This window comes from Macaca mulatta, chromosome 12 (genome assembly GCF_049350105.2).
Source record: "Macaca mulatta isolate MMU2019108-1 chromosome 12, T2T-MMU8v2.0, whole genome shotgun sequence".
Lineage (NCBI taxonomy): Eukaryota > Metazoa > Chordata > Mammalia > Primates > Cercopithecidae > Macaca > Macaca mulatta.
The window spans coordinates 145,868,076-145,974,032 of record NC_133417.1 but is presented as its reverse complement, the minus strand read 5'-3'; the positions used below and the strand labels follow the sequence as shown (position 1 = coordinate 145,974,032).

The 105,957-nt window shown below is 53.6% G+C and overlaps 6 protein-coding genes across 58 annotated transcripts; 2 read left to right on the top strand and 4 right to left on the bottom strand.

Annotated features, from left to right (window-relative positions):
* Positions 1-5,893: 5,893 nt before the first annotated feature.
* On the bottom strand, positions 5,894-8,966 carry LOC144333290 (uncharacterized). Its single transcript, XM_077956536.1, has 3 exons — positions 8,798-8,966; positions 8,147-8,599; positions 5,894-7,522 (listed from the first exon to the last, which is right to left on the bottom strand). The coding sequence occupies exons 1-3, from the start codon at positions 8,964-8,966 to the stop codon at positions 7,029-7,031; spliced, it is 1,116 nt and encodes a 371-aa protein (XP_077812662.1). The 3' UTR covers positions 5,894-7,028.
* Positions 8,967-11,705: 2,739 nt separating this feature from the next.
* AQP12 (aquaporin 12) lies at positions 11,706-18,102 on the bottom strand. 3 transcript variants are annotated; one of them, XM_077958088.1, is made up of 4 exons: positions 17,357-18,100; positions 15,572-15,688; positions 15,368-15,448; positions 11,864-11,999 (listed from the first exon to the last, which is right to left on the bottom strand). In XM_077958088.1, the coding sequence occupies exons 1-3, from the start codon at positions 17,961-17,963 to the stop codon at positions 15,372-15,374; spliced, it is 801 nt and encodes a 266-aa protein (XP_077814214.1). In that variant the 5' UTR covers positions 17,964-18,100; the 3' UTR covers positions 11,864-11,999; positions 15,368-15,371. The 3 variants fall into 3 exon arrangements, with proteins under 3 accessions (XP_077814213.1, XP_077814215.1, XP_077814214.1); XM_077958087.1 differs by lacking the exon at positions 15,368-15,448 and having other exon boundaries at positions 11,706-11,999; positions 17,357-18,091; XM_077958089.1 differs by lacking the exons at positions 15,368-15,448; positions 15,572-15,688 and having other exon boundaries at positions 11,706-11,999; positions 17,357-18,102.
* Positions 18,103-26,253: 8,151 nt separating this feature from the next.
* LOC144333544 (uncharacterized) lies at positions 26,254-29,882 on the bottom strand. Its single transcript, XM_077958086.1, has 3 exons — positions 27,912-29,882; positions 27,103-27,251; positions 26,254-26,498 (listed from the first exon to the last, which is right to left on the bottom strand). The coding sequence occupies exons 1-3, from the start codon at positions 28,007-28,009 to the stop codon at positions 26,308-26,310; spliced, it is 438 nt and encodes a 145-aa protein (XP_077814212.1). The 5' UTR covers positions 28,010-29,882; the 3' UTR covers positions 26,254-26,307.
* An 816-nt stretch (positions 29,883-30,698) lies between these two features.
* On the bottom strand, positions 30,699-60,574 carry LOC100425941 (uncharacterized). Of its 50 annotated transcripts, none has more exons than XM_077958032.1 (17): positions 60,217-60,574; positions 59,453-59,581; positions 59,175-59,381; positions 58,779-58,875; positions 58,565-58,686; positions 57,175-57,248; positions 55,947-56,126; positions 52,385-52,483; positions 49,171-49,362; positions 48,176-48,324; positions 47,457-47,491; positions 47,049-47,109; positions 46,835-46,912; positions 45,214-45,429; positions 36,970-37,199; positions 33,148-36,027; positions 30,699-31,890 (listed from the first exon to the last, which is right to left on the bottom strand). In XM_077958032.1, the coding sequence occupies exons 1-17, from the start codon at positions 60,572-60,574 to the stop codon at positions 31,379-31,381; spliced, it is 5,619 nt and encodes a 1,872-aa protein (XP_077814158.1). In that variant the 3' UTR covers positions 30,699-31,378. The 50 variants fall into 50 exon arrangements, with proteins under 50 accessions (XP_077814158.1, XP_077814160.1, XP_077814159.1 ...); XM_077958034.1 differs by having other exon boundaries at positions 46,862-46,912; XM_077958033.1 differs by having other exon boundaries at positions 58,574-58,686.
* A 133-nt stretch (positions 60,575-60,707) lies between these two features.
* On the top strand, positions 60,708-65,320 carry LOC716637 (putative E3 ubiquitin-protein ligase RNF144A-A). Of its 2 annotated transcripts, XM_015111519.3 has the most exons (5): positions 60,708-61,104; positions 61,309-61,419; positions 63,757-63,854; positions 64,260-64,427; positions 64,640-65,320. In XM_015111519.3, exons 1-5 carry the CDS (start codon positions 61,044-61,046, stop codon positions 65,201-65,203), a joined length of 1,002 nt encoding a protein of 333 aa, XP_014967005.2. In that variant the 5' UTR covers positions 60,708-61,043; the 3' UTR covers positions 65,204-65,320. The 2 variants fall into 2 exon arrangements, with proteins under 2 accessions (XP_014967005.2, XP_001107481.3); XM_001107481.5 differs by lacking the exon at positions 61,309-61,419.
* Positions 65,321-68,959: 3,639 nt separating this feature from the next.
* On the top strand, positions 68,960-74,952 carry LOC144333289 (uncharacterized). Its single transcript, XM_077956535.1, has 7 exons — positions 68,960-68,990; positions 69,083-69,474; positions 69,520-69,916; positions 70,356-70,597; positions 72,299-72,341; positions 72,436-73,461; positions 74,211-74,952. The coding sequence occupies exons 1-5, from the start codon at positions 68,960-68,962 to the stop codon at positions 72,311-72,313; spliced, it is 1,077 nt and encodes a 358-aa protein (XP_077812661.1). The 3' UTR covers positions 72,314-72,341; positions 72,436-73,461; positions 74,211-74,952.
* The last annotated feature ends 31,005 nt before the right edge of the window (positions 74,953-105,957 follow it).

The window sequence follows — 105,957 nt, the reverse complement described above, 5'->3', positions numbered from 1 at the left end:
AGGCATGTGCCACCACACTTGGCTAATTTTTGTATTTTTAGTAGAGATGGGGTTTCATCATGTTGGCCATGCTGGTCTTGAACTCCTGACCTCAGGTGATCCACCGGCCTCAGCCTCCCAAAGTGCTGGGATTATAGGCGTGAGCCACCACACCTGGCTGGGGCCTACTGTTAATGCACTGAAATGGAAGTCTCTGCCCCAAAGGGAACATGCATGTAGCAGGCATGTGTGCTTACTATGTGTGCGTGTGCTTCCCGCTTCATGAATATTCATAGCTTCTCCTAAAATCTGTTCAATATGTGTACGTAGACAACCTGTTCAGCGTAGATTCCTCTCCCCCTTCCCACTGTTGAAGCACCTTTTTCCAGTTTCTGCCAGAGGCTTCCCAGCCTGCGATGGCCAGGCTGCAGGCTACAATCCTTTGTGAGAAATGAAGCTCTCCTCTCAAATTAAGAACGCTGTGATCCCTCAGCTGGCACACAATACTGAGGAGCAAAGTTGGAGGACTCACATGACCTGACTTCCAGACTTACTATGAGGCTTCCATAGTCAGGACAAGGTGCGATTCATAAGACTGGTCGTATCAGTGCACGAAACAGAGTAATAGAGAGTCCAGAGGAGACCCACATGAATAGTGCCAACTGGTCCAAACGAGCAAAGGCAAGTGAGTGGAGATGGGGAGTCTTTCCAGCAGAAGGTGCTTCAACAAACGGATGCCCACAGGCAGAAGCAGGCACACACAAAGAACCAGAAGGATGTGGTCACAGACCTCCTGCCTTCCACAGAGATTAACCCAAAAGGAATCCCAGACCTAAACGTAAAATGCAAAACTACAAAACCATTGGAAGAAAACATTGGAAAAAATCTGGGTGATCTTCAGTCAGGCTCTGAATTATTTAGATAAAACACCAAAAGCATGATCCATAAAAGAGAAAATCAGTAAGATGGACTGTATAAAATGTAAAATGGTTTGCTCTGCAAAGGGAATGTAAGGAAAGCCACAGACGTGGAGGAAAATCTTTGCAAAATACACACTGGACAAAGGACTGGCATCCAAATATAGAAAGAATGCTTAAAATTCAGCAATAAGAAAACAAAGAGCTCAATTAAAAAGGAGGTAAAAAATCTAAACAGATCTCATCAAAGAAAATACACCGATAGCAGAAAGCACAGGAAAGATGCTCCATACCGCGTGTTAGGAGGGAGCTGCAGACTGAAGCCGCGGTGAGAAGCCTGTACACACCCACGGGAACGTGGGGCACCCACGTGACTGATGACATCGAGGCCTGGGAGCAGCAGGAGCCCCGTGCCTGTGTCCGGCAGGAGCGCCCGATGGCAGAGCTGCCTGGGGCAGCTCGGTGTTTCTCATAGAAGTTGCCACAGCCCCACACAGGCCCCAGTGTCACAGTCCTTGGCAGACCCAGCTGATGGGAAAACTCCGCAGAAACAGGGTCTACATGGAGAGGATCTGAAGAGGAGGAATTGGGGGGCTGGGCTGGGGAGGGGCTTGTTTGGGGTCACCAGAGAGTTCCTGGAGGGTGCCAGGGAGGGAGGGGTGAGCTAGAGGGCCGGGGTTGGGGCACAGTGGGAGGGAGTGGGGAGGGGTGAAGGGTCAGGATGGGAGGGCTGGGAGAGGGCATCAGAGAGGCATAGTCAAGGGCTTGTGGAGGGAGGTGGGGTGGGGTCTGGGTCTGTCCGAACCTCACAGAAGGGCCCCCACTTCCCCTGTGGCGGGAAGACTCTGCTCCCTGGCTGGACGGGACCTGCTGGAGTGGCCTGAGTGGACACAGCAGTCACTGAGCAAACCTCAGACACCCAGGGAGCTGCAGCCTGGGCACCCGGATGAGCACAGGCCAGCCCCTCCTGTCCACTCACTGCACTGGACAGGCTGCTGGAAGTCTGGGACCAAGGCATGCAGGGAACAGGGAAGATGGTGTCCTGAGGGCCGACAGTGGGGAAACAGCCCCTCCTAGAACCCTCAGCACCGGCCGATTTGACTGCTGAGTGACCCGGAGGAAGACCCTCTGCGTCTCAGAGCCTCACTTCCTGCCTCACAGTGGTCAGGTGAGACCCATCCTGGGGAGCTGAGGGTGGGGTGGGGCAGAGAAAGCTGAGGTGCTGTATCTGGGGCTTCAGCACAGGGCAGGCCCCATCCCTGGCCCCTGAGTCCTGCCCCTCCTGCGCGGTGGCCAGGTCAGGGTTAATGCCAGCCCCCTCCTCCAAGCAGGCTCCCCTCCTCCCTCAGCTGTTGCCTGGAGACCAGGATGCTCTGTCTATCCACCCCCAGCGGGTGCTGAACAGGGTCCCCATCCTGCAGCCCACGCTGGTGGGGATCCCCCAGGAGTAGCAGGACCTTCCCCCAGGGCCTCTGTCAGGGCCATGTGTGCCTCATGGGCTCCCAGCCCAGGAAAGCAAGTCCACAAGCCAATATTTGGCCAGACGGGCACACGCCTGACCCCTCTGCCTGTTTTTCCACCCCAAAGTCCGTGCTGCTGATCTCCCGAGCTGGGGGAGACCGGGGACGTTCCATACGAATCCTGGGCACTCAGCCCTCCTGGAGGCCAGCCCAGGCCCAGGAAGCTTTGCTTTCCAAATCTCTCTCGCGCAGTTCCACCATTTGGGATTCACTCCTTTAGCTAGATCACAGTGTCTCCAAAAGCCGTAAAGAAGGTTACACTTAAAGACACCAACACAGGGCAGGTGTGGGCCCTGATGGGAGGGACGGTCTGCCCAGGTGAGGCAGATACGAGGCTCGGTAGCCAGGCTGGGTCCAACTTCTCTGAGTGGGCAACTTCCCATCAACCTGCCCGGCTGAGGCAGCAGCTGAGTGGGCTCACTGGCGACACCTCCTGGAACCCAGGTCATTTCAGCCATAAGTGGACACTCAGAGATGTACCGAGGTCCCCGGCAGTCACCCTGCAGACCCTGTCTGAAAGCCTGGGCTTCAGTCCTTGGGTTTCGGGGAGCCAGAGAGGGTCTCGAGGAAAAGGGTCACAGTGAGATTTGGGTGTGACTTAGAGAGGGCTGGACAGGAGGGACAAGAGTGGAGGGGCAGCCAGTTAGGAGGACGTGCAGGAATGTGGGAGAGAGGGGGGCAGCCTGGGCTTGGGCCACCAGAGGGAACTAGAGAAGGGAGGACCCCAGGACCCCAGGAGTGGTGAGATTTCAGGGGAGGGTGGGGCCGTTGTGACCCCCACAGGTCTGGCCTGGCCGCATGGGTGGCAGTCCTGAGCCTGAGGACATAAGAGGGACTCGGGCTGGTGGTAACTGGGGTGGGGGTGTGGAGACTGAGTTCAGTTGGGATCTGTAGAGTTCAGGGATCCCACGGGACACCCCCAGCCATGGCAAGGAGGCAGTGGAGTGGTGACACGCAATGGCAGGTGGGAGTGCAGTGGGGAGGTGACCGTGGTGACGGCAGAGTAAAGTGGGGAGGTGACGATGGTGGGGGAGGCCACCCCACTTGGGTGCAGATCCCAGGGTCTATCCCCAGCTAATCAGCTTTCAGAGGAGGAAGGAGCTGGGGCATCTCCCCAGTGCGTGGACCCAGACCCCAGCTCCCCACACACGTAGCGCAGGCCCTCCTTGGACTCCCCTTCCTGTTTGAGGAAGCCGAGGATAAAAGGAACCACTGTGGACCGAGTACCCCTTCCTTAGGGGACATGGCAAGGTCACCAGGCCTCTGAGTTGCAGCCAGTGCTGAGTCACAGACCTGACCTCCGGGTCCCAGGGAAACAGCTGTGTGCAGCCTGCATGGAGGGCAGGTGACCCCAGGCCGTGGCCCACAGGCAGAAGCAGCTCCTGGCCGGCAGCCAGGGAGACAGGGAGGGTGGGACCTCCCCAGGGTAGGAGGGGCCGGGGCCAAGGGAGGGGGCTCCTGCACTCCGGGGGGCTGGTTAGGCCACCTGCCACGTTCACCCTGCGGCTCAGGCTGGGTGGTTCTCACTGTGCCAAGCCTCACGGCAGGAGGCGGTAGCACTGGACAAGGTGCTGCCCAGCCCTTCTCCTCAGCCCACCAACATCCACCTTCAGGTGCCAAGGCCCTTCCTGCAGGGAGCTGAATGCCTGGCAGACCACCTGGGCAAGGCAAGGGTGATCCCCACAGTATTGTGGGGCTGTGTACATGGCCTGGGGCAGTAGCACAACAGCTGAGGCCCCAATGCAAGCCCTGGGCTTCCAGGGCCCTGCAGCCTCTGTGATCAGCAGGAAAGAGGTCCCCAGTGCTGGTGGGGGCCTGGACAGCTGAAGCCAAACTCGGGGCCTCCAGGGATTTGGTTTCCTCCCCTTGAAGGCTGTGGCAGAGGCTCCAGAGCCCCCGGGGGCAAGTGTGGCTCTCCCGTCTGTCCTCAGCCTCCTCTACCTGACTCTGCGGCTGGTGGGGACCGTCATTAGCTGGAGGTAGGTGGCCTGTCCCTTCCCCACATCAGCCCCAGGCCCTGCTCCCAGTTGCTCCTCAGCTACCTGGCCCCAGGGAAGCCCCAGGCCAGGGCCTGGGCTTGGGATTGTGGAGGGTTCAGGGAGGGTCCGGGCCAAGTTCAGCCTCCAGGAAGAAGGAGCTGGGGCAGGAGCGTGGACACAGCTGGCAGTCCCTGGGTGCCTGGTAAGGCCCAGAGCGCCTGACAGATGCCCTGGGTGTGGCGATTTTGTCAGGAACCCCATGCACTGGAGGGCCCGTGGGCCACCGGGGCGGCAGGAGGCTGGTAGGAAGGTTTGTCACCTGAGGCCACATCTATTCACTGGGAGCGGGCTCTCCATCTGTGACTCATCACAGGCTCTGTGTGTGTTCATCCCTCACCCTGCTCTTCACAGCCGGAGCCCCGGTGAATGCAAATGATGTCGCAGGAGCAGGATCAAAGCGTGAGGACGGCAGGGAGCCCCACACAACCTCCCAACACTTCAGCTGTGCTGGATGATCTGAGCCACGGCCAACGCCCCCGTTGCCTGTCTTCTCTAGGGTTTTCTTACCTATTCTTGTTTATTATTTTTCATACGAGTCTTAAAACCCAGTGTCTAGCATGAAACACTATGACTTTTTACTGGGACCACGTAACATTTATCTACGAACTTGGAAGAAGTGACATCTTCAGCATGTTGAGATATGAGTGTCTTTCCATGTTCTCGGGTTTATTATTGTGTCTTTTAGAAATGCATTTAGGGTTTTATCGCACAGGCTTTGCACATTTCTTATTAAGTTTATGTCTAAGAATTTTACAGTTTGGTTGTTACTGTTATTTTTCTGTGTATTGATGACAGATGAAGCCTGCTGTGCTTGACTAGTACTTGTATATTCTATATAATGTATATATTAATCTTATATTCTGTTATGTGCTGAGTTGTCTTAGTGTTTGTGTTTTCTCCAGTATTACCATCCTATCTGCCATATCATCTGCAAATAGAGGTTGATTTCTTCTTTCCTGTTTTATGCCTCTGTTTTCTCCTGTCTGATGGTGTTAGCTAATAGCTCCAGTGCTTCCCGCTGTAGATATGGACATAGCGGGAGGTCTCACTTCCTTTCTGATTTACCAGGAGCAACTATAGTCTTTTTCCATTAAGTGAGATGCTGGGGGGGGGGAGGGTGTGTGTGTGTCTGCATGTGTGTGTAAGAAATGATCCATCAATTCCAATTTGTTAACTTATTTTGAACAAGGAATGGATGTTGTAGTTTCTTTTTAAGTATCAATGGAAATACTCACATGATTTTATTCCTGGAGCTGCTGACAGGTGAATTATTAGAAAAATGTCCTACAATCAAACCACCCTTGCATTCTTGATATTCCACTTATATTGGGCCATTACGATTTTACATGTTTTTGAATTATGTTTGCTAATACTTTAATTCTCATTTTTGTATTAGTATTCACTGAAGAAATTAGCCTATAATTTTATATTTTATCTGTTTTGTTTAATTTGTTAAAGAACCAGCATTTGATTACTTCCTTGTTTTTTAATTTATTAATTTTTGTTTTCATCTTTTAAAACTCTGCTTCCATTAATTTTATCATGCTATTCTTTTCTACCTCTTGAAGTGGATATTTGATTTATTTTATTTTATTCTATTGGGGCAAATATGCCAAGCTTTTAATTTTCCTCTGAGAACTGTGCAAGCCCTTCGGTCAGGCTGGCTCTACTTCTTCAGGAATCTTCTGGAGTTTGTGGTCCAGGATGGTGCCTGCTGAGCTCCCTGATGCACAGATGTTTGTAACTGTGGAGTCTTCACGATCACTGGTTGACTTCAACATTAGCAAGGAGACCTCTTGTCTCACTAAATATGTTTGGACCTCAGTTTTACCTACTCATATGTCAGGATCACAGCTCCCACTTTATTATTTCCTTTTGCCAGTCCCATTATTTTTATCCTATTTAACGTGTCTTCTATGAGTGAATACAGCTGGGCTTTGCTTTGTGAGCCTCTGCCAATGTGAACCTTTCAGTAGGTGAGCTATGGACATTCACGTTTCTTGTTGTGATTGGCATGTTTGGCCTCAACTCTGTATTATTTTGTACTTGGTATGTTGTGCATATTTACCGTGTTTGTGGCTACAGGGAGTGGGGAGGTCCACACAAGGGACTGGTCTAGGAGAACAGAGAGGAGAGAGGTGGGCAGCCAGGGTCACGGGGGGTACTCTGAGAGGAGGACGTGTCACTGCTCTTGGCCAGTTCCCAAGAGGACACCATGTGCCGCACCCCCCAGCAAACACACAGCCTGCTACAGCTCCCCCAGCCCCCATCCCTCATGCAGAGCAGCTCATGGGCGGGGCTGGGCACAGAACTGTAGGGTGGCTGGCTTCTGAGCAGGCTCCGCCCCACACCTCTGGGCTCCTCAGGAACCTCCTGCACACTGCACAGGGGCGCCCGACCAGTGCCACGGGGAACCTGTGGTCAGCCACCTCCTAGCCACAGCACACTGACCCCACCATGGACGGAGACAGGTGGAACCTCGAGTGGACCCCAGATGCCCAGCCCATTCCACAGGGGCAGCCCTGGCCTGGAAGCAGCTTCGTGGGAGCAGGACTCAGTGCATCTCCGCAGAGCTACCTTCCAGGCACAGCTTGGTCGGAAGCGACCCGGGGCCAGGCTCTGGGCCAGCTACCAATGACTCCACCAGGCAGTGCCCAGGCACAGCCACTGGGGTGGCAAAGAGAAACCCAGGTGTCCAGGGCAGATGCCATGTCACTGCGGGCCAGGTCCTGAGCCCTCACCCCACTGGGGTGGCAGCCCCGGCTCCAGGCCAGCCCAGCACCCTGGTGTTCTCCCAGGCAGGCAGCTGCAAGCCCTGGACCCACCTGTTCTTCCTGAAGGTCCACAAGAGCATCAGCAGCACCATCGTGAGCATTCTGTTCCGCTTCAGGTGGAAGCACCGCCTCACCTTTGCTCTGCCTTCCCAGCAAGCCGCCCATTTCTTCTACCCGGTCTGCTTCTAGGCCAGCGTGGTGGAGGGCTTCTCCAGGGGCAGGAGCCCTCATTTCGATATCACGTGCCGGCACCTGAGGTTCCAGCCCACTGAGGTGAGTCCTGGGCCCTGAGACTGGGGTGTGGGAGGAGAAGGTGATGGCTCACACTCTAGATGGATGCCACCTGCACACAGGACCCCAGGAGAACTCACAGGTGTGGAAAAGCATTCCGTCTTCCAAGAATGAGAGCCCTGCGCTTCTCTCCTGGAGAACCTGGTGCCCTGAGCAGGGAGGGGAGGTGGCTGCCGGCAGAGCGCTGGGGTGGCCATTCCTGTCCTGGAGGTTCTGGGAAGTGGTCCGTGGGGGACCCCGAGTTCAGATAGAATGGTGGGGCTCACCTCCTCCGGGGCCTCTGGATGGACAGGCCAGAGCTCCAGAGGCCCAGGGCGATGGAACCTCTGCCTGGGTCGGGCTCAAGGCGACTCCTGCCCTTGCAGCCATTGGAGCGTCCCCAGAGCCAGCCGCCCTCGTGGGCACACAGGCCCTTCCCTGCCCACACGCGACACATCCTGACCTGCCACATCTTCTCCTTCACCATCCTGAGGGACCCAGCCCGGGACTTGGAGTCCGCCTTCTACAAGACGGCCTCGCCCTTTGTCCATGCCTGGAGCCTGCGACACTTCCTGGCCCACACCCGCGCCTTCTACGACACCCGGCGGCCTGACAGCCACTGTGGCCGCAACCTCATGGCCTCGGACCTGGGCTTCGACCACAACGCGCCGCCGCCTTGTGGGGGTGCAAGCGGTGGCCCCGCGCTTCCCCCTGGTGCCATCGCCCAGCACCCAGACGAGTCCCCGGGGCTGCTGCGCCGCGCTGTGCTGGGGTCTGGATGACCTGGTGGCCTTCCCCGCCCACAGGCGCGGCCTTCGCCCGGAGCCGCTGGAGCCGCGCGTGGAGCGCAGGGAGCGCGCCTAGAACGCGCTGGACCTGGCGCTCTGTGCGACCTTGAACCTCACTCTGTGGGCGCGGCTGGGCGCGCTGGGGGCCGCGGGGCTGCGGCCGGAGGTGGCGGCGCTGGGGCGCGGTGGGCGCGCACCTGCCTCCCGCATGGCGAGGCCGCGGGGCCGGGCGCGGAGTTTGACCCGCAGCCCATCCTGGGCTACCAGCTGCGGCCAGACCTGGACCTGGCCAGCCGCCGCCACGGCCGGGACCTGGCCACCCACGAGCTGCAGTTCGCCAGGCGCCTGTACCTGACCAGTTCCCGGGTCGGGTGTGGGATCCCGGGCGCCCTGGGGGACCAGAGCCCCCGGCCAGGCTGCCTCGCGCCGCAGTCCCAGGCCCAGGGGAAAATGCGGGCCATGTTCAGAGGAGGACGGGGGTCCTTAGGGCCCTGGAACAGAAGGCCGCGCCCTCAGCCCCTGCTACGTGGGACCCCACAGGGCGGGAGACAGTGGCCAGGAGCCGCAGCTGAACCTGCGCTGTCCCGGCTCCCTTTTCTGCGCATCCTTCCGCAGGGCGGCGAAACCTGTTTTTAGCAACTTTCTTTTCATCTACTTGAAAGCCATGTAGGTCGTCCATGGCAGATGCACGATTCCAAGTCATTTTGGCAGGTTTTTTGTTTTTTTGTGTGTGTTTGTTCGTTTTTTGTTTTTTTTGTTTGTTTGTTTGTTTTTTGTTTTCAGGAGTTTTGCTCTTGTTGCCCAGGCTAGAGTGCAGTGGTGTGATCTCAGCTCCCTGCAACCTATGCCTTCCGGTTTCCAGCAATTCTCCTGCCTCAGCCTCCCGAGTAGCAGGGACTACAGGCACCACCATGCCCAGCTAATTTTTTTTTTTTTTTAAGTAGAGATGGAGTTTCACCATGTTGGCCAGGATGGTCCCGATCTCTTGACCTCGTGACCTGCCCACCTTGCCCTCCCAAAGTGCTGGGAGTATAGGTGTGAGCCACCGCACCCTGCATTTTGGCAATTTTTAATGTGGAGAAGGCTCTTTCTGCTAAGGGAACATTCCGGAGATGTTGGGAGTGTCTCATAGGCTGTGGCGAGCTGGGAAGCTGCTCTGCTGAGCCACCTGGAGTCGCAGATTTTAGCACATCTAGAGCAGATGAGCAGCTATTCCCACAAATGTTTGCGCTTCAGACAGATCACTTTTTTGATCATAAGTTTGAGTGTGGTTTTAGAGGCAAATCTATCCTGATTATGTTTGCCCTGACGTTTCCTGTACTTGTGGAGCTCATAGGAGAGACTGAAGGTGAATTCACGATTATACACAACTTACAACGTCTGTTTGTGAATTCTAACAGTGTATCTTCAACTATAAGAAAAATGAATTTCAAAACTTCTTCTGCATTATTACCTGGTTACTCCAACATCTTATATGAAAATTGTGCTCATTTCTGTCAAATGCAGTGGCCCTTGCTTCAAGCCTTGTGGATTTTGTTGAGAATTTCGAGATTTTCAGAAATTCTAAGCTGGAGTAACTCTAACAGCCTCCTGGTTACTTCACGGAGAGGTGGCTGTGTCTGCTCCTCCCAGGCTCAGGTACTGACAGCTCCTGCCGAGCACCGGGACCTCCCTCCTGGAGGGATCTGTGCAGAGGCTGCAGGCACTCCTGGGGGAACAGACACACCTCCGGCACCCAGGGGCTGGGTGCTGCCACCCGAGGAGAAGCCCCTCTCCTTCCTGGGGCCGCACCCCCTGCTGCTGCTTCTGCGGCTGACATGTGACACCCAGGCACGGCCAGGCCCTCAAGCAGAACACCTGTGAGGGGAGCTGGTTGGCCCCACCCCCTCAGCTCCCCTGTGTGCTCAGCAGTCCTTTGCCTGGCAGCATCTGGCAGCCCCATCGGGGCCTCTGGAAGACACACAGGACTGGCTCTCAGGCGTGTGCCAGGGCTCCTGTCCCCACTCCACAGCAGGGAAGAGGAGCCCGGGGCTCCAGAAAGAGTCAGCTCTTTGCCTGGGTGGGAGGGGCTTTATGGCGGGGAGGAGGGTGTGTGTGTGAAGGGGCAGCCTCGGGGTGGGGGAGATTCTTCTTTCTCTCCCTCCACCAGACGCTCGTCCAGGAAAATGTGGCCTCACCGGCATCCCCAGGGAGAAGCCCACGCACCATGAGACGGGAATAATACAGGGTGGTTGGAGGGGAGTGGACATTCCAGGCAGCCCCTTCTCATCTCTAGGAAGAGGAAACCCTGCAGGAGCCTGGGGCTGACAGGACCCCACACACCAGGGTGTGGCCGCGCTGGCTGAGACCGCCTGGACCCCACAGGGCTCTGGGTGTGCCCCGGTGTCTCCTGCGGCCTCACGATGCGCTCATTAGCATACGCATCACACCCCCACCGCGCACGACGGCTCCAGAACACCCAGATCTGTGCAAAAATGGGCGGCCCTGCAGCTCGGAGACATCTCCACCTTTTCCAGGAATCCTGTGGATTCTCCTCCGGCCCCAGCGCCCCTGCGTGGGACGGACTCTAGAGGGCGCCACACTCCCTTTCTCCAGTGGGAGCTTCGGCCTTCGCAGGAACTCTCTGCCTTTCACTGTTTGCCGACTCGCCCCTGATTCCTTCTCGCAGTGGTGTGGAGAGCCTGGACGCTGGCTGGGTGGAGGTCTCACTGGGGGTTGGGGTGTCCCCTAGCCCACCGAATCGGGGACATCTCCCTGCTTTCTCCTCTCCTCCTTCCCCCATAGCAGAGCAGCTGGGCCCACCAGAGGACGGGGTGCGGCCTGCGGCAGGACCACCACCACCTCACTCACTCCCTCTGGACGGGGCAGCAGGACCCGCAGCAGAGGGACCCTTGTCTCTTTTGGGTGGAAGTTTCCGGACTGGCCCTGTTCTTTGAGAAGGAAATGGCTGGAGGCTCCATATCTCCAGGTCCCAGTTCTGCCACAAGGTCCCAGTGAGTGACCCGGCTTTGGACGACGACCAGGCCATGGTCCTGAGGGTGGCGAACTCAGGGGCGGTGGGACTGGGTGCCCTGTGCCTGGTTCACAAGCCTGCATCCTCAGGCTCCCATCTTCAGCTTCCCGGCGGGTCTCAGGCTTCCCTGGCTGTGGGCTCCCTCCCAGGCACGTCCAGGGCTGCAGCACCATCTTTGCAGACTCGGGACCTGGCAAACTCCCTGGGGTCTTCCCTGTCATCCTGCCCTTTCCTCTCCTGCTTCTTCTGTAACAAGAGGCAGGAAGGAGCCCGTGGGAGATGGGGAGACTCAGACCAGCCTCGGAGCCCGTGGGAGATGGGACGACTCAGACCAGCCTCACCGTGTTTCCACGCACCCCTGCCTGCCCGTCCAGAAACCTCTCTCGGGCCCAGGGGACACACAGGTCTTAGGAATGGTTTATTGACAAACGGCTTCTAGGGGAGTGGCTGGGTTCCCTCTTAGCACGGTCCTCACACGGGGCTCACACAGAGCAAGGCTGCTCAGCTGGAATGTGGCCCGTCAACACTGGCGCCCAGGCTCCCGGCCACTGGACCCCTTCGCAGGGGTCTGGGTGTCCCCCGAGGCCAGGGCCGGCTTCCCTCGGGGTGCTCGGTACTTGTTCTTCTGGCTGTAGAACAGGTTCCTCTGGAAAAGGCGGGGAAGCCGGCCCTGGTGCAGCAGCACAGCCAGGACCATCCCTGCAAGAGAAGGCAGATCCTAGGTGGGCCGCAGGGCTCCTGGGCCCAAACACAGACAGGACACCCACTTCCAGGCCTGTGTCAGGACAGGGGAGCCAGGCAGCCTGGCCAGGGGCCCCAAGAACCCTGAGGCCCAGCCCCTGCCTGGTCCTGGTCTTCCCTCCCTGGTCGTGCCCCTCCCTCTAGGTATGCCAGCCGTGGGGATGGGGGCAAGCCCGTGGGGTTCCTTGTACTTCTGAACCACCCTCTGGGATGAGTGACTGGAATTCCCCTGCCCCCACATTGTCCTGAGCCACCTGCAGAGCTTCTGTGGCCATTTTCTTCTGGGACATGATGTGGCGTCCCAGGGTGGCTGTTTGCAGGACTGTGGCCTGGCCTAGAGGTGGGATGTGAGTGGACAAGAAAGATGTGGGTGCCCCTTGGTGGGAGGCTGGGCCCACGTTCTTCCAGAACTCCAGGAGCAGAGACTCCTAAATCCCCACCTGCCTTCCAGGTCATTGGGAAGGGCTGGTGTCCTGGGCAGAAGGGGAGAGTGGATCCTCTTCAAGTTTGATCTCAGTCCTCTAAGGATTTAACCCGCAGCGTGTTGGCTCCACTAGGGCTGGCCTGAGCGGGACCTGCCTGTCACCACCTGCAGCTGCTGTGGCTCCGGACAGTGGCCCCTGTGCCTATAGCTTGCTGAGACTGGCCTTTCCCCTCACTCAGCCCTCCAAGGCCCACTCTGGTCCTATCTCTGCTCCCAGGAGGGCAGGCCCAAGGAGGCCGGATGACCTGCTCAGGGGCGCAGCCAGCAGGTGCGGGTGGCCGCTTACACCCAGGGAGCCAGCCCAATGTCCCCACCTGGCTACGGGGCTCCTGCAGCCTCAGAGCTCCCCAGGGCTCATGCTGACACTGCACATGTGGATAAAGGAGGTTAATGGAGGGACACAGCCTGTTTTTCGGGTTCCTGAAGCTGCTCTAAGATGACAGGAAAGGGGTGCTGTCAGAAGTGTCAAGCATCCAGATGGATGAGACGGGAAGACACGCAGGAGCACGGCGTGGGACTGACAAGACACCGATGACATAGAGGGGCCGGATCCCCCCCCGCAGGGACGAAAGCCGGGAAACAACCCACTTCTTCCGCAGATGCCCCGTGCTTTCAGAAGCTGGTGCCCGGGTCTCTGTGGGATGGGGTAGCCCTGGGACTCACCTAGGAGGAGGGACAGCAATTCCACATGGGAAGCTCCAGAGCCCCAAACCCCAAAATACAGACACAGCCAGTGCCTCCCTCCCTGGCCCTGGCAGGAGACAGGGTCCTCTCTAGAGGGGGCATGTGGACTCGAGCATCAGGCCCGCCCGAGCCTGGAGTCCCGCCTGAAACAGGGATCCCAGCCTCTTCCCACTTGGCTCCTAGAAGCCGCAGACGCCCTTTGGGCTTCTCCATAGACATGGTTCTACAGTGAGAGGTTGTAGCGGGGTGAAGAGTATTTCCCCAGCGACATGTCCTTCCCAGAACACAGGATGTGCCCTTGTTAGAAATAGGGTCTGGGACATAACATTAGTTAAATTACAGTGATGTCATACTTGAGTAGAGTGAACCTTAAATTCAATGACTGGTGTCCGTATACGAAGAGAGAGACAATGACACAGAGGAGGCGGCCAGGGGAATCGGCAGACATGGGAGTGGTGCGTCTCTAAGCCCGGAGACAACGGGGGTGCCAGAGGCCCCCAGAGCAGGGAAGAGGCAGGAGGCTCCTCCCCAGCAGCCTCCAAGGAGAGCTGACCCTGTCAATGCCACGATCACAGGCTCCAGCCCCCAGAGCTGGCTGAGCATACAACCCTGTCACATGAAGCCTCTTCGTTTGCATCCTTTGCCTTGCAGCCCATGAAGCCACCACAGGCCATGGCGTGCAGCCTGAGAAACTCAGGAGGAAACTGATCTCCCACCCGGAACTCTGCCCAGGCCTCGCCGACACTCAAGTGCAGGTCAGAACCAGGATACTGTATTTCAGACAAAGGAGGTCTGAAGCGTACCTGCCAGGTCCCCGTTCTCAGGAAGCTACTGTGAGACAGGCACCAGCAAAAAGAAGGAATAAACCAAAGCAGGAGGCCACGAGGAAAGCAAGAAACAGAAATGCAACCAGGAGAGAGGTGAAGGGCAGCCCCAGACTGGAGATGGACACCTGTGGGTAACCCGGAGCTGTGGATCCTTGGGGGAGATGGTGCCCACGCAGAGCACTGGTGTTGAATTAACCAAATCACCCAGAAGCCTGGGCAGGGGAGAGTCCAGGACCCTTCACCTCAGGAAGCAAGGCCTGTGTAGGAAGAGAGGCGTCCTGGGCCACCACAGCTCACCCGGGTCGTGTTTCCACGCCAGGAAACTAGCGAGGGCTCTGGAGCTCATCAGGAGGAGGAGGCCGACCCACCCTGGGTGAAGGATCCGCAGGGGAGTGCGGGGGCCGCAAGGGAGGAAAGCCGGCCCCCCACATTGCAGGAGACAGCCCAGGGTTGATGCCTGAACTGAAGAGTCTCAGAGAAGCCCTGCAGGCCAGTGTGTGGGGACAAAGAGGCCAACACTCAGCTGCTTCTTAGCAGAGGGCGGTGCTGCCTCGGGGACGAGGGGCAGGAGTGGGGTCCTGATGCACTTCATGCCCTTTCTAGGGCCGTGCACATGCCTGAGATAGTGTGACCACATCAGAACCACGGCGACAGATCACAATGATGTCAGTGTCACCATTGCAGGGCCAGGGTGCCTGAGAGACCCCCAGCTCCTGTCTTCCCCCCAGGGGAGGCTGAGGCATTGACCCTGAGACCTCCCCAGTGTAGAGCCAGCAGAAGCTGAAAAAAGCTTCCAGAATTCCACAGGAACCCAAGGGCCCTTCTGGTACCTCAGCGAGGTGGAGCCGAGTGTCTGAGAGCAGGTGCAGGAGAAGGTGTGGGCTCCACCTGGGCCTCTGACACCAGGAACCAGAATCCCCAGATCTAGGGCCAAGGGGGGCTGCATGACCTCCCCCTGCTGCTCCTCTGCTTGGGTCCAGGATGCAGGGAAGGAGGGGCAAGCACTGTGGGGGAGCTGAGGGGTCCCCTGTGTGCATCAGCGAGTCCCAGATCCACCCCACCAGGAGGCAAAGGGACCGGCTGCTCCACCCCATGCTCACAGCCCTGTAAGTGCACGATGGCACCCTATATCATCTAAGTGGAGCTCCCTGTATCCTGAGGATTCAGGGACTCCAGAATGAGCCCCTCTCGGGGGAGCCTAGCTCCGGGTATGTGGAGATACCCCCTGGGATGGGAACCCCAGGTTCATGGAGCCCCACTGCAGACACCGTTCCCCATGTGCCCAGCGCCCCTTGCAAGGTTGGCCTCTCCCCAGCCTGCCCCCTTCTTACCTGGCTACAGCTTGCTCGGCACCAGGACGGTGTCCACAGTGAGACATGCCATCACAGCCTCTTCCCCACACACCGTGCCCACTGCAGAGACCTCCCCAGGAGCACTGACCCAGCACCCTCACCTCCACTCTGTAGGACCCCATGTGCCAGGACACTCTCTGGGCCCCAGCAGCCCTAGGGACCCCACCTCGCCCCTGCCCTTACCTGTCAGAGGGCCCAGCCAGTACACCTGGGCATACTCCAGTAAGGTGTGTCCTGAGCAGCCAAAGGTCACAGAGGTGGCCAGGGCAGGGTTGAAGAAGGCGGACGTGAACGGCCCAGCTGTGGGCAGAGCACAGTCAACCCTGGTCCCCAGCCCTGCCTGACGCCCCTCTCCAGGCCAGGACTTGACACCCACCACCGAACCCACACCGAGAACCCCGCTGTGTGCAGGCCTGGGGGTTGCTCTTGGCTCCTGGAGCCCCACCTGGCCCCCCGTACTGACGGACACATAACACAGCCAGGCTGCTTCAGTCAAGCTCTGGGTCCGGGTCAGCAGCTTGGGGGCCCCAGGGCCGTCGAACACCCTCCCGACGTCTCACCCGGACTCCTGTGACCCACCCATGCTACCCTCCAACACCCCACCTTGGAGGAAGTGGCCCTCGAGAAAGATAGGGACAGAGAGAGACAGAGACAGAGACTAAGAGAGACAGATAGTGAGAGAGAGAGAGACAAAACGTGACAGAGACAGGGAGACAGAGAGAGAGAGGAGAGACGGAGAGAGATCTCAGAAACGGGCAGCAGCAGAGGAGAGGCGAGGACCCGGCTGTGTGATGTGAGATGCTGTTCTGCAGCCCCAGGCCAGGGTGACTACCCCAAATAACAGGATCCACCAACACCAGGGACCTGCCTCTGGGCAGGGAAGAGCAGGGAGTGGGCCCAGCAGAGGGCAAGGACCACAGGGACATGGAGCCTGCGTCCGCCCACGTGGAAACCAGGACCCTGAGGACGGGCAGCTCTGTGCCTGAAACCAGGCTCCTTCGGCTTCATGGAGGCAGGACCTTTGACAGGAGCTCTCCAGTGCCACCCAGGACAGAGGCCCGGGCAATCTGCCACAGACGTGCGTCCCTGCAGAGCTCCCTGCTCACCTGTTCCTCAGTTTCCCAATCTGTACAGGGCTCTGGTGGCACCTTCCTATGGCCTTTGTGGTCCAGGTTCCGTGGTGTCTGCCCAGTGCTGGGTCGGGGGTAGTGCCACGGACCCAAGTGCTGGTCCTGTCCTGATTAGGACCTTGGACCCTGGGAAGGAGACCTGGCGCCATGCTCCCTGCAGCCCTTCCTGTGGTGTCCCCAGTGCCTGGAGCACGAGGCGGCCGCCCCTGGCTCTCCCCGCAGCCCCAGCGCGTGGACACCTGTCCCGGGAGCTTGCCGAACAAAGGCTTTTGTGGTGGTGGAGCCTAGCGCTCGGAGGGGAAAGCAGACATGGGGGGCTGGATCAGACGGAGGGTCTGAGTGGAGGGAGCTCACAAGGGGGTGAGGGGACTATGAGAGGTGGGTCCCACGGTCAGCCTAGGTGCAGGCAGGGATCACAGGATGCAGGTGTCATTAGGAGGCCAGGGAGATCGAGTGGGGCAGGTGGGACAGGACCTGTCACTCTGGAAGGGGTGATAGAGGGTGCAGGGACTCCCACACCAGACCAGGGCTGGGCCAGGAAGCGCCTGCCTCGGCCGTCCCAAATACCCCAAATGCAGAACTTCTGGGAGGAACGGGAGCAGCTGGGACTGGGGAGAGGTGCAGTGGCCATGATGGCCCTGGCAGGGGACAGGCTCCTCCACAGCACCCCATGTCCAGCACAGGCCCTCGTCCACCCGCCAGGTTGCAGGAAGTCACCGCCCCTTCTCGTGGGTTTGTTGCCGCCCGGGCCAGCAGCCCGCTCTCCTGGGTGTGAACGGGCCTGAGTGTGCATGGAGGCCACACAGGCGGAGGGGTCTTGAGGGGAATTAGTGCTCACCTGTGTAGGCCGTGACGGTGACCAGCAGAGCCACGGCGGGCACCCTGTAGGCGGGAGGACTGTGCCGCAGGTGCAGGAGGATCAGATGGAAACAAAAGGCGCAGATGGCCTCCACAAGTGCCCCGTGGGGCACAGATGTGCGCAGGGCCGAGCTGCAGCTCTGGGCCATGAGGCTCTGTAGCAGGTGCAGGTCGCTGAGCTCCCAGGCCCAGCAGAGGTGCGTCAGGGTGCAGGCGGCCTGCATGCCCAGCCCCTGGGCCGCCAGCTTCAGCAGAGTGCCAGGCAGAGACGCCTCGGCCATGAGGAACTCCTGCAGGGACACGGTGGGGTTGGCCAAGTCCCCGTCCAAGGTGGCCCCATGCGCCAGGAAGAGCAGGAAGAGCAGGGTGAGCAGCAGGTCAGGCCCGAAGCCCCCAGCCCAGGGCCCGAGCTCAACCAGCATCCTCATCTCCAGGCAGCAGGCCCCGAGCTGCACTGCGCCCACCACCTCCCGGGCCAAGCCTTCATAGGCGCCCACTGGGAGCAGGGCCTTGGAGGCCCGCCTGGCCCCCTCACAGAGAGCGAAGGTGGCAAAGAAGAAGGAGAGGGACACGTTAAGACCTGCCATCAGCCTGGGCCCCGCCGAGGAGCTGTGCCTGCAGGACACCAGAGGGGACAGGGCAGAAGCTGGCCAGTTCCCACAACCCAGAGGGCCCAGGAGTGTGGGAGAGGGCACCTGGGCCTCTGGGAACACCACACCTGCAGCCCCAGCTCCCGCCCCACCAGCTGCCACCCAGGTGCACTGCCAGGATGGCCACAGCGGCCCTGCCCCACAGCCTGGCATCCTCCCGGCACTCGACACACCCGGACGCACTGGCCACGCTCGGCCAGCCCTGGACTCGGGAGACTGGCCCAGCTCTTCTGAGCCTCCAGCTGAGCTCCACTACTCCTACCTGCGCTCTTGGCTCCAGGACCCCAATACCTGCTCCCTGCACCTGGCCCCTCTTGAGGCAGGGTCCCCCAGATCCCTGCACCTCCTCCAGGTCCCTGCCTGAACAAGGGCCCCCATTTCTGCCTCCCTGCATGAATGCAGTGAGGGCCCCATGCTTATTGCACCTGCACTGTGTCCCCACTGGGGTGAGACCCCCACTGAACCTGCACTGTGTCTCCACCTGGGAGGGCCCCTCATGGCCCCTGCTCCTGTTCCCTGACCCTGCCTAGGTGAAGCTCACTCCTGCCTGCACCTGTAGGTGTCTTCCCTTGAGTGAGCACCCCCTGCTCCCTGCACCTGGCTGTGTCCCCACCGAGGCCAGGCCCCCTGCACGTGGGCTGTGTCTCTGCCTATGGAAAGGTCCCCTCATTCCTGGTTGCCTGCACCTCCACTGTGTCCCCACCTCAGCAGGGACCCCCAAGTTTCTTGACCTGCCTAGGGTCCGGTCTGGGTGAGACCCTCCTCCACCTGCTGTGTGTCCCCTCTGGTCAAGAGTCGGCAGCAGCCCCTGCCCCAGCCCCACATTCCCTGCCCTGTGCTGCCCTCACCTGCCCCTCAGGAGAACTCAAGACCACCCCTCACATCAACCTCCCTCCCACCTTCCTGCCCAGAAAGCACTTCCCAGAGATGAAAACCGAAAGTGCCATCGTCATTTGCTTGAAATTCCTGCAGAGGGGACAGTTGCCCACAGCTGCATGGAGATGGTGCTGAGCCTGGGTGTCTGCAGGGGGAGAGAGCCGGGGCTGGGACCATCCAGAGCTCCGGACCCCGAGGGATGGGGCATGAACCCTGTGGGCCCCATGATGGGCAGTCTGTCACCCTGCAGCATGGCTCCTGTCCACTGGGTCTGCACCCAAGCACTGGGACACCAGCCACGGCCATACAGGGTATAGCACGTGGGACCTGCCCGGTGTCCCCCCCGCAGCCCTGTCCTTCTCCCCCAGGACCGACTCCAGCCCCCGAGGGCCTTCCCCCAACCTGGCCCACAGCTCCCCTTTCTCTGAGACTTAGATTTCCTTTTATTTTTGGAAACCCAGTTGGGTCCCACCTGGCGTCCCCCTGGCACAGCTGGGGAGACTGAGACCAGGAGGGAAGGGACCTGCCCGAGGGCACTGCCTGTTTTCAGGGAGAGCCCTGTCCCTGAGAGTTCGTGTCCCTTGAGCATGTTTCAGAGTTTTGTTCCTTTTCATTACTGACTTGAACCCATGTCATGAAGAGTCACAGTCTGGCCGTTTTTCTGATGATGAACATGTGGGTGGATTTCAGTTCTTACTACTATGAATAAAGCTGGTATTAGCATTTTGGTCTATTCCTTTTGTAGATACAGACTTTTATGTCTTTTGGGTAAATTCCTAAAATGCCCCGGGTGAGCTCTGTCCACTGAATAAATCCCAGATCTATAAAATTGGAAAGAAGACTTTATTTCCTAGAAAGGGGTAGGCCCTTCAGGGTGGCCGGCAGAGCCCGGGCCGGGCACCTGGAAGGAGGGGGTTGGGGCAGGAGCTTCCTGCTGAACAGGTCGGCTAAGCACACGCGCTCCCTGGGTTGCTGGAGGAGCCGTGAACATTCAGGAAGGGGTCGTCACTCATGCATACTGAACAAACACGCATGTGACATGCATCCCAAGTTCCCTTGGGGATGGACACGTGACATCTAAATGTGTTCCTATGAGACCCGTGCCTGGAAAGGTGAAGCAGCAACACAAAGGCGCTCAGTGCACAGCCTCTGGAAACCAACCAGAACCAGTCCCTGCTGGGTGGTCCCTGGTCAGAATTACAGAAATCAGCCTCTTGGCCAATCAAACTCAGGGCTTGTGGCACAGAGGAGTGGGGCTGTGTGTCAGCGTCTGCAGTGGGTGAGCTGCACCTGAGTGAGTATGGCTCTCCTGGAGGCCAGCGCTGGTTTAGCTGCAAGAGCAAAAGAGAACCCTCCTGGCCAGCAGCCCCTGGTTTCTGCTTTTAAGTGTCCGTCCGGTGCGTGACTCCACCCCTGCCAGGCAGGGCTTCAGGTCTTGTTGACTGTTTGCTATCTTATCGCCACGAGGAACCTGTTTTGTCCGTCTCCTCTCCGCCTTCACTTTCATGCGGGTGAGTGTGGTGTCCCAACCACAGACGGAGGGGCTGTGACGCGGCGGGTCCCACCTCCCGCTCTGTCATGGCGGAATTTTTGGCATGTTTTTCAGATTTCTCTGGAATCCCCTTGGCCGAGAGGGGTCTGTTCAGCTTGTTGGTGCGGGGGCTCGGGATTTCATTTCTGCTTCTCTTATGGTAGGCGAGTGAAAACGTTTTAAGGGACTGTCCAAACCTTTCCCGAAGTGGTTGCGGTGTTTTAACTCTCGCCATTCGTGTGTGACAGTTTTGGTGTCTTTAAAAGTCGGTGGTGTCGAGATTTAAAAACTGTCTCTCTTCCGCTGATTGTGTGGTTCTGACTCTTCCTGGCTTAAAGTTGCATTTCCCTCATGACAAAAACTTGTTAAACAATTAGTCTTGCACGGTCTGTCCATTCCAGTCTCCTCTGTTCATTTTTAAAGTGGGGTTGTGTGTCTTTTTATTGATTTGTGATAATTCTTTCTATATTCTGGATTCGAGATTTTTGTGTGAGATTTGTTTGGCAGTATCTCCGCAGACTTCCTGGTCATTTTCTGCGTAGTGTCTTTTGATAACTAGAGTATTTTCCTTCGAATAAAGCCAAATTGATTATTTTTTATTTTTTTTTTTTTTTTTGAGACGGAGTCTCACTCTGTCACCCAGGCTGGAGTGCAGTGGCGCGATCTCGGCTCACTGCAAGCTCCGCCTCCCGGGTTCACGCCATTCTCCCGCCTCAGCCTCCGAGTAGCTGGGACTACAGGCGCCCGCCACCGCGCCCGGCTAGTTTTTTGTATTTTTAGTAGAGACAGGGTTTCACCATGTTAGCCAGGATGGTCTTGATCTCCTGACCTCGTGATCCACCCGCCTCGGCCTCCCAAAGTGCTGGGATTACAGGCTTGAGCCACCGCGCCCGGCCAATTGATTATTTTTAAATGCACTCGTCACTGCTTTCTCCTCCCTGCCCAGGAAATGTCTGTGCACTCTCAGGTCACAGCAATGTTCCCTGATGTTTTCTGCCAGACGTTTCATGATTTCCCTGTGAAGTGAGGTCAATGACACCTATTCAGATAGTCGGCGCTTCTTGCACAACATAAGGGTGCGGTTTTGTGTGTTTCCACGTGGATGTCCAGTTGCTCTGGACGCCACACCCAGCCCTGGCTCCACCTTGTGGGTACAAGGCTCTGCCTCTCCTTAGTGATGGGCAGTCAGAGTGGAAACCCCCACTCCCGCTTTGGGAAAGTCCCCAGATGTCTCTCCTGGACAGTGTTTCCCTCTGAGAAATGCAGCATACCCCATGGAGGCGAGGCTGGCTGTGATGCTGCCCCTGCTGCCCAGACCTCGGGCCGGGACAGGGCGGGCCGCACAGGCCTGGAGTGTGGCCGCTGGAGCCAGCTGGATGGAGGCCCGACTGTGGGAGGCAACTGGCCATCCCTGGCACTGGGAGGGCAACAGACAGGGGTGAAGGGGGGTTGGGGTGCACAGGCCATGCTTTGGGGACCACAGCCTGGTTTCCAGCCCCTAGGATGCTGCCCCCACTCCCTGAGCTGCCCTCCTGGCCCTGGGCATGGGACCAGGACTGGAGGCAGAAAGCAAGGGTTGGGCTCTGTGTGGGGCACTGCAGGCCACTCTCAGCCATCACCACCTGCCCAGAACCCCCTCAGCCTGGGCCGAGAGCCCACCTGGCCTATACCACAGCCTGGAGGCCCCACACAGAGCACCGAGCACAGAGCCCCCCAGCCCACAGCTCCGGGAGGGAGTAGCCAGAGCCACCCCCATCTCCCAGAATCCCTGCCCGGAGCCCCCACAGCCCCCTCCCATGGGCTCTGCTTAAGGACTGACCTTCCTGGACCTCTGGTATCTGCCTGAGCAGAAGGTCAGAGAGCCCACGTCCTGAAGGGTATTAGAGTCCAGTGCCGGCCGGCCTGAGGCCCAGTTACCATCCAACAGGGTGCTGTTGGGGCTCCCTCTGTGGTTCTGAGTCAGGGCCCAGCCTCCCCCCATGACCAGGTCTTGTGCAAGCCCCCAGAGCTTGCCCTGCAGAGGACCCTGGCCAGCCCTGAGCCAGCCTCTGAGGGCCTCATGGGAGCCACTCCTGTCATCTGACCCGTGACCTGTCTAGGACACCTGCCCTCGGCCATGCAGGGCCTCACTCCTGCTCCTGAGCCAGTTCTGCCCGCCTCCCTGCATCCCCTCCAAGAAGCTGGGAGGGGCCCCTGGGAGGGGCTGCATCACTGCAGGGAGCAGGCAGCGGATGCCCGGACTCCACCCAAGGCCAGGAACCCCAAGTCAGAGGAGGTCTTCCTGGAAATGGGCAGCCCCTGAGAAATGAAACTGAAGCCGCAGTCACGTGGAGGTGGTGGTGCGTCAGGGTGGGGCGCAGGAAGCTGTGGGAAGGAAGTAGATCCGTATCTTATTTCTATGGCAGGACATAGTTCAAGCCACAGGGAGGGGAGGGGACCTTTGGAGGAACAGTGGAAGTAGGGGAGGGTCCACCCTGCACTTCCTCTCCCTGGAAACAGGTGCGAGGGGTGCCTGAGGCCTCTGCCCAGGCCACCTCCTCAGTGCCTGGCGGTCAGAGGGTCCACCCCAGTGTGCATGGGAACAGGCCTCCCTTCCACATGAAGGTCACCTGGGGCCACCTCGTGGGCCTTCCCTGTCCTTCCCGATCACTGGGGATGGGGGAAACTGGCCTTGGAAGGCCTGGGGACCCCTCTTGGTCAGCCTTGCCTCTGGTTCAGAGCTTTGGGCCAGGGCCCAACCTGATCCAGGACTGGCTGAGTGTCCCCCACACAGCCACTCTGCTCCCACACCTGGAGGTGGGACTTAGTCAACATGCCCTCCCAGAAGCAGCCAGATGGGGAGGGGGCTACAGGCTCCTCTGGTGTCACCCTGTGCCCGCAGCCTAGGAAGGAGGTCCCCACCTTGGGGCCAGGGGATGTCCTGGCATAGATGGAGCTGTTTGGTGTCACCTGGACCAGAGGCCTGTGGGACCCGGAGCCTTGGTGCCGTGCCTGGGAGACCCAGGCCTGGAGATGGCTCTGCAGACTTTACTGTCACAGGGCATGACGGCCCCTTACTCGCAGGACCTCCCAGGAAACACCGAACTGGAAGGTTGTGGGTCCATTTGGAGGTGGCTGTGAGGGGCTGCTGGTGAGCAGGCTTGGGGGTCTGCTCATGGCCTGGGAGGTCAGGCTACCTTCAAGTCCCCCCAGGTGCCCCTCACGGTGCTGGAATGGGGTCTTCCTCCATCCCTGCCAGCCATGGCCTGAAAAGCCACAGTGACACAGCCTGGGCTGGAGTGTCACCTGCTGAAAGCCGCAGTGACACAGCCTGGGCTGGAGAAGACAGCGGCTCCAAAGACCCGCGGCAGCCACAGGCCCCTGTGGAAAGGAGGGCTGCGGCTGTCAGGAGCGCTTCTGCCTGATTTTGTAGGGTTGTGTGTGTGTAGGTTTTGTGTGGACATGTCCAAAGCAAACATGTTAACTCGCTTCCCTCTGCTGTCCCATCACCACATAGCATGAGAGGCATTGACTTATGTCACACTATTAAAGCTTCGTGAATTTACAACAGAATGTTTATGTTATGGGATATCAGGGAATAAATAAACACCTTCAAGGACTTCATCTCCCCTGTTGGGGATGGGACGAGCATGTTTTCCGCTGTACCCAGGACACTTGTATCAGGTTTGGTGGAAATGTGGCCTCAGCATGGTGTTTTTAGCCACACACTATGGTGTTTTTAGAAATTAAGTATGGCTTAAGGAGACGGGTACGGGTGCCAAGCTGACAAGGGGTGGACTCGCGATGCTTAACTTTTTGTGTCAAGTTGACTGGGCTCAGGGATGCCCAGAGAGCTGGCAAATCATGGCTTCTGGTGCGTCTGTAAGGGTGTTTCAGGAAGAGGTGAGGATTCGTCAGTCGGCTGAGGAAGGCAGATCTGCCCTCAGCTATGAGGGTGGGTAGCACCCAGCCCAGTGCAGACCCAGGCACAGGGGGCTCCTCTGTCTTCTTGGGCTGGGGCATCCGTCTCCTCCTGCCCACAGACCAGGCATTTTTGGTTCCCAGGCCCTTGCGCTCTGGGAGTGACACCAGCGCTTCCTCGATTCTCAGGCCTTCGGGCTCGGACGGAATGATGCCACTGGCTGTTCCAGTTCACCGGCTTAGGGACAGCAGTTTGTGGGATTTCTCAGCCTCCATGATCAAGGAGCCGATTCCCATAAAAATCTCCTACATGTATCTCCCCGGACTCTTTCTCTGGAGAGCCCTGACTCCTATACTGGGGCCTAGAGGTTTGGTTGTAGCAGGCTCTGGGCCCTGATCCAGCACCCAGCGGTACCCCCAGCTCACGGGCCCTAGGTGGGGAGGGACAGTCGGCCTGAGGGAGGTGCCTCCTGGGCCCCACCATGGGCTCCTGTGCAGACAGGCAGGGTGGGGAGCAAGGACAAGGCTGTCCCCTCCTCTGGCCTCCGCCTACAGGTGTGACTTCTTTCCAGCCTTTTCTGCGGGTGGGGGGCACACAGGGGCAGGCCAGCCCCAGGCGCCCTCAGGACTGCACCCTAGGCCTGCCCTGGGGGAGTGGGGATGGGGTTGGGGCCTCACCTTGCTCAGAACCCAATCCTGGGGCAGCTGCGCTCCTGGCTTTTCGCCTGCAGGACAGAGGGGCCTGGAGTGGCCTGGCCCTGCCGTGGGCAGCATGGTGTGGGCATGCAGGTGAGGCCTGCCTGAGGTGCCCAACCCCCTTTCTGCCAGCTGGGACCTCCTAGTTCAGTGATGTGTCTTCCTGTCTGGCATGTGAAGGGCTCTGCAGCTGTGGGGGCTGGACTGTGAGGACACAGGGAGCCTGGGAAAAGGGTTGGTGAAGGGTCCCTGTGGCCACAAGCCATGTGAAGAGGGGCAGGGCCAGGCTCCTATTTAAGCTATTGTGGGCCCAGGGGTCTCCTTGTCCAGGATGGAAAGCCTTGGAGCATGAGGCACAGGCCCCTCCCCCTCAGCCAGCCAAAGCCTCGAGGGCCGGTCACAGCCAGGACAAGCTCAGTCCCCTCCAAAGGTGCTGCCCGACACCGGGCCTCGCACGCCGCATCCCTCCCCAGTTCTACCCTGGGATCCTCACACACCCACACAGGCAAGGGGAGAAGCCAGGGCACCCCTAGGCTTGGCAGAGCAGGGGATCCCCACTATGTCGTCTTTGTTCGGTCCCTCCTGGGGGAACCAGGGGCCTGTGGGTGAAGGACATTAACCCTGGAAGGGCCTGGGGACATCTCTGGACCAGCCTCACCCTGGCTTTGATCTTTGTTCCAGGGCCCAGACAGACCACTCTGTTCCCACACCTGGCTCGAGGTGGGACGGAGACCTTCCCAGCCTTCCCAGAGCTAACCCAGAGGAGTGCCTACCCCAGAGGGTAGGCAGAGGGTTCAGGGGCCACTTCCAATGGGGTGAGGCTGAGGAAAGGGTGCTGTGAGCTGAGCAAGGACTCCGATCCATTTCTGCTCATCTGCCCCCAGAGCCGCAGGGAATGCCGGACCCACCTGAGCTGGGGGCATATGGGGCTCAGCACTGCACTGTGGCGCCCAATGGGAAGCCCCTGCTCTTTTCCGCCTCTCCCTGACCTTGAGGATTGGAACCTTGGGGAGCCTTGGGTGAGGTCCCCTCCCAGGAAATACTGAGCTGAGACACTGCGGGCCCATTTTGAGGTGGCTGTGGGGGGGTGCAGGTGAGTGTACTTGGGGTTCCTTCAAGGCCAGTCCCAGCAGGTCACCTGCGGAAGGCCCTGGGCAGGTGCCCCTCCCTGTCCTGGAACACCATTCTTCCCCATCGCCCCGGAGGACCAGGCCCAGGCAAGGCTGGGGATCACGACTGTTTATTGCCCCATCCCTGTCAGTACCCAGCTGAGCCAACCTAGGACCAATGGGGCTCCACAACCAGGTGTCCCCCCGACACGGGGCCTGCGCATCCCTGGTGGCCTGGGCCCCCACCAGGAAGCTGCACCACAATGATGACGGTGGACTTGTTCCTGATCTGATAGTCCTGGAGCTTTTTCTCCGGGTCCAGGCGGTAGTTGGCAAACATCAAAAGGAAATCCATGGTGTCTGGGGCAGAGAGCAGGCGCGTCAGCCTGGGCCTGGCCTCCGAATCCCCGCAGGGCCCTGGCTGGGGGAGGGATCCCAGCATATTCCCCAAGAGAGGTGAGGGGACAGTGTTTTTGGGGTCTGCACTCTCAGTTCCTTTCTTGGGGCATTTCTCCTGCTGGGGTGAGCTCTGTACCCTGTCAGTTTGCTGGGCTTATACCCACATCCTGTCTGAATTTAGGGGGCAAAGGGAGCACAGAGGAGGGGCTCAGAGAAGGCAGAAATCAGGGGCAGGCCCTCCCCGGGATGGAGGAGCCCTGAGTGCAAGCGTGGGGCCTCTCCTTGTCCAGCAAGGACGCCAAGGAGGTTGGCCGCTGCTGAACCCCCAAACCTCCACATCCAGAGACGGAAATGGAGACTCCACCAGGAGTTACGGAGTGCCACCCTGCCGGGCACAGACCCCAGAGTGAGGAACCACAGGACCCGCAGCAAAGCCCCCAGGCCTCATGTCCACCCCAAGCCCTGGATGGGGACCCAGCCATCCCCTCCCCATTCGTAGCCCTAGGGGAGACCCAGAGTCCTGCCCAGGACTCCTCACCTGCAGTCGAGCTCACCCCCTGCTCACCTGCCTTCAGCACAGCCTTGGACACTAACTTCATCAGCCACTTCACAGTCATGGTATTGAACTCCTCCTCAGAACTGGCCACATCCAGCACCGTGTTCTTGCCCATGACACCGTGTACCACCAGCTGGTACATCATCTTCCTCCCGGAGCTGACAACGGGCAGACAGGACGGCCTGCAGCTGCAGCTGCTGCTGCTCTGGGGGCCCCTCCTGCCCCTCCCCTCCTTCCTCCCGAGGCGCCTCCTCTCTTTCCTCCTCAGGGCCCTCCCCTCCTCCCTCCCCTCCTCCCTCCCCTCCCATCCTCCTTCCCCTCCCCTCGTCCTTCCCCGCCCCTCGTCCTTCCCCGCCCCTCCTCCTTCCCCGCCCCTCCTCCTCTTTTCCTTCCTGTGTGGGCTTAGACACCGCACGGGAGCCTGCTCGTCCACTGACAATAGTTCCTAGGGGGAGGGTGTCGCAGCCCTGGGTCCTCAGCCCTGGAAGCTGAGCCTGCAGGAGCTGCTCCGAGTTCTGGGCTCCCGTGTCTGCAGATGCTCCCAGAAGCTGACCCTCCTAAAGCTCCTTCTCAAAGCCTTTGCCCCTCCCTGGTGGCACCTCAATCTTCACTCCTCCCCTTCAGCCAATGGCAGACAAAGTCAGGCCACAGAACACAGATCTGTGATGTGCAGATCTTAACACTGGTCCAAAATCTGCTTTTTCAGAAACTTTCTGGGTATAAAGTCCATAGCTGGACTGGGGCTGTGCAGCTGGATCCTTTGCTGCAGGATGCACCATGGAATCTTTTCACCAGACACCCGTGGGGTGGGCACTCACCAGAAACAAAACCACCCCTCGTGCTTGCTGGGCCCTGAGGCCAGGGGTCTGCGTCGGCGGCCAGCAGCCTCTTCTGTAAAGAGCCGGTCGGTGAACATCCTCAGCCTCCTCGGTGAGGTGCCCACGCTGTCGGCGGAGGGTGGAGGCAGCCGCAGACACTGGAGGATGACGCGGACGAAGGCCAGGCTGAGTTCCCGTGACTCCGTTTATGGAAATAGGCAGTGCCCATCTGGCTGTGGTTTGAGACCCTGGCTCTGCACATCCCAACCCAGGAAGGGCTGCCTTGGACACTCTTCCCGGCTGCCCTGCATGGGCTGTAGTGTTTATGGAAGCGCGGCAAGAATCTCTGGCCAAAGCCCGGGCTCCCACTTGGCTAGAGGAAGAGGCAACTGGAGTCCTGTGCGTGTCCCTGACAGCTCGGGCCCGGGAGTGGAGGAGGGAGAATGGCTGGGCTTCCAGGGCAGAAGCAGCACCCCCTGAAGAGGTGGCCCCTGAGGAGCACAGGGGCCTTTGGGGTGCGTCGTTCCTCCTGGAGCCAGCGGCCCCTGGTCCCGAGCGAGCATCCTCTGAGCAGAGGCTCTGGCTCCTGCTGTGGGTGCACGTGACGTCCCGCCCACTCCTATCCCGAGCAGAGCTGCTGGTGGCGCGGGGCCTCCTGTCACACCCTCTCTTCAAGAACCGAGTTTTATTGACAGAGCTGGAAGCTTCGCCGTAGCGGACTTTGTTCTCGCAGGACCAAGGCCAGCTTTTCTAAGCAGAGCAGAGCATGGCCGTGATTCTGCTTCATGAGCTAAGGCTTCTTTCCACTGAGTGATTTTCCCCACATCAGAGTTCTTGAGCGGCCAGAATTCCGGATGGCAGCTGTGAAACTGCCATCCCAGAGGACACCCAGGAGGCCATACCGTGGGAGCACCAGCAGCACGGCCTGAAAGAGGTGCCGACTCAGATGGAGAAGACCCCGCGAGAACAGCCAGGGGCGGTCAGGATGAGGCTGTGCAATCTCTTGAGTTTCCCGGTAAAGCCAGGGACACCTCTGCCGAGGCAGCTCGTGACTGAGTTTCCCAGTGAAGCCACTCAAAAACAGCCACAGCCCAGTCAGCAGGGGGCCAGGAGCCTCTCCCATCCTGGGCAGAGGGAAGGCGGGGCAGTTCACAGGGACCCCAAAAAGCCAAGACTAAGCCCTTGTAAGGATTTGGGGTGGCGGCTAGGCTGGTGGGGGCCCCTTCTGAGCTCCTCCCTATGGGACCTGCAGCCTTTTCTTCCTGGGGACACAGCTCCCAGGCACAGCATTTGTGCTGGACTAGAGATCCTGAACCTGTCCCACAACCTGGCCATGGCTCCATTTTTAGGAAAACAAAATGAACCCATAGTGAAGGGCATCGTGAGATCTGCACAGCGCAGCCCTGGCCTTTCTGGGAGGCTCCCGGTAAGAGGGATGCGAGGTCTGGAGAAAGTGCACATGGTCATGGCCTCCAGGGGTCTGGGCCAGGCAGGGGTCAGAGGAAGCTGTAAGTTCTTCCTTCGAGTGAAAATGTGGAAGCTCTCAATAAGGATAGGAAAATAATCCTATGCTGAGATAAAGATTAAAGAATGAAACTTCTATCTGGGAAGCTGTGAACACTGTATTATTATTATAATGGTTCTGTTTTATTATTGTTGTCAATCTCCTACAGTATCCAATTTATAAATTAAAATTGATCATAGGTGTGTATAGGAAAAAACATAGTGTCTACAGGGTTCGGTACTGTCCGCAGTTTCAGGCACCCACTGTGGGTCTCGGAACGTGCCCCCTGCAGGTAAGTGGGGGCTCCTTAGTGTCTACAGGGTTCGGTACTGTCTGCAGGTTCAGGCACCCACCGTGGGTCTTGGAGCGTGTCCCCTGCGGGGGCTTCTTAGTGTCTACAGGGTTTGGTACTGTCTGTAGTTTCAGGCACCCACTGTGTGTCTCCGAGTGTCTCCCCTGCAGGTAAGCGAGGGCTCCTGTATTGACATGTTGTGCCACAGTCAACCTTCCATTTCCCTGGGTTCCCTGTCCTTGGATTCAACCAGCCTCCGAGACAAAATATTCAGGAAAAAAAGCTAACAATATAATGATAAATAATAGAAGTAAAAAACAACACAGTGTAACGACCACGTATGGAGCATTTACATTGTATCGGGCATGATAAGTAATCCGGGGGATTTAAAGCGGAGGGCATGCTTAGGTCATATGCAAATGCAACACCATTTCATAGGAAGAACCTGAGCACCTGTGGGTTTTGGTGTCCTCAGGGGGTCCTGGAACAAGTGTCCTGTGGATCCGAGGGATGACTGTATACAAAGAGTGTGTAGCACACAAGTTACAGAAAATAACAATACGTGCAACGCCCTTATGCGAAATTCCATGTGGCCATCGACCCTCTTAGGATGCTTCAGTTGGTTTTTGCCAAACTCTTGTGCCCTCGGCCAACCTGTGGTTTCGAGTGACCCAGGTCCTGACAAAATCAGACGGCCACTGGGAACCTCAGTCATGAGCTGCCCCAGCAGAGGCGTCGCTGGCTTCACTGGGAACCTCAGGCACGAGCTGCCTCCCTTCCTGAAGTCACAATCCACAGAGAGACGATCCACAGGGCAGAAGGTCACGCCCTGGTCTGCAGCACCTGTGGGTTTCCAGCTGCCCAGGGGCCCCACCTGTGCCACCGGGGCGGGGAGGGGGCAGTGCCTGCCCGCAGCATTTCTGCCATACAGCGACAACAGACATAAGCGACCCCCAAAAATAGTTGTAAAAAACAGTTAGGAAGTCTTGAGTTTAGGTAATTATTACCTTAATAGGTATTTAAGTACCTATTTTATTAAGTGCCTATTTTATTAAGATTTATTTAAGTACAAATTTCTGTGATTTGTTCACAGTGGCTGTGTTTAATGACTGGCCTTCCACATCTTTGAACGTTTAGCAGCGGATCCCTTGAGTGGGTGGGACAGGGAAGACCCTCTGCTTCCCAGAGAGGGCGAGGAGCAGATTTGCTGTGTCTTTCGTTCACTCTTGCACAGGTGTTTGCTCCCGGGGCTCCTATAGGTGAGGAGCTGTAGAGTGGAGACACCCCATGCTAGGCCACCTGTTTCCATCCCCCGTGCAGGCCCAGGTCAGTTAGATGTTCCAGCCCCCGAGGGGAAGCTCTTGGGCTCACTTTGGGGTCACAGCTCTGAGGGGGAGAAGCTACCCCGGAGGCCAGAGTAGGGTGGAAGCAGCCACCAGCAAGGCACCCATGAGGGGTGATGCTCAGGACAGTGACCTGAGACCCTGGGGTCTGCCTTCAGCACGTGGAAAGTCCCTCCACTGTCAACCCGGGTGGAGTCATGCAGGAAATGGGGCTCCGCGCCTTCCTGAGTGCCCACCTGAACCTGGAGTGGGTTGGATGGTAGCGCCAGTGCTCCTCTGCCCGGGTGCGGGATTCTGCCCCGTCCCAGAGTGTCTCTGGGCAGGGTTATCAGGGCCACCCTGTGCCCTGGAGTTCAGAGCCTTCTGAGGCTGGCCTGTCCCTCCTCATGGTCCAGCCCTCGTCCTGACTGTTCTCCTGGTCTGCAGAGATCTTCCTGTCCTCATGTCCACTGTCTGTCTGCAGTTGCTTGGTGAAGGTAGGTTCCATCCTCATGTGAACAGTGGACAGCGCGTGAGAGGAGAGCCCTGGGGACCCCACCCTGCTCTGGCCAGCCTCCCCACCAAGCACCCCTTGTTCCGCCTCTAGTTCTGCTGGGCTGGAGCTCCCTGGGTGGGAGTCTGGCCTGGGACTGGCCCTAGACAGCTTCAGGATAGGAGGCCTTCCGCCCTGGGGGCTGCAAGGGTCCCCGAAGGCAACGTCCAGGCTGGCAGGGTAGTGGGTGCTGGAGACAGACCTGGGGAGGTGGCTAGGGCTGGGGGTGAGCCAGTGGTGGGGGCCAGGAAGCGAGGTCAGGCTCGGGCTGGAGACGTAGGTGGCAGCCGCTTCACCAAGGCAGGATGCTGCGGGGAAAGAGGGGGACCATTATTCCTAAAGAAACAACAGCTAGATTTAGAAAATCTCCACCAGGAGGGAAGCCCTAAGCTCTGTACTTTGTATAAATAAACGGTGTCTGTGAAATCCAAGATATTCTAAAACATTTTCTAAGCAGGAACAATTCCTGCATTTCATGGTGAGGGGTTCAGTGACTTTTGAGAGGTCACACAGCAGTCACCAGCAGTGCGACCTGGACTGAGGGGACCTGGACCCCCTCAGCACCTGGCCCAGACTCCCCTATCTGAGTGTGGGCTGCTCAGCGCCCTGGGCTGAGCCTCAGTTGCTGGCCCGGGAAGCCCCACCTTGCGCCCAGCCTATGGTGGGCCGGCTCCAGGCAGGCCCGGTGGGATTCTGTGGAGACCCGCTCCCTGTCCATTTCTATCAACCACCCCCTGCTCCTCCCGGAGCTTCCCCCTCGGAATCCAACTGGAATCCAAGCCCCAAACACCCTCTGTTTTCAGGGTCCTGCTCTGCAGCTGGAAGGGCCAGGGGAGGGCTCTGGGACGGGACAGACTGGGGACTCCCGAGGCAGGGGCATGAATGCCATCCTGGCACTCTAGACTGGGGACTGCCAAGGCAGGGGCGTGAATGCCATCCTGGCACTCTAGACTGGGGACTCCTGAGGCAGGGCATGAATGCCATCTGGTCACTCTTCATCTCTTTCCAGGGACCAAGGTCCCCATGGACCCTGGCTGGGCACTGAGCCTGGTGTGGTGTGGCACTGCCAGGGCTGTCTCTCCCCTGGGGCTTTCCCACCGCTGGTCTTGCTCCGAGGGAGGCAGAGGCCAGGTGGACGTCCCGCCTGAGGACGGTGGCCAGCAACCCTTCTGCTGTTGCCTCGCCTGTGGCCACATCAGGCTCTCCCTGTCTCTCAAGCCTCCAGGCCTCTGCTCTGGGGTGCACAGAAGTGGGCAGAGGCTGTCACAGCGTGCACAGGGCAAGATGGTGCAGGGGCTGTGGGTGGCAGGGAGGGCATGATTCTGGCCACTCCATGTGGAGGAGGCTGGATGTGTGGAGGTCCCAGGTCTGAGTTGACTCAGGACCCCAGAGAGGGCATCCAACTGGGCTGCTTGGGTGTCTCTTCCTGGGGGCTTGTCATGGAGCAGGAGCTGGGGTGGCTTTCACTCCATCCACTCTTGAGCCAAGACCCACAAGCGTCTGGCTGGGGCAGGGCCAGACCTGCAGATGTGGTGGCCTTGGCCACAGGCAGTGCCCTGACTCACCTTGAAGCCTGGCACCTTCCCTCCTCCATCTCTGAGGGGCAGCCTTCTCTGGTGGCCATGGCCTCCACTCCTCCTTCTCTGGTGGCCACAGCCTCCCCTCTTCCTTCTCTGGTGGCCACGGCCTCTGCTCCTCCTTCTCTGGTGGCCACGGCCTCCTCTCCTCCTTCTCTGGTGGCCATGGCCTCCACTCCTCTTCTCTGGCAGCCATGGCCTCCACTCCTCCTTCTCTGGTGGCCACGGCCTCCACTCCTCCCTCTCTGGAGGCCATGGCATCCCCTTCATTTTCTTTGGCAGTCATGGCCTCCACTCCTCTGTCTCTGAGGAGCCAGCCCCATTCTCTGGTGGCCACGGCCTCTCCTCCTCTTTCTCTGGTGGCCATGGCCTCCGCTCCTCCTTCTCTGGCTGCGGTGGTCTCTACTCCTCCTTCTCTGGCTGCCATGGCCTCTCCTCCTCCTTCTTTGGTGGCTATGGCCTCCACTCCTCCTTCTCTAGCTGCCACGGCCTCCCCTCTTCCTTCTCTGGTGGCCACGGACTCTCCTCCTCTTTCTCTGGCTGCCACGGCCTTTACTCCTCCTTCTCTGGCTGCTATGGTCTCTCCTCCTCCTTCTCTGGTGGCCATGGTCTCTGCTCCTCCTTCTCTGGCTGCCACGGCCTCCGCTCCTCCTTCTCTGGCTGACATGGTCTCTGCTGCTCCTTCTCTGGTGGCCATGTCCTCAGCTCCTCCTTCTCTGGCTGCCACGGCCTCCTCTCTTCCTTCTTTGGTGGCCATGACCTCTCCTCCTCTTTCTCTCATGGCCACAGCCTCTGCTCCTCCTTCTCTGGCTGCCATGGCCTCTCCTCCTCCTTCTTTGGTGGCTATGGCCTCCACTCCTCCTTCTCTAGCTGCCACGGCCTCCCCTCTTCCTTCTCTGGTGGCCACGGACTCTCCTCCTCTTTCTCTGGCTGCCACGGCCTTTACTCCTCCTTCTCTGGCTGCTATGGTCTCTCCTCCTCCTTCTCTGGTGGCCATGGTCTCTGCTCCTCCTTCTCTGGCTGCCACGGCCTCCGCTCCTCCTTCTCTGGCTGACATGGTCTCTGCTGCTCCTTCTCTGGTGGCCATGTCCTCAGCTCCTCCTTCTCTGGCTGCCACGGCCTCCTCTCTTCCTTCTTTGGTGGCCATGACCTCTCCTCCTCTTTCTCTCATGGCCACAGCCTCTGCTCCTCCTTCTCTGGCTGCCATGGTCTCTACTCCTCCTTCTCTGGCTGCCACGGCCTCCGCTCCTCCTTCTCTGGCTGCCACGGCCTCCCCTCTCCCTTCTCTGGTGGCCATGGCCTCTCCTCCTCTTTCTCTGGTGGCCACAGCCTTTGCACCTCCTTCTCTGGCTGCCGTGGTCTTTCCTCCTCCTTCTCTGGTGGCCATGGCCTCCGCTCCTCCTTCTCTGGCTGACATGGTCTCTGCTGCTCCTTCTCTGGTGGCCATGTCCTCAGCTCCTCCTTCTCTGGCTGTCACGGCCTCCTCTCTTCCTTCTTTGGTGGCCATGACCTCTCCTCCTCTTTCTCTGGTGGCCACAGCCTCTGCTCCTCCTTCTCTGGCTGCCATGGTCTCTCCTCCTCCTTCTCTGGCTGCCATGGTCTCTCTTCCTTCTTCTCTGGCGGCCATGGCCTCCGCTCCTCCTTCTCTGGCTGCCATGGTCTCTACTCCTCCTTCTCTGGCTGCCACAGCCTCTGCTCCTCCTTCTCTGGCTGCCACGGCCTCCCCTCTTCCTTCTCTGGTGGCCACGGCCTCTCCTCCTCTTTCTCTGGTGGCCATGGCCTCTGCTCCTCCTTCTCTGGTGGCCACGGCCTTCGCTCCTCCTTCTCTGGTGGCCATGGTCTCTCCTCTTCCTCCTCTGGTGGCCACGGCCTCCGCTCCTCCTTCTCTGGCTGCCATGGCCTCAGCTCCTCCTTCTCTGGCTGCCACGGCCTCCCCTCTTCCTTCTTTGGTGGCCACGGCCTCTCCTCCTCTTTCTCTGGTGGCCACAGCCTCTGCTCCTCCTTCTCTAGCTGCCATGGTCTCTCCTCCTCCTTTGGTGGCCACGGCCTCCGCTCCTCCTTCTCTGGCTGCCACGGCCTCCACTCCTCTTTCTCTGGCTGCCATGGTCTCTCCTCCTCCTTTGGTGGCCATGGCCTCCGCTCCTGCTTCTCTGGCTGCCATGGCCTCCGCTCCTCCTTCTCTGGCTGCCATGGCCTCCGCTCCTCCTTCTCTGGCTGCCATGGCCTCCGCTCCTCTTTCTCTGGCTGCCACGGCCTCTGCTCCTCCTTCTCTGGCTGCCACAGCCTCCGCTCCTCCTTCTCTGGTGGCCACGGCCTCTCCTCCTCTTTCTCTGGTGGCCATGGCCTCTGCTCCTCCTTCTCTGGTGGCCACGGCCTCCGCTCCTCCTTCTCTGGTGGCCACGGCCTCCGCTCCTCCTTCTCTGGCTGCCACGGCCTCCACTCCTCCTTCTCTGGCTGCCATGGTCTCTCCTCCTCCTTTGGTGGCCATGGCCTCCGCTCCTCCTTCTCTGGCTGCCACGGCCTCCGCTCCTCCTTCTCTGGCTGCCACGGCCTCCACTCCTCCTTCTCTGGCTGCCATGGTCTCTCCTCCTCCTTTGGTGGCCGCAGCCTCCCCTTTTCTTTCTCTGTCAGTCCCAGCCTCCACTCCTCTGTCTCTGAAGAGCCAGCCCCCTTCTCTGGCAGCCACGACCTCCCCTCCTCCTTCTCTGGAGGCCACAACCTCCAATCCTCCGTCTCTGAGGAGCTGGCCCCCTTCTTTGGCAACCTCCACTCCTCTTTCTCTGGTGGCCATGACTTCTGCTTCTCTGTCTCCGAGGAGCCGGACTCCTTCTCTGGCAGCCTCTGCTCCTCCATCTTTGCTCCTGAGGCCTGCAGAGCAAGGGGTGGACACCCAGGCTGAGCTGGTTGGACAGAGCCCTCGCTCATGTCCTGTGGGCCCTGTGGACCCTGTGGGCAGCCCTCACCTCGCTGGCACCCCCACCTCAATCCTATACCACCTGTACACAGGGCCCCGGACACCAGGCAACAAGGAAGGGCTGGGGGCCACAGAGGTCCCAGCCCTGGGTCCCTCAGACCCAACTCCCAGCCCTCGGGTCCAGCCATCCACCCCACCCTTCCAAGTCCCATCTTGGGATCAGCCCCAGCACCCCCAGTGAGCCAGGCAGAGACTGGGGCCGTCTTGGGGCTGCCCCAGACCCTCACCTCAGGCCTAGCCCTGGAAAGTTTCCTCCCAAACTCAAGGGGTGGAATCACGCCCACTCTTCTCCAGCCCCACCAGGCCCCGGGCAGGTCCCTGCCGGCTCCCAGGTGCACAGTCCCTGCTGCCCCTGGGCCCAGCCGGGGCCTCCTCTGGCCTCTCCATGAGCCCCTCCCAGCCTTGCTCCTGCTCATCTGAGGGTCTCAGCCCCTTCAGTCTTGGCTGTCACCACCATTCCTCCACCCCAACCCTCCTCCTGCTGTCGGCCTCAGGCCCAACGCCCACCTCGGGAGCCCCTTTGACCACCTGGCTCGCTGGTGTCTGAGCCTTGCATTTCCTCCAGGACAGCAGGCTGGCCTGTTGGCCGTGTGAGACATCGTGGGATCGGGTGCCACGGACCCTTAAGGTCAGCTCCGTGGGGCAGGGATGGGGCCTCTCCCTCAGGGTGAGGACCCCTGTGCTGGAAGGAGTAGGGCATGGCGGCGGCTGGGACGCATCGGTGTGAGGTGGTGAGTGACCTGGAGATGGGGCTGACCGCTCAGTCCCTGCAGAGTCAGCAGCCATCAGGGAGGGAAATGGCCCCAGTCTCAGAGCATGGGTCAGGCGTCACTTACGTGTCTTTCCAGGCTGTGCCGGGCCCTGCACAGGGTGGGACAGGGCTTGGTCTTCAGCTACCGAGCTCCTCATTCCCATGGCAGGGAGTTCCTCTTCGGGGCTACACTGGGGGCCGCAGGGCAGGCCTCGGGCCTCCCCCTGCTCCCCTGGTGGAGGTGCTTTAGGGCCCTCCTCATCCACGTGCTCTGAGGCTCTGCCCCTGTCCCCAAGGCCAGGCTCCATGTCCCTCCTGAAACACAAGCCAGGAGGTTAATGGAACAAAGTGGACTCTCGCCTGAGCAGAGGGAAGCCCCTGAGGCCCTGCTGGGGTGGGGACCCCAGAACCTCAGCTCACCAGACCGTTGGGCTGCAGGAGGGCAGAGCCCCTGGGTCTCTGCAGTGATGGGGGCAGGTGCGGGCTGCCCAGCTCAGCCCCTCCATTCCCAAGCACAGCAAGCCCCAGACGGGGGAGGCAGGGCCTGTCCCAGGTTCCTCGGAGGTTTGCAGCTCCATTGACAGGGATTCAGCAATATGTGTGCTTAAATATAATCTAATGAGCTCTGTTTTTCAACCAGCAAACTGGGTGGATTTCTGAGTGGGTGGCGGCTGACACAGTCACACTCCTCTCTTCCACCCTATCCAGTGCTGTGTCCTGGCCTTCCCTCCTGCCCTGACCTCGGCAGCCACAGCGCTTTCTGCTTCCCTCATGCCCCACTCTGTTGCTGGACGTCCAGGAGTTTATTTTTCAGCAGGTCGGCTACAAGGTGGCCTGCGGTGCTCTTCGAGGGGCCCCAGCATCACCGCAAGCTCCAGGGCAGCTGTCCTCTGCAGGCGGGGCCAGGGCAGCTGGGGGACAAGGCTGGCTCCCTAGCATCCTCCCGGAGGAAGCGTCCAGGAGAGAAAGGGCCTAATGGTGGTCACAGCCCGAATTCCCACATTGAACAGGGAGTGGGGGATGGGGGCATGGAAGGAACCCAACCCTCAGAGATAGAACCCCCTGGGCATCAGCTCAGGGACAGGGTGCTCCCGGGGGCAACCAATGTTCTGCCTAACACACATCAGAAAATGTGATCAAGGATGCAGGAGAGGCCACAGAGGTCAGTGCCCTGAGGACAGTCACAACCCCTTGCTGAGATTCAAGTCAAATCGCAGACCCAGAACCTAGAGATTGAAAGAGAGGGAGAGCACAAGTCCACTGGAAAGGGAGAATATGTATCCCACGGAGAGAGAGAACACGCGTCCTATGGAGAGACACATCCCATGGAGAGGGAGAGCACATGTCCCACCGAGAGGGAGAACATGCATCCCATGGAGCGAGAGAACACGCATCCCACGGAGAGAGAGAACACGCATCCCACGGAGAGAGAGAACACGCATCCCACGGAGAGAGAGAACACGCATCCCATGGAAAGGGAGAACATGCATCCCATGGAGAGGGAGAGCACATGTCCCACGGAGAGGGAGAACACGCATCCCACGGAGAGAGAGAACACGCATCCCATGGAGAGAGAGAACACGCATCCCATGGAGAGAGAGAACACGCATCCCATGGAGAGGGAGAACATGCATCCCATGGAGAGGGAGAGCACATGTCCCACGGAGAGGGAGAACACGCATCCCATGGAGAGAGAGAGCACATGTCCCACGGAGAGGGAGAACACGCATCCCATGGAGAGAGAGAACACGCATCCCACGGAGAGAGAGAACATGCATCCCATGGGGAGGGAGAGCACATGTCCCACGGAGAGGGAGAACACGCATCCCATGGAGAGAGAGAACACGCATCCCACGGAGAGGGAGAACATGCATCCCACCAAGAGAGAGAACACGCATCCCACGGAGAGAGAGAACATGCATCCCATGGAGAGAGAGAACACGCATCCCACGGAGAGAGAGAACACGCGTCCTATGGAGAGACACATCCCATGGAGAGGGAGAGCACATGTCCCACCGAGAGGGAGAACATGCATCCCACGGAGAGAGAGAACATGCATCCCATGGAGCGAGAGAACACACATCCCATGGAGAGAGAGAACACGCATCCCACGGAGAGAGAGAACACGCATCCCATGGGGAGGGAGAACACGTGGCCCATGGAGAGGGAGAACACGCATCCCATGGAGAGGGAGAACACACATACCATGGAGAGGGAGAACACACATACCATGGAGAGGAAGAACACGTGGCCCATGGAGAGGGAGAACATGCATCCCATGGAGAGAGAACATGCGGCCCACGGAGAGAGAGAATACACGGCCGACAGAGAGAGAGAACATGCATCCCATGGAGACAGAGAACACGCGGCTCCCATGTGCTTCCCTCCCCCGCCATGAGCAGGGTTTGTGGGGCAGGGAACCCCTGCAGTGCCCTGAGGCAGCGTCCTGGCCCGTGTTCTCTGGGTGCCTGGACCGATACTGGACTTTCCTCCAGTTCTGGAAAGCAGCCGTGGCATGACTTCTTGAGTAGCTAGCCGGACTCTAGCTGAGGTTCCCAGGGCTGCGTGATAAGAGCTATCGTAGGAAAGGCCAAGTGGGCGCCCCTGGCCCGGTGGATCTCCTGCTAAGTCAGTGATTCGACAACAGCATCACATCTCAGGGGAACACCAGGGATTAGCTCCCCCTTCAAAGCCTTGAGGGATGCAGGCACGGAGACCCTAACCAATCCCCATTCAACGTCCTAAGCTCGCCCCTGTCTGGACTGGATCCAGCCACTACCAATTTAACCAAGCGGGAGCCCAGTGCTAGCTGTCCTGCTGGGTGGGATGCCTTCACTGGGTCAGATGAACACGGTCTCGCATTCGTGGCTTGAAGCCACTGCCTCAGCAAACACATCCTTTTCTCTAACATCAGGGAAGGCTGTCAGAGGCAGCATACTGCACAAGGGACAGATCTCAGTGCACAGACACAGGCCTTCCCCAGGCTGAGTTGGTTCTGTTCTGTCATGAGGGAGTCTAGAACATGTGGAGTATTTGCACGTTCTGCAGAGTATCACATTGGCCCACGATCTTGATAACTCTGTGTTCATCAGACTTGCTAGTAAGAAGCAGGAAGTACTCTGGATGCATTGGAAAAGGCCCCCTAGAAGGTGAGGAGATAAACCCCACATAGAGCCAGGGGTGGCCACGTCAGTGCAGTTGCACCCCAGGGCTCCAGTGCTTGTTGGGATATTCCCTCTGGAGTAACCAATGCCGTGACTGTGCTGTCTGCTCCCCTTCCCCTGAGAAAGGAACACAATGCTTGGTGAATCGATTTGGGCTTTGAAGGCAGCACAGGTCACACTTGGGCAGGCTTCTAGGACCTACTTGTCAAACGCTGCCAGAGGCTAGTAGCTTTCTAGCACTGGGCCCAGTGCTAGAAAGGAGTCTGCAGCAGCTCTAGGCTGCAGTAAAAGTAACCTTGCAGTTTGGGCCCTATGACCTGGAAGATCTCACGGTGGACAGTGAAGCCACCAGGAGCCTCAGGCAAGTCCCACCTGGAGAGTCACAGAGCAGCTCCCTGAGGCTCTTGAGGAAGGCTGTGTGTGGCCAGTAGCCTAGCTGCATGGCCAGGGTTTGGAAGAGCAGGATTGAAAGATCTGGAAAAGAAAGCCTGGAGAAAAGAATGGACCTATGGGAGAGGGTGCAATGTGTGCCAACAGAGGTACAATCTACCAAGTTAACATGATGGCTCAGCCAACGGGGGCCTGTCCTTGGCCACTCCAGTTCCTGAGCAATGGGCTTGCAAACCGAATATCCAAGACAGAGAATGGGGGCTTTGCCCGGGGGAGAAGCAGGGGTTCCCTCTCACCAAAGTGGCTCCAGCTCCTTCTGCTGCCTGTCTGCCCTGCCTGTGGGACTGGCACTGAGCCCCTGGCACAGTGCTAAGCCTGGGAAACACAGAGAAGACCAACCACCCATTGGATGGAAGTTGATGGCATCAGATCTCTTCCACCGGGAGAAGGTAAAACACATTTCATCCTGTCAGGGATTGACATAAAGTCCAGGTATGAGTTTTTCTTTCTCACCCTCAGGGCCTCTGCCAGCACCACTGAAGCCTCACAGAGTGGCAGACCAGCTGGCCAACACGGGAGCCTGTGTGTCATCATCGAGGCTTCTGGGGAGACCTCTGGGAGTGCTTATTCATGGTGGAAGGCAAAGCAGGAGCAGGCGCATCACGTGGTGAGAGCAAACAAAAGGGCGGGAAGTGCCAGGCCCTTTTAAACAACCAGCCCTCCATGAGCTACCAGCACGAGAACCCACTTGTTACTGTAGGAGGCCACCAAGCCATTCATGAAGGATCTGGCCCCAAGACCCAAACACCTCCTACGAGGCCCACCTCCAATGCCGGAGATCATATTTCAACCTGAGATTTGGAGGGGACAAATATCCCAACCATATCAGGGGGCACTCATGTAAGTGGCAGAGGAAAGAGAAGAATTCTGGGTCCATCCCCAGGGATAACTGCAACAAGGTGGGTACAGTCAGAGGTTTTTATTAACTATCCTCGTATAAGTTTTTCCAGGAGGATATGAAACCATGGAATGCTGATGAAGGTGTGGCTGCATTGCTGTAGGGAGCACCTGAGCGGCCTGGGGGATGGACTGGAATGGGTGCCGTGGTGTCCTACCAGATACCTTTCTCCACGCTGGTGCCTGCGTCCTACACCTGCTGGGAGTGTTTGCTGCTAAGTGCTCAGAATCAGAGCTGCTGACTTCTCCAGACCCATGCCTTTGGCCAGTAGGGGCTTCCACATCCCCAAAGCCATGCCCCATGTACTCCCATGTCTGATGGGAGTACAAATTGCTGATGCCTTTTCATCCAGGCAAGTTCACCTCTGTGGCCCAATTTGTGCTCCAGACATTTTCCATGGGGGCAGTCTCTCAAGACTTACAATCAACCACTTACATCTCCAACTCTACTTTTAAGAAATATGAGCTAAGATACCCTGACAATTTTGACATCCTTATTTTTTCAACTAAGTTGACAGTTAACCAATATCTCTACTCTCCCCACAAAGCAAAAGGATGGCTTAGAGGACTTTCACTCCAATCTCCTACTTGCTATTTAGATTTTTGAGATGTGTCATATTTTTAGTTTTGTTCTAATATTCTCCAGATTAGCCATTATCATTAGGTTTTTTATACAATCAATGTTTAATTATTGTGTTACATTTTTGCTAGTTTATTTGAAAATCACTGTTTTTGCACTTCAGCTCTTCCTCCTAGACTTGATGTACGTATTTCTGGAAATCAGCCTTAAGTTGTTTTATACAAGTGCTACTAGTGGTCAACTCTCTAACCCTTTGCTTGCCTGAAACAACCTGACTACGAGAGAGTTTATCTGGGTATAGAATTAGAGTCTGCCAGTTAAGAAGACATTACATTGTCTTCTACCTTACCCTTAGGATGTCTACTTTAACATAATTGTTCCTTTCAGTGGAATATTCTTTCCTCTCTAGTTGCTTTTAGACTTTTCTCAGGTAAGTCTAGGTATAGATTTAGTGTTGTGGGAAGTCAGGGACCCTGAACAGAGGGACTGGCTGGAGCCGCAGCAGAGGAACATAAATTGTGAAGATTTCATTTTAATACGGACATTTATCAGTTCCCAAATAATACTTTTATAATTTCTTATGCCTGTCTTTACTTTAATCTCTTAATCCTGTTATCTTCATAAGCTGAGGATGTATGTCAGCTCAGGACCACTGTGATAATTGTGTTAACTGTACAAATTGATTGTAAAACATGTGTGTTTGAACAATATGAAATCAGTGCACCTTGAAAAAGAACAGAATAACAGCGATTTTTATGGAAGGAGGGAAGACAACCATAAGGTCTGACTGCCTGCGGGGTTGGGCAAAATGAACCACATTTTTCTTTTTGCAGAGAGCCTATAAATGGACGTGCAAGTAGGAGAGATATCGCTAAATTCTTTTCCTAGCAAGGAATATTAATATTAAGACCCTGGGGAAGGAATTCATTCCTGGGGGAAGGTCTATAAATAAATGGCCACTCTGGGAATGTCTGTCTTACACACTGAGATACGCCCTGGTCTCCTGCAGTACCCTCAGGCTTACTAGGGTGGGGGAAAAACTCTGCCTTGGTAAATTTGTGGTCAGACTGGTTCTCTGCTCTCAAACCCTGTTTTCTGTTGTTTAAGATGTTTATCAAGACAATACATGCACCGCTGAACATAGACTCTTATCAGTGGTTCTGCTTTTGCCCTTTGCCCTGTGATCTTTGTTAGACCCTTGTCAGTGGTTCTGCTTTTGCCCTTTGCCTTGTGATCTTTGTTAGACCCTTATTAGTAGTTCTGCTTTTTGCCCTTTGAAGCATGTGATCTTTGTACCTACTCCCTGTTCTTACCCCCCTTCCCCTTTTGAAACCCTTAATAAAAACTTGCTGGTCTGAGACTCAGGTGGGCATCACAGTCCTACTGATACGTGATGTCACCCCCGGCGGCCCAGCTGTAAAATTCCTCTCTTTGCACTGTCTCTCTTTATTTCTCAGCCAGCCAACACTTAAGGAAAATAGAAAGAACCTACGTTGAAATATTGGGGGTGGGTTCCCCCAGTAATTTAGGTTTGGTTATCTGGCTTAAACCTTGCTGGGGGCTCATGCCTTTCATTGGTTTTGGAAAATTCTCACTTATTATCTCCTTGAGTTTTGTTTTCCCCTCGTGATCTCTGTTCTCCCTTTTTGCCAGTCCTGTTGGAAATTTCTAACTTCTTCTGGAAGGTCACTCAGACCTTTTGATTCTATTCTCCATGCCCTCTTTGAAAACCGTTCTTTCACATCTTTTTATCTTCTGGTAAAATACGTGCAAAAGCTTTCCCAAGATCCATCTTCTAATCCGAGAAATATCTATTCTCTTATTTCTAAATGCTGTGTAACACAGTGAATGCAATTAAAATATCAATGACTATGTTTTTGTTTCTACAGATTCCTTTTTTTTTTTTTTTGTGAGACAGAGTATCGCTGTGTCACCCAGACTGGAGTACAGTGGTGTGATCTCAGCTCACTGTAACCTCCACCTCCCAGGTTCAAGTGATTCTCGTGCCACAAAGGCATGCGCCACCATGCCTGGCTAATTTTTGTATTTTCAATAGAGATGGGGTTTCACCATGTTGGCCAGGCTGATCTTGAACTCCTGGCCTCAAGTGATCCAGCTGCCTTGGCCTCCAAAAGTGCTGGGATTACAGGCGAGATACAGATTATTTTTCTCCTCAAATTTACCCTAAGTATGTCTCATTCTTTTTCTGTTCTCAGTCCTATGTTTCATGTCTTTAAATTTTGCAACTGATTTTTATAGATTCTCTGAAACTCACAGGGGCTGACTTTCTCTTTACTTTGTCTGAGGGCCCCCCATGCATGACGAATTGTTTCCTCATTTTCAAAATGACTTTGCGGGTGGGGAGCCAGGTGACCCTCTGTTAGGTGAGGACGTAACTGTCTTGAGAGGCTTCATATTTTCCTCTATCCTGTGCCTCCCGCTGCCACGGGGGAGCTTGTTCTGTTCACATCAGTTACATGGTTCGGAGGATCCCGGGCCCTGCACATTCTCTAAATTCAAACCTGCATGACAGCAGAGTCATTCGCACAGCTTCTCAGGGGAACATCGTTTTTCTCTCAAAGATGCATCAGATCGAGTCTCTCCAAGGCCCGTGGCCAGTGACGCCCTGCACCTCCTGCACCTGAGAGCTCACGGTGGCACTGCATGCAGAGGTCTCGGGGCCGTCCCTGCTTGTGGGGCCCTGGCTCCCTCTCCTTTCCAAACGCCATCTTTAAATCATACATTCTTTACTATTAAGACTGGCTTTCTCCTTCCTGCAGACCAGGATAGCTCTGGTGTGACCTCAGTACTGGCTTAGAGGTACCCTAGGGGACACTCCTTACATTCCCACCAGCTCAGTGATGCCTCCGAGGGACACTGCCTGTGCATCCTTCCGACTCCACGGGCAAGGTGGCATGCAGCCCCTCAGGTTATACCCCTGCCTTGTGACCAGAAGAGGCCACCCCTACACTTGCCCTCAAGCGTTAGTGCATTCTTGCTGGAAATCCACACATGTACCTCTCAGTCACATTCTGTCCAGCCATGCAGGCCCCGAGCTCCCAAAAGACCCAGACCTGCTTCTTTGGTCCCCTTTGGGTCTCTGGCCCTTGGTGGGTGCACGCACATATATTCAGTGAGACAGGGTCTGAGCCAACCCACAGGGGCTGCTGAACGTGCCCACCTCAGGGCCAAGGGCCACCTGGCTCTCTCCAGAGGACAAAGTCAGGTGGTCACGTACCTGTACTTCTTGGCAGGACTCTGTCTGTGGCAGATGGGCTTGTCGTCCCGGAGAGGAGAGAGGCTCTGGCTGTGTCCTCCCCAGCAGACTGTGGCAGAGTCTGTCTTTAGGGTCTCTCCCTCCACTCCTGGACAAGGCACCTTCTCCTTTGGAGCAGCTACATCTGTCATGGTTCTCATATCCCCATTGTCAGGCCCAGGTGCCTCTGGCTCCTGCCTGCAGTAAAAGAGAGCTGAAACTCTGGCTGAGAGGGGCCCACCATCCCGCCCCTCACAGGCCCCAGGGGCCTGGTATGCATCAGTCACACAGGCATGCTTGGAAGTCCCTGAAGCCTTGGCAAGGCCACAAGCAGCCCCCAGCCACAGACACCCCCTCGCCTGAGCGTCTGTCTCTGGGGAAATGGGGGGTCCCTGAAGCCTTGGCAAGGCCACAAGCAGCCCCCAGCCACAGACACCCCCTCGCCTGAGCGTCTGTCTCTGGGGAAATGGGGGGTCCCTGAAGCCTTGGCAAGGCCACAAGCAGCCCCCAGCCACAGACACCCCCTTGCCTGAGCATCTGTCTCTGGGGAAATGGGGGGTCCCTGAAGCCTTGGCAAGGCCACAAGCAGCCCCAGCCACAGACACCCCCTCGCCTGAGCATCTGTCTCTGGGGAAATGGGGGGTCTTTGTCAGAAAGCGGAAGGAGAAGGGACCAGTGGGCGGCCTGGAGGCCTGAGGCCTGGCCTAGGGTCTCAGCTCCCTCATGGACTTATGTGATCTGCCCTCCCCGGGCACCTCTGCAGCGTCCCTGAGCAGGTCTGCAGGGACAACCCAGGAGGAGGATATCACCTCCCCACAACCCCCCAGCACCATCTCCCCCAGGGCCCTCTCCCCTCCAGGCGGTGAGCACTGACCACTGCCTGTTTTGTGGAGGGGAGTTAGACGTGGGTGCTGCAGAGAGAACAGGCTGTTTGACTAAGATCCCATCCCTCTCTCCCTGGACACGTGTTCTCAGAGACCACGGCCCCAGGGAGTGCGTGGCCACAGGGACCAGGTGCCAGGTCTCAGAACATGGCCCCAGGGAGTGCGTGGCCACAGGGACCAGGTGCCAGGCCTCAGACCATGGCCCCAGGGAGTGTGTGGCCACAGGGACCAGGTGCCAGGTCTCAGACCACGGCCCCAGGGAGTGCGTGGCCACAGGGACCAGGTGCCAGGCCTCAGACCATGGCCCCAGGGAGTGTGTGGCCACAGGGACCAGGTGCCAGGTCTCAGAACACGGCCCCAGGGAGTGCGTGGCCACAGGCACCAGGTGCCAGGCCTCAGACCATGGCCCCAGGGAGTGTGTGGCCACAGGGACCAGGTGCCAGGTCTCAGAACACGGCCCCAGGGAGTGTGTGGCCACAGGCACCAGGTGCCAGGCCGAACCACATGGGTCCCAGGGGAGGCCTCAGCCCATCGCCCTGACCTGCAAATCCAGGCCTGACCCCAGCCTTGCCCTGTGGGGAGGAGGCCCAGGGCAGAGCCCATCGCCACAGATGTGGCCCTCGGGACCCACAGCATCCATCCCCTTCTTGGCAAAATCGCCCACCCAATTAAAGCTGGCTGGGGTGGCTGTGCCTCCTCCAGGCTCCCCGAACACTCACCACCCACGAGACCAGACAGGGACACACCTGTCTTCAGTGTCCTGACAGCGATACAGCAGTAGGTACGGGGTCTCAGACCTGCGAGAGGAGCGGGGACAGGACCCATCGTGCCTGAGTGGAGTCCTGCCCACCAGGCACGCGGCCGCGTCTGTCCCACACAGCGGCAAACCCAGGCTCAGCAGCCTCGGCTTCCCGGGTCTCTGGCCAGACTCACCGTTTCCTGGGTGGTCCTCCTATTCCTGAGCCCCGCTGTGCGGGCATCACACCTCCCCTCCCTGGACGGTGGCAGACGACACACAGGGGATGATCCCCACTCTCGCCCCTGCCCGTGGGGCCCTTGCCACACAGATAAGAGGGAGCAGAAGGCACAGACCTTCCTCCCACAGGGGTGTGGTGTGAGCTCGGGGTGGGGGTACAGCCCTGTGAGGGGTCTGGGTCCAGGCCATGGGTCAAACCTGACCCCACGACAGTAACCCTCTCAGGGAAGGGTGCCCCGCCTGTCCCACTCCCTCCCCGGGTGAAAGGTCAGCTGCGCTCAGCGGGCGCCGCCTCCACAACAGGGCCCTGGGGTCATCACACAGGACAGGGTCCCACCCCGCCCCAGGAGGGCCCAGCAGCCTACCTGAACGTGTGGTGCAGAGGAAATTCCGGCCCCACCTAGAGTGGGAAGGTGGGGCCTTGAGGATGCTGCCCTGCCACCCATCCCCACGCCCTCCCACCTCAGCCTGGCCCTCAGCGGGGTCACCCTGAGAGTCACTGCCCTCCACTCGGACATGCCCTTCACTGGTCCGACCACCTTTACCTGCCCACTGCAATGCTCGCTAGCGTCCCTGGTGGCCACGCTGCCCTCCTGCCACGGTGGCCTGCAGCAGCCCTCCCAGCCTGCCCTCCCCAGGGGCCCCACCCTCTCCGGCTTCCTTCCCCCCTCCCACCCTCCTCCTGTCTCAGCCTCCTCCCGCCTCACCCACCCCTGCACCCGCATCTCCTCTCCCCATTCAGCTTCACTGTGTCCAACAGCCCTCACCCATGTTCTTGTCTCTGCAATAGCTTTTTTTGTGCTGTTAAAATTCTCCTTTCTTATTACACTTTCTTTTTAAACAAAGGCACACATTACTTTCAGAAATTAAGAAACCATAACATTTTGCTACAGAAGTTAAACCTGAGGGGAGAAAAAGGTTCCCAGAACTTCCGATAACAATAGTGAAGCGACATTAAGCACCAGCTCAGGGGTCCCTTTGTTTCCTTATTACAGACAGCACACCGGAGGCCCCAGAGAACCGCTGGCTCCCTAAACATGCCCGTTGGTGGCCGACCCCGGGGCGCAGGACGGGCGGGACTCACACAGTGCACCTGCTGGTCATTGAAGCGGAACCACTCCGCCCTGCCGGGGGGCTGGGCCAGGGCTGTGTAGTGGCCCCCGCTGCAGTCTCCCGAGTGGCAGCACATGGCGTAGAGGTGGTAGACCCTCTGCTCCTGTAGGGCGATTGGGGCTTCAGAGGGTGGGGGTGTGCGTGGGCAGGCGTGTGTGGGACTGAGTTCCAGGGCAATGGGGGAGGCCCTGCTAGCTGTGACTGTGCTCTGGGGGCAGGAGTATGGACCCCACCCTGCCACCCCTCAGTGTCACAGCTGCAGGCCAGCCTCGGGGCCCAGAGCTCAGCTTCCAAGAGCAACGGGGCTGTACAGGACCAGAGTCTGCCTCCCAGCTGGGGTGGGCTGGGGCACAGCTCCCTCCACCACTCCCTAGCTCTGAAAACCTAAAGCTCCGGGTTTTCCCTGGAAAGTGCCATCCCACACCTGGCTTCCCGTCCCCTCAGGAGGCCATGGGAATCCCCGGCCCCCATCTGAGAATGAAGCACTTCCTGGCTTGCTTACACAGCCACTCTGGGGAAAGCCCAAACATTGCGCCTCAGCCTGCACTGGCTCTGGGTCAGCTTGGAAGGAACTGAGCATCTCAAGGGGCTCATGGAGAGGAGATCCTCCATGAAGGCCTGTCCTGAAAGCCCAGCACGCAGGCCGCCCCGCCAACGGGCAGCTGCCCCGCACACCTCCTGCCCCCAGCTGCCGGGGCCCCCTCCCAAGCCCTTTGGACCCCATCACTGCCCCGCCTTCCATCACACGATGTGGGCAGCTCTTCTTAATCACACCGGCAGACAGGTTTCCCATAGCCAGGATGGCCTCCGCCCCCCGGCGCCAGCCCACCCTGCCTGTCCTGCGGTTGTTCCTGTCATGAAGGGACAGGCAGGCAGGACACGCTGACCGGAAATGTGACTGTCCCTGCAGGCTGCGGGCATGATGCCCCACACTGCGGCTCCCCCTCTCCAAGACTGGGCACTCACCGGGTTGGGGGTGAGTGTGCCACTGTGGGAAGCTTTACACTTAGGCAACGTCAGCTCTCTGGGGCTGGTGTGCAGTTTCAGCACCTGGGCAATGTTGATAGGCTTCTGAATTTTGTGAAACCTCCCGTTTTCAAATGTCAGCTCCCTGACTTGCAGAATCAGGACCTTCGGGAGCCGCAGGAAGCGTGTCTCCTAAGGAAGGAGAGAGGTGGGGGCAGGGAGTTGCACACCCCACTGGCTCTGGAAGAGCCTTCCAGCCACCTGCCCCAGCTGCCTCCCACATTTCCTCAGTCAAGGTTCGTCTGCACTGCTTCTGGTTTAAAAAGCACAGAGAATGCACATCACAAAACATGACCATCTACCTCCCAGTTCTGTGGTGCCTGCTCTAAGTGGGCAGTCTTGAAGCCCAGGGCCCTGGGAAGGCGGACGACTGTAGCCCGTGCCTGTGTGTCCAGGGACAGCCTTGTCTGCAGCACAACCCTGCCTTGAGCCTTTAGTGGGAAGGTCAAGCTGATAAGACTAGGAGTGAGCAAGGACCAGGGGGCAGCTTCCTGGTCATTGTCAAGCTCCATGGACATGAGTGGGCACTTGGCACCCGCTGAAGACTCCTGTCTGTGCTCTAAGGGAGAAGAATGTCTTTTGGGAAAGTTTGACAATTGGAACCTACCCACCTCCAGACAACCAGGACAGAAGCCGGACACCATACCCACCTCCAGACGACCAGGACAGAAGCCGGACACCATACCCACCTCCAGACGACCAGGACAGAAGCCGGACACCATACCCACCTCCAGACGACCAGGACAGAAGCCGGACACCATACCCACCTCCAGACGACCAGGACAGAAGCCGGACACCACAGACCCCCCCATTTACTGGAAGGATCAAGACTTAGCACCTGTGTGGAAAACAGTCTGCACCAAAGGAGGTTCTACAGGGTGAAAAGAATCCAAACAAAGATTGCAGGAAGAAAGAACAACCAAAAATGCAAATGAGCAAATAAAGATAAATGCTAGCTGTAGAGAGCAATAGAAATGCCTTGCGCATGTAAAATAAATAGAGAATTAGAGCCCACAATAAGGACACGCAGTGCCATGGAAATGGAGAGAGGTGAATACAAAGTTCCTGCACGTTGGAGAAGTGGCGAAAGAACCAGCTAACATCAGCCCACGGAGCTGAAACAGCAGGACACAAACATGCAGGTCGACACAACACAAACACACAGGTCAACACAACACAAACACGCAGGTCGACACCACACAAACATGCAGGTCGACACCACACAAACACACAGGTCAACACAACACAAACACGCAGGTCAACACAACACAAACACGCAGGTCGACACCACACAAACATGCAGGTCGACACAGATGGGGATGGTGTCCAGCTTTTGTCCTGGTCTTCCGGATACTGAAATAATCCAAACCATTCTTTGACATGGAGGATGCCAGAAAGGAGAGAAGCTCACAAGGCAGGCGGGGCACACAGAAGGTGCTTTGTGAGACGGCAGATTTAACACAGGCATAAGGAAGGTAGAAGTCACATCGCTAACTCAGTGACACGCATGGTCAGAGGTCATTTTGAAAGTCAAGGGCATGCAGTTTAGAGGAAGCGTACACTAGAATCCAATCCACTAGAATCCAGAAAGGTCAAAAGTGACAGGGTAGAAAAAGACAGACCAGGGAAACCACAACCGAAAGAAGGCCGCGGCAGGTCTGCTAAGATCAGACTAAGAAGATTTTAAGGCAAAAGCTTAGCCAAAAGTAGACATTTCGAAATATTAAATAGGTCAATTTCCCGGGAAGACAACAATTCTAAATGTCTATCCACCCAATAACATAGCTTCAAAAATGTGTACAGCAAAAATGGACAGAGGCACAAGGACCTCTGTGCTGATCCACAGTTCTACTGGGACGACTTCACGTAACTTTCTGCATAACTGAAAGAACAACAGAGCAAAATAAATCCATAAGGTGATGGCCACACACTGAGCAAGCTTGCCCCAAAGGATGCAGAGGACGGTACACCCCAAGACGGCAGGAGTTTTTCCTTTGCACGTGAAACGACCGTGAAAGCTGACCGTAGCCGTGTGCGCGTCTCTCACAGGTCTCGACAAGTTTTTAAAAAATGGCCATCGGTCAGTTTTTTTCCGAGTACGATTTTTTCACATTTGTGCCCAAAGAGTCCAGAATTATTTTTTTCTGGCACACTGCCAGAAACCTACACCAAAAGGATAATTAGAAGATTCCCACATGTTTGGAAAGAAGCAAATATATTTCTAAATAACCCACAAGTCAAAGATAACATGTAATAGAAATATTTTGAAGTGAACAGTTATGAAAATCTTATAAATCAAACCTTGAGGGAAGCAGCTGAAGCCATGACGAGAAGAAATAAGAGGCTTGAATAGCAGTAGGACATATATATATATATATACGGGCATCCTTCCATACACACACAGGTACATAGTTATTTATCAGAAAGTTGGATCTGGCACTAACAGTCAGCAAAACCTTCCCACGAAGACAACAGACAACCCCGAGACCCAGGAGGCCTCCTTTGCAAAGTTTAGCAATAACTAAAGGAAGAAATGACTCTAATTTTATACCTATTATTTCAAAACCTATTATTTCAAAAAATAGAAAAGGGATATTTCTCAAGTCATTTTCTCAGGCTGGGATATGCACTTGGAAAAGCTGTTCTTGTTTTATCCTCCATCCCACAGACACGCGGGTCCTTTAGGTTTTCTGCTCTCTGAGTCTGTCTCCTAACCCGGGTCCTGATGCTCTCCCTTTTTCTCCTTCTCTCCCTCCTCTCCTGCCTTCCTTCCCCACTCTCTGTCCTTTTCCCCTCACTTCCCTTTTTCCTCCTTCTCTGTTTCTGTCCCTCCTTCCCTTCCTTCTTCCTCTTTCCCTCCACTTTCCTCCCTTCTTGTCTCTTTCCCTCCTGCCTCTTTTTCTCCCTTCGTCCTTCCATCCTTCCCTCCCTCTCTCTTACCTCCTTCCCTCCCCTCTTTTCCTCTCCATTCCACAAATGCTTAAGAAGCCTTGTTACCCTGTCTTAAGTTCTGTGCACCTGCTGACCCCTACCCCTGGGAAGCTCTTTTGAGCCAGAGGGACAACAGTGTCTGCATTGTCCCCAGAGGTTCCTGTCCCTCTGATGCCCCGCTCCCACACCACAGTGAGGGAAGCAGCCCAGACTGGGCCCCTACCTCAGAGGCGGGGGTCTTGGCATTACAGGGCTCACAGAAGAACCGATTGTCTTCATCATCAAATTTCTGGATTAGAGAGAAACTCAGCACCTCTGTGTCCTATAGAGGAAGAAATGAAGAGGCTGAGTCTCTGGGGAATCTGCCATAACACAGGTGGACGCCCAGGTCCCCAGACCCTTTCCTCCCTCTTCTTTTCCACTGCCTATGTCTTGCTCTAGGGTGGATTTCAGGCTACAGCCGAGGCAGGGACTTGGCAGGACCTGCCTTCCTCCCAGGCTGGTGGATGCTGGGAGGGCAGGGACACCGGGCTTGGCTCAGTGGGGGCCTCCCCAGTCCTCTCTGGAGCCCCCTCCCCAGCGATGGGTGGATCCCGGGACTCTGCCCTGCCCATCAAATGCCTGCAACTGCATGCAGGCCTGTGCAGATCCAGAGTCCAAAGTGTGGGGCTGGAACAAGGACGCCTCTGCGGTCCTGGAGGTGAGACCTGCGGCTGTGTCCAAGGTTCAGTCACCCACACCCTGAGCCACCTCCCACTGGCATTTGGTCAGAGTTTCAAAGACTGTTCCAGGGTTCTGGGACTGAGAAGAACCGTTTGAGCGTTCTGGGACTGAGAAGAAACCTGCTCAGCAGGGGGAAGGGAGGGCCTCAGCCCAGGCAGGGCCTGGGAGGTGGGGTCACCAGACCCCTGTGGGCGGCAAGCCACCCAGGTGCCAAGGCAAGAGATCGAGGGCACGAGCTGTTCCAGTGTAATAAAATATATAAAATAAGAATAGTCATACTAGATATAGATAATAGATATGATTATACGTGAATATCATTAATCATAAGTTTGCAGCAATTACTCTTTACTCCAATATTATAATAATCTTTGCTCACAATTATAACCTAGGAGAGACCAGGCCATAGAGAGATAGGAGCTGAGGGAACATAGTGAGAAATAACCAGAAGACAGGAGTGTGAGCCTTCTGTTATGACTGGGCAGGGCCACCAGAGCGCTCCTTGGTCTAGCGGTAATGCCAGCGTCTCGGAATGCCAAGTGGACCGTGGTCTATGGTAGCATCAGTGTCAAGGGAAAACACCCGCTGCTAAGTAAAACGGGAAAGGGAGTCTCCCTTTCCCCGGAGGAGTTCAGAGAAGCCTCTACTCCTCCACCTCTTGTGGAGGGTCTGACATCAGTCAGGCCCACCTGCAGTTATCCGGAGGCCTAACCCTCTCCCTGTGATGCTGTGCTTCAGTGGTCACGCTCCTAGACCGCCTTCATGTTCCATCCTGTACGCCCAGCTCTGCCGTTGAGATAACAGTAGCAAATTAGTGAAAGTACTAAGAGTCTCTGATATGCAGAAATAATGGTGTAAGCTGTGTCTCTCTGCCTCTCTCTCTGCCTCGGCTGCCAGGCAGGGAAGGGCCCCCTGTCCAGTGGACACATGACCCACGTGACCTTACCTATCATTGGAGGTGGCTCACACTCCTTACCCTGCCCCTTTGTCTTGTATCCAGTAAATATCAGAGCAGCCTCGCATTCGGGGCCACTATCGGTCTCCGCTCTTGGTGATAGTGGTCCCCTGGGCCCAGCTGTCTTTTTTGTCTTGCGTCTTTATTCCTACAATCTCTCGTCTCCACACACGGGGAGAAAATCCCTCCAACCCTGTGGGGCTGGACCCTACAGACCCCTATCCCACTGCCCACGCCAGCCCTTCTCAGGGCAGGGAGTACAACGTGATCTTACTTTTACATTGTCAATTGATGCTATTGCTTTTGTTAATGCTCTTTTCCCATTCTGAGAACAAGTATATTTTCATTGCTTCTCTCCTGTTAACTTTCTTTGTGATTTCTTCCCTTCTTTGCATATCTATCTCATACTTTAATCCAGCTGGATTTCCTTTTGATACATGGTGTGAAGTGAGCGTCTAACTTAGTTTTTCTCCAAGTAATAAATGACTGTCCCAATGTTGTTTATTGAATATGCTACCTTTTGCTAATGATTACGCTTCCTCCTTTATGACAGAATAGGGAAAATGGTAACAAAGAGTCATTTTCCATGTTATAAACAAGTATCTGATAAATCCATAAGAAAAATGGGTAACTTGATGAAATATGGGACAGGAACAATGTAGTTGTGAAATAAGAAATAAAAGCAGCTAATGAACATTGCTTGACCTGACGATGCCTGGGAGAAATTCTAGCTCCAACACGAGTCCACATGGAGAGCTTCTGGGAGAACGGGAGAGCGGAAAGCATCCAGAGGCCAACTGCCCTCCCGGACACCTCACCGCAGAATCTGCCCTGGGTGACTCTTTGGAACTCTGGAGTCTATCAAAGGTTTGCAACTTCCAGGGGAAGGCTCAGATGGAAATTATGGTTAATTTCGAACAACTCCAGCTCTTAGCCAGTAGCACCTACCCATCCCTCATCCTCAGCCCTGGGGCAGCAAGCGTGCCTGTGCTCCTCTAGAGCAACCTGTGCTCCTCTAGAGCAACCTGGAGCTTGCCGGACACAGGGTGGGCAGTAAGGGCCCTGTCCTCCAAACTTGAAGGATCGTCCATTGCTGTTCATTCTGATCAAGGAGGTGCAAACAGAAAAGTATGTGGCCACTGTGGTTGCACCTCTCCCCCTTCTTGCAAGCCCCTCCCCAACTGGTTGAAGTGACTTTTGGGGGATTTAAAGGGCCAGCTCTTCCCCCTTTCATTTTCCTCTTTTTCCCCTTTTGGGAGCCAGATATTAAAGATCAGGGCATTGAAAAACAACTGCATGTAAGAGGAAAACTAGAAAGTGAGTGTGCATGGGAAAGGCACAGGCTCTGGACAGACCTGAAGTTTACACCTCAGGCTGTTCCTCAGCACAGAGACAGACTGCAAAAATAAAATTTAAAAAAATAAACAAAAACAATAAGAAAAACAGCAAGCCTGGTTGAAGGAGGAGAATCTAACTTCCAGAATTACTACATTATTAGATTCAAATGTCCAGTTTTCAACAACAACAAAATCACAACGCATACAAATAAACAGAAAACTATGGCCTATTCAAAGTGAAAAAAATCAACAGAAGCTGTCCCTGCCAAAGACCTGATGACAGATCTACCAGATAAATACTTTAAAACTCTATCTTAAAGACGCTGAAAGAACTAAAGGAAGAGTGGACACCTGACCCATATGACCTTACCTATCATTGGAGATGGCTCACACTCCTTACCCTGCCCCACCCCCACCCCACACCCCACATAGAGGCCATTTTCCTCTGTGACTCTTGGCTCCCCGGCACTTGCCAGCTCCCTTGCCTGGCCATTGTTACCAGAGGGCAGGGGCCAGTGGCCCTCAACATCTAGATGAGCCCCATGAACGCACTCACCAGCCTAGGTATCAGTCACAACCAGACAATCAGGGCTGGCATTGCCATGCAAGAGGCCAAGATCTGGGCATCTCTACATCAATGTGCCTGGAACAGAGCCTGGCACAGACAGGGGCTCCAGACAGGTGGGTGGGCCAAAAGAATGAATGAATGATGGGCCCTTAGCCCTGGCATTTCAGGAACACTACCTTGCAGGGCGACCTTGGGACCACAGTACCTGGGAAACTCCACTAGACGGATTGGCTGGCTTGCCAGGTTTCTGCCCAGCCCCCTCCAAGCCACAGAGCTGGGTGTGGGAAGCCAGGGGCAGGATCAGCATCCTGCCTCCCGATGGGATGTGCTCCTCGTGGCCACACACCAAGCACTGGATGATTTTCTCCACCTCACTCTGGAACACCTGTGTGAGAGGATGGGGCAAGTTGGGCGGGACCACGGGTCTGGACAGGCCCTGCCAGTCAGGAGTGCTGTCCTGGAAACACCCTCTGGCACCTGGCCCCGTTTTCAGGGTAGCAGGCCACACAAAACCTTCCCTATCCTCAGGCCCCCTTGACACTGCCCATCTGTGCTGTCACAAGCTTTGGTCCTTCTGTCTTATGAACACACTGCTTGGTCCAATCACAAGGAGCCTTGAGTTAAATGGGAACATACCACAGGAGTCCCAAGGAAGGGGTCAAAGCCTGGGCACTGCCCGTGTGCCAAGGCACAGGACTTCTGTCCCATCAGGGAGCCTAGAAGTCACATTGTCCCCAGCCCAGAGCAGGGGCTTGGGAAATGCAGCCTGGAGGCAAGGACTGGGCAAGGAGTGGGCAGGGAGAGCCCTGCCTGGGTTTGCCCCCATGGGGATGGACTAAGGTGGCTGCCTCAGGACGGGCTTCAGGGGCACGGCCCTGGGCTTGGCCATGGTTAGCGAGGAGGGCTGCTGATCCAGCTATGGTTGGTGCACGGGTTTCTGATCAGGGAGGCGATGCTACCTCCAGGGAATACATCCTGTTTGTCCCTATGGGGCCTGCTCTCTGCAGCTGCTACCTGTGTGCCTGGTCCTCAGTGTGGTGGCCTGGCGCAAGTTTTGTCCTCCCTGTGGCCACTAGAAAAAAATGGTGATGGTGGCACCTGCCTGCAGTGCTAGGATCCAGTGAGCCCAGGGCCCAGGGCCTGAGCAGCACCAGCCCCACTGAGTAAGCCTTGCGATGGGAGAGGCCCTGCTCCTGCTGATTTAATACCAGCATGCTCATGGCCTCAGCAGGGAGGGCGAGGGGCCTGAGTGAATGCTCCTGAGAGCGTCTCAGGTCTCTCCTGCCTGTCGCTCTGAACTCCAAGGCAGACACCTGTGGCCCTGGCGCCCTCTTGGCTGTGATGTGGCCAGCGGCCCTCCGAATCTCTCCCTACCCTGCCCACTGCATCCCCTGGCAGGTGTCCAGCTGCCGCCCTCCCTCCCCACTGCCTACCTCCTGCAATTCATCCCGGCCCAGGTGCTGGAGCAGAAGCAGAAACACCTCAGCCACGTCCTGCTGGACGGAGCCTGCAGAGCAGAGACGGAGCCAGGTCAGCGCAGCTGCTTCCCACCACCCCAGAGCCTTCTGTGGCCCAGCCCCTCCCCTCACAGCTACCTCCTCTGCTGGCTGTACCCTGGAACCCACCCCGGACCCCATGTCCTCTCCTTTTTTGGTCCTGGTTCTATCACACGCATCTTTGCAAGCATCTGCCAGGCTGCCTGGCCGGGGGCCTATTAAGAGCAAGTGCCTCTGCTGGGATTCACCAAGCTGTCTCCTGGTCCTCCCCTCCTTCTCTGGCCCTCCCCTCCTGCTCTGACCCTCCCCTCCTGCTCTGACCCTCCCCTCCTGCTCTGACCCTCCCCTCCTGCTCTGGCCCTCCCCTCCTGCTCTGACCCTCCCCTCCTGCTCTGGCCCTTCCCTCCTGCTCTGGCCCTTCCCTCCTGCTCTGGCCCTTCCCTCCTGACCAGGGGACCCCAGGACAAGCTCCAGTATTTGTTCACTCCTTTGTCCATTCACTGATTCACTCATTCCTTCAGCAAATAGGCCCTGAGCCAACTTCAGGAGTGGCACTGGGCACTCAGAGAGCAACAGGGACAGCCTGGCTGGGCAGTGGAGCACCCTCAGGCCCAGCCTCTAAGTCAGCCCTGGAATGACAGGCTGACTGCCCAGCTGTCCATGGGGCCTGGGGTGGGGCCCAGCTATAGCCTGGCCACTGGCCCTTCCCTCTGACCCACCCTCTAGAGTGTGGACATTTCTCCTTGGCAGAGTCTCTAAACCCAGCCTGGCACAAGGTGGACGTCCCTCCTGCTGACGGAGCGAGTGTCCCTTAGCCCTACCCCCAGTCTCCTGACAACACCCCCCACACTTGGCAATTGCTGCCACCATCAGCTCATGGACCGCAGTGTCCCAGCCCCGGGTGACTGAGAGGGCTCCTATTCTCTGGACACTCCCAGCAGCGTCTTCCTTGGGCCAGCACATACTTGGATCACATTGGTGACTCCCTGAGGTCCCGCTTCCTCCCCTCCCAACGGTGCGAAGCCCCAGGATGCTTCTTGGGCAGGTGAGTCACAGACTCTATGCTGAGGTGTCCAGGAAAGGGGCCCGCCCCACCCATGGGTCAGCCTCTCTGCTCCTGACTGTCCCCTGGAACCCGCCCCATGCAGGCCTCTGGCCATCTTGCAACCGCCTTCTCCCAACTTTCGCTGAACGCTGCTCCCCAGTGGCACCAGGTCAGGGGTGGTGCAGACCCCTCAGGGGGACACACAGCCCTTCATGGGATCTCAGGGTCTGGGCTCCACCTCTGCCTGGTGCCCTGTCCCTGTGCCTCCCAACGTCCACTCACTGTGCAGACCCAGGCAGGTGGTGAGGGCACTCGTTGGCACAGGTCCACACCGCCTCTGCAGCCGCCTGAAGATCTCGCCAAGAGCCTGCTCGGGCTCGGAGGTCCAAGGCTTCTCCTGGATCCTGTGGCCACAGGGGAAGCCTGGGTCCTTACCTCGTCCGCAGGGGCCTGCCGGGACCTGGCCCAGAGGCCCTCAGGCCACCCAGCCTCTCACCTGTCTCGGAATTCAGGCGTCAGAAAGAGACACTGCAGGAGGGCGTTGAGGTAGCAGGTGAGGCCTTGATTGATGAGACCCGCAAAGGGGGCTCCACCTAGGATGACCGTGGCCAAAGCCTTCTGAACTCACAGGCTCTCCCCCAAGAACTGGAGGCGCCCCCAGTCTCAGAGAGGGGGCCTCTGACTTCCTTCCTTTTCACACTGGGCTGGACACAAGCCTGGGAGCTCCCCACTCACCAGGCAGAGGGGTCCAAGGGGGCCTAGGGCCTTTGCCCTCTGTCCTTTCCTTGTCCACTGCCCACAGTGGCAGCAGCCTCCTTCAACACACTTCAGGGCCAGCACCATCCCAGAGGGCTCTCCCTGGGGCCCCTGCCCAGAGACCCAGGAGTCCTACCTGGAGCCTCCTGGCTGCACTCGGTCTCCGCATCTGTCCAGCCTGTGGTGACAAAATGCTTCAGTGCCCACAGGGGCCCCGAACAGTACAGTGCAACTGCTTTCGCCTTTTGCAGAACCTGCCGCAGCGGCTCCATTCCAGATATGCTTGCCCAGAGGGTGCTGCTGCCGCAGGCCATTGAGGGAAGTCCTGTCTGGGTGGCAGGTGCTGGGAAAGAAGCTCTGGGTTCCCTGGAGCTCAGCATCCACCCCGGGCCCATGCTGGAGGTGTGGACTTACCACGACCGTCTCTGTGGGTCACGGCATCACGGCCCCGGCGGCCACGGCGAGGCTTCCTGCCCGAGGCAGCACCTGCAGCGTGCCGGTCAGCAAATACGTTTGCCTCACGGTTTCCACACCAGCATGTCCCTGCGGCGGCCGGGGAGACAGGACTCAGGGCTCTGTGCTGACTCCAGGCTGGTGTGTCCCACGGATGGGTGTGACTGCTCTGAGCCCAGCACATGTGAAAGGCACCCCAGGAAACTGAGGAGGAACTGGGGCCAGGGGCAGCAGTGACGCTCACACCACCAGGCCACCACACGAGAGCCCCAGGCAGCTGCAGCGTCCCGGAGGCGCTGGAGCACGGGCAGCCCGGCCCTCCCCAAGGGAAAGTTAATGTTCCTTTGGTTTAAGGAGAAAGTGTCAGTGGAGACCTTGCTCTCCACACAAGACCCCTCCAGGCACAGGTGGTGCCCCCTCCCCCGCCACACGCACAGTGCAGCCTCCTGTCTGCAGCCTCCCGGCCGGGCTGCACACCCCGGCCTCCCGGAGCCACTCTCTGTGCCGGCCGGGACACAGGTGCCAGAGCAGCAGAGAGGCCGGGCCGCGGGAAAGGGAGGCAGCACGCTGCAGGCCAGCGCAGCTCCCACGCTGCGAACCAAAGACACCGTAAGGGGAAAAGGGCAGGGATTCTACCCGGCGAACGAAAGCGATTCATGGCACGGAGTCCAGAGGCCCTCACCCATCTGTAGGCATGTTCCCTGTGCGGCAGGACAAAGTCTCGCCCTGGCTGCCTTCTCTGGGCCACTGGGGTGGGGGCCAAGGAAGGATGGGCGTGGGGCTCCATGTTTGTGCTGGGGCAAGTTTCAGTTTCCTTCTCCTCTGCAGAATGTTTCTGAGAACTCCCCGCCCTCTCCTTCCTGTGTGGGTGCTGGAGGGGGAAGGGGGACTGGGAAATCCTGGGGGGTGAGGAAGGGGCCCCAAAGGGGAAGCCCGGTGCCCTTTCCCCTGTCCCCCTCTGGGCACTGCCCCTGCCCTGCATGGCCCTGAGGGGTGGGCTCCAGCCACTGCACCCTCCTGCCCCCATGGCTGGCCTTGGGGCTGCAGGTGGGGAGACAGTCCCCCATGCATTGCAGAGCACATGGAGGCAAGCAAACAACGCCACTCCCCCAAACCGAAAATTCCTCATCTGGAGACAGACAGGCAGGAGGAGCCTGGGAACGCCTGGCCCTGACCTTGGCTTCTGCCTGAGGGTGGGACTCCCCACTGCGCTGGCCTGGAGGCGGCACTGCCTGGGGGACCCTCCCCTCCCTGGTGCCTGCAGCTCACCAAGCGTCCGCTTCAGTTATCAGGGTCGATGTCCACCCCAACTTTGCCCCATTTCCCTAGCTGGAAGGCCACTGGGAGCATTGCCCTGCATCAGAGATGGGGTGCACCCCCTGGGGGCCCCCTTCCTGGCAGCCCTTGGGGTGGGGTGGCCCAGGCAGCTCCCCCAGTGGGCGGGACAGGGGTGGGTAGGGGTGGGGCTGGAGCCTGAGCTGCTGGCTGCTCCTGCCAGCTGTGGAGAGTGCAAGGCCAGACCGTAGCCCCAGGGCCCCCAAGCCAGCTCCCCATGAGCCACAGCGCCCCTGAGCCCCCGCTCAAGTTCGTGCAGGGCAAAGATGAGATAACTGGTGAGTCCGGGCAGACACGGTGGTGGGGTGGGGTGGGGCGGGGGACTACTGGATTTAATTAGAGGCTTGCGTTTGGACTGGAAAGGTGATGTAAAAGGAGTTCCTCCCCGTCACCCCCCAAGTTCCTAAACTTGAAAACAAGCTGCTGGGGTCTGAGAGAACCTGGCTTACAGCCAGCTTCCTGGCGGCTTCCACACTGGGCAGACACAGGACTGAGGAAGGAGCCTGGGATCCCCAGAACCTGGGTTTCCCAGAACCCCAGACACCCGGGACCACGGCGACTGGAGTTGGGGGACCAGGAAAGGGTGGTGAGAGGTGAGGTCAGTGGCGGGTGGTGGCTGCAGGGGGTGGAGGGAGGGGAGGGCTGCAGGGGGTGGAGGGAGGGGAGGGCTGCAGGGGATGGAGGGAGGGGAGGGCTGCAGGGGGTGGAGGGGAGGGCTGCGGGGGGGGGAGGGAGGGGAGGGCTGCAGGGGGTGGAGGGAGGGGAGGGCTGCAGGGAGTGGAGGGAGGGGAGGGCTGCAGGGGGTGGAGGGAGGGGAGGGCTGCAGGGAGTGGAGGGAGGGGAGGGCTGCAGGGGGTGGAGGGAGGGGAGGGCTGCAGGGGGTGGAGGGAGGGGAGGGCTGCAGGGGGTGGAGGGAGGGGAGGGCTGCAGGGGGTGGAGGGGAGGGCTGCAGGCGGTGGAGGGAGGGGAGGGCTGCAGGGGATGGAGGGAGGGGAGGGCTGCAGGGAGTGGAGGGGAGGGCTGCAGGGGGGAGGGAGGGGAGGGCTGCAGGGAGTGGAGGGGAGGGCTGCAGGGGGGGAGGGAGGGGAGGGCTGCAGGGGGTGGAGGGAGGGGAGGGCTGCAGGGGGTGGAGGGGAGGGCTGCAGGGGGGGAGGGGAGGGCTGCGGGGGGGGAGGGAGGGGAGGGCTGAGAGCTCCTGCTGGGAGGGTGTGGATGTTGATCCTAGGAACTGGGTCATTCTTGTCATACTCGGCCAGAGAGCTGAGAAGCCAGGGGGGAGACAGCACTCAGAACACAAAACATCACTCCAAACAGCCTTCTCGGCGAGCCTGGCAGCTGAGAACGCCACCGGCTGTAACCTGAAGTCTGTTTTATCTCCTGACCCGGGAGTCAGACGAGTTTTCCACACCACGGGCAGCACTCCGTGGTCAGCGCTTGCCAGCTCCTCAGAACCTTACCAGTGCCAGTGAAATGAGCGATGCAGAAGGCACTCCTTCTCATCACCTCTCCTTTCCATAGCGCCTCTGACCTCCCCTGCTCTTTCAGCACAGGAGGCTGAGCCTCCAGGGTTCACAAACTGTTCACTGGAATAAAGTCCCTTTCCTCCAGATTCCTTTTCAGAGAACTTTGGTTCACAAGGGTCTTCCCTGGGCAAGGCCAGAGCAGGTGGGGACCTTGGGGGGACCTTGGGGAGGTGGGGAGGAGCCCCCAGGGTATGATACCCCTCCCCGCAGGGTCTGGGAAAAGTGGGGGGGAATAAATCCAACGTGACTCCAGAGCTCCAGGCTGGAGCAAAGGGGCCGAGGAAGGGCCCCACTTCCAAGATGGGAGGACCCAAAGCCAGAAGCCTGGGCTGTCTTAGCCACACGTGGCTCGGTGCTGGACGCAGGGCCAGGAAGAGCAGCAGGCCCCCTAGGACCACCAGGGATCCCCACAAGCCAGGCCCTCCAGGGTCCCAGCTGCCGGGCATGGGCTCAGCTTCCCCACCCTGTCTCTGTAGTCAAACAGGCTCGGGGAGAAAGCAAGCCTTCCCAGGCCCAGCAGAGCCAGGGATGAACTCACAGCCTCCAGGTGCCCCTCCTCCCTCTGCGCTGGGCTCATCTCAAGTGGAAGTCCCCAGAGGCTCTGCATAGGAGCCTGAGGAGGGGTCACCCTCCATTGTGCACACATGCTGGACTTCTCCTCGTGCTCCCCGGAGCCTGGTCCTGCACACAGGACTCTGTCCTTGGCTGCTTCTAGACCACTTTCTCAGGGACCCCCATTAAATCTGGGGCACTAATGACAACAGGGGCAGGTGCTGCTCAAACCCAAAGGTCAGACTCAGTGTGTGGGAAGCTGAGCCCTCTCCCTGCCTCCTCCACTGGCTCCTGTGCTGAAGATCTCTGTGATGGAGGTGGCACCATCCTTCCCTCTTCATCCCACGCTGTGGAGCGGCTCTCCCTGGGCTCACGGCCCCACTGTGTCCTTGACAGCCAACACCTGAGACTGCCCCCTGAAGGGCTGCTGAGGTCCCCATCCCTGCCCTGTCCTGCTGCCACACCCAGTCCTGGCCTTGCTGCCCTCCCCGCAATCCAGTGACCAGCCGGGGAGGCCAGGAGAAGGGGTGGCCATGGCAGATGAGGCCTGAGGGGTGGGGCAGGGTGGGTGGGGGCTGAAAAGGCACAGGCACCTGCTCTAGTGCCAGGAGCAGCCCAGAGAGGAACCCCACAGAGATGCCCTACCCTGCAAAGGGCCCTGGCTTCTCTGTGTGCACCGGGGACAAGGCTGTGTGCTCAGGCCAAGAGGAGAGTGGTGGAGGGAGAGGAGGACCCTGGATGAGGAGGCTGAGGGACTGTGCTGTCCCCCGACAGCCCTGGCAGAGAACAGTGTGGACTGGGGGTGCCAGAGTCCTGCTGCACTGTGCCCTTGACAAGGACCCTTGGCCCATACAGGGGACGAGTATGACGGTGTGGACAGGGTGGAGATGAGCTGTGGGCACGCAGTGGACCCAGAGAACCTGAAGCTCTGGTGCCTCCAGCTGATAAAACAGGTAGGGGCTCGGCCACAGCCATGCCGTGTGGAGTCCTCCCTGCCATATGAGGGGGCCGGAGAGCCCCTAGATTTGACCTATCTGGAGGGAGGCAGGCTTCCAGCTCCTTTGGGAGAATCCAGTTAACGGCTTCCTTGGGCTGAGAAGCAGCACCCCGGGTCCTCATCAGGAGGCTGCAGCCCCACGTGTGGGATGCGGTGTGCACGTTAGGCTCTATGACAGGCCTGGTTTGGGGCGCAGAGCACACTCAGGACCCCTCAGGGGGGCAGGTGGATGTGGGGGCCTGAGGGGCGGTGTCCCAGGGCAGTCTGCACAGGGCCTGGCGGGCTGGCGGTGGGGACTGCAGCCACACTGGGGCCTTTGGTGTGAGGCGCACTCTGGGCCCTCCCCACTCTGTCTTTTCAGGGCAAGTACACACTCCACTGCCCCGCGGAAGTCAAGGGGAAGAAGTGTGGGGCCCAGTGGCTCTACCCGGAGGTACGCCGCTGCACCCAGCTGAGCGACTCTGAGCAGCAGGAGTTCGAGCAAGGACTTGCCCAGGCTGCAATGAGACGCTACTGCAACCTGAAAGTGGTGAGAGTCCTCAGGTCCTGTGGCCCTGCCCTACAGTGCGGGAGGTCTGAGCCCTGCCATGCTGGTCCCCAGAAAGGCACCTCAGTACCCCGCAGTCCTTCACTGCCCTGCTGTCCTTGCCTCCAACAGCTGGGCCCTCACTGTGTCCCCACAGGGAGGTGGTGGGGGAGGCAGGGCTCCTTCCACCTGCTCTGAGAGGCCCCTCCCCACAGTGCCCAGGCTGCAGGAGCCTCGTGGAGCGGAAGGATCCAGCCGAGCTTCGGGTGCATTGCACAGTCTGTTGCAACATACGGGGTGTGCCCTACGACTTCTGCTGGCAGTGCATGCAGGCCTGGAAAGGGCCTATGTTATCTTCGAACCGCTGTGGCAATGAGGACTGCAGGGACCCGATCCTGCACATCCTCGCCACCTGTGCCACCAAGGACCTCCCAGACAGCTCGATCCAAGGTTGCCCTTCCATCCGGGCCTGCCCTGAGTGCGGGCTGCTCATCGAGCACAAGGAGCGCTGCAAGTACGTGACGTGCTCCCGGTGCGACACGAAGTTCTGCTTCGCCTGCCTGGAGACGGCTCAAGCCTGCGAGGCTGCCAAGCCAGCCAGCTGGTTTAAGCGGTGCGCCAAGCCCCTGGCCCCACGGCAAAGCCACGTTCCTGTGTGGAGCCCGTACCAACAGAGATTGCTGTTGCAAGGCCAGCCTCTTGAGTTGGAAGCCTTTCGACCGAGAGCTGTTTTTGCCCAGCAGCCGGCGGCGAACGAGGGGAGATGTTTGATTTTATGAATAGCATAAAGCAGGCTCTACTCGGTGCTCCCACCTCCGCCTTTCCTGCCTCAGCCTGAAACGTCCTTCCCCTGCCTTGTGTCACCAGCCCTTTCAGAAACAGAGCTGCTGTGAGGAGTTCCTTGATCTGTGATTGACACCCAACCACATGACCATGGAGACACCATTCTTGAGTCAGGGGTCCGGGGCCCGCAGAGAAGGTGGTACATTCAAGGGTATCTGAGGGAACAAGGGAGGAGCCAAGTCATTGGCTGAGAGAGATGGGAAATGAAAGAACACCAGATTCACAGCCGCAAATCACTGATTGGATAGATGGATGCATGGACGGATGAGTGAACGGGTGTGTGGATGGGTACTATGGTGGAGAGATGGGTGGTTGGGTGGAAAGATGAATGAATTGACAGATGAATGGATGCATGGATGGACAGGTAGATAGATATATTGATAGATGAGTGAATAGGTGGGTGGGTGGGTGGATGGATGGATGGATGGATGGATGGGGGATAGATGTATAGATGGGAAAAGGGATACATAGACATATGCAGATATAAAAGATAGCAAGCTAAACAGGAAAAAAGATGGAAAGGAAGAAAGGACTGCCTCCACAGACCCAGGTCTAGGTAAACACACCTACTGAAGCACAGAGCCACCTGTTCTGCTGAGACAGGCATGAACCCACCGGGGACAGTCACCCACATGAGGCTGGGGGTCCCTGCTCACTGATATTCTGGGATCTTTGCTCCCTGGGGCTTCTTCAGTGAGATCCAGGCTGCCCTGGGGGTGCAGTGCTGGGCCTGGGAAGAAAGGGAATATCAACTGGGATGCAGACCGGGAGCAGAGCCCTAAGAGGAGAACTTTGGGACCAGGCCCCACTGTGCTCATGAGGGCAGGGTGGAATCTAGGTCCCTGCGCAGGCACCAGGGGCCTGGGCTTTGCCACCTCCAGCCTCCCTCAAGCTGTGTCCTGTACCCCTGCTTTGGAAGCGCCTCCTGGGTGCCTCCCAGCCCCAGCTGACCTCCGATCAAAAGTAATGACCTGTGCTTATGGGACTCTGGGCCAGGTCAAAGGTCACCGTGGAACATGGGTCACCTTGGGCCCTTCTGGCCCCAGCACAGGGCCTCACAGTTCTGATGCCCCCTGAGGGGGTGGGAGAGGTCTGTGGGGCCAAGCTGGACCCAGAGGAAACCGGAACCTGTCCATCGGCCTCAGCTTTAAAGAAAGGTCCCTGGTCCTCCTGGAGGGACCGAGCAAAGACAACATAGTGGGGTCCCCTGCTCTACCAATCCTAGGGGTACCCTGGCTTCTCCCGTTGCCTGTGTGTGGGTGTGAACCAGGCACAGGGCACCCAGTCCCACCGCCCCTGAGTTCGCCACCCTCAGGACCATGGCCTGGTCGTCGCCCAAAGCCACGTCATTCACTGGGACCTTGTGGCAGAACTGGGACCTGGAGACATGGCGCCTCCAGCCATTTCCTTCCCAAAGAACAGGGCCAGTCCGGAAACTTCCACCCAAAAGAGACAAGGGTCCCTCTGCTGCGGGTCCTGCTGCCCCGTCCAGAGGGAGTGAGTGAGGTGGTGGAGGTCCTGCCGCAGGCCGCACCCCGTCCTCTGGTGGGCCGCAGCCCCTGCTATGGGGGAAGGAGGAGAGGAGAAAGCAGGGAGATGTCCCCGATTCGGTGGGCTAGGGGACACCCCAACCCCCAGTGAGACCTCCACCCAGCCAGCGTCCAGGCTCTCCACACCACTGCGAGAAGGAATCAGGGGCGAGTCGGCAAACAGTGAAAGGCAGAGAGTTCCTGCGAAGGCCGAAGCTCCCACTGGAGAAAGGGAGTGTGGCGCCCTCTAGAGTCCATCCCACGCAGGGGCGCTGGGGCCGGAGGAGAATCCACAGGATTCCTGGAAAAGGTGGAGATGTCTCCGAGCTGCAGGGCCGCCCATTTTTGCACAGATCTGGGTGTTCTGGAGCCGTCGTGCGCGGCGGGGGTGTGATGCGTATGCTAATGAGCGCATCGTGAGGCCGCAGGAGACACCGGGGCACACCCAGAGCCCTGTGGGGTCCAGGCGGTCTCAGCCAGCGCGGCCACACCCTGGTGTGTGGGGTCCTGTCAGCGCCGGGCTCCTGCAGGGTTTCCTCTTCCTAGAGATGAGAAGGGGCTGCCTGGAATGTCCACTCCCCTCCAACCACCCTGTATTATTCCCGTCTCATGGTGCGTGGGCTTCTCCCTGGGGATGCCGGTGAGGCCACATTTTCCTGGACCAGCGTCTGGTGGAGGGAGAGAAAGAAGAATCTCCCCCACCCCGAGGCTGCCCCTTCACACACACACCCTCCTCCCCGCCATAAAGCCCCTCCCACCCAGGCAAAGAGCTGACTCTTTCTGGAGCCCCGGGCTCCTCTTCCCTGCTGTGGAGTGGGGACAGGAGCCCCGTGGCACACGCCTGAGAGCCAGTCCTGTGTGTCTTCCAGAGGCCCCGATGGGGCTGCCAGATGCTGCCAGGCAAAGGACTGCTGAGCACACAGGGGAGCTGAGGGGGTGGGGCCAACCAGCTCCCCTCACAGGCGTTCTGCTTGAGGGCCTGGCCGTGCCTGGGTGTCACATGTCAGCCGCAGAAGCAGCAGCAGGGGGTGGGGCCCCAGGAAGGAGAGGGGCTTCTCCTCGGGTGGCAGCACCCAGCCCCTGGGTGCCGGAGGTGTGTCTGTTCCCCCAGGAGTGCCTGCAGCCTCTGCACAGATCCCTCCAGGAGGGAGGTCCTGGTGCTCAGGCAGGAACTGTCAGTACCTGAGCCTGGGAGGAGCAGACACAGCCACCTCTCCGTGAAGTAACCAGGAGGCTGTTAGAGTTACTCCAGCTTAGAATTTCTGAAAATCTCGAAATTCTCAACAAAATCCACAAGGCTTGAAGCAAGGGCCACTGCATTTGACAGAAATGAGCACAATTTTCATATAAGATGTTGGAGTATCCAGATAATAATGCAGAAGTTTTGAAATACATTTTCTTACAGTTGAAGATACACTGTTAGAATTCACAAACAGACGTTGTAAGTTGTGTATAATCGTGAATTCACCTTCAGTCTCTCCTATGAGCTCCGCAAGTACAGGAAACGTCAGGGCAAACATAATCAGGATAGATTTGCCTCTAAAACCACACTCAAACTTATGATCCAAAAAGTGATCTGTCTGAAGCGTGAACATTTGTGGGAATAGCCGCTCATCTGCTCTAGATGTGCTAAAATCTGCGACTCCAGGTGGCTCAGCAGAGCAGCTTCCCAGCTCGTCACAGCCTATGAGACACTCCCAACATCTCCGGAACTTTCCCTCAGCAGAAAGAGCCTCTCCACATTAAAAGCTGCCAAAATGCCGGGCGCGGTGGCTCAGGCCTCTAATCCCCGCACTTTAGGAGGAGGAGGCGGGCGAACCACGAGGTCAAGAGATCGGGACCATCCTGGCCAACATGGTGAAACCCTGTCTCTACTAAAAAAAAAAAAATACAAAAAAAAATACAAAAATTAGCTGGGCGTGGTGGCGGGTGCCTGTAGTCCCAGCTACTCGGGAGGCTGAGACAGGCAGACGTTGCAGTGAGCCGAGATCATGCCACTGCACTCTAGCCTGAGCAACAAGAACAAAACTCCCGGAAAAAAAAAAAAAAAACCTGCCAAAATGACTTGGAATCGTGCATCTGCCATGGACGACCTACATGGCTTTCAAGTAGACTGAAAGAAAAGCAAGTCGCTAAAAACAGGTTTCGCCGCCCTGCGGAAGGATGCGCAGAAAAGGGAGCCGGGACAGCGCAGGTTCAGCTGCGGCTCCTGGCCACTGTCTCCCGCCCTGTGGGGTCCCACGTAGCAGGGGCTGAGGGCGCGGCCTTCTGTTCCAGGGCCCTAAGGACCCCCGTCCTCCTCTGAACACGGCCCGCATTTTCCCCTGGGCCTGGGACTGCGGCGCGAGGCAGCCTGGCCGGGGGCTCTGGTCCCCCAGGGCGCCCGGGATCCCACACCCGCTCCGGGAACTGATCAGGTACAGGCACCTGGCGAACTGCAGCTCGAGGGTGGCCAGGTCCCGGCCGTGGCGGCGGGTGGCCGGGTCCAGGTCTGGCCGCAGCTGGTAGCCCAGGATGGGCGCCAGGTCGTGCTGCAGCGGCGCCAGCTGCGGGTCAAACTCCGCGCCCGGCCCCGCGGCCTCGCCATGCGGGAGGCAGGTGCGTGCCCACCGCGCCCCAGCGCCGCCACCTCCGGCCGCAGCCCCGCGGCCCCCAGCGCGCCCAGCCGCGCCCACAGAGTGAGGTTCAAGGTCGCACAGAGCGCCAGGTCCAGCGCGTTCTAGGCGCGCTCCCTGCGCTCCACGCGCGGCTCCAGCGGCTCCGGGCGAAGGCCGCGCCTGTGGGCGGGGAAGGCCACCAGGTCATCCAGACCCCAGCACAGCGCGGCGCAGCAGCCCCAGGGACTCGTCCGGGTGCTGGGCGATGGCACCAGGGGGAAGCGCGGGGCCACCGCTTGCACCCCCACAAGGCGGCGGCGCGTTGTGGTCGAAGCCCAGGTCCGAGGCCATGAGGTTGCGGCCACAGTGGCTGTCGGGCCGCCGGGGGTCGTAGAAGGCGCGGGTGTGGGCCAGGAAGTGTCGCAGGCTCCAGGCATGGACAAAGGGCGAGGCCGTCTTGTAGAAGGCGGACTCCAAGTCCCGGGCTGGGTCCCTCAGGATGGTGAAGGAGAAAGTGTCGCAGGTCAGGATGTGTCGCGTGTGGGCAGGGAAGGGCCTGTGTGCCCACGAGGGCGGCTGGTCTGGGGACTCTCCAATGGCTCCAAGGGCAGGAGTCGCCTTGAGCCCCACCCATGCAGAGGTTCCATCGCCCTGGGCCTCTGGAGCTCTGGCCTGTCCATCCAGAGGCCCCGGAGGAGGTGAGCCCCACCATTCTATCTGAACTCGGGGTCCCCCACGGACCACTTCCCAGAACCTCCAGGACAGGAATGGCCACCCCAGCGCTCTGCCTGCAGCCACCTCCCCTCCCTGCTCAGGGCACCAGGTTCTCCAGGAGAGAAGCGCAGGGCTCTCATTCTTGGAAGACGGAATGCTTTTCCACACCTGTGAGTTCTCCTGGGGTCCTGTGTGCAGGTGGCATCCATCTAGAGTGTGAGCCATGACCTTCTCCTCCCACACCCCAGTCTCAGGGCCCAGGACTCACCTCAGTGGGCTGGAACCTCAGGTGCCGGCACGTGATATCGAAATGAGGGCTTCTGCCCCTGGAGAAGCCCTCCACCACGCTGGCCTAGAAGCAGACCGGGTAGAAGAAATGGGCGGCTTGCTGGGAAGGCAGAGCAAAGGTGAGGCGGTGCTTCCACCTGAAGCGGAACAGAATGTTTACGATGGTGCTGCTGATGCTCTTGTGGACCTTCAGGAAGAACAGGTGGGTCCAGGGCTTGCAGCTGCCTGCCTGGGAGAACACCAGGGTGCTGGGCTGGCCTGGAGCCGGGGGTACCACCCCAGGGGGGTGAGGGCTCAGGACTTGGCCCTCATCCTCTTTAGATCCTCTCCACGTAGACCCTGTTTCTGGGGAGTTTTCCCATCAGCTGGGTCCGCCAAGGACTGTGACGCTGGGGTCTGTGTGGGGTGGTGGCAACTTCTGTGAGAAACACCGAGCTGCCCCAGGCGGCTCTGCCATCGGGCGCTCCTGCCGGACACAGGCACGGGGCTCCTGCTGCTCCCAGGCCTCAATGTCATCAGTCACGTGGGTGCCCCACGTTCCCGTGGGTGTGTACAGGCTTCTCACCGCGGCTTCAGTCTGCAGCTCCCTCCTAACACGCGGTATGGAGCATCTTTCCTATATTTTTGCCATCTGTGTATCCATTTTGGTCAGGTGTGTATTCAGATTTTTTTTACCCATTTTTTAATTGGGCTGTTTGTTTTCTGAGTTTTAAGAGTTCATTACTGAGTTCTGAGTGTTCTTCATGTATTTTGTTTGTTTTGTTGGGGGTTTTTTGTTGTTTTTTTGTTTTTGTTTTTGTTTTTGTTTTTTTTGAGACGGATTCTCGCTCTGTCGCCCAGGCTGGAGTGCAGTGGCGCCATCTCGGCTCACTGCAAGCTCTGCCTCCTGGGTTCACGCCATTCTCCTGCCTCAGCCTCCCCAGTAGCTGGGACTACAGGCGCCCACCACCTCGCCCGGCTAATTTTTTGTATTTTTAGTAGAGATGGGGTTTCACTGTGTTAGCCAGGATAGTCTCGATCTCCTGACCTCGTGATCTGCCCGCCTCGGCCTCCCAAAGTGCTGGGATTACAGGCGTGAGCCACCACGCCCGGCTGTTTTGTTTGTTTTTGAGACAGGGTCTCACTCTGTCACCCAGGCTGGAGTGCAGTGGTGCCATTATGGCTCAGTGCAGCCTCAACCTCCTGAGCTTAAGCCTAAGCTTCTTAGCCTCCTGAGTACCTGGGACTGCAGGCACAGCCATCACAGCCAGCTAATTTTTCATTTTTTGTAGAGATGGTCTCACTATGTTGTGCAGGCTGGTCTCGAATTCCTGGGCTCAAGCGTTCCTCCCACCTCAACCTCCCAAAGTGCTGGGATTACTGGTGTGAGCCACTGCACCCAACCCTCTTTGTACAGTTTGGATGCCAGTTCTTGTCACTCATGTGTTTTGCAAAGATTTTCTCCCAATCTATGTCTTGTTTTTACATTCTTTTAGATGTTGTTTGTGGAGCAATTATCAATTTTAATAAAGTCCAGTTATGATGATTTTCTTTCACAGACTGTACTTCTGGTGTTAGATCACAAAACTCATCTCCAAATGCAAAGTTACCTAGATTTTCAACTATGTTTTCTGTTTTCTTCTAGGAGTTTTATAGTTTGGCATTTTTACATTTCCTCCTGTGTTCCATTTTGACTTATGATTTGTGAAGGGTTAAGATCAGTAACTAGATTCATCTTCCTTCCTCCTTCCTTTTTTTTGCCTGTGGACTTTTCATTGTGCCAGCACCATTTGTTGGAAAGACTATCTATTGTCTATTGGATTGTCTTTTTCCTTTGTGGAAGATCATTTGACAATATCTGGGAAGATCTATTTCTCTGCTCTCTGTTCCTTTCCACTGATCTGTATGTCTGTTCTTCCAACAGGACCCACTGCTGTGATTACTATAACTTTGAGTCTTGAAGTCAGGTAGTGTTAGATTCTATTTTGTTCTTCTTCAATATTTCCTTGGATATTCTGAGTCTTTTGACTTTCTATATAAACTTAAAATCTGTTTGTTCAGATCTTCAAAGAAGTTTGCTGGGATTTTGATTGGAATTGCATTAAATCCACAGATTAAGTTGGGAAGAATTCACATCTTGACAACAGAGTCTTCCAGTCCACAAACATGGATTGACAGATTCTCCTCTCATCAGAACTTCTTTGACTTTCAAATCAGAATTCTGAAGTTTTCTACAACAGAACCCATACATATTTTGTTTGATTAATACCTAAATATTTCACTTTTTGGTGCCATTACAAATGGTAATTTGTATTTGAAGTTTGAAATTTTCTTGAGAAATTTCTATTTGACATAAAACCTTTGAATTTAATAAAGAATGGCAACAACTGGTTGGTACACACATTAATTCAAAATATTTTCACTAAGCACCAAGTAGAACAGTTCCCAATAATCTTTTCACTGAGAACACATTTGAAAGAATGCCTAAAACTTAATCTGTTTATTTAAGTTTTTAATCAAAAAATCTAAAGCTGCCCGAGTTTCTAATTACCATGTGATGATCAGGTTAACAACCTTGAGGTCATCTCATATGAGCTTTTTAAGAGCTTGTTTAACCTGTGTATTCTCACCGAGGGGATGTGTTGGCCTCAGGCTGTTAATCACAGGTCCATGTGCCAGATACCGCACATGCACGGACACACACAAACACACACACACACAGAGTAATAAGCATTGTGTATCAGCGATAAAGAAGATAAGGTCCCTGTATATTTAAGAGGAATAATGTCTACCTGTCATAGGTGTGCAATTAGTGAGGGGCACAGAGACAGACACACAGCACCAACCCACGAGGGAGAGCCAGCAAGAGCAGCAGAAGAGAGAAGCCCTGTGCCCAGGGATGCAGCAGAAAGTGCGCGGCAAGGCTTCTAGGACCAGGCAGCATCCAGGTCAGACCAGGAACTGGAGTGGATGTCAGCACGTGTCGGGTGGGGCCTTCAAGGCTCAGGAAGACAAAAACAGCCCAGTGTGGAGCTACCTCACACACCAGCCAATTCTCAGGCCGACAGCCTCTGCTCTTTCACTCAGGTCAGTTTCAAAGGTGCAGGGATATTGGCCATAGGTAGTGAGTATCTGGGGCCAGTGGCACTGATGGTAAAGGAATTTACCAAAGCAGTTGTAGGTAAAGAAAGGCAGATTTATTAGAGAAAGTATGAAACTATGTTGTAAGAAAGCAATGGGCAGATCAGCAAGAGAGGGGCTGACTACAAGGAGACAAAGGCTTGCTGGGATTTTATAGGATGGTGCTTATGCTGTGTGCTGGAGAGGGCTTTGTGCAGTGCTGCTAATGCCAAGGTTGTGGTGAGCTAACTTGCATTTTTCTATCAGCTGAGGGTCTGGTGATAAGTTGAGTGCAGGAAGATGATGAGTTATTTGTGCAGGAAGGCTGTGTGTCCTGTGTCATGAAGAAAGGCAGGTTTACAGCTTATCTGCCTTCTCTTTTTGCTTTCCCCCCACTCCTTTTCCCTAATTAGGACTCGGTAGTATTGGCAGATGGCTGCTGAAGGTAAGTTGAGGAGCCCTGAGGGGTGCTGGCTGGTTTTTTTCTGCTGGACGCTGCTGTCCTCCAGCTCCTGCTGCCAATGCCTCAGCTTTGTCAAGTGCTTCTGGGCCAGTGCGCCTTTCCGCTGTAACTCATTCCTTAATTCCGAGACATCTTGCATTGTTATTCAAGTATTCACATCAGGAAATGAGTCAACGTGATGAACTCTTTGACAACTTGCTCTGTTTTTTTTTTTTTTTTTTTAATCAGATAATTTAACAGTCTTTTTTTCTAGGAAAAAACGTTCTGTCTTACAACGGCCAGAAACTTCTGGATACACTCATCAACACCAGTTGGCATTTCTTCCTGATCAGTGCCATCGACAATCCTGACTCACCAGACAAGCAAAGCAGGCCTCAAACGGTGACTCCAACTCATCCACCAAAGTGCTGGTAGAAGGCCTCGGAGTGCCTGGAGCTGCCTGAGGGAGCACAGCCTGGCCCAGGAACCCCGGTGTGGGTGGCGGGGGCCCTGGTGGCTGCCCAGAACACATACTGCCTCTCGAAGCTGCTGTGTCTGGAATCAAAATTTAATTGATTATTGCAGATATTTAGAAAATCAATTGACCTTTCTGTAGTAACTCAGTAGTCTGTGACCTTGTCATCTCACTTACAAGTTCCAGGGCTTTTTGTTTTGGTTTGGTTTTGGTTAATTCTTTGGGATTTTCTACATAGGCAATCATAATTCGTGAACACAGACAGTTTTATTTTTTTCTTCTTAATCTGTATACCTTTTATTTCCTTTTCTTGTCTTTTTCTTTTTTCTTGCATTATTATTTTTAATGGCCACATCATACTTCCACATATGTATGCAGTACAGTGTGATGGTTCCATACATGTATATAATGTGTAATTATCAAATTAGGGTAATGAGCATATCTGTCACCTCAAACATTTATCATTTCTTTGTTTTGGGATCATTCATAATCCTCTTTTCTAAGCTATTTGAAAATATACAATAAATTCCTGTTAGTTATAGTCACCCTATAGTGGTATAGAGCACTAGGACTTACTCCTCCTATCTAGCCATACTTTTGCCTTCGTTAACCAACTTCTGGCCATTTCATCTTCCTCCCTACCCTTCCCAGCCTCTAGTAACCACTTTCTACCCTATTTCTATGAGATCTTTTAGCTTCCACATGTGAGTGAGAACATGTGGTATTTGTCTTTCTGTGCCTGGCTTATTTCACTTAACATAATATCCTCCACACTCATCCATGCTGCCATGAATGAAATAATTTCATTTATTTAATGGCTGAATAATATTCCATTGTATATGTGTACCACAGTTTCCTTATCCATTTATCTGTTGTTGAACACTTAGGTTGATTCAACATTTTGGATATTGTAAATAAGGCTGCAATAAGCATGGGACTGTAGATATCTCTTTGACATACTGATTTTCATTGATTAGGTATACACCCAGCAGTGGGATTGCTGGATGATATAGTACTTCTAGAGGAACCTCCATGGTGCTTTTCCATAATGGCTGTACTAGTGTATAAGTTCCTCTTTCTCTGCATCCATGTGCAGTGTATGAGTTCCTCTTTCTCTGCATCTGTGCCAGCCTTTGTTATTTCTGCCTTTTTGATAATGGCCATTCTAACTGGGGTGATACCTCAATGTGGTTTTGATTTGCATTTCTCTGATGATTGGTCATGATGAGCATTTTTTTCATATTCCTGTTGGCTGTTTGCATGTCTTCTTTTGAGCAATCTCTATTCAGCTCCTTTGTCCGTTTTTAAATTGGATTGTTTTTGTTTTTGTTTTTTGCTGTTGAGTTGTTTGAGTTCCTTGTGTATTCTAGATATTATCCCTTGTGGATAATTAGTTTGGAAATCTTTTCTTCCATTCAGTAGTCTGTCTCTTCACTCGATTGATTGTTTCCTTTGCTGTGCAGAAGTTTTTTAGTTTGATATAATCCAATCTGTCTACTTTTGTGTTTGTTGCCTGTGCTTTTGAGATCTTTTCCAGAAAATCCTTGCTCAGACTAATGTCCTGTAACATTTCCCTGCTTTCTCCTAGTTATTTCATTGTTTCAAGTCTTGCGTTTAAGAGTTTAATTCACTTTGACTTGATTGTTATATGTGGTTAGAGAGGTCTAGTTTTGTTGTTCTGTAGAGGGATGTCCAGTTTTCCCAGAGTCACTTCTTGAAGAGACTTCTTCCCCAGTGAGTGTTCTTGGAGCCTTTGTATAAAATCAGTTGGCTGTAAACACATGAATTTATTTCTAGGTTCTGTATTTTGTTCCATTGGTTTATGTGTTTTGATGCCAGTACCGTGCTATTTGGTTACTACTGCTTTGTAGTATATTTTGAAGTCAGATAGTGTGATGCCTCCAACTTTGCTCCTTTTGCTCAGGATTGCTTTGGCTATTTGGCATCGCTTGTGGCTCCATATGAATTTTAGGACCAGGGTAGTAGAGTTGTTTGGCCTGTAGAGCGGGTGTGTCAGTTCAGTCATTGCTGTTTCCCTGGGATGTGGAGTATTACATCAGCTCCCCCAGGGATGTGCAGCTGTTCCTCTTGGCCAGGGCACTGATTCCCCAGGGAGAAATGTACCATTTTAACTGAGTCCTGAAGGTCTCTGTGCAACCCAGACACCATTTCCCTGGGAAGCAGGGCACTACTGCAGCTTAGGTACTAGGGTGTGTGACCACCCCAGGTGGCAACACCATCATTTCCTGGGAGTCAGGGCATTACTTCAGCATAGGCACTAGGGAGTTGTGACTGCTCTGGGTAGCCAGGGCACTGTTTCCCTGGGGTGCCTGGAGTTGTATTGAGGGGCAGGGCTCAGCAGTGACTGGGAGCCCTGTATCCTTGGAAAGCAGTGTGCAGCTTCTGTTCCAGTTCTGTGGGGCAGGGTGCGACCACGACCAAGAGAGGTATATGGAGCCACTGTCAAAGTGTCATTGCCCCAGGTGGGAGTGTGTGGCTTCAGCTCCAGCCAAGGGACCCCTCCGGGAAGGGTCCAGCCACAGCTGAGAGAGGCAGACAAGCGGTTTTGCCTAAGCGCTCTTTCCCCAGGAGGGAGTGTGCAGTTTCAGCTCAGCCCTGGGGGTGTTGGGGAGGGGGAGGGAGAGGTAGAGCCACTTCACCACTGTTTGCCCCATGGGAAAGGGTGTAACAGCTGTTCACAGCTCAGCTGGGGATGCTGGGCCACCAGGAAGGGTTGTTTGGTGGCAGTTGAACCTCAGGTATGAAGGGGAGCCACGGCTACTCGCCCCGGGAGCAAGACACACTCCAGCAGTCATTCTAATTCCAAGACAGAGTATGTGAGGAAAATAGAACATGTCAGGACCTCCAAACTTGTTATGCCAGAGGGAAGGTTAAACATGGAGACAATCACACAACGCTGCCATCTTTTACCCAAATAAATAATCACTTTACAGTCTTGTGCCAAAGCATTATCCATTAGCCAGACCGCCACAGAAAGCAAAAGACTCCCGACATCTTGAAACCTTGCAACCTTTCAAGGGTGCCTATCTGCTTATAAAACAAGGACGTGTCCATTGTAACTTTAGGTCTGCACTCTATGTCTAGCTCCTAAAACTAGTCTGCCAGGTTCCATGCTGAGGATGCTTATCTTCCTGGGTACAGAACAAAGACCTCCTGAAAACCTATTTGGATAACATTGGACACAGATATGTCTGTGACTTGTGTTTTTCCCCAAAACACCCTCAAGCTCTGGCTTAATAAAACTTGATCGATTGAGACTCCTGTGTCTGTCACTAATTTTGATTAACAGGTAACACAGTAGCTGTGGGGGGCCATAGAGTGTAAACCAAAAAGTATCTAAGACAAGTCTCAATCAATTTGGAAAGTTACTTTGCCAAGGGTCAAGATCATGGTCTGGGACACAGCCTCTGGAAGTCCTGAGAACATATGCCCAGGTGGTTGCTTCACAGCTTGATTTTGTAAATTTTAGGAGGGCAGAAGTTACAGGCAGACATCGATCAATACATGCGAGGTTTACACTGTTTTGGTCTGGAAAGGTGGGACCTCTGGAGGGGTGGGGTGAGACGGCTTCCAGGTCATAGGTAGATTCAAAGATTTGCTGACTGGCAATTGGTTGAAAGAGTTAAGTTTTGCCTAAAGAGTTGAAATCAACAGAAAGAAATGCTTTGGGTTAATGTAAGTGGGGGGTTGTGGAAGCCAAGGTTCTTGTTATGCAGATGAAGCATCCAGGTAGCAGGACTCAGAGACCAGAGATGGTAAATGTCTTCTTATCAGTACTTAAAAGGTGCTAGACCTGAAAAGATGTAGTAAGAGAAGGAGATTCTCTACAGAAAGTAAATTTCCCCCACAAGAGACAGCTTTGCAGGGCCACTTAAAAATACATCAAAGAGGGCCGGGCGCGGTGGCTCAAGCCTGTAATCCCAGCACTTTGGGAGGCCGAGACGGGCGGATCACGAGGTCAGGAGATTGAGACCATCCTGGCTAACACGGTGAAACCCCGTCTCTACTAAAAAATACAAAAAACTAGCCGGGCGAGGTGACGGGCGCCTGTAGTCCCAGCTGCTTGGGAGGCTGAGGCAGGAGAATGGTGTAAACCCGGGAGGTGGAGCTTGTAGTGAGCTGAGATCGCGCCACTGCACTCCAGCCTGGGTGACAGAGCGAGACTCCGTCTCAAAAAAAAAAAAAAAAACATACATCAAAGAAATATATTTTGGGGCAAAATGTGTTGATTTCTTTCAGGGCCTGCTATTTGTCACATGATGCTATACTAGAGCCTGTTCCAGGGCGCTCTCTCCTGGCTTTTAGTGTTGCTGGCCATCCTTGGTGTTCCCGGTCCTGTACAAACATCACTTGAGACTCTGCCTCCATCTTCACATGACCATCTTCCCTGCATGTTTCTGTTTCTGGGTCTCTTCTCCTGTTCATATAAGGACACCAGACATGTTGGATTAGGGCCCACCCTAATGACCTCATCTTAACTTGATTATGTCTAAAATGGCTGTTTTCAAATAAATTCACCTTCACAGGGACCAGGGTTTAGGATTTGCAAGTATCTTTTTGGGAGAACATAATTCAGCTTAGCAGTTGTAGTGTATAATATTGTTTAAACATTGTTGGATTCCGTTTTCTAATCGTTTGTTGAGAATTTTTATATCTGTGCTCATGAGAGACACTGGTCTGTAGTTTTCCTTTCTGATAATGTCTCCATCTGGTTTTGGTATTAGGTTGACAGTAGCCACAGAGAATGTGTTAGGAGGTGAGCCCTCTGCTCCTGTTTTCTGGAAGAGATTGTGGAAAATTCCTATAATTCCTCCCTTAAATATTTGGTGGAATTCAGCAGTGAAGCCATCTGGGCTTGGTGGTTTCTGTTTGGGGAACTTATGAACTTTTCATTTATTTAATAGGCCTTCATCTATGATAGATACAGGCCTATTAAAATTTTCCTCCTTGTGGCCGGGCGCGGTGGCTCACGCCTGTAATCCCAACTCTTTGGGAGGCGGAGGCGGGCAGATCATGAGGTCAGGAGATCGAGATCATCCTGGCTAACACAGTGAAACCCTGTCTCTACTAAAAATACAAAAAAAGTAGCCGGGTGCAGTGGCGGGCCCCTGTAGTCCCAGCTACTTGGGAGGTTGACGCAGGAGAATGGCGTGAACCCCAGAGGCGGAGCTTGCAGTGAGCCGAGATCGCACCGCTGCACTCCAGCCTGGGCGACAGAGCGAGACTCTGTGTCAAAAAAAAAAAAAAAAAAAAAAAAAAAATTATTCATCTTTGTGAGTTTTGGTAGTTTGTGTCTTTCAAAGAATTGATCCATTTCGTTAAAGTTATATAATTTGTGGACACATATTTTGTGGACATAGTTTTCATAGCATTTTTTATGATTCTTTCAATATTTATGGGGTCAGTAGTGGTGACTTCTTTTTCATTTCCAATATTAGTAATTTGTGTTTTCTCTCTTTTTTACTTGATTAGCCTGGCTAGACATTTATCAGTTTTATTGGCTTTTTTGAAAAAGGTTATGAAAAACCAGGTTATGATCCCATAATTTTCTCTTTTTTTCTGTGTCCAATTTTATTGATTTCTGATTTAATTTTTATTATATCTGTTATTCTGCTTGCTTTAGGCTTAAATTGTTATCTTTCTACAGTTTCCAGGGATGGAAACTCAGGTTACTGAATTTAGATATTTCTTCCTGTATAACAAATGCATACGTCATCTATCAATAGCCATATCCAGGCACTGCTTTTGTTGCATCCCACAAATTTCATGAGTTGTATTTTCATTTTCATTTACTTCAGAATATTAATTTTTATTTATCTTGAGAATTCTTTGACCTGTGTGCCATTTTAAGGTGTGCTGTTTAATTTCCAGATACTTGGGGATTTTCCAGCTGTCTTATTGCTGTTAGTTTCTAATTTTATTTCATTGCGGTCTGAAAGATGCTTTGTATTTTTGTTTTTTACGTTTGTTAATGTATGGTTTATGGCCCAGTGTGTGTTCTAATTTTGTGAGTGTTCCATGAGAGCTTAAGAAGAATATGTAATGTATCCTGCTGCTATTATAATTAAGTTAGCTACTCTCACTTTCTTTTGATTAGTGTTGGCATAGTATGTCATTCTCTATTACTTGACTTTCAACCTATCTAAATCTTTGTTTTTTTAATGAGTTACTTACAGATAACATATAATTGGATCTTGTTTTTTTATCCTCACTGGCCATCTTTCTTCTAATTGGCATATTTAGACCATTCACATTCAACATGATCATTCATATAGTTGGATTAATATATATCACATTTGTATCTGTTTCCATTCATTAATTCCACTTTTCTTTGTTTCTTCTCGTCACCACAGATACCTCTTTTTACTGTTTTCTCTGGTTTTAATTAAGTATTTTATACAATTCCAATTTAGCTCCTCCATTAGGCTATCACTAGGGTATCAAAACAATATGTTTATATTTTTTAAAATTTTAGGTTGTCCTAGAGCTCACAATATACAATTTTAACTAATATAAGTTGAACTTTGAATAACACTATATTGCTTCATGTGAAGCATATGTACCTTAAACAGAGCATTTTCAATTCATATCTATATCAGTGTTCCCAATCTGTATCAGTAAGGATAACAGTCAACTTGATCTAACTGGAATAACCCATCTAATGTGTAGGATACGCATTATTCTCAAACTCTCATGGAACAGTCATCAAATTAGACCACATTCTAGGCCATAAAACACACATTAACAAATGTAAAAAATAAAAACACAAAAGATCTTTCAGACCACAGTGGAATAAAATTAGAAGTCAACAACAGTAAAATAGCTTTCCCCAAATATCTGAAAATTAAACAGCGTACTTTTAAACAGCACATGGATCAAAGAAGAATTATCAAGATAAATGAAAATTAATATTTTGAACTAAATGAAAATACCACTTATCAAAATTTGTGAGATGCAGGAAATGCAAACCTTAGAGGACTATTAATAGCATTAAAATGTACATATTATAAAGAAAGACGTATCTAATTTCAACAACCTAAGATTCCATTTCAGGAAACCAAAAAGAGAACAATTTAAGTCTAAAACAAGCAGAATAACAAAAGTAATAAAAACTAGATCTGAATTAATGAAATACACAATGGAAAAAAGTAGAGAAAATCACTGAAACCAAAAGCTTTTTAAGATATCAATAAAATTGGCACAAACTTCAAACCAAACTGCACCAAAAAAAAAAAAGAGAAGACACAAATTACTAATATCAGAAATGAAGAAGGAATCATCATTACTGATTCTTTGGACATTAAAAGAATACTAAAGGAATACCATGACTACTCTGTCTGCAAATTTGATAACTAGACAAAATGAACCAATTCCTTGAAATACAGAAACTATCAAAAATCACAGGAAAAGAAAAAGATTATCTGAATTGCCATGTCTACATGTATGTAATAAAGAAGTTGAATGAATAATTAATGACTTCAACAGCAACAAAAAAACGCACTACTTTCAGATAATTTCACTGGTGAGTTCTACCAAACATTTAAGGAAGGAAAAATTAATATTAATTCTCCATAATCTCTTCCAACAAAGAGAAGTAGAGAAAACACTTTTTTATCTCATTCTACACTCCTAGCATTACTCGAACACCAAAGGAGACAAGGAAACTACCAACCAGTGTCTCTTACGAACACACGCACAAAACTCCTCAACAAAATACCAAGTCAGATCCAACTGTATAAAAAATAAATTAAAAACTGCTACCCAGATATCCAAGGCTGTTTCAATACTTCAAAATTACTCTAATCACCATATCAACAGGCTAAAGAAAAAAAATTGGATGATTATATCAAAGGATCTAGTAAAAGCATTTATCAAATCCTACATCCATTCATGAAAAAATTCTTAGCAAACTAGGAATAGAGATGCTGTTTCTCAACTTGATAAAGTTCATCTATAAGCAAACTTTTAGCTACAAGGAAACATCACTTAATGGTGAGAAGCTGGTCACTTTCCCACTAAGATCACAAGCAAGGTAAGGATGTCCCTGTTCACCACATCCACCCAACATTGCACTGGAATTCCTAGCATACGCAACAATACAAGAAGAAGAAATGAAAGGTATATATATTGGACAGAAAGAAATAAAAATGAAGAAATAAAGGAGAGTAGTTTTTTTTTACTAACAATGCTGAAACAAACAAAAGTGTATGTGAAAGAAAGTAAACCTAAACACGAGCCTAGCACTTTCTCCCCAAATTAATCCAAAATGGATCATAGACGTAAGTGTAAAATGTCTAGAAGAACAGTGTAAAATGTCTAGAAGAAATGTCTAGAAGAAATGTCTAATGTCTAATGTCTAATGTCTAATGTCTAATGTCTAATGTAAATGTCAATGTCTAATGTCTAATGTAAATATCAATGTCTAATGTCTAATGTCTAATGTAAATGTCTAGAAGAAATGTAAATGTCTAATGTAATGTAAATGTCTAGAAGAAATGTAAAATGTCTAGAAGAAGTGTAAAATGTCTAGAAGAAAACATAGGAGGAATTCTGTGCGACCCTATGTGTGATGATGTTTTTAGATGTCACTCCAAAAGCATGATTCATGAAAGAAAAATTAACTTTGGACATTATTTAGATAAAATTTTCTGCCAGCAAAAGAAATTGTTAGCAGAATATAAAGACAGTCCGCGGAATGGGAGAAAAATCTTTGCAAAACGCGTATCTGATAAAGGACTTATATTCAAGCTATACAAAAAGTTGTTAAAATTTAATAAGAAAACAAGCCAAATTAAAAATGAACAAAAGGCCAGAACAGACAACTCATCAGAAAAGATATACAGATATCAAATATGCATATGGAAGTGCATATTTGTCAAATGTACATTTCCATATGCATATTTGATACACATAATTGCATAATTCATCATTAGAGAATTAAAAATTAAAACAATAACACACCTATTCGAATGGCTAAAATCCAACAACCTGACAATACCAAATGCTGATGAGCATGCAGAGCAGTAGGAACTCTCACCCACTGATGGTGGGAATGCAACATAGTACCACCACTTTGGAAGATAGTTTGGCAGTTTCTTACAAAGCTGAACGTAGTCTTACCATATGATCAGGCTATCACACTCCTAATGATTTTCACGACTGATTTGAAAACTTTATGTCTACACAAAAACCTACATGTGAATTTTCATAGCAGCTTTATTCATAATCACCAAAAATTAGAAGCAACAAAGATAACCTGCAACAGGTGAATGAATAAGCGAACTTTGGTACATCCATACAATGGAATATTATTCAGTAATAAAAATAAATTAGCTGTCAAGTCACAGAAAGACATGGAGACACCTTAAGTGCATATTGATAAATGAAAGAAGCTAGTCTGAAAGGTGATGTACTATACAGTTGTTATATACCATATATCAATAATTATTATATAACATGGAAAATGTCAGTTGTCAGGGGTTTGAGGGGAAGGAAAAAAGTTAAAAAGGTGAAGCAAAGGAATCTTTAGGACAATAAATCTATTTTTTAAGTACTATATTCTGTATGATGCTATAATCATGGATACTTGACATTATGCAATTCTCAAAATCCAAAGTACTTTATAGAATAAAAGATAAATGTTAATGTATGCAAAATTTTAAAAAGTCATTTAGGAGGTTGGAGGCTCTCAGGAAAGAATGCAGACTATGACAAAAACATCTAACTGTATTACAAATGTATAAAACAACCTCACTGAAGGGAGTGGAAAGAAAAGGTGCTAACCTAAGTAACCTTGGAAATCAGTGTTGCCTGGAAGACTGAAGGAAAGGACACTGCACATAAGAACTGTACTCTACTTGATAATGTCGTTTCCCACAGGCATGAGGGTGAACAATTCTTATGCCACTATACATGTATGCTAAAGTTGGACAGTTAGGATAATGGATGGCAGATGGTAGGTGCCAGGTTTCTCACTGGGTGGGATAAGCAAGGAAAGGAAGCTAGAATAATCTACATAGTAATAGATTTGGAAACATCAAATGAAGTCATGATTACTTAAATAAATATTTATAAATATATGTATATACATGGGCTAGTATACACACATATATTTCCTCACTGTGTCAGCAGAGAGAGCCTAAACAAATCAACACCTCAATAGCAACAAACACACCTGGCACCCAGATCTTGATTTCTTTCTTTTTTTTTAATGGAGTCTTGCTCTGTTTCCCAGGCTGGAGTGCAGTGGCATGATCTCGGCTCAGCACAGCCTCCACCTCCCAGGATCAAGTGATTCCTGTGCCTCAGCCTTCTAAGTAGCTGGGATTACAGATGTATGCCACCACACCCGGCTAATTCTTGTATTTTTAGTAGAGATGGGGTTTCACCATGTTGGTCAGGCTGGTCTCAAACACTCGACCTCAGGTCATCTATCCACATCGACCTCCCAAAGTGCTGAAATTATAGGCGTGAGTCATTGTGCCTGGCCCAGATCTTGATTTCTAAGAAAATTCTCCAATAAAAGGAGCCAAGATTTCTTGGAGAAATGGCTGACTCTAGGACTGGGGCTAGAAATATAAAAGATGAGCCTAGAGCATCTTGTAGTTCCAGAAAGTTAGGAAGTGCCTGACATAAAAACCCACATTGGTGGCAACATGTCAGAGAGACACAGGAGCCAACTGAAACAGCTCCCCAGTGGCCAAGATTGGAATAGAGTAACAAAATAAATAAAACAATATTTAATCATAGTCCAAAGTATAAAATATGTATCCATGAATCCATGCTGATATAAATTAATTATTGAATAAACAAGTTAATGGGGTAGAAGAAACAAAAGTCCTGCGTAGAAAAATTCTAAATATTTTACGATGCTACTCTTCCCTCAAGGAAAGGAAGCATAACTTCCCACTCCTTAATTATGGGGTGCAACATGAAGACTTCCTTCTAAAGAATACAGTATGGAAAGGAGGGAGGGGAAAGAGTCACTTTACAGTGGAGAAAACTCACCACACTACCTCAAGGTCAACATCAACAGGGATAAATGATGTTGATACGATGTCGATAGTATGTACCCTTGATATAAGGTGACAAAAATGGTACTTTACTTCTGTGGTCTTCTCCCCAAAATCCATCATTTCAGTCTTATAATGAAAAAAAGTCACATAAATTCTAATAAAATTATATTCTACAACATACCTCAGCCATTGCTCTGAGAGCCCCCAGCTAAACTGGGGTTTCAGTATCATAGCAGCTAGCAACCCTGCCCTAACAGAAAATGAAGAGGGGCTGGACGTGGGTGTTTATCGTATCCTTTCTTTTCTTTCTTTTTTTTTTTTTTTTGAGATGAAATTTTGCTCTTTTTGCCTTGCCCAGACTGGAGTGCAGTGGTATGATCTCGGCTCACTGCAACCTCCACCTCCCAGGTTCCCAGGTTCAAGCAATTTTCCTGCCTCAGCTTCCTGAGTAGATGGGATTACAGGCATGCACCGCCACACCTGGCTAATTTTGTATTTTTAGTAGAGACAGGGTTTCTCCATGTTCGTCAGGCTGGTCTTGAACTCCCGATCTCAGGTGATCCACTCACCTCAGCCTCCCAAAGTGTTGGGATTGCAGGTGTGAGCCACCATGACTGGCCTATGGTATCCTTTCATGGGATATTTCTATCACCTGGAAGACAACCTAATACCTAGTGTCTGACCCGTAGCCAGGGAGGTTCCTTGCACTGAAAACTTGTTATACTGGCAGATAGCTTAGTGGCTCTTGTCTGACTCATGTCCAGCTTATGTCTGCCTGATCTTCACTTGGGTCTGCCTGATTATCACTCTGATGCTGGGAGCCTAACCTTGTGTTCTGCCAGCATCGCAGGGGAAACCTGATCTGGGGTATCCCCTGGTTCTTCTGGTGGAAGGTGAAAATTCAGTACACCACCACGATATGTAATATGTTCAAAGCTTTATTACAAATAGATCTTGGACAGGGAGAGCACAGTTAGGAGGGAAGTCCTTCATCCTCCAGCTACTTGAAGTTCATGGGCAAATGAAAGGTTCATTTGAAAGAAGCCACAGGAAAGCAGGGAGCCCAGTCTGCTGGGTGTGGGAGATGCCTCTAAGTTCACTTTTGTTTGTTTGTTTTTGGTTTTGAAGATCTTGTTGCATACCAAACTTCTAAGTTCTTCTCTCTAGCCACTGGCTTCAATCTTTTGGATGTTCTACTTCTAATGCCTAGGTAGCAACCATTGCTGTGGCATTCTCATTACACTAGTACTCCTCAAAACTGTCAAGGCCATCAAAAACAAGGAAAGTTTGAGAAACTGTCACAGCCAAGAGAAGCATAAGGAGTCATAACAGCTAAATGTAATGTGAGAGCCTGGATGACCTGCTGGAACCGAAAAAGTGTGTTAATTGAGACATAAATATAAACTAAAAAAAAAATAGATAAAAACTAAACTATCTAAATAAACTATGACATTAGATAATAATAAATATTTGTTCATCAATTGTAATAAATGTACCACATCAATGTAAAATGTTAATGATAAGGAAAACTGGGTGCAGAAGATATAAACAAACAGTTTATATTGGCAGATTTGTGGCTGTTGTTCAATCCGTGTCCAGTTTATGTCTCCCTGAACATCAGTCTGGGAACTATTTGTACTATCTTCTCAATTTTTCTATAAATCTAAAACTATTTTTTAAAAAATAAATTATATATAAAACAAACAAACAAAACAGAAGGAAATACACTATGACCAAGTGCAATTTATTCCAAGTAAGCAATACTGGTTTAAAATTAGAAAGCCAATTAATATAATCCATCACATCAATAGGCTAAAGAAGAAAAGTGACATCATATCAATAGGTGCAGAAAAAGCATTTGACAAAATCCAAAACCCATTCATAATTTAAAATCCTGAGTAATCTAAGAATAGAGGAGAAACTTCTTCAACTTAATAAAGAATATCTACAAAAAAACAAAAACCAACCAACAACTAACATTATATATAATGGTGAGAAACTAGATTTCCTGCTCAGATCAGGAGCAAGAATGTTCCCTGTCAACACTGCTTTTCTACATTGTACTAGAAGTCTTAGCTACTATGATATGACAAGAAAAAGAAATAAAAAGTATATAGATTGGGAAGGAATAAATAAAATTCTTTATTTGCAGATGACATGATCATTTATGTTTAAAAAAAAAAAAAAGACCAAAAAAAAAAAACCCTCCTAAAACTAACAGGTGATGTAGTGTCCCCACAAAACTTCTTGTCGAACTGTAATTCCCAGTGTTGGGAATTACAACAGTGGGGCCTGATGGGAGGTGATTGGATCATGGGGTAGATCCTTCATGAATGGTTTAGCACCATCCCCCCTGCCTTGGTACTGTATAGTGAGTGACTTCTCACAAGATCTGGTTGTTTAAAAGTGTGTAGCACACTCCCCTCTTGGTCCTGCGGTCCTGCACCTGCCATGTGAGATGCCTCCTCCCACTTTGCCTTCTGCCATGAGTAAAAGTTCCCTGAGGCCTCCCCAGAAGCAGATGCCACCATGCTTTCTATACAGCCTGCAGAACTGTGAGCTAATTAAACCTCTTCTTTATAAATTACCCAGTCTCAGGTATTTCTTTATAGCCGTGTGAGAATTGACTAATACAGGTGATTACTGCAAGGTTGCAGGATACAACATTAACATACAAAAGTCAATTGCTCTTCTATATACCAGCAATAGACAAGTGGAATCTGAAATTAAAGACATATTAACATTTACTTTAGCATCCCTCAAAAATGAAATACTTAGGTATAAAGCTAACAAAATATGTATATGACATATGATGAAAACTACAAAACTCTCATGAAATAACTTTTTAAAAACAAAATATTGAGAGATATTTCTTGTTCATGGACAGGAAGACTCAATATTATTAAGATGTCAGTTCTTCCCAACTTGATGTACAGATTCCATACAATCCCAATTAAAATCCCAGCAAGTAATTTTGTGGATATTAACAAATAAATTATAAAGTTTATGTGGAGGCCGGGCATGGTGGCTCACACCAGTAATCCCAGCAATTGGGAGGCCAAGGCAGGCAGATCACTTGACGTTAGGAATTCGAGACCAGCCTGGCCAACATGGTGAAACTGCATCTCTACTAAAACACAAAAAAATTAGCCAGGTGTGGTGGTGCACACCTATAATTCCAGATACTCAGGAGGCTGAGGCAGGAGAATTGCTTGAACCTGGGAGGTGGAGGTAGCAGTGAGCTGAGATTGCATCAGTGCACTCCAGCCTGGGTGACAGAGTGAGACTCCATCTCAAAAATAAATAAATAAATAAACAAATAAATAAATAAAGTTTGTGTGGAGAGGCAAAGGACTCAGAGTATTAATACAATATTGAAGGAAAAGAACAAAGCCGGAGGACTGACTCAACTTCAAGACTCACTATGAAGCTATAGTAATCAAGGTAGTGTGGTACTGGTGAACAAATAGACAAAAGATCAATGGAACAGAAGAGAGGCCTGTAATAGACTCACGTAAATATAGTCAATGGATCTCTGACAAAGGGGCAAAGGAAATACAATAACAAAAAGATAATCTCTTCAACAAAGGGTACTGGAACAACTGGATATCCATGTGTAAAAAAAAGAATCTAGACACAGACTTTATACCCTTCACAAAAATAAACTTAAAACGATGACATCCTTAAATGTAAAACACAAAACTATAAACCCTTAGAAACTAACATAGGAGAAAGTCTAGAGGATCTTGGGTTTGGTGATGACTTTTTAGACACAACACCAAAGACACTAGCCATGAAAGAAAGAAAAGGTTAGTTAGGCTTTGTTGAAATTAAATATTTCTGCTCTATAAGAGACACTGTCAAGATAATGGAAATGCAAGCCACAGACTAGGAATGACATGTCTTTGCAAATCTGATAAAGGACTGTCATCCAAAATGCAAAAAGAACTTTTAAAACTCGAAAATAAGAAAACAAATGACCCAATTAAAAAATGGGCCAAAGACCTTAACAGATACCTCAGCACAGAAGATAAACAGACAGTAAATATGCATATGAAAAGATGCTCCACGTCATGTCATCAGGGAAATGAAAATTAAAACAACAACATGCCACTACACACCTATTAGAATGGTCAGAATCCAGAACACTGACAACACCAAACGCTGGTTAGGATGCGGAGCAACAGGAACGCTCATTCACTGCTGGTAGGAATACACAACGACACAGCCACTTTGGAAGACAGCTTGGCACTTTCTTACAAAACTAAATATATTCTTACCACATGATCCAGCAGTCATGTACCTTGGTATTTATCCAAAGGACTTGAAATCTCATGTCCACATAAAAACCTCTACACAGATATTTATAACAGCTTTATTCATAAATGTCAAAACTTGGAAGCAATCAAGATGTCCTTCATGTCCTTATCAAGTGAATGGATAGATTCAGACAATGAAAATACTATTGACCTTAATAAGCAAGACTAAGCAAAAAGAACAAACCTGGGTAGATATTTGCTGGATCAAATGGTAGTTCTTCTTTTAGTTCTTTAAAGAATCTCTATACTGTTTTCCATAGTGGTTGACCTAGTTTACATTCCCACCAGCGGTGTAGAAGTGTTCCCTGTTCACCACATCCACGCCAACATCTATTATTTTTGGATTTTTTGTTATGGCCATTCTTGCAGGAGTAAGATGGTATCACATTGAAGAAAAGAAGTCACTATGCGAAAAAGATACTTGCACATGCATGTTTCTAGCAGCACAATTCGCAATTGCAAAAACGTGGAACCAATCCAAATGGCCATCAATTGAGTGGTTAAAGAAACTGTGAGATTATATATCTATATATAAATAATATGGAATATATGGAACAATGGAATACTACTTAGCCATAAAAAGGAATGAATTAATGGCATTCGCAGTGACCTGGATAAGATTGGAGACTATTATTCTAAGTGAAGTAACTCAGGAATGGAAAACCAAACATTCTGTGTTCTCACTCGTAAGTTGGAGCTAAGCTATGACGATGCAAAGGCATAAGAATAACTCAAAGGACTTTGGGGACTCAGAGTGAAAGGGTAGGAAGCGGGTGAGAGATAAAAGACTACAAACTGGGTTCAGTGTATACTGCCCAGGTGATGGGTGCACTGAAATCTCACAAATCACCACTAAAGAACTTACTCATGTAACCAAACACCACCTGTTCCCCAATAACCTGTGGAAATAAAAAATTTAAAAAATACTATTGGCATTAAAAAGAAATGAGCTGTCAAGGCATGAAAAGACACGGATAAACATTAAATGCATATTACTAAGTGAAAGAAGTCAATCTGAAAAGGCTATTATGTATTATGTGATTCAAATATATGACATTCTGGAAAAGGCAAAACTATGGAAACAGTAAAGACATCAGTGGTTGCTAAGGGATGGGGAAGGTGGGAGAGGGATGAATAGGTGGAGAATAGAGGATTTTTAGGTAGGATGCTCTATATGATACTGTAATAGTAAATACATGTCATTGTAGATTTGCCAAAACCCATAGAATGTACAACACAGAGTGACCCTTAATGTGAGACATGGGCTTTGGGTGATAATGATGTGTCAATGTAGGTTCATTAATTGTAACAAACATGTCACACTGGTGATAGATGTGGACAATGGGGAGGCTAAGCATGTGTGGGGGCAGGGGGTACAAGGGAAATCGCTGTATCTTCTGCTCAGTTTTTCTGTGAACCTAAAATGGCTCTAAACAATAAAATCTATTAAAAATTAAGTTTATGTTAAAAATCAGAGGGAACAAAAAGTAAACAAAAAATAAAATGGCAGGATTAAGCCCTATTATATTAGTACTTATATAAAATGTAAATGGACCAATATACCAATTAAAAGATATTGGCAGAATGGATACAAAAACATGATCCCAATACACGCTGTGTTTCAGAAACTCATTTCAACTGTAATATAAGTAGGCTGAAGGTAAAAGGATGGAGAAAGATAGACCGTGAGGACATGAACAAAATCAAGTATACCTGGCTCTATTAATACAGATAGAATCTTCAGCACAAAGAAATTATCAGGGACAATTACTCATGTGCATGTAGCAAACAGAAGAACTGCATCATTATCCTGTCCTCATGGAAAGACTTGTATAATTGTATGAGTTCTCGCCAACCCCCTCCTCTCCAGCTCCCCGGAAAAGCAGAGGAATCTCCCTAGCAGGGACCCTCCCTTGGCCCCTCATGTTCAGTGTGAGCACACACCAGCCCTTCACGCCTATAGCTTCTTCCTTTTTGGAAAACCAATGTTTCAATTGCCTGTTTCAGTTCTTTATCAAGCCATTGCTCTGAAGTGTGTTTTTTGATGTGAAGAAATGTAACTCAGCAGTGCACACTGGCATGAAAACTTCTGTTCCAACTCTTTTATAGCACTCTGCACATTTGCATCTACCACTGGGTAAGCAAAGCCCAGCCCAGAGTCAATGTCTGTTCCTTTCAGGACCTATCTGTAGGCTTCTGGGGCTACAGAATCAATTCTACTTTCCAGCTAAGTGCAGGGCCTCCCCCTTGGCCCCCTCCGCTTCCAGGGAAATCTGCCCGTAGCCATCTGTAGTCTCTGTCTCTATGTCAGCAGACAGTTGCATCTCAGGCCTCAGAGGGTGTGTGGAGGGGGAGAACATGTTTAGATACAGCCCTTCCCTGCACCGCTGCAGCCCCCACACCCACGGTTTCTGTGGGCCCCGGTGGCCACCCCAAGTGAATGCACCAGGACTCCCATTTGCCGGTTCTGATCACCTTCTGATCCTGGAAGGGGATTCTTCTGATGAATATTGTCATGTCCTACTTTAATGCACCCCTGAAATGCCCACCATGATTTTCACGGAGCCCTCTCTTTAATAGACTAGTTTTCCATTGGCTGTCTGCAATAACATGACCAGGTCGCCGGCCACCCCTCACGAGTCAGTAAAAACCCAAACGGGAAAATCACATGCAAGTCAGCCCACTGAGCTGGTTTGATTTCTCCTTCTTCAATCAGACAATCACGTCTGTAATCTCAGCACTTTGGGAGGCAGAGGAGGAAGAATCACTTGAGCTCACGAGTTTGAGACCAACCTGGGCAACATAGCCAGACCCCATCTCTACAAAAAAAAATTTTTTTAATTGGCCGGGTATGCTGGCATGTGCCTGTAGTCCCAGATACTAGGGAGGCTGAGGCGGGAGGATTGCTCAGTCCTGGGATTCTGAGGCTGCAATGAGCAGTGATCACACCACTGCATTCCAGCCTGGGTGACAGAGCAGGACCCTGTCTCAAAACACAAACAAATGAAAAAAACAACACAAAACAGAGGGACAGCCTTCCAAATATAATGCTCTCCATTCTGCCTGGACCTGCTGTCCATAAACCAAGCAGCTTCTTGCTGATCAGTTGAAAGCTGTTCACCAATCAGTTGGGTACTGTTTTCATGGTGACAGCATCTGGCAGCTCCTCAGAGGATGCCAACGTTCAGTCCTTGGGGAAAAGAGGCTCTGCTCATGGGGTGATGAGCTCCTTCTACCTTCCCCCAGGAGCATGTACCTGTACCCATATACATAAATTAAATAAAATTTCCATTTATTCTGGAATTCTTTTGGGCACTGACCTCTCCATGGGAGTGTTTCTCTGGCATTGCTTAAGACATTCTAGGTATTTCAGGTTCTGGGGTTATTTTATGTCCTTCAGTCATAGGGACAGTCTTAATCAAAGCCCAGTAACCTGCAAATTGTCTCTCAAACAGAAATTTTCCAGTCCAAAATCATAGTTCTCGCTGCTGGATGGCGCTCACAGGCTTTGCTGTGAGTCCTGGTGTGCCCCACACAGGGCTGGACCATACAGAGAACGTATGCCCACACTCCTCCTTCTAACAGGGCGTTCATTCAAGTTGCAAGATATTTCTGCCCACCAGGTGTTTAATAGTTTCAAATTGATGACCTCTGTGGGCTTGGACAAGGCTATTGGCTCCATTTAGCATGCCCAGCCAATACTGGCTGCAGGTAGATTTACCTGTCGATATGGTGTGGCTGTGTCCCCACCCAAATCTCATCTTGAATTGTAACTCCCACAATTCCCACATGTCATGTCCCCACCCAAATCTCATCTTGAATTGTAACTCCCACAATTCCCACATGTCATGTCCCCACCCAAATCTCATCTTGAATTGTAACTCCCACAATTCCCACATGTCATGTCCCCACCCAAATCTCATCTAGAATTGTAACTCCCACAATTCCCACATGTCATGTCCCCACCCAAATCTCATCTTGAATTGTAACTCCCACAATTCCCACATGTCATGTCCCCACCCAAATCTCATCTTGAATTGTAACTCCCACAATTCCCACATGTCATGGGAGGAACCTGGTGGGAGGTGATTGAATTATGAGGGCAGCTCTTTCCATGATAGTGAAAGAGTCTCACAAGATCTGATGGTTTTTAAAATGGGAGTTTCCCTGCACAAGCTCTGTCGTCGCCTGCTACCATTCATGTAAAACATGATTTACTCCTCCTTGCCTTCTGCCATGATTGTGAGGCTTCCCCAGCCATGTGGAAATGCAAGTCCATTAAACCTCTCTTTCTTTTGTAAATTGCCATCTCAGGTATGTCCTCATCAGTAGTGTGAGAACGGACTAATACACCTGTCTTCTGTTTTACATGTGACCTAAGGGAAGCATCTCCCAGCCAGATGTAGTATCTAACCTCATAACACATTCAGGTACAGCAGGTGCAACCATGTCACATAAAATCTGCTCAAACATTCCAATTTTCATCTGAACTTTCACCTTTATCCCATTAGCCTTTGCTTCCTGCACCCTCCCACCCCAGTCGTAGCTTCTACGGACACTTCACCGACAGGTTTGGAATCACAGTAGGAGAACAGCCTATTGCTGTGTATTTATATCGAAGCAAAACGCCATGGTGACCAGTGTTTGACCCCCACATACCAAGGTGTTCTGCAGTAAGGTCTTTAGACATTGCCTGCAGCAGACAGAACCCTTCATAAAGACGTTTATCTAACCTGCCCAGCGGTCACACCTCTTGGCAAGAATGCCCGAAGATGTGACCAGCTGCACAAGTTCTAACCCACAAGCTTGCTGGATAAAGGATACTTTCTGGATGGACATGGATGGCTCACGCCTGTAATCCCAGAATTTTCAGAGGCCGAGGCAGGCGGATCACTTGAGGTAAGGAGTTTGAGACCAGCCTGGCCAACATGGTGAAACCCCATGTCTACCAAAAATACAAAAATTAGTCAGGTGTGGTGGCACTTACCTGTAATCCCAGCTACTCAGGAGGCTGAGGCAGAAGAATCACTTGAACCCATAAGACAGAGGTTACAGTGAGCTGAGATTGCACCACTGCACTCCAGCCTGGGTGACAGAGGGAGACTCCATCTCTAAATAAAACAAAGAGAGAGCGAATGCTTTCTGGAGGGCAAGTGGCTCACAGCCACCCGAGATGTGGCTTCTGTTCATAAGTCCCTATTCTACATTTCTTTCTGAGAAGCTGTATTTGTCAGCCTCTTTATTCAGCGTCTCTTCTCCCTGGGCCTTTGGGGGTAGGTTTGCACTGACATGCTCACCACGGAGCAATCTCAGTGTATGGGGCTCTCGTGTCAAGGAGTCCCAAAAACATTTATTCTCCATCCTCTGAGCATTTTACCCACTCATGGGTGTATGGCATTGGGTCTCCAGCCAGGGGTCAGGCCAAGGGACGCAGACCCTCTCATCAATCAAGCTCTTATCTTGATTGGATTGCAGGAGCATCACTCTAGGCGACTGGAGGCCAACTTGCTCGTGGTCACCTTTGCCTTCTAATGTTTTCTATTCCTCCAAACTGGATGAAAATAGGTTTAGGCCTTCAGTGTTGGGGCAAGCAGGAGCTCCCAGCAGTTCCAATTTCTGATAGTGCTGTCGTAAGAGCTTTGTTTTAACCCCATTAATGTCTGCTGTGCTCTGCCCTTCTTTCTTTCTTTTCTCTTTCTTCTTTCTTTCCTCCTTTTTTTTTTTGGAATTTTGCTCGTCACCCAGGCTGGAGTGCAATGGTGCGATCTCAGCTCACTGCAACCTCTGCCTCCCGGATTCAAGTGATTCTTGTGCCTCAGCCTCCTGAGTAGCTGGGATTACAGGCTCCCACCACCACACTCAGATAATTTTTGTATTTGTAGTAGAGACAGAGTTTCACCATGTTGGTCAGGCTGGTCACAAACTCCTCACCTGGGATCACAGGCATGAGCCTCTGCACCCAGCCTTATTATTATTTTTTTTAATTAGAGATGAGGTCTTGCTGTGTAACCAGGCTGGTCTCAAACTCCTGGCCTCAAGCAACCCTCCCACCTCAGCCTTCCAAAGTGCTGGGATTACAGGTGTGAGCTACTACACTTAGTCATGTTCTTTCCATTTCTTAAGAACTGTTGAAGGATGTTCATCTGCTAGGATGGGCTCCTTCACTCTCCCAGCTGACTTTCCTCATTCTTTTGCAAAGCAGTCTAAATTTCCCCACAATCTGCTGTTTCAACATAACTTTTTCCTTTGACCCTGCAGCCAGCGACTATATCTCGGACCTCCCAGAACCCTGGATAGGTGCAATGTCAGGATTCACCCCAACATCTTCCATACCTTCCCTTCCCCTCTAACTTTCCCATTGGTTGTGGCCCCAGTGCAACCACCTCAGCCTCATTACCCATTGGCTCAGCCTCAGAACCTCTCTCTTGCTTTCATTTCAGCTTTTACAGAAACAATAACTTACAGTGGACCCATATGAAGTGCCACTAGTGATGCTGGAAGTGCTCCCAAGAAGTAGAGAAAAGTCATGACATTACAAGAAAAAAGTTGAATTTCTGGATATATACTGAGGTCTGCAGGTGCGGTTGCACCATTTCAGACAGACGATTCATCTTGTAAACAGATGACAGAAAACTTAATGATATTGATACAGTACAGTACTGTAAATGTATTTTCCCTTCTTTATGATTTTCTTATTAGTAGTTTCTTTTTTCTAGTGTACTTTATTGGAAGAATACAGTTTATAATACCTATAACACACAAAATAAGTGTTAACTGTTGATGTTGTCAGTAAGGCTTCTGGTCAACAGTGAGCTGTTAGTAGTCAATAGCCTACTGTTATAAGTGCCTCAGTGGTAATAGCCTATCATTGTAATTGTCAGAAGTGAGAGTGGTCTTGCGGACTGTTTTCTCTGCCTTTACAGTTTGATAAAACCCTTGGAGCTGAAAGCGGAGTTCACTAGAATGACCCCGACTGACTGAAAAATGTGGTTTGGAAAAAGGAGCAATGAGAGGGCAGGGGATAAAGGATCTCTCTTTTACTTTCACTCTTTCTTTTGTTTTAGCTTTTAGAGAACACAATAACCAAGAGATTGCATATCTAGCTTGATTTTTGTTACTTTGTATTTCCTCATGCATCTGGCCAGCCAGTTCCTGGGGATTTGGATCCATCATTTCCAAATTCTGTTGGAAACTTTTACCTCCTGTAACTGACCACAGCACGGCTGCAGTTCCATACCACACATGACCCATGGCCATCCAGAAACCAGAGGTCCTTCATCCCCTGCCCTCTCATTGATCCTTTTCCCAAACCACACGTTTCAGTGAGTCGGGGTCATTCTAGCGAATTTCACTTCCAATTCCAAAATTCCAAGAGCTTTAGCCAAATATGAAGACAAAAAAAAAACAGTCCTCAAGAGCACTCCCACTTCTGACACCGGTTACAAACTCCAGGAACCCCACATCACCCTCAGGTTCTGTAATTTGATAGAAAGACTCACAAAACTCACTGAAAGCTGTTATACTTGTGGTTACAGTTTATCACAGAAGAAGGACACAGTTTAAAGTCAGCCAAGGAAGCTGCCCACAGGGCAGAATCCAGAAGAACAAGAGGCTTCTGTTTTCCTCTCCCTGTGCAGTCAGGACAGTTTTCCTCTACTGGCATGCATATGTGGTGACACACCTGCAGCACGGCCAGCTGGGGACGCTCACTTGATGATCTCTGTGCAGAGCTTTTACTGGGGCTCCACTATGTAGGCATGATTGATTGATTGGCTGGTTGACTGACTGATGCTCACATAGTTGACCTTAGTCTCCAGCCCTCAGGACGTTGAGCTGTGTGACCAAAAGCCCCCACCTAACTACCACTGAAAGGTGACAACATGCTAGCCGCCCTCGCTCTCGGTGCCTCCTCGGCCTCAGCATCCACTCTGGTGGCACTTGAGGAGCCCTTCAGCCCGCCATGGCACTGTGGGAGCCCCTCTCTGGGCTGGCTGAGGTCGGAGCTGGCTCCCTCTACTTGACGGGAGGTGTGGAGGGAGAGGGGCTGGCAGAAACCGGGGCTGTGCCCAGGAACCGGGGCTGAGCGTGGTGCTCGCAAGCCAGCACGAGTTCCAGGTGGGCGCAGGCCCCCTGGGCTCGCACTTGTAGCTGGAGAGCTCTGCCGGTCCCAGGGAATTAAGGAGCTTAGCACCTGGGCCAGCAGTTGTGGAGTGTGTGCCAGGTCCCCCAACACTACCAGCCTGCCCGCACTGCACTCAAATTCTCCCCAGACCTCAGCCACCTTACTGCGGGGTAGGGCTCAGGACCTACAGCCCGCCATGCCCGAGTCCCACCCCCACAGTGGGCTCCCGTGCCACCCGAGCCTCCCCGACAGCCACTGTCCCCTGCTCTGTGGTGCCCAGTCCCATCAACTGCCCAAGGGCTAAGGGCTGAGGAGTACAGGTGTACGGCTCAGGACTGGCAGACAGCTCCACCAGTGGCCCCAGCTGAGCAACCACTGGGCAAAGGCAGCGGGGCTCCTGAGTTGGGTGGGAACTTGGTGAACTTTTATGTCTAGCTGGAGGATTATATATGCACCAATCAGCACTCTGTGTCTAGCTCAAGGTTTGGAAACACACCAATCAGCAGCACCCTGTCAAAACGGACCTATCAGCTCTCTGTAAAATGGACCAACCAGCTCTCTGCAAAACGGACCAATCAGGTCTCTGTAAAGTGGACCAATCAGCAGGATGTGGGTGGGGCCAGATAAGAGAATAAAAGCAGGCTGCCCGAACGCACTGAGCCAGCTCTCTGGCGTCCTGTTCTGCAATGTGGGGTCGTTTGTTTTTTTGCCCTTATGCTGAATCTTGCTGCTGCTTGGTGTTTGGGTCTGTGGCGCCTTTAAGACTGTAACACTGACCTTTAAGATCTGATCTGCAGCTTCGCTCCAGAAATCAGCAAAACCACGAACCCACCAGAAGAAAGAAGCTGCGGACACATTTAACATCTGAAGGGACAAACCAGACACCATCTTTAAGAACTGTAACACTCACGACGAGAGTCCGTGGCTTTATTGAAGTCAGCAAGACCAAGGACCCATCAATTCTGGACACACTATCAAGTGTGTCCCACCCCCACTGTAAGTCATCCTGCTGGATTATCTGGCATTATCCAAGGTAAACAAAGATGCTCTTGTCAGTCATGACATTCCAAGGGTTAGACATGACCTTCCAGAAGCCGAGGGAAGGGCTAGACATCTTTTTGGATAAGGTTAAATTTTTTACCACACAAAGTGTGAGATAAAAATTACGGAAGGATTTTAGGAGTCTCAGAGCGTTCTCATGTCTTTGATGCTGCATGGTGTGCATCTGTCAGAGGTCCCTCACAGGGATGGGAACCTGAGAAACAGGAGCACCTGGCTGTGGCAGGTGAGGTCCAGGTTCCAGGGCACAGTGTGGACCACATATCCCAGGTCTAGGAGCCAGAGCCTCACATGAGCCCACCCCAGAGGCCGGGCACTGGAACTCAGGCTTTGAATCTTGTGGTCGTTTCACCACTTACTACTGCCCTGATCCAGCTCTCCCACAGGAAGGGATGTGGCTGACCCAGCTCCATCTTCTCTCCACATCTCCTTGACACATACTAGAGGGTCCTGAGGGTTTTGGGGTGCAGCTCGTAGGAAGAGGGCTCTGTCCTTTTCCAGATTCCAGAAAGGGAGAAGACACTGCAGGGAGTCTTCCCCACTGAGGTTGCCCTGGCCCAGAATCCCCTCCACTGAGGAGCAGAGACGGGCGTGTACACCAAGTGCTGGCCACTCAGTGTCTCGCCTCCGAGTGACCCCACTTGACAGTGAGCCCACTTACAAAGATCCAGAACCACAGCAAGACGCTTTGCTCTCTACTAAAGCAATGTTGATTTTTTTCTCTGTGAGTTTTGTGGCTATTGGTCATTCAGTGACTTCAGTGGGATCCCAACAGCTGATAATTCTTAGATAATGCCCTGCAGGTTCCTAAAACATGACTCCCAGTGAGTGATTAAGGGCTTTAATGGTCTTCCATTAGCAGGAAGTGTAATCACATTATTTTGTTGTTGCCAATTAGTGTAATAAAGTTATCCAGAAACACAGCAACAACTTTGTCTTCTAAAATCATTTCCATGTTTTTCTCTTTTTTTTTTTTTGTTATTAAGTGGTTACACAATATCTCAAATGGAGACCTAATGTAATTTTTAGGGTAGTGTTTTATAAATGTACGTTATGTAAATGTGAATCTTAGTAAACTATTTCCACATTATTTGATTTCTGAATACTGCAAGAATAATATTTGTGTCATTGTTATTTAATAAGTTTCTTCATCCAGGAACCCGGAGGTCTTTCATCCCCTGCCCTCTCATTGATCTTTTTCCCAAATCACAAGTTTCAGTGAGTCGGAAACCCATTTTCCCTCTTTTGTGAGCTAATACTGGACCTCCTATTGGAGCTAATATGTATCCGCCTTATATGGAGGAGAAGCAGCTGGGGGCCTCGTTCTCCTCCAGTTAATCTTCCTGGGGCTTTCTGCTGGGAGGCCATCTTAACCTTAATACAACAGGGGCCCGGGGGCCCTGAGCAGAGTTCAGGGGTCAAACTCGCCCCTCTTCAGCCCGTCCTGCCCTCGCCTTTGGTTCCACTGTGGTGGTGAGGTGATGGTCCTATTGAAGCTGGAGGGAATTCTAGTTCTTGGGGTAGTGATTTCTACATGAAGCTCATTTGGAAGTGAATTCCCAGGGGGCACAGTTTCCTTTCTTTCTGTTCTGACAAGGGAAGGACATTACTTAGGTGTGGCCACCTATTAAAACCTTGCACCGAGGAAGTTCAGTGAGGGTTTTATAGGGGCTGACTCACGTCGGGGGAGGTGCAGAAGCACAGTTTTCTTCTATGGACCCAGAGACGGATATACAGTAGTTACAAGGCCAATTATGTTCAACTCATTAAAACTTGATTTTTAGGAAAGTTTGGTTAATATTCTTCTCCACAAAACACTTCCCTTGTTCATCCATCGCAGGTGCTGGGGGTTGCCTGTGGGAGACCTGGCCTCGGTGCTGCCTGCCTCCCTCCTTCAGTCCCGAATCTAGCTCTGGAGGAGAAGCGGGCGGGGAGGGGAGGTGATGCTGTGCCCGGAAGGGTTAAAGAGAGCGGTGATTGACAGCAGGGACTCCTGAGCTCACAGGATGGCAGGTAAGAACAGCAGCGGTGTGCTGGAACTCCCTCCTTGTGAGAATAAAACTGCCTGAGATCCTGGGGACCCAAAGGGAAGGCTGGAGTGGGCAGCAGCTTGCTGACATCATGGCCCGAATTTCCACCTCATGTTCATACTCACTGCCCCTGAATCAGCACATGGGACCCATGCAGAGGCATGAAGACACAGCTGCACATGCCCAGGGGACATTCCAGACCTCCCCTTTCCCTCTGGCAATCACCTGCTAATCCCAGAACCCACCCCAGACCTTTCCTAATGACAGCTCTGCCTTATGACCAGGATGGGGAGATGGATGTGAGCTGCATCCTGTCTGCTTGTTGCTGACCCACAGCAAAACTTGTCTTTTCTTAAACCTGGTGCCACAGTAGCAGCTTCTGAGCGCATCCGGAAGTCAGTCCCATTCACTGTCTTCCCCAGGCAAACCAGCTGCCCAAACTTGTTTCCCCAAAGCACCTCTCCTCTCTCAGGCCACTCACCCTATCATCTCTCAGGACCAGGGTGTCCCAGAGCATGCTTTAGGGGGTGACTGGAGACGGGACAGGGCCACTAGACATCCAGCAGGGACCCTGAACTCAGATGTGACCCCAAGGGCATGAGAGCCCGTTCTCCTCCAGTTAGTCTCCCTGGTTCATGCTGCTGGGAGGCCACCCTAACCTTAACACAACAGTGCCTGGGGTCTTGAGCAGAATTCACAGGTCAAATCCACCCCTCTTCAGCCTGTCCTGCTCCAGGCAAAACAACAGTGACAAAGACTTTCCAGGACCCCTGACAATCCTCCCTGCTATGTGGCCTTCACCTCCCACTTCCTGTGTCTGGTCTGTGTCTCGTCTTGGGTGTAGAAAGAACCTCAGAGGTTAAACTGTCACCCTCACCCCCTCTCTGGCCCACCTCTGCCCCCAGCCACTGCCTGGTCACAACCGTGACAGCTGGAGCTGACAGTTCTGCTTCCTTCAGGGCAGAGTGGGCACTGGCCTGGAGACTCCAGTGTGTGCTGGGGCGCAGGCAGCCACCGCTCTCAAAGCTGCGTCAGTGAGGCTACTGTGTGACTTGGACTCAGTCGCCAATGTCCACTTCCCTCCAGCCCTCAAGTGCTGTCAGAGCTTGTCACTAGCAGGGACAAAAGACACACACCTGTGGGGTCACAGGCCTCCTTAGCAAGGACGCCAGATGATCCTACAGGGATGCTTGCCTCTGAGTGGGGCAGACACGGTGCTCTCACCACCTGTAATTCGGAGCCCCTCTCTGCCTTTCAGTTCATCCCAACCCCCCTATTGCTCCATTCCAGGCCCACTTCTCCCCAAAATGCCAGAGCACGTGTCCTGTTTGTTCCCAGCCCAGAGCTTCCTGCCCCTGCTGCATCGCTGGCCTTGCCCAGGACTGTACCCGGAGCCTGCTGTCTGACGCTTAGCAGCTGTTCCTTTCAACACCTCAAATGGTAGATTCCGTTCACAGGTCACTCTTGGCACTTAAATTGCCCTCATATTTTCACCCCAACCCTTAGAAAAGCTGGACTTGGTCCCGTAAAAACAAATTCTGCTACTGCGAAGCTTCCATCTCCATCAACAAAACCAAGCTCATGGAGAGGGTGTGACAGGAGGCCCTGTACCACCACGGGGAGCTGCTCTGCTCAGGATAGGAGTGGGCGGGACGTCACGTGCACCCACAGCAGGAGCCAGAGCCTCTGCTCAGAGGACACTTGCTCGGGACCAGGGGCCGCTAGCTCCAAGAGGAACGACGCACCCCAAAGGCCCCTGTGCTCCTCATGGGCCACCTCTTCAGGGGGTGCTGCTTCTGCCCTGGAAGCCCAGCCATTCTCCCTCCTCCACTCCCGGGCCCGAGCTGTCAGGGACACGCACAGGACTTCAGCTGCCTCTTCCTCTAGCCAAGGGGGAGCCCGGGCTTTGGCCAGAGATTTTTGCCGCGCTTCCATAAACACTACAGCCCATGCAGGGCAGCCGGGAAGAGTGTCCAAGGCAGCCCTTCCTGGGTTGGGACGCACAGAGCTGGGGTCTCAAACCACGGCCAGATGGGTCACTGCCTATTTCTGTAAATGGGGTCATGGGCGCTCAGCCTGGTCTTTGTCTACGTCATCCTCCAGTGTCTGCGGCCGCCTCCACCCTCTGCTGACAGTGTGGGCACCTCACCGAGGAGGCTGAGGACGTTCATCGACCGGCACTTTACGGAAGAGGCTGCTGGCCGCCGACGTAGGCCCCTGGCCTCGTGGCCCGGCAGGCATGAGCAGCAGTTTTGTTTCTGGTGAGCACCCGCCCCACGGGTGTCTGGTGAAGATTCCACGGTGCGTCCTGCAGCAATGGAGCCAGGTGCGAGACTCCAGTCCAGCTCTGGACAACCTTCTGCAGGCGACCTTGGAAAAAAGCAGAATTTCGACAAACGGCAGCTCTGACATCACTGATGGGTGTTCTCTGTCTACTTGTCACTGTCCTGGCAGAACACCCAGGACACCCAGCCCGCAGCCTGGCACACCACCGTGCTATTGTGTCTCTTTCTAGCTACAGACGTCACAGGATGACGGCGTCGGGAGCCTGTGTCTGTGAGGAGATAAAACGAAAGACACCATCAGGTACCTGCAAAAACAACCCTGGCCCAGGTGAGGGACCGTTTTTTGTTGTCCAGAGACAGCTCCAGCCTGGCTTTGTGCTGCCTGCCCAGCAAAGATGATGCATACCTGTCACCACTGCCTATCCCTGACACACCCAATCCAGAGCCAACGTCTGCTGCTTCGGACCCTGCCCTGTGACCCAACACAAGCCCACTCCTGTAACAAGTCCTCCTGCCCTTCTCTACCTAGAGGCCTCATTGCGCAGCGTTTTCCCAAGATGTGCAGGCAACCTTTTGCTCCAGCAGGTAATAAAGCCGACACGGGCTGTTGGCAGGTGCTTCCTGGCAGGCTTTGGCAGGTGGGCGTCCATACAGATGACAGTTCTGTCGAAGGCATCGCTGTCACATGGCATGCTGGCCATGCGTCCTGTCCCCTCACATCCAGATCCCAAAGACAGTGCAGCGTCATTCCGACGTCCTTGTGGGCAGCAGGCTATTACTGGGACCCTCCGGGCCCTTGGACTACTGATTTGAAGTCTTAAGAGCTGCCGCAACATTTTGACTGTGAATTAGTGACCATTTGGGGCAATATTAGTCTAACGTTTGGACAGACAGTGACAAAGACAGGGACCAAGGCTTACAGCCCCAGCAGTTCCCACAGGGCTGAGACTGGAGCAGCATTGGAAGCTGACTCACAGGTCACCTGAAGGGAGGGTCCAGGCAAGCAGTCATCCCCCACCTGGGAGCCACCCCAGGAGGCCGGACGCCCCTTCAGAGCTGGGAGGTGGGAGTCACCTGCCCGCTCTGCGACCTGGGCTGTGCTCCCAGCAGGGAAGCTGTGCCCAGCTGTGATACCAGGTGACTGAGCCCCATCTCCAGGCCTGAGTCTGGCCTAGAAGCCCCAGTTCTAGGGCCTGGTGCTAGGGCCCCAACTCTGAGGTGGGCCCCTGTGGCGAGTCCAGGCTATGGCTCCTTCCTAAGTCAGACCTTGTGATGATCCTGGCCACCACCCCAGAGGAGCAGAGCCAGGGGCTGAGAGACACCTCTCCCCAGCATGGCTGAGTGTAGGGCGGGAGGCTTCTTCCCTCCCTCCAGGTGAGCAGCAGGCAAGAGGGTTGGGGCAGAGGGGTCAGGGGCTCAGGCCCAGGGGAGTGTCACGAAGGCTTGGGGACCACAAGCCAGGCTGACCTCCAGGCCCAAATAGGACATGGAAGCAGAAGGCAAGGATGGCTGGGGCTGACCCAGGCTGACCACTGTGCCCAGCCCCACCCACATCACTGCTGAAACCCGGACAGGGGCTGGCTCTCCCCATCCCGTGCGGCTCTGGGGTGACCCCTGCTGTCTGGGGCAAGTGGAGGCTCCCGTGGCCACAAAACCACAGAGATAACCGGCTGTCCGTGGGAGACAGCCTTGCCCAGGCTGATTCAGACAGGCAATGTGGGCTCCCATGTCCTCAGGGCCACGGCTGGGATGAGGGTTGCAGAGGACAGAAGGCCCCGACCTCCAAAATCTTCCCGTGTAGCTGGGGAGGCTGAAAGGGGCCCATAGCTGTGCCCTGCAGGGCAGGGTGCTCCGCTGATGCTCTGGGCAGGATTGTGGGTGCCCTGCAGGGAGGGGTGCGGGTGCTCCACTGATGATCTGGGCAGGATTGTGGGTGCCCTGCAGAGCAGGGTGCTCTGCTGATGCTCTGGGCAGGATTGTGGGTGCCTTGCGGGGCGGGGTGCTCTGCTGATGCTCTGGGCAGGATTGTGGGTGCCTTGCGGGGGGCGGTGCTCCACTGATGATTTGGGCAGAATTGGGGGGGGTGGGACAATGGGAAGGAAAAGGAAGGGGAGAGGAGAGAAGAGGGGAGGTGAGGGAAAGAGAGAGGAGGGGGGAAGAGAGGGAGGAGATCTGCAAACAGGGCAAGGGCTGGTGCGCCTGGGGGAAGAGTGGGGCAGGGCAATGAGTCTGGGCCTCTTTCAACTCCTTACTCCCTTCACCCAGGCTCACCAGAGACTTGCTAGAACACCCACCCTGCTCCCTCACTCCAGGCATCCCCAGCACATTTCAAATCTCCGCCATGAGCAAGAGCCCCTTGGGACTGCCTCCTGCCTGGGCCTCTCTCCGGAACCCACTGCCAGTTGTTAGGGAAGCATCTGTGCTAATCCCACAACTCAGCCATGCCAGATTCTCAGAGCAGGAGTAAATGGATCCTGAAACCCACATCCACTGTAGGGGGAGGCAGGGGACCCTGGGGTTGGCTCTGAGCCCCTCTCTAGCGCTTCCTCTGAGGAACCAAGACACGGGGGGCAGGGACAGGAGATTGGGCCACTCAGCTCAGCCAGCTGTGAGTGGGAGGATCGTGGGAGGCACCAGACCTGTCTGAGCCTGGAGAGGGCTTCCTGGAGGAGGTGGTGCCGGGCTGAGCCTTGCG

Bases quoted from the DNA above. Each gene is read 5' to 3' on its own strand.
- LOC144333544 (XM_077958086.1), bottom strand. From the start codon at position 28,009: ATGTTCACCGACCGGCTCTTTACAGAAGAGGCTGCTGGCCGCCGACGC. The intron at 27,252-27,911 runs GTGAGTGCCCAC...GCCCGTTGTCAG, and splicing joins GAGGGGTGGTTTTGTTTCTG to CTCCGGGAGGAAGATGATGT. The intron at 26,499-27,102 runs GTGAGCAGGGGG...TCTCTGCCCCAG, and splicing joins CAAGGCTGTGCTGAAGGCAG to ACACCATGGATTTCCTTTTG.
- LOC144333290 (XM_077956536.1), bottom strand. From the start codon at position 8,966: ATGGACGACCTACATGGCTTTCAAGTAGATGAAAAGAAAGTTGCTAAA. The intron at 8,600-8,797 runs GCGCGGCCTTCT...GTGGGTGGCCAG, and splicing joins CCACGTAGCAGGGGCTGAGG to GTCCCGGCCGTGGCGGCGGC. The intron at 7,523-8,146 runs GTCCGAGGCCAT...CCCACACCCCAG, and splicing joins GCGTTGTGGTCGAAGCCCAG to TCTCAGGGCCCAGGACTCAC.
- LOC100425941 (XM_077958032.1), bottom strand. From the start codon at position 60,574: ATGTGCTCTGCAATGCATGGGGGACTGTCTCCCCACCTGCAGCCCCAA. The intron at 58,687-58,778 runs GTGAGAGGCTGG...CTGTGGCCACAG, and splicing joins ACGCCTGAATTCCGAGACAG to GATCCAGGAGAAGCCTTGGA. The intron at 31,891-33,147 runs GTGAGTCAGGGC...CTTTCCCCGCAG, and splicing joins GGAAGGTGCCAGGCTTCAAG to CATCCTGCCTTGGTGAAGCG.
- LOC144333289 (XM_077956535.1), top strand. From the start codon at position 68,960: ATGCGCAGAAAAGGGAGCCGGGACAGCGCAG. The intron at 68,991-69,082 runs GTTCAGCTGCGG...CAGGGCCCTAAG, and splicing joins AGGGAGCCGGGACAGCGCAG to GACCCCCGTCCTCCTCTGAA. The intron at 69,475-69,519 runs GTGAGGTTCAAG...AGCGCGTTCTAG, and splicing joins CGCCCAGCCGCGCCCACAGA to GCGCGCTCCCTGCGCTCCAC.
- LOC716637 (XM_015111519.3), top strand. From the start codon at position 61,044: ATGAGCCACAGCGCCCCTGAGCCCCCGCTCAAGTTCGTGCAGGGCAAA. The intron at 61,105-61,308 runs GTGAGTCCGGGC...CACACTGGGCAG, and splicing joins GGGCAAAGATGAGATAACTG to ACACAGGACTGAGGAAGGAG. The intron at 64,428-64,639 runs GTGAGAGTCCTC...CCCTCCCCACAG, and splicing joins GCTACTGCAACCTGAAAGTG to TGCCCAGGCTGCAGGAGCCT.
- AQP12 (XM_077958087.1), bottom strand. From the start codon at position 17,963: ATGGCAGGTCTTAACGTGTCCCTCTCCTTCTTCTTTGCCACCTTCGCT. The intron at 15,689-17,356 runs GTGAGCACTAAT...CTCTGCCCACAG, and splicing joins CACCGTCACGGCCTACACAG to CTGGGCCGTTCACGTCCGCC. The intron at 12,000-15,571 runs GTAAGGGCAGGG...CTTCTCTTGCAG, and splicing joins CTGGCTGGGCCCTCTGACAG to GGATGGTCCTGGCTGTGCTG.